Source organism: Oncorhynchus masou, chromosome 12 (genome assembly GCF_036934945.1).
Source record: "Oncorhynchus masou masou isolate Uvic2021 chromosome 12, UVic_Omas_1.1, whole genome shotgun sequence".
NCBI classification, from domain to species: domain Eukaryota; kingdom Metazoa; phylum Chordata; class Actinopteri; order Salmoniformes; family Salmonidae; genus Oncorhynchus; species Oncorhynchus masou.
The window spans coordinates 45,259,629-45,403,807 of NC_088223.1; the positions used below are offsets into that span (position 1 = coordinate 45,259,629).

At 42.6% G+C, this 144,179-nt stretch overlaps 1 long non-coding RNA gene across 1 annotated transcript; it reads left to right on the forward strand.

Annotated features, from left to right (window-relative positions):
- Window positions 1-10,194: 10,194 nt before the first annotated feature.
- Window positions 10,195-97,362, forward strand: LOC135550175 (uncharacterized). The gene is made up of 4 exons (XR_010457085.1): window positions 10,195-10,570; window positions 68,739-68,802; window positions 89,783-89,910; window positions 97,081-97,362. It is a non-coding gene; the product is annotated as an uncharacterized LOC135550175 (long non-coding RNA).
- Window positions 97,363-144,179: the final 46,817 nt, after the last annotated feature.

Here is a 144,179-nt window from a genome sequence, read left to right on the forward strand (position 1 = left end):
TGAGTAAATGTTGGACATGTTGGAAATGTTGGACATGTTCACATGTTTTCACACGAGTCACAGTTGTGACAGTGGTATGATAGTCCTAGGGTACATGCATCCCAAATGACACCATATTCCCTATAGTATAGTACTTTTGACAAAGGCCCTGGGTGGACAAGCTTTAAGGAGGGATTGGATTACATGTGTTGCATGTTGCTGAGAACTTTGCTTTCGTGCCTCTGTATTCTGGTTTTGTTGGGGTTAGCCCCACCCACTCCGAAAAACAGGAATAGCTAGCACACACACACATCCTAAAGTCCCACACCATCACACACACACTCACAAGCTGTAAGCTCTCTTTTCTGCTCCTTTTCTCGCCTCGAGCTATTTTGTTTGTTGCTTTTCCCATGACCTTTAACCTTCAGTATCAGTGGGATGGCTGTCTGGAGTTAAGAGGTGTCCCCCACCCCCCATGCCAGGCTCTGTGCTTACACACCACTACATGCACTAGCCACACACACACTAATATAAAATACTTTGGAGGGGTGTAGGGTGTGGGATGATTGAGAAACTTTAAAATGTATCCCTTCAAAGACTTACATGATTACTGCAAGGAATATAATGGGAGAGGTGTAGGGGACAGGGGAGAAAGAGAGAGCAGGAGTGAAAAATAGAGAGAGCGACAAAGGGGGAGACAGGAGAGAGGCAAAAGAGAGAAATGGAAAGATGGAGAGGAAGAAGGGGGGGGGGAGAAAGGTCAACAAGGAATTAAGTGTACAGTAGCTCTGCCACATCTGTTTAATGCTGCTACATTAAATCACTCGGTACAGGTGAATATCTGCACCTGCTAATCAACCTGTAGGTATCCCAGCGGCTAAGGAGTTGGACCTTCAGCCGAAAGGTCGCCAGTTTAAATCCTGGGCCGGTTTCTGGAAGAAAATGAAACCGTGTGTTTGACGTATTTGATACCATTCCACCCATTCATTACCAAGAGCCTGTTCTCCCCAATTAAGGTGCCACCAACCTCCTGTGGGGGGAACTGAACTGGTAACTGGAGAGCTGCTGTGTTCAGATCCTGACAATAGTTCCCTACCATTGGGCCATTGAGTAAAGCCCTTTACCCCACAACATGCGCTGCACTGCTGTGACCCTGTGCTCCTCTCAACTATGTGTGTGTGTGTGTGTGTGTGTGTGTGTGTGTGCGTGTGTGACAGGGTTGGGGTCAATTCGGAATTTCTAAATTCAAACAATTAATTGAATTTGAATTGGCCACAACGCTCTGGAAACAGAATTTGAATGGGACACCTGCCCAACATCATAAAACAATTTCCGGATAATATAGGTTCACGGCATTCTGCCTCCGGAGAACTACTTCCTGTTTTTAGCCGTTGGTCATACTGTATATTAGCCTTGCTAGAAGTATCGTGTGTGTATATATAGACAGAGTGCATTTGGGAAGTATTCAGACCCCTTGAGTTTTTCCACATTTTGCTATGATACAGACTTATATTCTAAAATGGATTAAAAAAATATCCTCATCAATCTACACACAATAACTCATAATGACGAAGCAAAAAGAGGTTAAAATATTTTTTGCGAAGTTAGAAAAAATAAAAACTGATGTCATATTTCCATAAATATTCAGAACTTTTACTCAGTACTTTGTTGAAGCACCTTTGGCAGTGATTACACTCAGCCGTGAGTCTTCTTGAGTGTGGCGTTATAAGCATTCCACACCTGCATTTGGGGAGTTTCTCCCATTTCTTCTATGCAGATCCTCTCAAACTCTGTCAAGTTTGATGGGGAGCGTAGCTGCACAGCTACTTTCAAGTCTCTCCAAGTGATGTTCGATCAGGTTGAAGTCCGGGCTCTGGCTGGGCCACTCAAAGACATTCAGAGACTTGTCCTGAAGCCACTCCTGCGTTGTCTTTTCATCAAGGATCTCTCTGTCCTCTTCTCCGTTCATCTTTCCCTCAATCCTGACTAATCTCCCAATCCCTGCCGCTGAAAAACATCCCCACAGCCTGATGCTTCCATCACCATGCTTCACCATAGGGATGGTGCCAGGTTTCCTCCAGATGTGACGCTTGGCATTCAGGCCAAAGAGTTTAATCTTGGTTTCATCAGACCAGAGAATTTTGTTTCTCATGGTCCTTTAATTGCCTTTTGACAAACCCAAAGTGGGCTGTCATGTGCCTTTTACTGAGTAGTGGCTTCTGTCTGTTCACTCTACCATAAAGACCTGATTGGTGCTGCAGAGATGGGAGAACTTTCCAGAAGGACAACCATCTCCACAGAGCAACTCCGGAGCTCTGTCAGAGTGACCATCTGGTTCTTGGTCACCTCCCTGACCAAGGCCCTTCTCCCTCGATTGATCAGTTTGTCCGGGCTGACAGCTCTAGGAAGAGTCTTGTTGGTTCCAAACTTCTTCCATTGAAGAATGATGGAGGCCACTGTGTTATTGGGGACCTTCAATGCTGCAGAAATGTTTTGGTACCCTTCCCCAGATCTTTGCCTTGACACAATCCTGTCTCGAAGCTCTACAGACAATATCTTCGATCTCATGGCTTGGTTTTTGCTCTGACATGCACTTTCAACTGTGGGACCTTAAATAGACAGGTGTGTGCCTTTCCAAATCATGTCTATCAATTGAATTTACAACAGGTGGATTCCAATCAAATTGTAGAAACATCTCAAGGATGATCAATAGAAACAGGATGCACCTGAGCTCAATTTCGAGTCTCATAACAAAGGTATTTTATTTATTTTTTGCAAACATTTCTAAAAACCTGTTTTCGCTTTGTCATTGTGGGGTATTGTGTGTAGATTGATGAGGGGAAAAAATATGTAATCCATTTTAGAATAAGGCTGTAACGTAAGGAAATGTGGAAAAATACTTTCTGAATGCACTGTAACTAGCATATCACACAATTAACCCACAAAACATCACTTTTTGAAGAAGTTATCAGTGTTAAAACTACTCAACTAGAAGTCAGCTACTTGACTAAACCTGTTCTCCATTTTCTCTATAGCACATCTATTTCTAATACAGTGACTCGTTCTGTGCTCCACATGTTTGTGTGGGTATTGAGTAATATTTAACAAGTGGGTCGTGTCCTATAGTGAAGTTGGTATGAGAATATGGAATCATATATGAATGAATACAGCAGCAGCGTAAGTTAATGACTTCATCAGCTGGGTTGAGCTGAGGTGGTAGGGGAAGAGATGAGAGGGGAGGAAAGGAGATGGGGAGAACAGTAGAGGAGTGTAGAGAACAGGAGAGAAGATGGGGATGAGTAAGAAGGGATCTAACAGTGAGCCAGGCTGGCTGTGTGTTGATGGGTATGAAAAAGAAAAGCTGCCTGAACGTGTGCATGAAAAAGACTGAGCATTCTGTCTGCACACTGGATTACTGACAGCTATTTCCAGCACTAGGACTGTGTTTGGGGAGACATGATACTGTCAGGCATGAGCTGTGACTCTCTCTCTCTTCTAGCTCTCTCTCTTTCTGTCTGTCAGTCCAGTCCAGTCAAGTGTACTGCCCCGAGCAAACTCATTGCCCTGTGACTCAGTGACAACGTCTGAAATGTCACCCTATTCCCTATGCAGTGCACTACTTTTGATTGAATAGGGTGAGTGCAATTTCAGACGCAGACAGAGCACTGAGACTGCTCCAGTCTAAAGTAGTACATGGCTCTGTACAAAAGCGCACCATACAGGGAATAGGGTGCAATTTCAGACGCAGCCTGTGTGTTCTGGTTGTGTTTTGAGTGAGGAGGCAGAGGCAGGCAAACTGGGTCATCGGAGACACAGCCAGAGGAAAAAAGGAGATTACTCAGACAGACAACGAACAGTGCTGTGAGCAGAATTGGATGGCAGTGTTTTGAGGACAGCCTTTATGTAACAGGCCGCACAGAACAGAACAGAGCAGAGCAGACAGTTGAAACAATCGGGGAATATTCTCTTTGCTGTTTGATCACTCACTCACTGGTGGTAGACGTGTGTTTGGCACTACTGGGACAGTGATCTAGTTCGACAGTGTGCTTTGAACACCCCATCTACTAGAAACGTGTTTACTTATAAATTCTGCACTTTCTTTAAATGGTAGGCTATAATATATTGTGACATGCTGCATGCATCACAAAAATACCACTAAATGTATCTGTCTTAGTTTCTTAATGTTGAATAGCGGAGGAGGTAGTTAATTGATCTAGCCGCAAAAAGCTCAAATGCAAAAACTGGAAGGTTTTACATTATAGATTTATTCTGTCCGTAGTTATTTTCCCCAAGGTGTACCCCTATTACTTCACCCAACGCATCACTGGAAGTTCTCCAGCACTTTTACCCAGCGCAGAAGACCAGGAGAGGTACAGTAAGTATGCTGAAAGGTCAGTTTTATTCAACATTCATAGTTTACTGGACCCCTTTTTCCACAGACTGCCCAGACTGTGTCAGCACAACAGAGCCTCCCCTCAGGTAGATTACTCTCCCCATTACTCCCAGCTCACATATATATAGGGCATATGACGGTGACACAGTACAATACACTGCACATTGAATTATTCTGAATTATTCTGCAGACAATATAGGAAGAATAAGGGACAGCATTGCAAATGATATGGTGAAAGGCACTGTAAATCTTGCAGGTTGACATTTATTGCTTATTGCCTGTTCCTGGAGGCAGAACTGAGCGATATCCCGTTAGGCCAGCTGCAAAGTAAACAGTTGCCATATGTGACTGACCTGCTCAAATCGGTCTTATGTAGCATAATTTGAATTGTTATTTTATTTTACATAGGCTAAAAGTAGAGACTCATGAGCTACAAAATGTTATATCATAAACTACAGTTGAGGAACAATGGGAAAGTAATTCTGCTTTGAAAGATGATAAAATTTTAAACTCACTTTTGAGAAAATGGCCTTTTGAATGTTTTGGTACTACTATTGGAGAGCCCTTCTTTGTCTACACCTATTCAGCATTGTTTACACCCTCTTAAGCTTTAGCCCCACCCAACTATTTAAGGGTTGATCCGAATGTACTAACAGCAGCAGTCAAGCACCCAAGCTAACTTGCTAGCTACTTCCAGACATCTAAGTGAGAGCGAACAGCTCACTGAACATTTACATTTACATTTAAGTCATTTAGCAGACGCTCTTATCCAGAGCGACTTACAAATTGGTGAATTCACCTTCTGACATCCAGTGGAACAGCCACTTTACAATAGTGCATCATAACAGCCTAACCAGCCATGCTCGGGCTAGTAATGTTCACCTTCCGGAGACACCTGAAACCCCACCTCTTCAAGGAATACCTAGGATAAGATAAGTAATCCTTCTCACCCCCCCCCCCCCCCTTAATGATTTAGATGCACTATTGTAAAGTGGCTGTTCCACTGGATGTCAGAAGGTGAATTCACCAATTTGTAAGTCGCTCTGGATAAGAGCGTCTGCTAAATGACTTAAATGTAAATGTTATCCAGAGCATTGGTGACTGCAACTGTGATGTCAGATTGTCCGTTCATAAATTCAGAGCGTTTCGCATTCAGAGCGCACCCCTGACGATCTGGCCGATGAACTTACTGGCACCGGCCACATTCAACTGGTGTTGAGCTTTTGTAAATTCATCAGTTATTCTGCACTCTCTGGCACACACAGACGAGAGTGCTCTGAAATCGGAGCAGAGTGCCAGACTGAATTTACAAAAATACCCGAAATGGTTACTTGCATAGTGGAGTCTTTTGTTAAGACATGTAGCTAGCTAGCTAGGTAAACAATAATCACAACTCATGACGTTACTACTCTGCATGAATCTGCAGGTAGATAACCAACCAGGTTGAATGTTAGCTATCTAACAGTAGGCTATAGCTAGCTAAGCAAATAGCTCTGAGATACAAATAAGGTAATGCACATAATGTTAGCTAGCAAAACAGCGAGCTATTGTTAGCTAGCTAGCTAGGTAAACAATTAACGATAACGAATGTTAATATCACTCTAAAAAGTACAATTACAATTGCATCTTGACAATACCATGAGTAAACTCTAAATATACAACATCATTCATGAGCAAAACACTGTATCATGACTTGTGCTTGTGCTTAAAGGAATCTAATTTTTCTGAAGACAACTGAAAAAACATGCATTCCTCTCACAGTCAATCAAAATGATTTGAACATGAGCACGCAGGGCAAAACGCAAGTACACACTCCCCTATTCCCAGGAATAGCTAACATTAGTCTATAGCTAGCTAAGCAAATGGCTCTGAGATACAAATAATGTCATATACGTAATGTTAGCTAGCGAGCCAGCCAGCTAAAATTAGCTAGCTAGGTAAACAAGGAACCATAATCACAACTGATGACGTTACTACCCTGCGTGAATCTGCAGGTAGCTAACCAACCAGGTTCAGTGTTAGATAGCTAACATTAGGATATAGCGAACCAAGCAAATGGCTCTTTCTGTCAAAATTAGAAATGTGTAATACCTGAAAATGTAGCTAGCTAAACTATCTCACATCATTATACTGTATACATCATTCATGGTTCGACGTGTCTCCGGTTGGATGCCATGGTTGTCCTTAGATGTAATCCGGAGACAGGTGTTTTCTCCATCTCCTTAGCTATCATACTCAAATTCCACTGATTTAAAAACTCAGTCCTCCAGAAAGTGGAGAGCAACACTTATGCAGTTTAAATACATGATACATTTTTTTTAAAGCCATGTTAGACAGGATTACCTAGACATACTGACCATCTCAAATAGACAGAAGTGTGCTATATGGCTGACCAATCCAAACTCATCTCTCTGCATGTCCAGCCCACTCATAATCTCATCCAATCATGGCTAGCGGGAAGGTTGTTTTTACTTAAACTTTGGCTTAACCAACTAGGCTCGTAATTTAACAACTTTATTTGTATTTACAGATAGCATACAAGTTTGTTATTAAGGAACATGAAAGTTCGAGATGGCAAAAACACATTTTGATAAAAAAAATAAAAGACCCGCGACATACGCCTAGTGTCTTGAAACAGGTCACATATTGTAAAAATGTTAAGGTTAGACATTAGGATTTGTAGTGTGGTTAGGATTAGGCTTAATATCAGATTTGATGACTTTGTGGCTGTGCCAACAAATGACCGCTCTGCAGAGCTGCCTCCAGAACAAAAAAACGCTAACCTGCGCAAATCTCACTCTGATGCTGCACACAAGATTGGTCCCACCCTTGGCTCTGCCAGTATGGATGCGTGTGTAAAATCACCAATCCCCCAAAATAGCCATATTACAACCTACTGTATGTGTTGTGATAATTGCGTTGTTTTACGTTTTGATGGCATATTTGTAATTATATAAAATCTAAGCAATGAATTATCCAGCAACAGGTTTCTGTGCCAATGCACCACAACCAATAAACAAAACATACCGACTTCGGTCACTTTAATATCATGGTGTGTTTTTAACACCACAATAAATTGTCTATTTCAATCTTGACAAACAGAAAACACATCCCTCCCTACCTTATAGGCCTACTAGTACCGAAGGCTTGTCTTGGCAATCTCTGAATATCATGAAACTTTTTGGTGTTTTGTTACAGATGTCTCTTTCCATTCCTCAAATTTCCACTGCACAGTTTGGATTGATTGCGCTGCACAGTTCGGATTGATTGATTTTATTTGTCAGTTTTTAAAAAAATGGTACAAGTGACCATTGTGGTCACTACATTTGCTGCAGCATATGCTACAGTAATATAAGGACTGAACATACATATAATTTATGTGTAATTGACACATCGCCATCTGGCTTTCAGGGGTCACCTTATTATTTTCTGTCGCGTGTAGGCTAATGTGCGGTAGCCTATATTATAGGCTATGTATTGAATAACGGCACAATAATTTGGGGGTTTTGGTGCATGGGCTCATAAAATGTCTTTAATATGATGTCTTGTCTGTTTCCCTCCCCCATTTTGTTCCATATTAGTTGAGCGTCCCTTTAGAGGGGTGGGCAGAGTAGAGCAGCGCCCAGTGGTATGTATTCATGGATGCCAGGGGAAGCCAAACCTCCCCAGAAAAAACCATACAAAATAATTTATCTTTAGTCTTTCTGTGTTTCATACATTTCCTTCAATTCGCAAGAGGCTGAATGTATCTCACAGAAGAAAGCATCCGAGCGACTGAAACAGTGCCCCTCTGTCTCAGTATATGTAGCGTATCTATCTGATGCTGTCTGGTCAGAATGAGTATGACATTGTTGCCACCAGTAGCTTTGAATGCAAGGGAAGCCAGCAAGAATTTGGCCTCTTTTGATAAAATATATGACAAAGTCATAGACTGTTTAGGCAACATGAAAGAGGAGGATGGCATTGGTGTTTCTCTACAAGTAGGGTGAGTCAATATGTTTTTTTACTTGCGCGCGCACACACACACACACACACACACACACACACACACACACACACACACACACACACACACACACACACACACACACACACACACACACACACACACACACACACACACACACACACACACACACACACATTAGTAGCAAGGACAGCCACATCATATTAAGCTTACATTGATTGGACAACATAATTGTTGGTATCTTTTAGTTGAGGCTAAGCACAGGTGATTAGTTGAAGTTGAAATGCTGCTGGAATAGTGGGGGCAGCTCCTGTTTTCTTTGCGACTTGCGGTAACTCTCCTTGGTTCTAAATCAATAGTTGTTTAGTAGTCTGAAAATGTCGGAAACGTTGCCTTGCTTGACCATGCTGTAGGTCATGTAACTGTTTGTTACATGCAATATGTTTTGTGGACTTCACTGAATAGATGTTGCTCTCCACTTTTGTAAAGAAACAAAATGTGTGGTTGAAATTATTCTGCCACTGTCTTCTTACTGGCTCGGTTTTAGACCTGTATATCAGGGTGTCAATTCATATGCCTTAACAGGTTATAATACAGTTTTATGGCTATATTTGCACACTCACACACAAGTACAGCAGCATGTATACACACACACACACACACAGACACACACACACACACACACTATGGTCAGTCATCAGAGAGGATACTACACGTTATATTTTTGGATTTGTGGGATAAAACCAAAATGGTTCCCACATGTCAGTCACTTTAGTCTCAACCTAATAACATCCTGGCTTCCTCCTCAGAGTTGATTAATATGGTGACAGTTTAGAGATAGGTTTTGATAAAGAAATCTGATTAACAGAGGTACTGTTTTGGTATATTGGTTTTATTGAAGAGATCTAATCAAACATGACAAGAAATTTATTATTTTGCAAATGCAGCATGGGAATAGCTTTTTAAAATGAAAACTCAGTGCCCCCCTATACAACAAAAATATAAATGTCACAGTCCACAAAATATTTTAAAGGCACTATGAAGGGCAATAAGATGCTCTGCACCAACCATGCATAGTCACTAGTTTTTCGTTACCTGGATGTGTCCCAAATGTCTCCCTATTTCCTATATAGTGCATACTTTTCATCAGAGCACCATGGGCCCTGGTCAAAAGTAGTACAATAGGGAATAAGGTGCCATTGGGATGCAGACCCAGATAGCATACCTTATTCTCCCTAAAAAAAATGTAGAACGATTCACAGACACATATTGTACACACATCTGCAATGCATATTAGGAATATGACTACTGCATATATTTCATGCTAAAACAAATACAAGAACTCAGGTGTATATAAAATACATACGTGTGCACTTGAGATAATATATGCATTGCTGCCGGAAGTTGTTTGTCGGTGGGGGTGCTGTGATTTTTTGTTGGGGGAAGGTTATAGATGGCTATATCAGTCCGCTAATACAGGACCAGTAAAGGCCCAGTGGACTACTTTTGTGAAATTTTTTAATTATTCTAATTTTTTTGTTAAACGTTTTTTGTTTTTATTATTATTTTTCAGGGGATGCTGCAGCACCCTTAGCAACCCTGCTTCCCACGGGTATGAATACATGCACATGTACGCTTACTGTGCAGTGCAGTGTGCACTTACAGTGCCTGCTCATAAAAATTTGTTCACGAGCAGATATACACACATGCTGGACACACATGCTCTGACTCGGCATGCTCAGTGGCTGCAGCTTGGAGCTGGAGCGGCTGGGATGGGAGGGGGGTAGGATAAGAGAGGAGGCGGAGGAAGGAGAACAGCCAGGGTTGGAGTCCCACACAAGGGGAGCTAGCCAGTGGAAAATAAACCATGTTCATTGCAGTGTGCCTCTGTTAGGAGAGTGCTTCTCTCTCTGTGGCTCGCTCCGTTTTTTGACGACTTATAGAGAGCGTGTGTGCAGGCACAGGCCCTTTATGTGCTCTCTGCTCTCTCTGTGCTTTCTCTCTTTTTTCACTTTCTGTTTATCATGACTATTTTGTCAGGAGCTGGTTGAGAGAGACTTGGCAGGAGAGTGGCAGAGCTGGATTTGTGCGAAAGAACAACCGCAGAAAAGAAGTGCATAGAGAAGAGTTTGTTTTGAACTTTTCTGTCTTCCAGCATGAGAAGATGGAAGTCTTTTGAAGAACAAAGAGATAAAGAGGGACTGAAAGATGTACGACGTGCAAACAACAAGGTAGGAAGTGCATTTGACACCGCACAGGTTTGTTTCTGTGTGAATGTGTTTGGGGGTGGGGAAGGAGGAGTGAAGACAGATGAATCAATTTATTCAGAATATTCATTTTTCTGAGACAAGTTTAGAACACTTTGTACAATTGTGACGTGTTCCCAGTGTTCACACGTATAAAGTTTGTACGCTTACTTGTGTATGCACATTTGTATGTTAAGGTGTGTGTTTTCTCCCAGGGCATGCCTGTGCCTCTTTGTGTTCAGACATCCAGACGTCTCACACTTTCAGAAATAGAGACAAACACACACCACTGTCTCTCCAGTCACTCCACGATGTACTGAGTGAACTCCAGGGAAGAGTGTAGAAACCTTAGTGAAAGAGCTTGGTTGGACAATGTATTTGCCTGCCCTGCCCAGTGAGAGAACACCGGAGTAGTCTTCAATAAACAGTTTTCAAAAGACACAAAGAAATTCAATTAGATAGCCATAAGTTATCAATAACATTCTACAGTTGATCAATCTTTTATTGACACACTAAATGACCAAAAGTATGTGGACATCTGCTCGTTGAACATCTCATTCCAAAATCATTTTCCATTAATCTTGACTTGGTCCCCTCTTTGCTGCTATAACAGCCTCCACTCTTCTGGGAAGGCTTTCCACTACATATTGGAACATTGTTACAGGGACTTGCTTCCATTCAGCCACAAGAGCTTTAGTGAGGTTGGGCAATTAGGCCTGGCTAGCAGTTGGCATTCCAATTCATCCCAAAGGTGTTTGAGCTCAGGGCTCTATGCAGGCCAGTCAATTCTTCCACACCAATCTCGACAAACTATTTCTGTATGGACCCCGCTTTGAGTATGGGGGCATTGTCATGTTGAAACAGGAAAGGGCCTTCCCCAAACTGTTGCCACAAAGTTGGAAACACAGAATTGTCTAGAATGTCATTGTATGCTGTAGTGTTAAGATTTCCCTTCACTGGAACTAAGGGGCCTAGCCCGAACTGTGAAAAATAGCCCCAGACCATTATGCCTTCTCAACCAAACTTTACAGTTGGCACTATGCATTGGGGCTTGTAGCATTCTCCCGGCATCCGCCAAACCCAGATTCTTCCGTTGGACTGCCAGATGGAGAAGCGTAATTCATCACTCCAGACAACACGTTTCTGCTGCTCTTGAGTTCAATGACGGCAAGCTTTACACCACTCCAGCCGACGCCTGGCATTGCGCATGGTGATCTTGGTCTTGTGTGCGGCTGCTCAGCCATGAAAACCCATTTCATGAAGCTCCCAAGGAACAGTTCATCTGCTGATATTGCTTCCAGAGGCAATTTGGAATTCAGTAGTGAGTGTTGCAACCGAGGGACAGACTATTTTTATGCTCTATGTGCTTCAGCACTCTGCGGTCCTGGTCTTTGAGCTTGTGTTGCCTACCACTTCGCGGCTGAGCCGTTGTTGCTCCTAGACATTACCACTTCACAATAACAGCACTTACAGTTGACCGGGGTAGCTCTAGCAGGGCAGAAATTTGATGAACTGACTTGTTGGAAAGGTGGCACCTTATGACAGTGCCACGTTGAAAGTCGCTGTGCTCTTCAGTAAGGCATTCTACTGCCAGTGTTTGTCTATGGCTGTGTGTTCGATTTTATACACCTGTCTGCAATGTGGTAGCTGAAATAGCCAACTCCACTAATTTGAACGGGTGTCCACATACTTTTGTATATATGGTGTATATTAAGATGCTATTCGTATGTTCGAATATTGTCTTGATATTTGGTTTTTCATGTCATTATTAATGTGGTGTCTGGGTATTTCACTTAGGTTCAGGGAGTTTATGAACTCCTTCGTCTTTCGGTGTTTGTTTTTAGTCATTGCCAGCCATAAATTATGGTGCAATGTTGTGAAATGCTTGTTCACTTTAAGCTTTTTACTGGTGGTTTAGAACTAATTCATCTCTAATCTAATGTTGAGGAAGTCCCCTGTTTGTTATTATAATATTATGTTACTGTTATAATCATTTATATTATGATATGAGGTGTAGCTTATAACTGGGATGTTGGACTAGCTAGTGTCACAGGATGATAACTGTAGATGTAGTGTATCAAAAACACAATCAATCAATCAAATATATTTTATAAAGTCCCCTTTACTGAAGTGGTGGTCGCAAAGTGCTTCACAGATACCCAGCCTTAAACCCCAAGATCAAGCAATGTAGAGGCAGAAGCACAGTGGCTAAGAAAAAACATGTCTCGTAACACACAAGACATGCGTGTTGTCTTAGTTGGGTGGTTCCAAATTCCAAGTTTTTTTTATTACAACATTTGATTAGCAAACTGAATCCCATGGATTAATTGCTGTTTGTGTGTTCACTAATGTTTCCAGTGACTGCTGTTGTACATAAAAAACACATGTATATATTTTCGATTGTTATAATGTGTAGCATATTTACACTCTCTGTACCCAACATGATTGTATATTTCATGACATTGCTAAATGGTGTAGCAGAGGGATTCAAAACACACTTGGTGTCCAAAAGGATATCCTGCCGGGGAACAGACTAAAATACCCCCCCCCCCCTCTATTTTTTCAAAGATCTGAGCAAAGATAGGTCCAGCTGGGGAGTATTAACCAATGTGAGTTTCACACAGCCTTTGAACCACATCCCAATGAACCCATTCACCCTCACAGAACAGGGGGGGGGGGGGCTGAGAGAGAGAGACGGCATACATTTGACAAGTAAGAAGAGAAACAGAGAGGGTGACAGAGATAGGGGAAGCGAGACACATAATATGTAAAAAAGAAGGGTTGTGTGGGGTGTTGGAAAAGAGCGAGAGATCCAGAGAGAGAAAGAGATAAAGAGGATGAGAGTGAGCGTGAGAGACTGAGAGAAAGAGAGAGAGGGAGGCATGTTTCAGTGTTCTGACTGCATGCCTGACGTTCTTAGTAGCTGACCTCTATGGAAAATAACAACCAAGGTCACCTCGCCATAGGCACTGGCTCTGGATGACTGACCACTGATGTTGCCATGGAGACGCTCAAGTGGAAAAGTCTCAGATCGACTTGACTTGTGTCACTCTGGTGCTTTTAGTGTATCAATAATGTTGTCGAAAAACATATAAAAATAACATTGTTTATCAGTCAATCAAATCTCGCCAACCGACTCAGGCTGACTTGACTTGTGTTACTCTGGTGCTGTTGTGCGTCAATAAAGTTATTTATCAGTTAAGTGTACAACTGACATGAACACTATTAAACTTACTTGACTTTTGTCACTCTAGTGTTGTTGGGGCTGTTGTGTGTCAAAGTGAATCAGATTGATTGTTCATCACTTACTAGTGTATTTGTTCAATTCGGATGCTCTACAATTGGGGATGATATCACTACTCTAAAAATGTAACTATAGTAAACACTATCCTACTGATTAACACGAGTCCATCTCAGCTGTGGATGTGCTCTTCTTATCCCTTTTCTACTCTTTTGGACTGGTGTCTGCACTATCCTCCGTTGTTAAGGAGTGTTTAAGATTGATTTATAAAACATCTATGTAAAAGACTCATTCAAGTTCTGAGTCAAGAGCATAGTGCCTGCCACAGCTGTATTACTGAAAAGAGAAATACAATATCATGATGTAAAAGATGTCTGCCTACTTTGAATAACAATGGAGTCCTTTGGATTCATTCAATGTTGATCAATTGAAAGGTGTCCACAATCTATCTTCTATGTGGATTGTTTATGTTGAAAGGCATCTGTATTTGCCTGTGGAAGGGAGGGTGGAGGTTTTAGTGGAGGGAAAATTTCCACAAACGCCCTGATGTCCCAGAGTAGTAGATTTGGGGGGGGGGGGGGGTAGTAGCATTAGGGTCAGAAAATCAGGTTTACGCCCTTTTGTGTTCTCAAATCCTGCCTCCGGGTTCACTGCCGATGATGACGCATCACAGGGTCAAAGTTTAGAGCAGAGTCAGTCAGAGGTAGTCAGTGGAGATAGACGATGCGAGGCCACGTAGGCATTAAACTGATCCATATTCAGAGCCAGTCGTGACATGTGGCTTAGGTCTGAAAAGGTCATTTGATTTGTGTAGACACAGACCATTTAACAAACGTTTCAGGCCTAATCCGTAAAGAAACAGGTTGAAGGCAACAGTGGCAATGAACGGCTCCATCCCAACCTTCAGCTCTGTGGAAAGAGTATAAGGAATGGAGAGAGGAATTAGACTTCAGAACACAGGTTCAGAGTTAGAATGACTGTCATCCTAATTCCTAATTTACCATTTCAAATCGTTAAGTCTATTGACTAACACGCCAGTCAATCTAAGTAACATGATAAAAGCATTCCCAACTAAATCTGTCAGTTTGAGCTAGAGATATCCGTTTTTTTGTTGTTGTATGGGCTGCGTCTCAATCCACCTCCTCTGCCTATGTCGGCCTTCCGCATCTGCGGGGGAAAGGGGCAAAGCTACAGCGCTGTTTGTCAGATCAGGAGAAATTGGTTTTCTCATGAAAACGTCTGTATCGCCTCGATGGAAAGGGGACATTCTCACGAACATGGTGGTGTTCTCCACAAGTGTCAAGGGACTCATCCGAAAGGAACCAGATACCGGTTAAAACAATTATTGGAAGTATGGAGGTAGTGGTATCCCGATATCCCGATATAGGAATATCTTATATCGGATATCTTATATCGGGATATAGGACAGACACTTCAAAACCTCATTCCTTATTATTATTATTATTATTATTATTTAGTTTTGACTGTCTGTTTTGCCATTTATGAATGTGTTTTTAATGCGTTTCTATGGACTATAGTAGTAAAGGACAAATGTTGTATACATTTGTTAAATACTTACAGGGGTTCTAAAATTCTAAATAAAATAGCTCAATGCTAGTTTACATTTTACATTACATTACATTTAAGTCATTTAGCAGACGCTCTTATCCAGAGCGACTTACAAATTGGTGAATTCACCTTCTGACATCCAGTGGAACAGCCACTTTACAATAGTGCATCTAAATCATTAAGGGGGGTGAGAAGGATTACTTATCCTATCCTAGGTATTCCTTGAAGAGGTGGGGTTTCAGGTGTCTCCGGAAGGTGGTGATTGACTCCGCTGTCCTGGCGTCGTGAGGGAGTTTGTTCCACCATTGGGGGGCCAGAGCAGCGAACAGTTTTGACTGGGCTGAGCGGGAACTGTACTTCCTCAATGGTAGGGAGGCGAGCAGGCCAGAGGTGGATGAACGCAGTGCCCTTGCTTGGGTGTAGGGCCTGATCAGAGCCTGGAGGTACTGCGGTGCCGTTCCCCACTATAACCTGTCTTTTTAAATAAATATGCATCACCTTGGGAAAAGTATATATACTGAGACAAATATATAAAGACGTTGTTTAAGTTAATGTTAAGTGTTGGTCCCATGTTTCATGAGTTGAAATAAAAGATCCCAGAAATGTTCCATGAGCACAAACAACGTATTTCTCTCAAATATTGTGCAATTTGTTTTATTTTATATCACTGTTAGTAAGCATTTCTCTTTTGCCAAGAAAATCCATTCACCGGACATGTTTGGCATATGAAAAAGCTGATTAAACAGCATGATCATTACACAGGTGCAACTTGTGGGGGCAATAAAAGGCTACTCTGTGCAGTTTTGTCACACAACACAATACCACAGATGTCTCAAGTATTGAAGGAGCGTGCAATTGGCATTCTGACTGCAGGAATGTATACCAGATCTGTTTGCCAGATAATTTTATGTTAATTTCTCTACCAGTGTCATTTTAGAGAATTTGGCAGTACATCTAACCAGTCTCATGCCAGCCCAGGACCTCCACATCCGGCTTCTGCACCTGCGGGATCTTCTGAGACCAGCCACCCGGACAGCTGATGAAACTGTACGTTTGCACAACCAAACAATTTCTGCACAAACTGTCATAAACCGTCTCAGTGAAGCTCATCTGCGAGCTCGTCATCCTTAACAGGGTCTTGACCTGACTGCAATTCGGTGTCGTAACCGACTTCAGTGGGAAATGCTCACGTTCGATGGCCACTGGCACGCTGGAGAAGTCTGCTCTTCACAGATGAATCCCAGTTTCAACTGTACTGGACAAATGGTAGACGGTGTGGATGGCATCGTGTGGACAAGCGGTTTGCTGATGTCAATTTTGTGAGCAGATTGCCCTATGGCGGCGGTGGGGTTATGGTATGGGCAGGCATAAGATACAGACAACGAATACAATTGCATTTTATTGATGGCAATTTGAATGCACAGAGATACCGTAACGATATCCTGATGCCCATTGACATGCCATTCATCTGCTGCCATCACTTCATGTTTCAGCATGATAATGCACAGGCCCACGTCGCAATGATCTGTACACAATTCCTTGTAAGCTAAAATGTCCCAGTTTTTCCATGGTCTGCATACTCACCTGACATGTCCCCCATTGAGCATGTTTGGGAAATTCTGGACTGACTTGTAGGATAGCGTTTATCAATTCCTGCCAATATCCAACAATTTCGCACAGCCATTGAAGTACAGTAGGACATTCCACAGGCCACAATCAACAGCCTGATCAATGCAAAGGAGGTGTATTGCGCTGCCTGATGCAAATGGTGGTCACACCTGGTACTGACTGGTTTTATGATCCATGCCTCTACCTTTGTTTTTAAGGTATCTGTGACCAACGGATGCATATCCGTATTCCCACTTATGTGAAATCCATAGATTAGGGCCTAATTAATGAATTTAAATGGACTGATCTCCTTATATGAACTGTAACTCAGTGAAGTTTTGACATTTTTGCATGTTACGTTTATATTTCTGTTCAGTTTAGATGAGTGGAACTTTAATACAAGAAGAGCATAATGCCCTTTTAAAATGGTGAACGTTGAATAAATTGAGTGGCACATCAATCCAACCAATAGCTTTTTCATATCAGAGGCTGGAGGAGAGGGATCAATAGGATATATTCAAACTGTAGTAAACAAGTGACTGTTAGTCAGGACAACAGTTCAAATGGTTATAAACTCTGCTGAAATGCACTTTGAGTTCTGTCAGCTCCTCTCTTTCCATTTTTCTCTTGTCTTCTCTCCCCTTCTCTCCTATCTTCTCTGCTGCTTCCCTTATTATAATGATCTCACTGCCTCCTCTTTTTTATGCGGAGAGAAAGTCAAGTTTTACGCCTGAAGACAAAGCACTCATCCGCTGACAGCATCAGCCAACTGTGGTAGGATACACACAGTAGATGAGAGTATTTGTTAACGCTAGTGAAGATAGCTAATCCTCTTCATACAGTACATGTGGTTTTATGACCCATCCGGGATAGTTCAATATCGCATGCATGTGTACACAGCGGGGAATGAATGCGCAAATCATTTGTGTGTTTGTGTGGGTGTGAGAATACAGAGTGCTTGTCCTGTGTGTGTGCGTGTGTGCCAGACAGTGTGTGAGTGGTTTTAAAGGGGACTGATCCAGTCCTTTATGGACGAGCAGTGTGCGTGTGCTGCTGTCAGGGCTGTAGCCGTGGGCAGAATAGGTCTGCTGGTCTGAACCTGCAGGCTGGGATTTATTCTGTTAGGTAGGGTAAGCCAGCCCCTCATAAAAGCAACAACTCTAATAAACTAACCCCTGCTGGACCACACGCCCGTAGTCACTAGTAAAATATGGCCTCTCGGGCCCCTTCACTCCCTGGCCCCTTCGCTCACTGGCCTCTCTCTCTGGCATTTTCACCACCTGGCCCCTTCTCTCCCTTGCCCATTCTCTCCCTGGCCCCTTCTCTCTCTGGTCTCATTCTCTCTCTCTTCATTGGCCTCTATTTCCCCTCTCTCCCTCTGCCCTCACCTTTCTTCCCACTCTTTCCTCTCTCTATCTCCAACCTTTCCCCTGCCAATCTTTTCTCCCTTCTCCCTTGGCCTCTGTTCTCCCTTTCTTCTCTTCCCACTCTTTCCATCCTCTCTCCCTACCCTACAGGACCTTTCTTCCCTGCCTTTCTAAATGTGTTCTCTCACACCCATTCTTTTTCTCAACCTTCTTTTTATCTCTCCCTTTCTCTTGCTTACCCTCTTTCTAATTTAATTTCTACAGTCAGTCCCCCTTCCCACTGTTTCTCTCCTCCTCAAGCTCTGCTATAGGGGTGTTTAAAAACACAGGCAAGGAAATAGAAAGACCAATTCTCAGATTGGTCTGTTTCCAAAATGGCACCCTATTCCCTACATAGTGCATTACTTTTGACTAGATACTTATGGGCCCCGGTAAAAAGTAGTGCACTACATAGGGAAGGGGTTCTTAAACCTTTTCAACCTGGGACCCAAATATGAAATTCTTTGTATTCCTGGGATCCAAGCTTAGGAAAATATGCAACTATATGTAACTATCGGTACATTTCATTGCCCGTATGCCTAAAACAAATGTAATATAGACAAAAATAAATTACAATTCAATGAAATACCCATATACATATCTATTCATGTTTATTTTACCCCATTAAAACACTCTTACATATCTGTCTAGGTTGGAACTGTTGCTGTTAAAATACAATAAATACTTTTCATTCTGAACTGGAATAAACTGATTTGATCACATCACACAAATGTATAACAGAACACACACACACACACAGTCGTAATGAGAGATGTGTGGCTGGTTGAAGTTTTCAACAAGCCTGTCTATTCTGGGCTCAGTTTTTGACAGTGTAACACTGAGGTCATGCTCAGCATTGAGACTGTTTTTGTACTTGTTTTTTTAGTTTGTCAGAGTTGAGAACCCTGACTCGCATAGGTATGTGGTGCCAAACTGGATCAGAACATCTAGTGCTTTCTTAGTCAGGCAGGAGACCGCTTCCTGCTGTAGATGAGCAACCCAAAACTGAGTGTTTCCCTCAAAAAGCATCTTGCTTCAATCAGTTTATTCCAGTTCAGAATAAAAAAAATGTAATTGTATTTTAACAGCAACAGTTCCAACCTAAACTTGTTTTCAACAATCATTTCATTTCATCTTCATCTCTACTATTATTTAGGATTGCGCAAAAGTAGCGAGCTAGCTTGCTTTGGCTAATGTCAGCTATTAGCTGTGTACAAGGCCATGGGATTATTTGAAAGAGAAACTCTACCACTGAGAGATAGTACTCCCTTATTTCTGCTTTTAATCTTTGTTAACAAATGACAACAATGCCTTGCTCGCTGACTTACTTTTCCACTGTCGAAGCACCGATTCCTGAAGCACTCTGCCCTGTTCTGAACAAACTCCCTGGGTTTACCATCATGCTGTGTATGTTTGGTCAGGAGGTGTCGTTATATACATTTTTTTTTTTACATTTTGAGCGAGTCAATATTAAGCACTTCCTGGTACAAAACACATTGTGGGTGCTCCTCGTTATTATTCAAAGTTTGTATGAAAGAGAGAGAAACTCATCACTGTATTTGTTTTTCATGACGATTGAGCCAGTCAGAACTCAGTCAGTGGCTAGCATTGATGACAGAGGTGAGTGATGACGACTGGTAATTACAAGTCAGTGGCTGAAAGCGCATCATCTGCTGCTGAACGACGGCGCTGCAGTGGGTGGGTCACGGAGTGATCAAGAAAACTGCAGAAAAAAAATCTGGTCAATTGCGAAGCACACAGGCATATTCCTCTCCCACTTGCCAAACTGAGCATAGACCGCTGCTAAGCAGAGAGCGCACTGAACAGAGAGCGCAGTTGCACCTGGCCAAATCAATTCCGGTAATAAATGAAATACTTATACATTAACATGTCTGTCGCGACCCGTACCTTAATCAAACCAAATGATGTGTTATTGGTCACATACACATGTTAACCTTAAGTTATTGTGTAGCGAAGTGTAGCGATTTGCTTGTACTGTGAAGTAATATCTAACAATTCACAACAATGCACACGATACACACCAACCTAAAAGTAAAAGAATGGAATTAAGGAATATATAAATAATAGGATGAGCAATGTTGAAGTGGTATGGACTAAAATTCAGCAGAATAGAATACAGTATACACATATGAGATGAGTAAAGCAAAAATATGTAAACATTATTGAAGTGACTAGTGTTCCATTATTAAAGTGGCCATTGATTTCAAGTCTAGGTGTATAGGGCAGCAGCCACTAAGGTGCAGGGTTATGTAACCGGGTGGAAGCTGCCTAGTGATGGCTATTTAACAGTCTGATGGCCTTGAGATCGAAGCTGTTTTTCAGTCTCTCGGTTCCAGCTATGATGCACCTGTACTGACCTCGCCTTCTGGCTGATGGGCGGATGAACAGGCAGTGGCTCGGTTGGTTGTTGTCCTTGATGATCTTTTTGGCCTTCCTGTGACATCTGGCGTTGCAGGTGTCCTGGAGGGCAGGTAGTTGGCCCCCCGGTTGATGCATTGGTGCAACTTCTGGAGAGCCTGTGCATCTGTAAAAGGGGGGTTTTAGGTGTCAAGCCAATCTCCACCACACTGTTTGTGTTGGTGGACCATTTCAGATCGTAGGTGATGTGTACGCCAAGGAACTTGAAGCTATCTACCTATGCCACTGCTGTCCTGTCGATGTGGATAGGGGTGTGCTCCATCTGCTGTTTCCTGAAGTTCACGATCAGCTCCTTCCTTGTGTTGTCGACATTTAGTGAGAGGTTGTTTTCCTGGAACCACACTCCCATGGCCCGCAGTCATCGGTGAACAGGGAGTACAGGCGGGGGCTGAGCACGCACCCTTGTGTGGCCCCTGTGTTGAGGATCAGCGAAGTTGAGATGTTGGTTCCTGGGGGCGGCCCATCAGAAAGTCCAGGACCCAGTTGCACAGGGCTGGGTTCAGAACCGGGGCCCGAGTTTAATGATGAGCTTGGAGGGTACTATGGTGTTGAATGCTGGGCTATAGTCAATTAACAGCATTCTTACATAGGTATTCCTCTTGTCCAGATGGGATAGGTCAGTCTGATGGCGATTGCATTGTCTCTGGATCTATTGGTGCGGTAAGCAAATTGAAGTGGGTCTACAGTGTCAGGTAAGGTAGAGGTGATATGATCCTTAACTAGCCTCTCAAAGCACTTCATGATGACAGAAGTGAGTGCTACGGGGCGATAGTCATTTAGTTCAGTTCAGTTCCTTTTGGGTACAGGAACAATGAAGCAAGTGGGAACATCAGACTGGGATAGAGAGAGATTGAATATGTCCGTAAACACTCCACCCAGCTGGTCTGCACATGCTCTGAGGACGTCTGGGCCTGCAGCCTTGCGAGGGTTAACATGCTTAAATGTCTTACTCACGTCAGCCACGGAGAAGGAGAGCCCACAGTCCTTGGTAGCAGGCCACGTTGGTGGCACTGTGATATCCTCAAAGCGGGCAAAGAACGTGTTTAGCTTGTTGGTGTCCGCAACGTGGCTGGTTTTCCCTTTGTAGTCTGTGATTGTCTGTTGACCCTGCCACATACTTCTCATGTCTGAGACGTTGAATTGTGACTCTACTTTATCTCTATACTGATATTTTGCCTGTTTGATTGCCGTATGAAGGGAATAACTACACTGTTTGTATTTGGCCATATTCCGAGTCACCTTGCCCTAGTTAAATGCGGTGGTTCGCGCTTTCAGTTTTGCAGGAATGCTGCCATCTATCCACGGATTCTGGTTAGGGTAGAATTTAATAGTCTTCTATACACTTCCTGATAAACTCAGTCACCGCATCCGTGTATTCGGGGATGTTACCCGGAACATATCCCAGTCCACGTGATCAAATCAATCTTTATGCGTGGATTCCGATTGGTCAGACAGACGTTGAATAGTCCTTAGCACAGGTACTACCTGTTTGAGAGTCTGCCCATAGGAAGGGAGGAACAAAATGGAGTTGTGATCAGGGAGGGCGGGGCAGGGCCTTGAAAGCATTTCGAAAAGCTGAGTAGCAGTGGTCTAATGTTTTCTCAGAGCCAGTGCTACAGTCAATTTGTTGGCAGACTTTTTCAAGAAATGTCCTTTGCTAAAATCCCCAGCTACAATAAATGCAGCCTCCGGATATGTGGTTTCCAGTTTGCGTAAAGTCCAGTGAAGTTCTTTGAGGGCCATCTTTGTATCGGCTTGAGGGGGAATATACACGGCTGTGACTATAACCAAAGAGAATTTTCTTGACAGGTAATAAGGTCGGCATTTGATTGTGAGGTATTCTATGTCGGATGAACAAAAGGACTTGAGTTTCTGTATGCTATCACAATCAAACCATGAGTAGTTAATCATGAAACATACAACCCTGCCATTCTTTTTCCCGGAGAGTTCTTTAACCCTGTCTGCGCGATGTACTGAGATTCTCACCCTGAGCTCGTCTACTTTATTGTGCAGAGACTGAACATTAGCGAGTAATATACTTGGAAGTGGTGGATAGTGTGTGCACCTCCTGAGTCAGACTAGAAGTAGACTCCAAATACCTCTTCTCCGTCTACGGTGTTTTGAATCAGTGTCTGGAATCAGTTCAATTGCTCTGGGGGTATGAACAAAGGATCCAATTCGGGAACGTTGTATTCCCGGTTGTAATGCTGGTGAGTTACCGCCGCTCTGATATCCAAAGGTTCTTTCTGGCTGTATATAATAACACAAAACATTTCCTCGGCTAATAATGTAAGAAATAACACAAAAAAATACTGGAAAAGTTGCATAGGAGCTAGGAGCTAGAAGCAGAGCTGCCCTATCTGTCGGTGCCATCTTGCATGATATAGGGAATAGGGTTCAATCACCCTCAGACTAACTTAAGTAGAGGAAACAGACAGAAACCAGACTATTGTTGAGGCCTTTTTTTGTTCCCTATGGTGTGCCCTACTTTTAACAGGGCCCATAGGGTTCTTAGGGCTCCGGTCAAAATTAGTGCACTTTATAGGAATAGGGTGCCATTTGGGACTGACTGTTTCAAGTCAACCTTTTAGAATGGCTGTCTCTAAGCTCCGTATCAGTGCATGTGCTGCTTGATTCAGATCAGACCCAGCCATGGTTACTGGCCGAAACTGCAAACTAACTGCAATAGCAGCACACTCTCCACACTCCCTAACAGGTCTGTTAATGTTTTGCCAGAGTGTGTGTGTGCACGTTCACGTGTGTGAGTGAGACAGAGAGCAGAGCAGAGAGTGAGTCCCCTCCAACAGGGCCACATGGTGGTGTCAGCCTCAGGAACCTGGTGAGCAGTTCTAAGAACTCTGCCTATTGACCAGATTAAAGGACCAAAATAAGCAAGGTCGTGGCTACTGATGCAGAGTTTTCGCCCAAGCCCCGCCCCCACTCACCCCTCCGGAAACCTCTTTCTTAAAGCTAAGGATCCAGATAACATTCTGGCAATGTGCTATTTTATGCACACATTTGTTTTTCTAAAATAGCTGCTGCTCACACTCCCCTTTCCCTTCATGTTTCGCTCCCCAGGTATCAACATGTGGCGGCTGCTCGCCAGGTGACACACGTGACACAGCTGTCATGTGGATGAAGGGAGTGAGGGAAAAGAGAGAATTAGAGACAGGGGGTGAGGATAAAGAGAGAGCAAGAGAGAGCGAGAGGTGCAGGGTTGGGGAAGGGAAACAAGCATACAGATATAGAACTACTGAACCGGTTGGGTCTCCTTCCTGCCACCTGTGCCGCTCTACATCGGCAGAGGGTCTCACACTCTGTTTGGCCCCTGAGGTACATAAAGGGATAGTTTGAGATTCTGGCAATGAGGCCCTTTATCTATAAGTGAAATGAATGTATTGTGTTAGAGGTTTCATGATGTTTGCATCTAAACCAAAGTGGATAATTCTATGATTGTTCTATACTTCAGTTGAGGTCTCTATAAGCTTCAATATGAGGTTCTAAACTTAGCATGAATGTGCATCCTTGTAGCTGTGTGGGCTAATATAGTCATACTGTTTGCTTTGGGAAAGTTGAGCCAATGGTTTGAGCCAATTGTACATTTAGCAAATTGAAGTGTTTTCTTCCCAGGTGTAATGCAAAGCATTATCGCTGGGACATGAGGTAACAACAGGGCCTGGCCAATGTTAAAAGTTTTTTTTTAAGAACAAAGTTGGTTAGGTTTTAAGCCTATGTTATAAGATGTTATAAGACAAAAAAGCGATTTGGATTGTGTTACATTTTATTTGGGAAATAAATATAGAAGAAGAAGGCACTGCGTGCCGAAATATTGTTTGCTATACCTATTAAATGTTATGGAGCCTAATTCGTGTGCATCTCTATTTATTTTTTGAGAAATATAGATAGACACGGTTTAAAAAATGTAGTGGTAATATTTCATTCAGTGAAAGTCAGTATGACTGTTTGCTCTCAGGTTAGAATGAAAGGCGGCCAGTGTGTGGGAGAAAAAATATTTGTAGAGTTCAAAAAGTACTCACACTCAAAACTATGAAAATGAACAACACAACAGTTCATTCATTGTGTAGGCAGCTTAACTTACGTTGTTGCGCAACTCAACTTACCCCACACCCAGGGGTAAGTTTTGCCAAGAGACCTCTTTTTTTGGACAAGCTATGTTTTCAAAACTGTCATGTTTACATGAATTCTGATTATTTCCAGGGATACACAACATATTGAAATAGTTGTACATGTCTTTGTTAGAAAGAATACTTTATTTCCCTTGAGGGAGGAAGGAAGTTGCTGACTAGCGTTAGCGCAATTGCTAACTAGCATGGGGATGGGGGAGATTTGTTTTTTGGTTAAAAAAATGACAGTAAAATCACTAGGAATTCAGCTAACAATTACTTTAATTTAGGAAATCTGTTCCCAAGTATTCCCATGAAAAAATTGACATAGCGATCATGTCTCAATGTAATCAAGGTATGAAATTTTTATAATTTGAAAATAACTGTGGTCAATTTGCAGTACAAATGATTATAGTTGTGTTCCGGCCCACCAACCATCCTCTTTGACAAACATCGGCGTTTGCACTGTTTGACATGACTGTAAGTTAGCCGTATTTGGCTAGCTAGCAAGCAAGGGACAAGAATGGCAATGGAACATTTAGAACAAACGGCTAGGTCACATCGATAGGTGCAGAACAAAAATCCTAAACGACTGGGTCGTGTTTCTGGCAACTGAACCGACTTAAATGTACTGTTTCTTGAGCAAAACAAAGGAGTTCTGTTCTAGCGCCTTCACTTTTCTTTGAACTTGCTGTTAGTTTTCAGCAAACACTGATTTTCAAAGGTTATCAAGTCTATCCTGGCTCACTTTGCATTGAATAGCAGTCCAACACAGGTTAAAATATGCTTACAGGCTGTAGAAGCAGGCAGGCAGGCCTGTGTTCAGTTTGAGGAACAGCTTTTTTATGTTTGGAGATGAATGAAGCAAGTTCATCTTGTCTGACAGACAGGCAAGGTCCCCATCCACCTCTCCTGTACCTCGTCACCTATTGGGCATCAATGATGAGACAAAATCTTCATCAGATAAGTCCTGCCTCTGTTGCTCTGTCTTGTCCTATGTCATTGTGTCAAGACGATGCTAATGAATGGTAGGCCAAACCTGTATAGTGGCAAATACTGCTTTATGTGGCAACTTACTTCATCATATCGCTGACAGTACAATAGCCCAAACAGACCCATACTTGTTATTCTCAGATACTGAGACTGAAGTGTGTCAGATGTTCTCAGACCTAAAAAGATGTCTAATGAATCCATGTCTTGCTATATATATTGTGTAGACACAAACAGTTATACACACAGTAATATTCACAGTTAGACTTATTGAATCTCTAGCTTCTAGATGAACAATATACTAATTTACACAGGCAAAGTACATGTATATGTCATAACCAAGCAAGCTAATGTTAGCTAGCTAGACAACTCACCTCCTGACCTTAACCTCATGTCACTGATAGAACAATGAGCCAGATATTTCCCTGGATGAATAAATGTGAAGCATCCAGTTGGTGTTTTCACTCACTACTAAATACAGTATGCTGATGAGAAGAAGCTCAGTGGCTGGCAATGGAAGAAAGTGGATTTTGGCCTCCATTCTGCACATTTTCCCTTTCGATTAAACATTTTATCTCAATACACTTGTCTTTTCCCAAAACTATAATCTTTAACAAAAATAGTGGACTACTACATTTTTTATGTAGGCTTCCACCTCCGACCTGGGTAAGCAAAGCATGCATTGCATCGTCTCTCCTGTGCTTGAAGGAGAACTGGTCAGTCTCCTCCAATTCCAATGTTTTCACACACACCGCTTTGATAAAAATGTTTCCTCTCTTTCACGATACGTCTCGAACTAAAGTTATTTTTGTCTTTTAAAAGTCTTCCAACTATTATCATTCAGTTTGTATGCACAGCTTGATGTGATTGGCCTGGACTGATGCAATGCTTGAAATTAGATTTGATTGGTCACTGACGAAACAATGATGAGCAGTTTTTTTCTGGCTCCGAGTGTCACACACTGACCATAGTTTATTTGTATGTTTCTATGTTTTGGTTGGTCAGGGTGTGATCTGAGTGGGCATTCTATGTTGGATGTCTTGTTTGTCTATTTCTATGTCTGGCCTGATATGGTTCTCAATCAGAGGCAGGTGTTAGTCATTGTCTCTGATTGGGAACCATATTTAGGTAGCCTGGGTTTCACTGTGTGTTTTGTGGGTGATTGTTCCTGTCTCTGTGTTTGTTGCACCAGTCAGGGCTGTTTCGGTTTTCGACGTTTGTTGTTTTGTATTGTTCGTGTTTACTTCATCATTAAAAGATGTATCTAACGAACTATGCTGCATTTTGGTCCTATCCTTGTTCCACCTCTTCGTCAGAGGAGGAGTTAGAAGAACCGTGTTACACCGAGGGGCTCTCGCAAACTTTCCATGCCCTCATAATCTACTATTATGGATAGCCTACAGAATTGTACTCTGTTAACGGATGGTTTTCAAAAAGGCAGCAAAGTACAATACTTTGTTCAAAACATATTGAAGTAAAATGACTGGCATTACTCAGAAAAGCTACTCAATTACAGTAACAAGAGTATTTGTAATTTGTTACTTCCACCCGAGTATTTGTTTACTTTCATATACAGTTCCCTTGACTGAGCTTACCTGGCACCAATACCCTCATTGTATTACACCAAACAGATACTTTTATCCAAAGTGAGTGAGTGCAGTGAGTGCATACATTTTCATTGTGTGTTTCTGCTTACATCTCTTTGACACAAAAGCCCATCCTTCTGTATAGTACATTTTTATTTATCTGATACTTCAGCCATATTCTTTCATACTCAGCCATACTGTCATTGTTCCCCACTGTCATCAAGTATAGACCACACAGGACAAAATACAGGACAAATTAGGTGTTTGTGAAACAAGAGATCATAACTACCTGACAGTGAGGAGAGACAAAGGGAAAGGGAGAGGAGAGGTTGGAGAGGGGAATAATGAGGGGGTAGCGAGAGAGATGGGGTGAGAGAAAGAGATTGCGAGAAAAAACGGGGATGAGAGACAGGTGGATGGCGCTTTTGTTGTAGAGATTTTGCTGTATACTTTGTTCAATAGAAGGACTGTGGGTACTATAGAGAGCCAACTTGCAGTTCCACTCAGGGATGTGCTGTGGTTATTATGGAATATATTATATGATAACAGTTTGATATTAATATCTATCCTTCGCTGTCTGTCTCACTCTTTATCAATTATTTGTTTGTCTGTTTGTCAGGTAATGGTCCGATTTGAACCTGGTCCGAAAATCTGTTTGCACCCTCCTATGGTCATTGTCATGCCAAACGTATCATATTATCTATCAGCAATCTTCCTCTCTCTCCAGCCCCTTTGTCATCAGTCAGTCAATCATCTCTCTGTCATTGGGTCTGAGGTCTCTCATTAACACAGATAGCTTTAAGTCGAGCAGACAGACAATCAGCAGCCCCAGGCCCCTGCTAAAATTATAAGCTATAAATACGATGCAGACCTTTAGTCCCAGATGGCTTGGCGGCAGGTCCCAGCTTTATTCTTAAAGAAGCCTGTTTATCTCACAGAATGTGTCCCAAATGGCACCCTATTCAATATATAGAGCGCTAAGAACCTTGGCGTGATCCTGGACAACACCCTGTCGTTCTCAACTAACATCAAGGCGGTGGCCCGTTCCTGTAGGTTCATGCTCTACAACATCCGCAGAGTACGCCCCTGCCTCACACAGGAAGCGGCGCAGGTCCTAATCCAGGCACTTGTCATCTCCCGTCTGGATTACTGCAACTCGCTGTTGGCTGGGCTCCCTGCCTGTGCCATTAAACCCCTACAACTCATCCAGAACGCCGCAGCCCGTCTGGTGTTCAACCTTCCCAAGTTCTCTCACGTCACCCCGCTCCTCCGCTCTCTCCACTGGCTTCCAGTTGAAGCTCGCATCCGCTACAAGACCATGGTGCTTGCCTACGGAGCTGTGAGGGGAACGGCACCGCAGTACCTCCAGGCTCTGATCAGGCCCTACACCCAAACAAGGGCACTGCGTTCATCCACCTCTGGCCTGCTCGCCTCCCTACCACTGAGGAAGTACAGTTCCCGCTCAGCCCAGTCAAAACTGTTCGCTGCTCTGGCCCCCCAATGGTGGAACAAACTCCCTCACGACGCCAGGACAGCGGAGTCAATCACCACCTTCCGGAGACACCTGAAACCCCACCTCTTCAAGGAATACCTAGGATAGGATAAAGCAATCCTTCTCCCCCCCCCTTAAATGATTTAGATGCACTATTGTAAAGTGGCTGTTCCACTGATGTCAGAAGGTGAATTCACCAATTTGTAAGTCGCTCTGGATAAGAGCGTCTGCTAAATGACTTAAATGTAAATGTAATGTAAAATGTAAATATAGTCCACTACTTCTGAACAAGGCTCTGGTCAAATTTAGTGCACTATGTAGTGGATAAGGTTGCAATTTGGGATGCAAACAGAGTATAATTAGCTGCTCCAGAATGTGATCAGGAATCAGACTATGAACTGAAAGTGTCTCTGTCTGACTGTGTTGTGTGTTTCTAATAGTGTCTTTTGACCTAGTTCACCATGATCTGTATGGACCGGGAAGGGTCCCAAACTACATCACTATGGGCCCTGATCAAAAGTGGTGTACTATATTGGCAAAGGGTGTGATTTGGCATGCATCCATGGCCATGGTTGTTGTTGTTGCTGTTGTTGACTTGATTTCTTCCCACAGCCGCTGGAGGGCCGTGAGTCTGGCAGGTGAGAGAGTAGTTGACTGTGTGGTTTGTTGCACAATAATTGTGAATATGAATTGCCCAAATTTCAATTGTCCGATTTATGTTAATCTCTGTGTATAGCAATTAAAATGTATAAATAATCACTTTGTGACAGGGGGCTACAATCTAGATAATATTTTTCCAATGGCATTGAATGGTTCCTATAGTGCACTGGTGCTAGACACAAAACCTCTATCACACTGACATAGCCAAGGCCATGGAAAAAAAGATGCGTATATACAGTATGTTACTTTGCAAGCGTGTGCGTGGGTGCATGTGTGACTATGTGTGAAAGTGCCCACCTGTCAATCCCCTACAATGCAATCAACATCTGCAGTCAACACCCGTAATGAACACTAATAATGAAAGAGAACTGCTATTAGAAGACTACAACACCTTCCAAAACCTTACTGCAACACCTGCCAATCCTGGATAGTATCAGTTTATAATCCAACAAACATTTTTGCTATTACAACACCAATCAACCTGACTGATGAGGTGCTTTATAGAGGTTGTAAAGCAATTAAGATGAAATAGGAGCTGAATGTCTGATGTTAGCGGTATTGCCTGATGTTAAGGTTCCCTTATCAGAATTACCCCATGGAATAAGTTACATTATATTGAAATTACAAGGTAGAGTTGGGATAATATTGTATTATGTCCAAAATTTATACAAATCCCTTTTCATGTAGTGTTGACATAATCTTAGATTGTTAGGTTGCTGGTTTGCTTAACATTTTGTGTGTACACCAGAGGAGGTTCCTCATAGAAAGAAAGGGAGGACCATCCTCCTCTGTGAATTTACTAAAAATATATATTTTTTAACATTTCAAAAGTTATCATTTTTGGATAAAACTATACTAAACATAATCATGTCACCAAATAATTAATAATTAAATAAAACATGTTATTTTGCAAAGAAGGTTTATAGTAGCCTCAACAGCACTCTGTAGGGTAGCACCATGGTGTAGTCGGAGCACAGCTAGCTTCCGTCCTCCTCTGAGTACATTGACTTCAATACAAAACCTAGGAGGCTCATGGTTCTCACCCACTTCCATAGACTTACACAGTGATTATGTCAACTTCCGGAGGACGTCCTCCAACCTATCAGAGCTCTTGCAGCATGAACTGACATGTTGTCCACCCAATCAAAGGATCAGAGAAATAATCTAGTACTGAAAGCACAAGCTTTTGCAAGCTAGCACAGCAGTGCATAAAATGTGGTGAGTAGTTGACTCAAAGAGAGAGAGAGAGAATATTTGAACAGTTAATTAATTTCTTCCTTAAATGAAGGAGAAGCAAGAGGAGAAATAGTGTCATTTTTTTCAGTTTCACTTACTTAGCTAGCAAATGCAGCTAGATATTTAGCCTACTGAAACACCCTGCTCAAACAGAAGGATGCTATGTTAGCTAACATAAACTAACTCACTTTTGAACATCGCTAGTCCGTACAATTGACGTAATTTTAGCGCCCAAAAAACGTAATACTTCCAGATCAATTGTAATATCAATACCATTGTAAAGCACAATTTCTCCCGTTTCCAACAAAATCAATGATGAGACCCTTCATGATGCCCATCTCTGTATGATTCAAGATGGCAATGAGCTCCATCGGGTCTTTTAAAAAATGGCAGGTGGGGAAGCGAAACCTATTGCGTGATTGTGAGAAGGAGCGATGTCGTGTGGGGAAACGGCTTTTTTCAATCGATCTGTCCAGCTTATCACCTTATAGCCTCTAAATTGTAATTAAAACACAATAAAGAGTTTATATAATGTGTCATTACATACCTATTTGAAGGGTTGTGTCGAATTTGAATCTGGTTTGTAGGGGGGTGCTAAAGTGATCTTCAGAAGTAAACAGGCTTTTGAGAGTCATGATAGCTTGCAGTGATGATGCAAAAAATGACTAGGTATCCCCCCTTACCCTGTCCCTGTCCCTTTCTTGTTTTTAAATGGTGAAAGAAGTGCTACACCTGGTGGAGAGAGGCTGTAAGACAGAATTAGTTGCTTTACGCTTTAGTGCTGTACGTTACGCCATGACATGTCACGTTGTAATGTACAGCGTCGGAGGGGTCAGTTTAAAAAAAAACTTTTCTCGAATACTATAGAGCCACTACCATGTCAATCAACGCTTGAATAGAATTGCAGTTCACACCCCAGATTTGGTCACATACAGCTGATGTGTTGTGCATTGAAGTCCACAAGCAAAGGGAAAAGAGGTGAAAGGAGGAGAGTGCATAATGTAGATGCGAGAAGGAATACAACGTGGCTGCTATGAAACTGTGAACTGTGTTTACGCGTGATTGGGGTGGTTTCATTCCTCCGATTCTGTTGAAAAACGTTTCGGGGGCGCTATTTCATTATTGGATAAAAAAACATGCCCGTTTTAAGCGCAATATTTGTCACAAAAAGATGCTTGACTATGCATATAATTGACAGCTTTGGAAAGAAAACACTCTGACGCTTCCAAAACTGCAAAGATATTATCTGTGAGTGCCCCAGAACTGATGCTACAGGCGAAACCAAGATGAAACTTCAAACAGGAAATGAGCAAAAGTTTTGAAGCTCTGTTTTCCAATGTCTTCTTATATGGCTGTGAATGCGACAGGAATGACCCCACAATTTCTGCTGTTTCCCCAAGGTGTCTGCAGCATTGTGACGTATTTGTAGGCATATCATTGGAAGATTGACCATAAAGAGACTACATTTGCCAGGTGTCCGCCCGGTGTCCTCCGTCGAAATTGGTGCGTCATCATCAGCTGCAAGTATTTTTCCATGGGATTCAGAGGAGAAAGTAGACTTCCACGAACGATATATCAATGAAGAGATATGTGAAAAACACCTTGAGGATTGATTCTAAACAGCGTTTGCCGTGTTTCAGTCGATATTATGGAGTTAATTTGGAAAAAAGTTTGCCGTTTTGATGACTGAATTTTCGCTTTTTTTTTGGTACCCAAACGTGATGTACAAAACGAAGCGATTTCTCCTACACAAAGAATCTTTCAGGAAAAACTGAACATTTGCTATGTAACTGAGAGTCTCCTCATTGAAAACATCAGAAGTTCTTCAAAGGTAAATTATTTTATTTGAATGCTTTTCTACTTCCGGCGCCGACAGAGATGGCCGCCTCGCTTCGCGTTCCTAGGAAACTATGCAGTTTTTTGTTTTTTTACGTGTTATTTCTTACATTAGTACCTCAGGTCATCTTAGGTTTCATTACATACAGTCGAGAAGAACTACTGAATATAAGATCAGCGTCAACTCACCATCAGTACGACCAAGAATATGACTTTCGCGAAGCGGATCCTGTGTTCTGCTTTTCAACCAGGACAACGGAATGGATCCCAGCCGGCGACCCAAAAAAACGACTTCGTAAAAGAGGGAAACGAGGCGGTCTTCTGGTCAGACTACGGAGACGGGCACATCGGGCCCCACTTCCTAGCATTCTTCTCGCCAATGTCCAGTCTCTTGACAACAAGGTTGATGAAATCCGAGCAAGGGTAGCATTCCAGAGGGACATCAGAGACTGTAACGTTCTTTGCTTCACGGAAACATGGCTCACTGGAGAGACGCTCTCGGATGCGGTGCAGCCAGCGGGTTTCTCCACACATCGCGCCGACAGAAACAAACACCTTTCTGGTAAAAAGAGGGGCGGGGGCGTATGCCTTATGGCTAACGAGACGTGGTGTGATCACAGAAACATACAGGAACTCAAATCCTTCTGTTCACCTGATTTAGAATTCCTCACAATCAAATGTAGACTGCATTATCTACCAAGAGAATTCTCTTCGATTATAATCACAGCCGTATATATTCCCCCCCAAGCAGACACATCGATGGCTCTGAACAAACTTTATTTGACTCTTTGCAAACTGGAATCCATACAACCTGAGGCTGCATTCATTGTTGCTGGGGATTTTAACAAGGCTAATCTGAAAACAAGACTCCCTAAAATGTATCAGCATATCGATTGCGCCACCAGGGCTGGCAAAACCTTGGATCACTGTTATTCTAACTTCCGCGACGCATATAAGGCCCTGCCCGCCCCCCTTTCGGAAAAGCTGACCACAACTCCATTTTGCTGATCCCTGCCTACAGACAGAAACTAAAACAAGAAGCTCCCACGCTGAGGTCTGTCCAACGCGGGTCCGACCAAGCTGATTCCACACTCCAAGACTGCTTCCATCACGTGGACTGGGACATGTTTCGTATTGTGTCAGGCAACAACATTGACGAATACGCTGATTCGGTGTGAGAGTTCATTAGAACGTGCGTTGAAGATGTCGTTCCCATAGCAATGAAACGACTATATAGCACTCACTTCCGTCATCATGAAGTGCTTTGAGAGACTAGTCAAGGACCATATCACCTCCACCCTACCTGACACCTTAGACCCACTCCAATTTGCTTACCGCCCAAATAGGTCCACAGACAACGCAATCTCAACCACACTGCACACTGCCCTAACCCATCTGGATAAGAGGAATACCTATGTGAGTATGCTGTTCATCGACTACAGCTCGGCATTTAACACCATAGTACCCTCCAAGCTCGTCATCAAGCTCGAGACCCTGTGTCTCGACCCCGCCCTGTGCAACTGGGTACTGGACTTCCTGACAGGCCGCCCCCAGGTGGTGAGGGTAGGCAACAACATCTCCACCCCGCTGATCCACAACACTGGGGCCCCACAAGGGTGCGTTCTGAGCCCTCTCCTGTACTCCCTGTTCACCCACGACTGCGCGGCAACGCACGCCTTCAACTCAATCATCAAGTTTGCGGACGACACAACAGTGCTAGGCTTGATTACCAACAACGACGAGACGGCCTACAGGGAGGAGGTGAGGGCCCTCGGAGTGTGGTGTCAGGACAATAACCTCACACTCAACGTCAACAAAACTAAGGAGATGATTGTGGACTTCAGGAAACAGCAGAGGGAACACCCCCTATCCACATCGATGGAACAGTAGTGGAGAGGGTAGTAAGTTTTAAGTTCCTCGGCATACACATCACAGACAAACTAAATTAGTCCACTCACACAGACAGCATTGTGAAGAAGGCGCAGCAGCGCCTCTTCAACCTCAGGAGGCTGAAGAAATTTGGCTTGTCACCAAAACCACTCACAAACTTCTACAGATGCACAATCGAGAGCATCCTGGCGGGCTGTATCACCGCCTGGTACGGCAACTGCTCCGCCCACAACCGTAAGGCTCTCCAGAGGGTAGTGAGGTCTGCACAACGTATCACCGGGGCAAACTACCTGCCCTCCAGGACACCTACACCACCCGATGTTACAGGAAGGCCATAAAGATCATCAAGGACAACACCCACCCGAGCCACTGCCTGTTCACCCCCTATCATCCAGAAGGCGAGGTCAGTACAGGTGCATCAAAGCTGGGACCGAGAGACTGAAAAACAGCTTCTATCTCAAGGCCATCAGACTGTTAAACAGCAACCACTAACATTGAGTGGCTGCTGCCAACACACTGACTCAACTCCAGCCACTTTAATAATGGGAATTGATGGGAAAGGATGTAAAATATATCACTAGCCACTTTAAACAATGCTACCTAATATAATGTTTACATACCCTACATTATTCATCTCATATGTATACGTATATACTGTACTCTATCATCTACTGTATCCTTATGTAATACATGTATCACTAGCCACTTTAACTATGACACTTTGTTTACATACTCATCTCATATGTATATACTGTACTCGATACCATCTACTGTATCTTGCCTATGCTGCTCTACACCATCACTCATTCATATCTTTATGTACATATTCTTTATCCCCTTACACTGGAATTGTTAGTTAGATTACTTGTTGGCTATTACTGCATTGTCGGAACTGGAAGCACAAGCATTTCGCTACACTCGCATTAACATCTGCTAACCATGTGTATGTGACAAATAAAATTTGATTTGATTTTGATTTGGTTTTTGTGAAAATGTTGCCCGCTAAATGCTACGCTAAATGCTACGCTAGCTATCAATACTCTTACACAAATGCTTGTTTTGCTATGGTTCAAAAGCATATTTGGAAATCTGAGATGACAGTGTTGTTAAGAAAAGGCTAAGATTGAGAGCGAGCACATTCATTTCATTTAATTTGCGATTTTCATAAATCGTTAACGTTGCGTTATGGTAATGAGCCTGAGGCTGTATTCACGATACCGGATCCGGGATGGGTACGATCACAGAAGCAATTGGAACAACACGTGGATAAACATAACTGAACTGTTGGACTAATGACTACACCCACTATCAGCTAGATACAGACAAGTGTGTGCAAGACGGTATTGAATGTCACTGTATGTCTATGTGTCACTGTCTGTCACATCAAATTTGTCTCTCGACCTGTGTGCACCTACGTTGTAAACTTTCATTCATAGGCTAGGTTGTAGCAACCTCATGATGGGTATAGGGTGAAATTAGAGTATCATGTAGTAGTCTAAACCTATTGATGTTACATTTACCTGGGTGAATGGAATATGAATGACAGTTATCCACTATGCTGTAATAGAAATAAGTCCATGCTCATGAAAAATTGTCCTCCCTCATCTGAAACGGCACTGACCGCCACTGTTGTACAAGTCATTTTTTTGTGTGCACACATCAATTCTTTATGTGCACACATCACCTCAAGGGAGTTACCTACCTAGGGTGTGATTGAGTCAGCATGTCAGCCTTTTGGTTGTAAACGTATTTCCAGTATTCCCATGCTGCTACTCAGAACCATCATACTCCCTCTCCGAAGCCAATGTGGAAAGAGTTACAACTGCATCTTAAATGGTACCCTATACTCTACTTACTTACTTACCCACTTACTAGTATACTTGTATGTGGAGGAGAGAAGCTTGATATGTGTGCAGGAAAAGTAAATAGCGATTAGTGTGAGTAGGCCCACGTGTTCCCAGAGTGTTGAGCACAGCCCCTGCAGACTGTGCTCTCATGTCCTCAGGACCACTGCACGGTCGCAGGCAGGCAGGCTGAACTCTCTCACCCACTCAGCCTGGGCTGGAAGTTGTGTGTTTGCGTGTGCACATGTGTTTGTGTTGCAATATTTTGCTATCTAGCTTTGATGAGCTGTGTGTGTGAGCGTGTCTGTGTCTGTGTGTTTGTGTGCTACCTCATGCTTTAACAGCTCTCTTGATATTGATCGAGTCCAGAGTGATTAAGTGTCATTGAGTAAAGTAATATATCTGGAGGGAGGAAGGGAAAGAGAGTGGAGGTAATCGAGAGGGGGAGAGAAGGCATGTTAAGGCACATAAGAAAGAGACAGAAATGGAGAGAGACTATGTGTGGAGAGGAAAGGAAGGAGGAAAAGAGGGAGGATGTGTGCATAGACAGAGAGACAGATGGAGGAATGGAAGAGAGAGAGAGAGAGGGCATGTTGTGAGTGAGGCCCATTAATTCCCAGATGTATTTCCAGGGAGGACTGATGGCTGGGGAGGATGGCTGCTGACAGACTGGACTAATAGTGCTCTGTGGCCAGCTCTGCCCACCAACCCTATCCCTCAGCCCTAAAGCCCCCGGGTCCCCCTGCTCTGCTCTGTCACTGTAGCCTCAAGGTCCTCTTCATGCTTCTCCCCTGGGAGCCCCCTGCATTTTTGTGGCTAAGTCTGGCCACCCTTGGGATCATAATATGCTGACAAGACTGCATGCGCATGTTGATTTTGTCCCTCCTCACCAAATGTGATCAGGACACGCTGAAATATCAAAACAAACTCTGAACCAACTATATTAATTTGGGGACAGGACGAAAAGCATTAGACATTCATGGCAATTTAGCTAGCTAGCTCGCTGTTGCTAGCTAATTTGTCCTGGAATATAAACATTTGGTTGTTATTTTACCTGAAATGCACTGGGTCCTCGACAATTAGTCCACAGATAAAAGGCTAAAAGTTTGTTTCAAGTAAACTCGCCTCCTTCAGGCTTCTTCTTCTTCTTCTTTGGACTTTACATGGCGGTTGGCAACCAACTTTAGGGTGCATTACCACCAACGGGACTGGATGTGGACCTCAGTTCATCTTTCAATCACCCACGTGGGTATATGCTCCTAAAAACACTGAGGAGATGGGAGAGGTGGGACTTGCAGTGCGTTAAGCATCACAAATAGAACCAAGTTCTATTTTAGCTCCTGGCTACTCAAACGCTCATTGACGTGCGCGAACAGTGTGAGTGCAATTGATTGAATAACATGTATGTGTACATTTATTTTGCAATGCTCGCGCACAAACGTGGGCTGTGTGGTCTGCATGTGAGAGCCCTGAGGTTTCTAAATCAGTTGACTTGTTACTCTATGTAGTAAACAGAGTCAGCTGAACATACATATATTCTGTGCCTTGCTGACCATAGCACATACTGTACGAGAGCGCGGGGGGGGGGGGGGGGGCAGGGCGGAAGGTAATACTTACTGTAGTTAATGACTGAGGAGTGTAGTTAGTTGTATGCTTGTTTTATTGCATGATGGTGCCTGGGGAGTGAGGTACTGTCATGGGCACTGGGAGTTGTTTGTAAGTTTGGGATCTTCTAGAGACACAGATGGAGGGTCACAGATACACACACACACACACACTTGGCACTGGGAGTGGTTTAGACTAGAGGGCTGTTTATATTTTTTAACACCTGTGTAATCTCCAGAGGAATTATAATAGCCCTCTGTCTCTGTCTCTCACTCTGTTTCTTTCTCCTTATTCTCTGTCCTACACACTCTCTCTCTCTCTCTCTCTCTCTCTCTCTCTCTCTCTCTCTCGCCCCCACTCACTATTTCTCTCTCTTTCCGTCTGTCTTTCTCTCTCTCTTGCCACTCCATCTCTGTCTGTCTCAGTCTGTCTCTCCCCCTCTCTCTCTTGCTCTCTCTCTCTCCCTCCCTCCCATCATTAGGGTGTCCATGATTTGAAGTGTCATCAAGTGAGGGACCGTCTGTACTTAGTGTCAGTGTCTTTGTTGTAAATATTTTCTTTCTGAATGTGTGAAGATGTTTCCTTTTTCAGGTATATGTGTGTTTATGTGTGCGTATGAGTTATATGAGTCGTAGGATAGCACATACTGTACCATTCTTCAACAGATGCAGGGCAAAGGGGAACACTGGAGAATGTGTCAAATGTCTTCTACAGTTCCAGCCCCAGGGGATAGAGCTACAGCAGATACCAAACTGAAGACAAGGCAGCAGCCCTACCACGTGTCTGTCTTCTGTGTAGGTGTGCGTGTGTGTGTGTGCTCATCTAGATCTGTCTCATAGCAAAAGTTTATATTTCACCAAATGTCAAAATTTGTAGGTGCTCTAAATGTCAAATTTACAGCACATTCATTCTCATTTCTATATCATTACTCATCTAAGGCTTCAGTGGGTTGTGCCATATGAAACGATGAGGCTAATCTGTTCTATTCTATAGGCAGTTAGTGCTCTGTGCATCTGTATCTATTGCACTGTTCAGAATAATAATGTATAGACACACACCCACATTGGGCACACTGTCCTGTTCCTAAGCAGCAGTAAAGGGAGGAGAGAAGGGCCACCTGGTGTGTGTGTGTGTGTATGTGTGTGTGTGTGTTTTCAGAGAGCTTTACTTTTAGGGCGAGCCTCTCCACTTAGTTAAACAAAAGGGCCTCACAGTTGGTCCTTTAAATAAACACACTTCCCTGAGAAAACACGGACATGGTTACATTTTAACCTGCCTTGGGAGAGAGGCCTACAGCTAGCTACAGCTACATCCTCCCTGTCAGTTAGGGTCAGGCAGGCCAGGCTGGGGGCTAGGGGCCAGGATGGGCTGCAGGGGTACATTTTAGAGTCAGACCCAGAGAGAAAGGGAAATAGAGGCTGGCACCCTATCCCCTAAATAGTGCACTGCATTTGACCAGAGTACTTTGTGCTACCATAGGCTCTGGTGAAAAGTAGTGCACTACATAGGGAATAGCCAGCGTGCCGGAGACAGTCATCTGCAGTATGTGAAGACCTCGCTTCCCTCTGCTACCCTGCATGTCAGACAATGACATCACAAGACATCTTGTGGCCCTTTTCACGACTTCAGATTATCACAGGTGTGTGTAAAATATGAAATAATTAAATAAGATGACTTTAAAATAAAATATTTCATGACAAAGTTGTAAAACATTAGCCTAAATATAAACCATCAACTTAGTCATACTTAGTAAACCATCAACTTGGTGTTTAATATGACGGTTTCAGCAGTCACTGTCCGCTATATTTTTTTTTACAAACTTTTATTTATTTGACTATGTATTTGTTTTCAATGTTTTGGCCTTTAACTGGTGGCCGTTGTGAAAAAAGTAAACAGTTGGACGAGTTGCAGAGGTAATTGAAAATAATGCCATTGTTGATTAGATTATTTGTTTAATTAATTAGGCTATTTTATCTGGAACCGTATGGTCTGTCTACTCACGGACACAGATAAAAAATTTATACTGGGGAATGGCAACCAGCAGTCGTGTAAACAGACAGGGCTCCAGAGGAATGCTGGACTCTGTGACCTCACGCCCTGAGTGCTGCTAGAGTGCACTGGGTTCAGCTGAAACAGGGCCGCCCCCTGCTGCGGCCCCCAGCCACGCACCGCCTTAATCCCCCCCGCCAGAGCAGAGGCCCCTCAGGTCAGAAAAAAACACACCTCCTTCATCTGACACCACCGACACACACATGGACACACACAAGCACATGCACACAAGTGAGCATACACACACAAGTGAATGAATACTACCAATCGAGCACACCCATGTGCACACGCACACACAGTTCCCACCCTCCCTTAGCCCAGCTGTCAGAACAGCTCCAGTACCAGTTCCTGAGGCTCAAACAGTTTCTTCTTACCCTCCCCATCTGATCTGCTAGATCTATAGAAGTATCCTGTGCTGTACCAAGACCTGTAGAAGTACCTACAGAAGTAAAAAAAAAACAGCTATAGTAGCCTAACTAATTTAAAACACCTACAGAAGTACCCCAACGTCAGTTCCAAGACCTGCAGGAGTACCATAACTACACTACACAGTGCCTTCGGAATGTATTCAGGGGTTAACAACTAACAGACTTTTTCCTGCTGAAACTAACACGTTCAAAAGCAAATACTGGAACAATATTTCAAACAACGATCTATTGGACATTAATGTCATATTGTTTATTATTTTGTTATGTAATAAAAAACTCTGAAGGAAATTCTGTAACTTGGACAGTATACACACTTGGAGCGTTAATTTTAGAATACGGAGGAGGCGGTGTGGTTTATCATGTATGGGGAATGAAGTTTCCATGTGTTGTGCAGGTAATATGAAAAATTCTGAAAGGTTTTTTGTTATTTGCAAGATGTTATGAGTTCAGCGAGCGTGTCAACCGGCTTGAACCGCCCCTTTCGAGTGAACTGTATAAATTATGGGTTAAGAAAAAAACACATTATCCCAGAACAGCGTGAAGCTGCCGCTGCATGTTTAAGTTGATTTCAACTTTGAATTTCAACACGCGGTGGAGACGATAAACTGACCACCCGGACGATCACTGGTAGGGCTGATTAGCTGTTCTAAGTAAAGTATCTTCGAAAGAGAATTTAAGTAGGATCATCCTGTTACTCTTCTAGCCTATCTTCAAAGAAGCCTATTCAAGAATGAATGGATGGAAAGTCTACTCTGTAGTTCTGTCCAGGACTACACGTCTGGTATCCGGTGACTTGTCAACTACAAAGAAGGACAACAATAGAACAATAGAAGACCATTTCAGACAATCAAAGTCTTACAAAAGTGCCACGAAAAGGCCCAAACCCCTTTCCAAGGCTGCCCTGTTCGCCGAGAGATCCCCGGCGAACCCAGGCATATCACGTAAATACATTCAAGATTTCTTACTCAAAGTGGGCAGCGTTTCGTGTGCAAAGTATATGGTTACTGTAGGTTAGAGTAGTTTATGAATGAACCAAAGTTAATTGTCTCTATCCCTCTCTCTCTCAATCTCTTCTATAACAAGCAGACATGTTGTTGTCATTCCGCTAAGGACCTGTTTTCAGTGTATTAATTCTCCAGTCGGTAACCGGTGCAAAGTGTGTATGCTATTTTGTGTTCTCATTTAATTAGCTATTAAATAAGGAGCTGATCATGGACTAAAGGAAAAGGCAGGCCGAACAGGCCCACATTAACATCGACGGGGCTGTAGTGTAGTGGAGCTGGTCGAGAGTTTCAAGTTGGTGTCCACATCACCAATGAACTATCATTTTTTTATTTTATTTTTTATTTCACCTTTATTTAACCAGGTACTCAAGTTGAGAACAAGTTCTCATTTACAATTGCGACCTGGCAATGCGATCATGCGATCATGACCATGCGATCATGGTCCAAGCATACCAAGACAGTCGTGAAGAGAGCACAACAAAATATTTTCCCCCTCAGGAGACTGAAAAGATTTGTCATGGGTCCCCAGATCCTCAAAAGGTTCTACAGCTGCACCATCGAGAGCATCCTGACCAGTTGCATCACCGCCTGGTATGGCAACTGCTTGGCATCTGACTGTAAGGCACTACAAAGGGTAATGTGAACGGCCCAATACATCACTGGGGCCAAGCATCCTGCCATCCAGGACCTATAAAATAGTTGATGTCAGAGGAAAGCTCATAAAATTGTCAGAGACTCCAGTCACCCAAGTTATAGACTTTTTCTCTGCTATCGCATGGCGAGCGGAACCGGAGCGCCAAGTCTAGGCACAAAAATAAATAAAAATAAAAATCTCAACAGCTTCTACCCCCAAGTCATAAGACTGCTGAACAATTAATAAAATTGCCACTGGACAATATGCATACCCCCCCTCCCATTTGTACACTGCTGCTGCTTGGTGTTTATTTCTGTTGCATAGTCACTTCACCCCCATCTCTACATGTACAAAAGACCTCAACTAACCTGTAACCTCACACACTGACTCGGTACCAATGCCCCCTGTATATAGCCTCATTATTGTTAGTCTTATTGTGTTACTTTTTATTTTAGTCTCCTTGGTAAATATTTTCTTAACTCTTCTTGAATTGCACTGTTGGCTTGTAAGTCAGCATTCCACTGTAAAATCTACACTTGTTGTATTCGGAGCATGTGACAAATAAAGTTTGATTTGATTTTAAATCAATTTTGAATACATTTTGTGAAGTACAGAATCATAAGTAAGGCTCAGGTTTTTGCAGATGCAAGGAGGTTACGACTGTTCAGAATTATGATATGATACGAGGTTATGATTTATAAGTTGACTGTTTATAGATGTAATAGGTAATTTAAACCTTTTAGAGTTAAATTTGGGAGATGGTAACTTTTTAATCAAATCAAATGGAATTTGTCACATAAACCTGTTTAGCAGATGTTATTGCGGGTGTAGCGAAATGCTTGTGCTTCTAGTTCCGACAGAGCAGCAATATCTAACAAGTAATATCTAATAATTTCACAACAAATACCTAATACACACAAATCTAAGTAAAGGAATGAGCAATGTCAGAGCGGCACAGACTGAGATACAGTCGATAGTATGGAATACAGTATATACATGAGATGAGTAATGCAAGATATGTAAAGATTATTAAAGTGTCATTATTAAAGTGACTAGTGCTTCATTTATTACAGTGACCAATGATTTCAAGTCTGTGTATGTAGGCTGCAGCCTCTGTGCTAGTGATGGCTATTAACCTCTTACACTTATGGTGGCGCTATTTCATTTTTGGAAGAAAAACGTTCCCGTTTTAAACAAGATATTTTGTCACAAAAAGATGCTCGACTATGCATATAATTGCTACTGTTCGAAAGAAAACACTCTGACGTGTCCAGAAATACAAATATCTTCTCTGTGCGTGCCCTTTAACGTGAGCTTCAGGCAAAACCAAGATGACTTGGCATCCAGGAAATGACAAGGATTTTTGAGGCTCTGTCTTTCATGATCTCCTTATATGGCTGTGAACGCAAGAGGAATGAGTCTGCCCTTTCTGTCGTTTCCCCAAGGTGTCTGCAGCATTGTGACGTATTTGTAGGCAGATCGTTGGAAGATTGACCATAAGAGACCACATTTACCACGTGTCCGCCCGGTGTCCTGCGCCAAAATTGGTGCGCAAAAGTCACCTGCCAGTATTTTTCCATGGGGCACAGAGAGAGAAGCAAGCTTCCATGAACTGCATGTCAATGAAGAGATATGTGAAAAAACACCTTGAGGATTGATTCCAAACAACGTTTGCCATGTTTCGGTCGATATTATGTAGTTAATCCGGAAAAAGTTTCACGTTGTAGGTGACTGCATTTTCGGTTCGTTTCGGTAGCCAGGCGCAATGTAGAAAACGGAACGATTTCTCCTACACACAGACGCTTTCAGGAAACACTGCGCATTTGGTATGTGGCTGGGAGTCTCCTCATTGAAAACATCAGAAGCTCTTCAAAGGTAAATGATTTTATTTATTTGGTTATCTGGCTTTTGTGAAAATGTTGCGTGCTACATGCTACACAAAATGCTATGCTAGCTTTGCATACTCTTACACAAATTAGTCAATTTCTATGGTTCAAAAGCATATTTTGAAAATCTGAGATGACAGTGTTGTTAAGAAAAGGCTAAGCTTGAGAGCAAACGCATTATTTTAATTTTATTTGCGATTTTCAGAAATCGTTAACGTTGCGTTATGCTAATGAGCCTGAGGCTTAGTCACAATCCCGGATCCGGGATGGGGAGTTTCAAGAGGTTAAGCAGTCTGATTGCCTTAAGATTGAAGCTGTTTTTCAGTCTCTCGGTCCCAGCTTTGATGCACCTGTACTGACCTTGCTGGATGATAGCAGGGTGAACAGGCAGTGGCTCGGGTGGATGCTGTCCTTGATTATATTTTTGGCCTTCCTGGGACATTGGATACTATAGGTGTCCTGGAGGCAGGTAGTTTGCCCCCGGTGATGCATTGTGCAGACTGCACCGCCCTCTGGAGAGTCCTGTGGTTGTGGGTGGTGCAGTTGCCGTACCAGGTGGTGATACAGCCCGACAAGGTGCTCTCAATTGTGCATCTATAAAATTGTACGAGGGTTTTAGGTGACAAGACAAATTTCTTCAGCCCCCTGAGATTGAAGAGGCGCTGTTGTGCCTTCTTCACCACACTCTATGTGAGGGTGGACCATTTCTGTTTGTCCTGTTGGCGCAATGGACTGAGAATCCAGACGGCTAGACCGACTCCGATAGTATATCCAGAGAAAACCACGTTTCCGTGAAACAGAGTATGTTACAATCCCTGATGTCTCTGGAAAGAAACCCTTGCCCAAAATCTCGTCAACCTTGTTTTCCAGGGATTGAACATTAGAGAGTAATATACTCAGAAATGGTGGGTGGTGTGCGCACCACCACCTCTTCTTCGCCGTCATTGTTTTGGGTCAGCCTCTGGAATCGGTTCAATGCCCTGTGTGGTGAGAACAAAGGATCTGCTCCGGGAAAGTCATATTCCTGGTCGTAATGCTAGTAATGCTGTTGAGTTACCGCCACTCTGATATCCAATAGTTATTCCCGGCTGTATGTAATAACACATAACATTTACTGGGCAAACAATGTAAGAAATAATACTGCAAAGTTTCCTAAGAACTAGAAGTGAAACAGCCCTCTCTGTCAGCTCATCCATATGGAGCCAGTCAATTAGATAAATAACATTCTTCAGATTAATGTTAAAGTCAAGTCACAACACTATATAAGGTTCCACAGTTGGCAGTGCATGTCAGAGCAAAAACAAAGCCATGAGGATGAAGGAATTGACCGTAGAGCTCCGAGACAGGATTGTTTCTAGGAACAGATCTGAGGAAGGGTACCAAATCATTTTTGCAGCATAGAATGGCCCAAGAACACAGTGGCCTCCATCATTCTTAAAACTTCACCAGGGTAGGGGGCAGCATTCGTTATTTTGGATGAAAAGCATGCCCCAAATTAAACTGCCTGCTCCTCAGGCCCAGGAGATAGGATATGCATATAATTGGTAGATTTGGATAGAAAACACTCTAAAGTTTCCAAAACGGTTAAAATAGTGTCTGTGAGAATAAAATCCATCCAGGACGTTTCTATTCAATGCCATGGCAGTATCCATTGACTTAAGACTCAAATTGCACCGAGAGAGTGCCTTTCTTGTTTACCTTTTATATTGACAACGTTATTGTCCAGTTGAAATATTATTGATTATTCAGGCTAAAAACAACCTGAGGATTGAATATAAACATTGTTTGACATGTTTCTATGAACTTTACAGATACAATTGGGATTTTTTTGTCTGCCTGTTATGACTGCGTTTGAGCCTGTGGATTACTGAAGAAAACGCGCAAGCAAAACTGAGGTTTTTGGATATAAAGAGAGACTTTATCAAACAAAACAAACATTTATTGAGTAAATGAATGTCTTCTGAGTGCAACCATATGAAGATCATCAAAGGTAAGTGATTAATTTTATCTCTATTTCTGACTTGTGTTACTCTTCTACTTGGCTGGTTACTGTTTGTAATGATTTGTCTGCTGGGCGATGTTCTGAAATAATCGTAAGGTAGGCTTTCGCCGTAAAGCCTTTTTGAAATCTGACACTGTGGTTGGATTCACAAGAAGTTGATCTTTAAACCTTTGTAAAATATGTGTATGTTTCATGAATTTACGTGTATGTTTTCTGAATTCACCCTAGTGAGGTTAAATGGAAGAGGTTCGGAACCGCCAAGACTCATCCTAGAGCTGCGGTGAAGCACGGTGGCGGCAGCATCATGCTGTGGGGATGTTTTTCAGCGGCAGAGACTGGGAGACTATTCAGGATCGAGGCAACAATGAACCCAGCAAAGTATAGAGATATCCTTGATGAAAACCTGCTCCAGAGCGCTCAGGACCTCAGACTGGGGCAAAGGTTCACCTTCCAACAAGACAATGACCCTAAGCACACAGCCAAGAGAATGCAGGAGTGGCTTCGGGACAAGTCTCTGAAAGTCCTTGAGTGGCCCTGCCAGAGCCCGGACTTGAAACCGATTGAACATCTCCGGAGAGACCTGAAAATATCTGTGCAGCAATTGCTCCCCCTCCAACCTGACAGAGCTTGAGAGGATCTGCAGAGAAGAATGGGAGAAACTCCCCAAATACAGGTGTGCCAAGCATTATATCCAAGAAGACTCAAGGCTGTAATCACTGCCAAAGGTGGTTCAACAAAGTACTGAGTAAAGGATCTGAATACTTATGTAAATGTGATATATTTCAGTTTTTTATATTTTTATAAATTAGCTCAAATTTACGAGGAAAAAAAATGATGTAATAATACATTTTAGAACAATTCTGTAACGTAACAAACTGTGGGAAAAGTCAAGGGGTCTAAAAACTTTCCAAACGCACTATATATACAAAAGTATGTAGACACCTTCAAATGATTCAATTCGGCTATATCAGCCACCCCCGTTGCTGACAGATGTATAAAATCGAGCAAACAGCCATACAATCTACGTAGACAAATATTGGCAGTAGAATGGCCTTACTGAAGAGCTCAATGACTTTCAATATGGCAATATTCCATTAAGTCAGTTCGTCAAATTTCTGCCCTGTTAGAGCTGCCCCGGTCAACTGTAAGTGCTGTTATTGTGAAGTGGAAATGTCTAGGAGCAACAACGGCTCAGCCGCAAAGTGGTAGACCACAGAAGCTCACAGAACAAGACTGCCAAATGCTGAAGCGCGTAACATGTAAAAATCGTCTGTCCTCGAATGCAACACTCACTACCGAGTTCTAGACTCCCTCTGTCAACATAATAACTGTTAGTTGGGAGCTAAGATCACCATATGCATTGCTAAGTATCGGCTGGAGGCAGTAAAGCCTGCTGCCATTGGACTTGGGAGCAGTGGAAACGCATTCTCTGGGGTGATGACGGATCTGGCAGTCAAACTGACAAATCTGGGTTTGGGGGATGCCTGAAGAACGCTAGCTGACCCAATGCATAGTGCCCGCTGTAAAGTTTGGTGGATGATGATTAATGGTCTGGGGCTGTTTTCATGTTTCGGGCTAGGACCCTTAGTTCCAGTGAAGGGAAATCGTAACGCTACAGCATACAATGACATTCTAGACGATTCTGTGCTTCCAACTTTGTGGCAACAGTGTGGGGTGAAGTCCCTTGCCTGTTTCAGTGTGACAATGCCCCCATGCACAAATCAAGGTCCATACATAAATGTTTTGTTGAGATCGGTGGGGAAGAACTTTAGTGGCCTGCCTAGAGCCCTTACCTCTACCCCATCGAACACCTTTGGAATAAATTGGAATGCTGACTCTGAGCTAGGCCTAAATGCCCAACATTAGTGCCTGACCTCACCAATGTTCTTGTGGATGAATTGAAGTTAAAAAAAATATATGTATATTTTTTAAACCTTTATTTAAATAAAGTCAGGCAAAAGAACAAATTCTTATTTTCAATGACGGCCTAGGAACAGTGGGTAAACTGCCTGTTCAGGGGCAGAACAACAGATTTGTACCTTGTCAGCTCGGGGGTTTGAACTTGCAACCTTCTGGTTACTAGTCCAATGCTCTAATCACTAGGCTACCCTGCCGCCCCAACAGCAATGTTCCATAATCTACTGGAACGCCTTTCCAGAAGAGTGGAGGCTTTTATAGCAGCAAAGGGGGGGGGGGGGAATCTCCATATTAATTCCCATGATTGTGGAATGAGACGTTCAATGAGCTGGTATCCACATACTTTTGGTCATGTAGTGTACTCTAAAACACACACACAAGTACCCAAACTACTTTAAAACACTTATAGAATTACCCAAAATACAGTATGGTAATGAACACGATGGGGGACAGAGAGCTGGTTTCAAGCGCAGGGCGCAGCAGGTGTTTATTGTAAAGGACCACAGGAGGAGCCAGGTAGCTATGTCCAGTGGCAGGCAGAAGGTCCTACAATAGGGGTCCCAAAAAGGAACAATACAGGCAGGGAAAAGGCTAGTAAAGTCGTCCGGGAGATCAGGCAATAGGTTGATAACAGGAAATCCGATTGGCTAAAGTACAGGCAGGCTAAAGTACAGGCAGGGAATAGGCAAAAGGTGTCGTTACTGAGGCAGGCAAAAACTAACATACACAGGAGGAGTAAATTACGTGAAAAACAGCGCTACTAATGGAAGTGTGTCACAAAACAAACAATACCTCACAATGATGGGGTGCAAAGAACTGAACTACATGAACAGGTGATCAGAATTCAGGTGATTGGGATCTGGAGAGTGAGCTGCATTCAGGGGAACTATGTGTTTGAGAGTGTGAGCTGGAAAGTGTTTGCTGGAAGTGAGCTGCGTTCAGGGGAACTACATGTTTGAGAGTGTGAGTTGGAAGCAGACGTTACAAGTACCAAGAAATATAGAAGTACCCTATCTACTTAAAAATACATTTAGAAGTAGCCTTACTTCCAAATATGCCCAACTCTGTGCCTTTTATGATAAAATGATCACATTTGGTACAATAATGCTATTGTACCATGTATTTTCTTTGGTCTTTGAAGATATGACCACAAATGTCCTGTTGGTAGTTTAATATTCCGCTTAGGCCATCAATTTCATTTTCCAAAGATTGCAAGTTTTCTAGCAGAATGGAATTAAGTGGGGGTTTATTCAATCGCCTACGAATTCTCAGAAGGCAGCCCGCCCTCTGGCCCCTTTGTCTCCACCTTCTCTTTCTGCAAATGACGGGATCTGGGCCTGTTCCCAGGTAAGCAGTATATCATTCACGCCGGGCTCTTCGGACTCGTTAAAGGAAAAAAAAGGATTCTGTCAGTCCGTCGTGATTAATGGCAGTTCTGATGTCCAGAAGTTATTTTACGGTCATAAGCGACGGTAGCAGCAACTTTATGTGCAAAATAAGTAAAAAAATAAGTTACAAATAACGCAAAGAAATGAACAAAAAAACACAATTGGATAGGAATTCGTAAAATATAATATATTATCAAATAAAATCTTGGTTTATTTGACACATGCACAGGATACAGAAGGTGTAAACAGTACACTGAAATTATGATTTGCACTACAGTGCCTTGCGAAAGTATTCGGCCCCATTGAACTTTGCGACCTTTTGACACATTTCAGGCTTCAAACATAAAGATATAAAACTGTATTTTTTTGTGAAGAATCAACAAGAAGTGGGACACAATCATGAAGTGGAACGACATTTATTGGATATTTCAAACTTTTTAACAAATCAAAAACTGAAAAATTGGGCGTGCAAAATTATTCAGCCCCCTTAAGTTAATACTTTGTAGCGTCACCTTTTGCTGCGATTACAGCTGTAAGTCGCTTGGGGTATGTCTATCAGTTTTGCACATCGAGAGACTGAAATTTTTTCCCATTCCTCCTTGCAAAACAGCTCGAGCTGAGTGAGGTTGGATGGAGAGCATTTGTGAACAGCAGTTTTCAGTTCTTTCCACAGATTCTCGATTGGATTCAGGTCTGGACTTTGACATGACCATTCTAACACCTGGATATGTTTATTTTTGAACCATTCCATTGTAGATTTTGCTTTATGTTTTGGATCATTGTCTTGTTGGAAGACAAATCTCCGTCCCAGGATCAGGGCTTTTGCAGACTCCATCAGGTTTTCTTCCAGAATGGTCCTGTATTTGGTTCCATCCATCTTCCCATCAATTTTAACCATATTCCCTGTCCCTGCTGAAGAAAAGCAGGCCCAAACCATGATGCTGCCACCACCATGTTTGACAGTGGGTATAGGGTGTTCAGGGTGATGAGCTGTGCTGCTTTTACGCCAAACAAAACATTTTGCATTGTTGCCAAAAAGTTCAATTTTGGTTTCATCTGACCAGAGCACCTTCTTCCACATGTTTGCTGTGTCTCCCAGGTGGCTTGTGGCAAACTTTAAACAACACTTTTTATGGATATCTTGAAGAAATGGCTTTCTTCTTGCCACTCTTCCATAAAGGCCAGATTTGTGCAATATACGACTGATTGTTGTCCTATGGACAGAGTCTCCCACCTCAGCTGTAGATCTCTGCAGTTCATCCAGAGTGATCATGGGCCTCTTGGCTGCATCTCTGATCAGTCTTCTCCTTGTATGAGCTGAAAGTTTAGAGGGACAGCCAGGTCTTGGTAGATTTGCAGTGGTCTGATACTCCTTCCATGTCAATATTATCGCGTGCACAGTGCTCCTTGGGATGTTTAAAGCTTGGGAAATCTTTTTGTATCCAAATCCGGCTTTAAACTTCTTCACAACAGTATCTCGGACCTGCCTGGTGTGTTCCTTGTTCTTCATGATGCTCTCTGCGCTTTTAACGGACCTCTGAGACTATCACAGTGCAGGTGCATTTATACGGAGACTTGATTACACACAGGTGGATTGTATTTATCATCATTAGTCATTTAGATCAACATTGGATCATTCAGAGATCCTCACTGAACTTCTGGAGAGAGTTTGCTGCACTGAAAGTAAAGGGGCTGAATAATTTTGCACGCCCAATTTTTCAGTTTTTGATTTGTTAAAAAAGTTTGAAATATACAATAAATGTCGTTCCACTTCATGATTGTGTCCCACTTGTTGTTGATTCTTCACAAAAAGAGTTTTATATCTTTATGTTTGAAGCCTGAAATGTGGCAAATGGTCGCAAAGTTCAAGGGGGCCGAATACTTTCGCAAGGCACTGTATCAAAAAACAGAAAGTGTCCAGATAAAACTATTTGATACATACAGTATTTTATCATTATTAGATGACGCTTACACAACACACTTGTCTAAATTGATGGGTCATGTGAAGGAAATGCTATAACCACCCCGCAGCCACATCGAGCTAAGTGGATGGGTCACCATTGTCTTGACATAGACAAAAGTACACATGTTCATGAAATACAATAGATGGCCGTAATCACCCCCAGACACACTTAACTAATTTGATGGATCATGTAATAATCCGTCCGAAGTGGAGTATTTTGTTTAGACATGTAGCTAGCGAGCTAAACAATGAATCGGCATCATCCTGAACAATACAATTATTGTCATAACTATAGTATGAATCTGTAGGTATCTAAAGCTAACAAACTAGGTTCAATGTTAGCTAGCTAATTTTAGGCTAGACAAAGAATGCAAATGGATTTCTGATTGGAATAATATTACTACACAGATCATACATGTAACGTTAGCTAGCGAGCCAGAAAGCTAACGTTTGCTAGCTAACTAACAGTACACTTTAACTTGCAATAAAATCAACTTCCTGACAAAATTAGAAACGTATATCTGAAAATGTAGCTAGACTCATGCCCGTATACATGAATGAACGCTTCACAGCAGACTGGAACCATTTTACTCTGTTTTGTTTGTAGCTACATCTTGTTTGGCCAGTGTTGTGTCAGGTCACTCCAGTTCACACTGACCGTGGCATGTGCAGAAAGTGGCCCATCACTTGTTCCCACTGATCTGTTTATAGTGTCTGCTAAATTCAGGCCATCAATGTTTTTGAGAAAAGTAGCAAAACTTTTTTAGTTCTCGATGGCTAACATATCTTTCAAAAACGCTGCGGTAGAAAGGACCATCAACACATACTGAACAGTATGTTACATGACAGACCAATCCAAACTCATCTCCTGGCTTGTCCAACCCATCCATTATCTCAGCCAATCATGGCTAGTGGGCTAAACCAAGTAGGCTCGTAATTTATAATTTAATTCATATTTATGGATGGAATACAAGTTTATTATTAAGCCACATGAAAGTTTACATGTTCCAGACAGAATGTATTAAAAAAAGAAGCATTTTGATAAAGAATACATGTTTATGTTCAAATGCCTCTCCTGTGAAGTTGTGACACTTAGTTTCCTGAAACATGTCCCATTTGTTGATGTAAAAATTGACATTTAATTGTTTTTCAGTATGTGTGATTAGATTTGGGGTGGGGTGGGGTCTTGAAGTTCTTCTGGAGAAAAATCTTGTCCCCAGAAATGATGAGTTAAAAAATGGAGTCCACTCAAAACAAGTTTGAATACCACCGCTTTAGAGTATAATATGTTAAATCTGCAATGGTACTACAGCTAGCCATTTTATTTAGACTTTTACTTGTGTAAAGGCTGAAAGGTCTCATCATAAAAGTATTTTGTAACGATATGGACATGTGTCCAATATGGCCCCATGTAGCTTGTTGGTGGCCATATTGGAAATGGCCACCAGGGGTGTAATAAACTAAATCTGCGATGGGACTATAGCCCCGAATAATTATTTATAAATGCCGTATAGCTGTGTGTGAAATTTGGAGCCTCTATCACAAAGTCCACAATTTCTTCGTGTAGCTGCTGGACAATGGTCAAAATGACCCACATGAAGAAAATGGTCAAAATGACCCACATTTAAGAAAATGTACTTTACGATCAGAATTGTCTACATTATCTGTGGAGTTTAATTAGTGGGTAGATAACATTATGATGAAGTCTTTTTGTGATATTGTTTGGGATAATTTTACCCTATTTTCTTCTAACAGGAAATCCCAATGGCAGCCATTTTGTAAAAAAATCGCCACCCTGGTTGTCTGAAAGGCTTCCCAGAATGTCTCCAATCTTAAAAATGTTCCTTAAGGTATCTAGTACTAGTGTAAGTTTGAGAACTGTATCATAAAATGTACAATTCATTAACCTTTCTGCTGGACTATGACCTGTCTTTGCAATTATTTTATCTTCTTAGTTTACCCTATGCTGCTTTTTTATCTTCTCTTTCATGAGACAATGCTTTCTCTCTATGACTTGACCTGAGGTGACTGTTCACCTCATCTTTATACCTTTACAATTAGCATTGTGTGGAATGTCATATTCACTTACAATGCAACAAAAATAAGAATGAATTCTAGGCTTGTGGAAGAAAGATGGAGAAGTTTTTATAGAGATACTGTAGGGAGAGGAGAGATGCTAGAGAGTGCAGGTGGAGAGTTCATTATAAAGTTCTGATATGTTGTGTTTGCTGAATGAGACATTTATTTGATCTATTAAAATAGTGTTATATTATTGTCTTGTAATATTGTTATTTCAAAGATAGTTATGTTTCCGAGTGGGGAATCGGACATAGTGGAAAGACACTGCCCTCTACTGGAATTTGAAGAGAGAGGAGAAGGACTGGGAGTGAGACAGGGAGGGAGAGAGAGACAAGGAGAGAGAGACAGGGAGGGGGAGAGACAAGGAGGCAGAGATACTGTAAGGAAGACGGGGTGGGAGAGTAGGTGGCAGGGAGATGGGGAAGGAGGAAGACGGGTGGGAGAGAGAGACTGCTAGGGAGACGGGGAGGAAGAGAGGTAGCGGGATGGGAAGAAAGCGGGACGAGGAGGGAGAAAGAGGGACGGGAAAGAGAGAGAGGGACAGGAAGGGAGAGAGACGAGGAGTGAGAGAGACTGGGAGGGAGAAGGGGGGGTGAGAGGGAGATGGGGAGAAAGAAAAGGGGACTGGGAGGGGGAGAGGGAGACAGGAAGGGAGATAGATAGATGTAGAAAACGAGAGGCTGTGGATTTAGCTTAATGATCTAATATATTAATAATAATATATGCCATTTAGAAGACACTTTTATTCAAACAAACTTACAGTCACGAGTGCATACATTTTACGTATGGGTGGTCCCGGAAATTGGACCCACTATCCTGGCATTACAAGCATCATGCTCTACCAACTGAGCTACAGAAGACCTTTTTCGTACTTTTTTTTGCATAATGCATTAATTTTCTGACTCAATAGTAATGTTATGAGTTAGAAAAAACACTTTCTGCCTGGCGCACACACACACACACACACACACACACACACACACACACACACACACACACACACACACACACACACACACACACACACACACACACACACACACACACCAATCCCCACATAAAGGACACAAACAGACCTAGACAGACTCACAGATCAAATCAAATCTATTTATGATAGGTACGTCTGATCATATGCCAGCTGCTACCTCATTTCATTCAAAACTGCCATTAGTGAATTATAGCCATTTCTCTCATTAAGTAAATCACCAGCAAACAATGGGGTGGCACAGTCTTGCAGCCACTCACCAATAAATTAATCAGTTTTAATGAGAGTTAATGGCATTCTTTCTAAATGGAAACCTTCTGTCCCCGAAGCTGACAAATGCCAATTACTGTCCCAACACATCATGTTGACACACGCACGCACACACACACACACACACACACACACACACACACACACACACACACACACACACACACACACACACACACACACACACACACACACACACACACACACACACACACACACACACACACACACACACACACACACACACACACACACACACACACACACACACACACACACACACACACACACACACACACACACACACAAACTGACAGACATACTCGCAATCACACAGAATCACACTTACCCGTGTCTGAGGAGGGAGAGAGAGATGTCTGGTGCCATAGCAACCAATGCGGATATCTCCACCCTCCCTCCATCAGGAGGAAAGAGAGAGAATGACAGGAACATAATGAGAGCAGAGAGAGGAACAGAGAGACAGACTCACATACACACAAACATGCAGAGAGAGAGAGGAATGAGTTGACATGAGACATCAGGGCAACTGAAGACACAGAGAGAGAGGGATAGAGTGAATGAGAACAAGAGAGGCAGAGAGAGGGGGCAGACAGAAGGAGGGAGCAAAAGAGAGATGAACATCAGAGAAATGGAGGGAGAGAGAGAGAGGAAGATGAAGAGCGAAAAGCAGACAAGGCGAGCGAGACAAAGACAGAGAGAAGCTGCTCAGCCTCTCCTAAACACAGACATCTTTCCTGTCTCCATGACTGTGCCTTTCAGTGAGCCGCATCGTACTAGGGTAGAGTCTGAGCACTGGCAGACAGTACATGCAGTGACTGACAGTACTCCAGTTAGCCTTTTTAGGTAAAACTATACTAAATATAATCACATCACCAAATAATTGATTAAAGCACACTCTTTAGCAAAGGTCTACAGTAGCCTCAACAGCACTGTAGGGTAGCACCATGATGCAGCCGGAGGACAGCTAGCTTCCATCCTCCTCTGAGTACATTGACTTCAATTCAACACCTAGGAGGCTCGTGGTTCTCACCCCTTCCATAGACTTACACAGTATTTATGTCAACTTCCAGAGGACGTCCTCCAACCTATCAGAGCTCTTGCAGCATTAACTGACATGTTGTCCACCCATTCAAAGGATCAAAGAATTAATCTAGTACTGAAAGCATAAACTCCAGCTAGTGAGAACTGCAGTGTATAAAATGTGGTGAGTAGTGGACTCAAAGAGAGAAAGAAAATTGTTGAACTGTTTTGAACAAATTAATTTCTTCCTAAATGAAGGAGAAGCTAGAGAGAAATAGAGAGAGAGAAAGAGATTTTGTTACTATTTTCACTTTCAGTTTCACTTACTTAGCTAGCAAATGCAGCTAGCTAGTTTAGCCTACTGAAACACCCTGCACAAACAGAGGGATGCTATATTAGCTAGCTGGCTATGACTATTTAACACAACACTGGAACTCTTCCAAGTCAAGGTAAGCTTTTGGTTTTACAAATGTATTGCCACCTGGGCCCGCCGATGTAAATGCTTAATGACTGTACACTGTAACGTTACTGCATGATTGTAGCGGGTTTACTAACGCGCTAGTTCTACTAGCTATGCTGACTATGACGCTCCTTTAGCTAATATGGTTACATCGATGTAGGCTATGTGTAGCGGTTTGGCTTGGAAAGGTTTTTACCCTGGTCACATACAGCTGATGTGTTGTGCATTGAGGTCCACAAGCAAAGGGAAGAGGTGAAAGGAGGAGAGTGCATAACTTAGATGTGAGAATGAATACAACGTGTCTGCTATGAAACTGGGAACTGTGTTTACGTGTGATCAAGGGTGTATTCATATCACTGATTCTGTCAAATGTTTCTATAACAGAAGCAAGCGGAAGAGAACGGGGATAAACATACCTGAATTTGTCCAATAGATACTCTCGTTTGTAACTGTTGGACTAATGATTACACCCACTATCAGCTAGATGCAGTGTGCAAGACAGTATTGAATGTCACTGTCTGTCCATGTGTCACATCAAATTTGTCTCTCGACATGTGGGCACCTACGTTGTAAAGTTTTCTATTTGTATTTATTATGGATCCCCATTAGCTGCTGCCAAAGCAGCAACTACTCTTCCTGGGGTCTAGAATAATTAAGGCAGTTATACAATTTTAAAACATCACAGATTTCACTCCATACCGTCTGCCCTCATGCCCCTACTCCACCACTACCACATATCTATAGTACTAAATCCAGGTGTATGTATAGTGTGTGTGTGTATGCATGTGTCTGTGGCAATGTTTGTTGCTTCACAGTTCCTGCTGTTCCATAAGGTGTTTTTCAATCTGTTTTTTACATTTTATTTTATTGCTTGCGTCAGTTACTTGATGTGGAATAGAGTTCCATGTAGTCATGGCTCAATGTAGTACTGTGTGCCTCCCATAGTCTGTTCTGGACTTGGGACTGTGAAGAGACCTCTTGTGACATGTCTTGTGGGGTATGCATGGGTGTCCGAGCTGTGTGCCAGTAGTGTAGACAGACAGCTAGGTGCATTCAACGTGTCAATACCTTTCATAAATTAAAGTATTGATGAAGTCAATCTCTCCTCCACTTTCAGCCAGGAGAGTTTGACATGCATATTGTTAATATTAGCTCTCTGTGTACGTCCAAGGGTCAGCCATGCTGCCCTGTACTGATCCAATTTCAATTCCTTTTTTTGTGGCACCTGACCATACGACTGAACAGTCGTCAAGGTGCGACCAAACCAGGGCCTGTAGGACCTGCCTTGCTCATAGTGTTGTTAAGAAGGCAGGCATCGCTTTATTATAGATAGACTACTCCCATTCTTAGCTACTACTGCATCAATATGTTTTGACCATGACAGTTTACAATCTAGTGTTACTCCAAGCAGTTTAGTCATCTCAACTTGCTCAATTACCACATGATCTATTACAAGATTTAGTTGAGGTTTAGGGTTTAGTGAGTGTTTTGTTCCAAATACAATGCTTTTAGTTTTACAAATATTTAACGCTAACCCACTCCTTGCCACCCACTCTGAAACTAACTGCAGCTCTTTGTTGAGTGTTGCAGTCATTTCAGTCGCTGCAGTAGCTGACGTGTATAGTGTTGAGCCATCCGCATACATATAAAATCTGGCTTTACTCAGTCAGTGGCAAATCATCTGAAGGTTAATTGATTTTCCCACCACTCAATGCCAGATTATTCAAAAACAAGATGATTGCATGCAAATCACTGGTTTCCTGGGAGTTGTTGGCATCATTGATTGTACCGACATCAACATCATTGTTCCACACATGGATGAGGACACATTCATCGATCGAAAGCGGTACCACAGTATTAATACCCGATGCAGACTATGTGACTCTTGATGTTGTAGCCAACTGGCCTGGGTCTACACATGACTCCAAAGTGATCAGTGAGAGTTGTTTGAGCACCATGTTGTTCTCCCTTGATGTCACATGTTGTTCTCCCTTGATGTCACCTCCCAAAGGAGGTGGCTGCTGACCCCTTTCCTTTGAAGTCTCCTGAGCACTCACCTCAATTATAGCAGGTGAGGCAATAGGACAAACATTGTTTTCCTGGGCAATTGAGGTGAGTTGAAGTCGGAAATTTACATACACCTTAGCCAAATACATTTAAACTCAGTTTTTCACAATTCCTGACTTTTAATCGTGGTAAGAATTCCCTGTCTTAGGTCAATTAGGATCATCACTTTATTTTAAGAATGTGAAATGTCAGAATAATAGTAGTGGGTCCCAGTGGGTCAGAAGTTTACATCCACTCAATTACTATTTGGTACCATTGCCTTTAAATTGTTTAACTTGGGTCAAACATTTCGGGTAGCCTTCCACAAGTTTCCCACAATAGATTAGGTGAAGCTGGTGTAACTGAGTCAGGTTTGTAGGCCTCCTTGCTCAGACACGCTTTTCAGTTCTGCCCACATCTTTTCTATAGGATTGAGGTCAGGGCTTTGTGATGGCCACTCCAATACCTTGACAGTGTTGTTCTTAAACTATTTTGCCACAACTTTGGAAGACCCAAATGCAAGCTTTAACTTCCTGACTGATGTCTTGAGATTTTCCTTCAATATATCCACATAGTTTTCCTGCCTCATGATGCCATCTATTTTTTGAAGTGCACCAGTCCCTCCTGCAACAAAGCAACCCCACAACATGATGCTGCCACGTGCTTCACGGTTGGGATGGTATTCTTCGGGTTGCAAGCCTCCCCTTTTTCCTCCAAACATACAGATGGTCATTATGGCCAAACAGTTCTATTTTTGCTTCATCAGACCAGAGGACATTTCTCCGAAAAGTGCGATCTTTGTCCCCATGTGCAGTTACAAACCATAGTCTTGCTTTTTTTATGGTGGTTTTGGAGCAGTGGCTTCTTCCTGGCTGAGCGGCCTTTCAGGTTATATCGATAGAGGACTCGTTTTACTGTGGTATAGATATTTTGTACCTGTTTCATCCAGCATCTTCACAAGGTCCTTTGTTGTTGTTCTGGGATTGATTTGCACTTTTCGCACCAAAGTACGTTCCTCTCAAGGAGACAAAACGCGTCTCCTTCCTGAGTGATATGACGGCTGAGTGGTCCCATGGTGATTCAACTGTATATAGTGGAATTTATCTCAGCATAATGAAAATATGAACCTATTTAAAATCACATGTAAATATTATTATTTTTATCTGAAGGGCCCACAAGATCACAAGGAGTGGAGTAGAAAGGCCATTGGAAGAGGATTTTTCACGTTCTCCATGGAGAGGTGTGTCAGAGCCTGAGGATGGTCTGCCTCATAATACAGCCTGGCCTCATAGACTAGACGTAACATAGTACATTTAAATCCGGGACACTCAAATTAGTATTTTACCTTTATTTAACTAGGCAAGTCAGTTAAGAACAAATTCTTATTTTCAATGATGGCCTAGGAACAATAGGTGAAAGTTGAGAGCTGTGCATCTTCCAAAACACAACCCCGCCAAGACGCGCTGATTCCTAAAACCGGAAGCCAGCCGCACCAAACACCGTACACCTGGCAACCTTGTCAGTGTGCAATGCACCCGGCCACAGGAGATGCTAGAGTGCAATGAGACAAGTACCACCCAGCCGGCCAAACCCTCACCTAACCCGGACAACGCTGGGCCAATTGTGCGCTACGTCATGGGTCGGGGCCAGTGTGACACAGCCTGGGATCGAACCAGGATCTGTAGAGATGCAGCCTTAAACCACTGTGCCACTCAGTAGGCCCCTGTGAAAACAGGTTTTTAGAAATGTTTGTAAATTTATGCAAAATTAAAAAAATAAACACTATATTTACATAAGCATTCAAACCTTTTGCTATGAGACATTGAGCTCAGGTACATCCTTTTTCCATTGATCATCCTTGAGATGTTTCTACAACTTGATTGGAGTCCACCTGTGGTAAATTCAATTTATTGGACAGGATTTGGAAAGACACACACCTGTCTACAAGGCCCCACATTTGACAGTGCATGCCAGAGCAAAAACCAAGCCATGATGTCAAAGGAATTGTCCGTAGAGCTCCGACAGGATTGTGTCAAGGCACAGATCTGGGGAAGGGTACCAAAACATGTCTGTAGCATTGAAACCACCAAGAGTCTTCCTAGAGCTGGCCACCTGACCAAACTGAGCAATCGGGGGAGAAGGGCATTGGTCAGGGAGGTAACCAAGAATCCGAAGGTCACTCTGACAGAGCTCCAGAGTTCCTCTATGGAGATGGGAGAACCTTCCAGAAGGGGAACCATCTCTGGCACCTAAAGACAGGCACCTAAAGACTCTCAGACCATGAAAAACAAGATACTCTGGTCTGATGAAATCAAGATTAAACTCTTTTGCCTGAATGACAATCATCACGTCTGGAGAAAATCTGACACCATCCCTACGGTAAAGGAAGGTTGTGACAGCATCATGCTGTGGTGAGGTTTTTTAACGGGAGGGACTGGTTGACTTGTCAGGATCGATTGAAAAATAAACGGAACAAAGTACAGAGAGAACCTGCTCCAGACTGCTCAGTACATGTGCAACGACACTCCCCATCCAACCTGACAGAGCTTGAGAGGATCTGCAGCGAAGAATGGGATAAACTCCCCCAAAACAGGTGTGCCAAGCTTGTAGCGTCATACCCAAGAAGACTCAAGGCTGTAATCGCTGTCGAAAGTATTTTGTAACGTTTCTGAAAGTACTGAGTAAAGTACTGAGTAAAGTGTCTGAATACTTATGTACAGTGGGGAGAACAAGTATTTGATACACTGCCGATTTTGCAGGTTTTGCTACCTACAAAGCTTGTAGAGGTCTGTAATTTTTTATCATAGGTACACTTCAACTGTGGGAGACGGAATCTAAAACAAAAATCCAGAAAATCGCATTGTATGATTTTTAAGTAATTAATTTGCATTTTATTGAATGACATAAGTATTTGATACATCAGAAAGGCAAAACTTAATATTTGGTACAGAAACCTTTGTTTGAAATTACAGAGATCATACGTTTCCTGTAGTTCTTGACCAGGTTTGCACATACTGCAACAGGGATTTTGGCCCACTCCTCCATACAGACCTTCTCCAGAACATTCAGGTTTCGGGGCTGTCACTGGGCAATACGGACTTTCAGCTCCCTCCGAAGATTTTCTATTGGGTTCAGGTCTGGAGACTGGCTAGGCCACTCCAGGACCTTGAGATGCTTCTTACGGAGCCCCTCCTTAGTTGCCCTGGCTGTGTGTTTCGGGTCGTTGTCATGCTGGAAGACCCAGCCACGACCCATCTTCAATGCTCTTACTGAGGGAAGAAGGTTGTTGGCCAAGATCTCGCGTTACATGGCTCCATCCATCCTCCCCTCAATACGGTGCAGTTGTCCTGTCCCCTTTGCAGAAAAGCATCCCCAAAGAATGATGTTTCCACCTCCATGCTTCAAGGTTGGGATGGTGTTCTTAGGATTGTACTCATCCTTCTTCTTCCTCCATACACGGCGAGTGGATTTTAGACCAAAAAGCTCTATTTCTGTCTCATCAGACCACATGACCTTCTCCTATTCCTCCTCTGGATCATCCAGATGGTCATTGGCAAACTTCAGATGGGCCTGGACATGTGCTGGCTTGAGCAGGGGACCTTGCGTGCACTGCAGGATTTTAATCCATGACGGTGTAGTGTGTTAATAATGGTTTTCTTTGAGACTGTGGTCCCAGCTCTCTTCAGGTCATTGACCAGGTTCTGCCGTGAAGTTCTGGGCTGATCCCTCACCTTCCTCATGATCATTGATGCCCCACGAGGTGAGATCTTGCATAACCAAGGGTGATTGACTGTCATCTTGAACTTCTTCCATTTTCTAATAATTGCGTCAACAGTTGTTGCCTTCTCACCAAGCTGCTTGTCTATTGTCCTGTGGCCCATCCCAGCCTTGTGCAGATCTACAATTTTATCCCTGATGTCCTTACACAGCTCTCTGGTCCTGGCCATTGTGGAGAGGTTGGAGTTTATACAGTTTATATGTCATTTATACAGATAACGAGTTCAAACAGGTGCAGTTAATACAGGTAATGAGTGGAGAACAGGTCTGTGAGAGCCGGAATTCGTACTGGTTGGTAGATGATCAAATACTTATGTCATGCAATAAAATGCAAATTAATTACTTATACAAATCATACAATGTGATTTCCTGGATTTTTGTTTTAGATTCCGTCTCTCACAGAAGAAGTGTACCTATGATAAAATTCACAGACCTCTACATGGTTTGTACGTAGGAAAACCTGCAAAATCGGCAGTGTATCAAATACTTGTTCTTCCCTCTGTAAATGTGATAATTCCGTTTTTGTTTCTTCTGTGTTTATTTTTTATTTGTAAAATACTGTTTTGGTATGTCATTATGGGGTATTGTGTGTAGATTGATAAGGAAAAAACAACTGAATACACTTTAGAATAAGGCTCTAACATAACAAAATGTGGAAAAGTCAAGGGGTCTGAATACTTTTCAAATGCACACAGAAGGCAGAAGGTCACTTAAGGAAATCCTTAAGAGTTTGATGCACCTGTTCGTCAATTTAATACGTAACATAATGAAATAATCCCCATCAAATCCATCAATTAAGCTAGGGATATGTCAATCCAATGCATCCGCCTATGTCGGCCTTCCTCATCTGCGGTGAAAGGTGGTCGAGCTACAGCGATGTTTGTCAGACCATGAGACATCGCGAAAATCGGGTTGGCTAACGGTTTTAGTAACTAATATGACCCCTCTATATAAGGATGAGAATCTCACAAACACGATTGCTTATCCATTTTGCTCTACAATCCCCACAATCCCAACGAGACTCGTCTGAAGTCAGTACCGCCGATGTGACAACCAATATAGGAAATAAACTTCAAAACCATATTCCTTATGGTACAATTTTTGACTGTCTGTTTTGTAATTTATGAATGTGTTATTCAATGTGTTTCCTTGGGTATAGTAGTAGGCCAAATGAAAAATGTATCCACCAAATAAAACATTTTATCAAAAGATTTGTACATCATTTTTTGTCCTAAAATTCTAAATCAAATAGCTAAATAATCCATGGTATGACCGTCTTAAAACAATTCCAACGAAAGGAGGGTGGTTGGTCAGGATGGATGGATGGGTGAGTGTACAATGTGAACTTTAGCATTTTAGCTATTTAGTAACGTGTCTACTACTACTACTTTTTAGCAACTTTGCAAATAACCTTCCCCTAATCCTAACCCTTTTAGCTAACCTGTCCCCGTCCCCTAACCTTAACCTAACTTCTAACCTTGAAACCTAAACTTAACCCTAACCCCACGCCTAGCTAATGTTAGCCAGCTAGCTAATGTTAGCCACCTAGCTAACGTTAGGCACAACAAATTGGAATTCGTAACATATCATATGTTTTGCAAATTCGTAACATATTGTAGGTATTGCAATTCGTAAATGTTGTACAAAATTGCAATTTGTAACATCTCATACGAAATGGATGATGAACATCCACAAATGAATGCATACCATATAAAACGTAACATAAAAAAATAAAATTATATATATACAGTGCCTTGCGAAAGTATTCGGCCCCCTTGAACTTTGCGACCTTTTGCCACATTTCAGGCTTCAAACATAAAGATATAAAACTGTATTTTTTTGTGAAGAATCAACAACAAGTGGGACACAATCATGAAGTGGAACGACATTTATTGTATATTTCAAACTTTTTTAACAAATCAAAAACTGAAAAATTGGGCGTGCAAAATTATTCAGCCCCTTTACTTTCAGTGCAGCAAACTCTCTCCAGAAGTTCAGTGAGGATCTCTGAATGATCCAATGTTGACCTAAATGACTAATGATGATAAATACAATCCACCTGTGTGTAATCAAGTCTCCGTAGAAATGCACCTGCACTGTGATAGTCTCAGCGGTCCGTTAAAAGTGCAGAGAGCATCATGAAGAACAAGGAACACACCAGGCAGGTCCGAGATACTGTTGTGAAGAAGTTTAAAGCCGGATTTGGATACAAAAAGATTTCCCAAGCTTTAAACATCCCAAGGAGCACTGTGCAAGCGATAATATTGACATGGAAGGAGTATCAGACCACTGCAAATCTACCAAGACCTGGCCGTCCCTCTAAACTTTCAGCTCATACAAGGAGAAGACTGATCAGAGATGCAGCCAAGAGGCCCATGATCACTCTGGATGAACTGCAGAGATCTACAGCTGAGGTGGGAGACTCTGTCCATAGGACAACAATCAGTCGTATATTGCACAAATCTGGCCTTTATGGAAGAGTGGCAAGAAGAAAGCCATTTCTTGAAGATATCCATAAAAAGTGTCGTTTAAAGTTTGCCACAAGCCACCTGGGAGACACACCAAACATGTGGAAGAAGGTGCTCTGGTCAGATGAAACCAAAATTGAACTTTTTGGAAACAATGCAAAACGTTATGTTTGGCGTAAAAGCAACACAGCTCATCACCCTGGACACACCATACCCACTGTCAAACATGGCATCATGGTTTGGGCCTGCTTTTCTTCAGCAGGGACAGGGAAGATGGTTCAAATTGATGGGAAGATGGATGGAGCCAAATACAGGACCATTCTGGTAGAAAACCTGATGAAGTCTGCAAAAGACCTGAGACTGGGACGGACAACAAGACAATGATCCAAAACATAAAGCAAAATCTACAATGGAATGGTTCAAAAATAAACATATCCAGGTGTTAGAATGGCCAAGTCAAAGTCCAGACCTGAATCCAATCGAGAATCTGTGGAAAGAAATGAAAACTGCTGTTCACAAATGCTCTCCATCCAACCTCACTGAGCTCGAGCTGTTTTGCAAGGAGGAATGGGAAAAAATTTCAGTCTCTCGATGTGCAAAACTGATAGAGACATACCCCAAGCGACTTACAGCTGTAATCGCAGCAAAAGGTGGCGCTACAAAGTATTAATTTAAAGGGGCTGAAAAATTTTGCACGCCCAATTTTTCAGTTTTTGATTTGTTAAAAAAGTTTGAAATATCCAATAAATGTCGTTCCACTTCATGATTGTGTCCCACTTGTTGTTGATTCTTCACAAAAAAATACAGTTTTATATCTTTATGTTTGAAGCCTGAAATGTGGCAAAAGGTTGCAAAGTTCAAGGGGGCCGAATACTTTCGCAAGGCACTGTATATATATAGTGTTGCAGTGTTGCAGATTAATGAACAGAATAATACGAAATGCTATGAGATCAGGTTGCATAATCATCTCTTGTGCAATATTGCACGACATCTACAAACTACGACTGATCACTCTACCTCCCAACGATGGAAATCCAGAAACTGACGATGACAGTGACATTGACGACAGTGATATTGACACTGATGGAGAAAATGGTGATGATGATGCGTGCTCAAGTGCCATATGTGCTCAAGTGCCATATCCGCCAGCACTTTGCCAACCTTCTCCACACTTCGTTTTGGCGTAGTGTCAGCAGAAGCCAATATCTAGCTCAGGGTTTCCCAGACACCAAGTGGTGCATGTTCTGTTTTTTTCCCCTAGCACTACACAGCTGATTTGTTCATTTGGAACAGATGTGTAATGTTAGGGCAAAAAACTAAACATGCACCCCTTGGGGTCCCCAGGACTGAGTTTGGGAAACGCTAATCTAGCTGCAGATAAACATTTAAGCTAAGGAATTGGAGAGGATAATACAGATACAGTATGCCATAGTGGACTAACATTTAAGTACAGGTTAGATTACTATGAACAAATAAGAGTCATATGCCTCCTGCAAACACAATACTTTTTATTAAAAATGTTGATTTCTCCCTTTGAGGCTGACCAATGTCCTCCTCAGGGTTTTTGGAACCAGACCTTCTGGGGAGCTGCTGGTGGATGGTGCGTCCTGCAGCAACTGTGAGGTGGTCCCCTCAGATGATGTGCCAGACGCTGAAGCGAGACATCTGCTGCAACAAAATAGAGATGGTTTTCAGTTTATCTTACTTATGTCCAATAAAAATAGAATTTGTTAATCAAAATATCATGAGAATAAAAGTGTTTGAAATTCAACAATAAACTTAAATCCTACTTATTCTGTGTTACTCGCTGACGCTCAAACGTTCAGCGTCTTGGCCCTCTCCAATGCCCGAGATGGTCACATTTGAGCGCCCCAGGTAGTTAAACGCATTGAGAGGTTTAGGTGGAGGGCCACCTCTTGAATGTAGAGAATTCCTATTAGACAACAAAATAGTCTACTATACAGTGTACATACCATAGCAACTGAACTTAAGCCTACATGCTTTTTCCATTTCTCTGCAGAAGTTGGCAATCTCCAACCAACATTTTGATAGGATGGTGCACCAGCATTATTCCACATTCTTCAGGAGTTCAAACAGGAAAATTTAAATATGCTGTTTATTGATTCAGAAATGGCCCTCCATGCGTTTTTCTTGTGCTGGTCAATGTAGGACTAAATTTGCTGTTGATAATACTTGTGTATTTTTCTATTTGCTCTTTGAGTAAAAGACTTTCATCCACCTGGCAGTTCGGTTTTCTTTTTATTACCACGAATGCCGCAAAATATTACATGTTGTGGTTAAAAAGCTAGAAGCCAAAAACAGATTGGTAGTTTTATGTAAAGAGGGTAATGTGAGACAGCTGTTCATAATGTTCTCTCAAACTAATCTCTCTAACTCTCTAACTATTCTTTTCCAACAGTATTGAAGTAGTTCCCACATATGCTGAGCACTTGTTGGCTGCTTTTCCTTCACTCTGTGGTCCAACTCATCCCAGACCATTTCAATAGGGTCGAGGTTGGGTAATTGTGAAGGCCATGTCATCTGATGCAGTACTCCATCACTCTCCTTCTTGGTCAAATAGGCCTTACACAGTCTGGATGTGTGTTGGGTCATTGTCCTGTTGAAAAACAAATGACTGTCCCACTAAGCGCAAACCAGATGGGATGGCGTATCGCTACAGAATTCTGTAGTAGCCATGCTAGTTGTGTGCCTTGAATTCTGAATAAATCACAGACAGTGTCACCAGCAAAGCAACCCCACAGCATCACAGCATCACACCTCCTCCTCCATGCTTCACAGTGGGAACCACACATGCAGAGGTCATCCGTTCACCTACTCTGCTTCTCATAAAGACACGGCAGTTGGAACCAAAAATGTCCAATTTGGACTCATCAGACCACGGGACAGATTTCCACCGGTCTAATGTCCATTTCTTGTGTTTCTTGGCCCAAGCAAGTCTCTTTCTCATTGGTGTCCTTTAGTAGTAGTTTCTTTGCAGCAATTTGACCATGAAGGCCTGATTCATCTTGAGATGTGTCTGTTATTTGAACTCTGTCAAGCGTTTATTTGGGCTGCAATTTGTGAGGCTGGTAACTCTAATGAACATATCCCCTGCAGCAAAGGTAACTCTGGGGCTTCCTTTCCTGTGGCGGTCCTCAAGAGTCATAATAACGCTTGATGGTTTTTGCCACATGCACTTGAAGAAACTTTCAAAGTTGATGGACTGTTGTTTCTCTTTGCTTAATTGAGCTGTTTTGGTCTTTTACCAAGTAGGGCTATCTTCTGTATACCACCCCTACCTTGTCACAACACAACTGATTGGCTCACACAGGAAATACATTTCACAAATCAACTTTTAACAAGGCACATCTGTTCATTGAAATGCATTCCAGGTGACTACCTCATGAAGCTGGTTGAGAGAATGCCATTAGTGTTCAAAGCTGTCATCAAGGCACAGGGTGGCCACTTTTAAGAATCTCAAATATGAAGTATATTTTAGATTTTTTTAACACTTTTTTTGGTTGCTATATGATTCCATTTGTGTAATTTCATAGTTTTGATGTCTTCACTATTATTCTACAAAGTAGAACATAATAAAATAAAGAAAAACCCTGGAATGGATAGGTGTGTCCAAAAACGTTTGACTGGTACTGTATGCAAATAAGATATTTCTCTATTTAATTTTCAATACATTTGCAAATATTTCTAAAAACATGTTTTCACTTTGTCATCATGGGGTGTGTGTAGATGGGTGACCAAAAATATATATTGAATTCAGTTTGAATTTGAATTCAGGCTGTAACATAACAAAATGTGGAATAAGTCGAGGGTAAGAATATTTTCTGAAGGCACTGTATACACCTTCAGGTCATGCAACATCAACTGCTGACTGTGGTCTGAGGAGTATTCTAAATCAGCATGCCTTGCAGTTAACAGACATTATACTATAGCTATGCTTATATTTGTGCTATTTTGATTGTGTAGGCCTATGCTTGAAAATGTTCTTCAGGTGGGGTCAAGACTTACCTCTGTACCACCCTGTAGCTCCCACTTCAACACTAAATCTATCAGATGTCTCCACTGTCTATAGTAAAAATGTACAGGAATCATGGACATTGAGATTACAGGGATGTGCAATAATATATTATGTGTAATGTTCATTAAGTGTAATGATGATTAGGTAGAAAGTTACTGACCTCTGACTTCCCCTCTTTGTTTTGTGCTCTGCAGGTGGCTGAGTCAACCTTTGTCTTAACGAGGAGATGGAGATGGTCTATCGTCAATGGTTTTTATGGTAAGTGTTCTTACTGTGTTATTCCTTATGGGCTGTGTATTGTAATCAACTCAGATTCACTACCAGGCCTGGTCTGCAGGTGTCAGTCACACACCCATCTCCTGCAGCTGTGATCCACTGGACTGCATACAGCACTAGAAGCAGCTGAAAAATATCCAATCAGGTTCTACACTCCCCTTCACATCCTCTCATCCCCTCCCGACTCAACACATGATGCAGCAGAATCTTGAACGCCCGAGATGTGAGTGAGAGAGGAAATAGTAAAATAACAAAAAGACAAAAGGGATCGGTTTTATGGCACACGCATCGCATCGCTCGCACACATACACACATGCACACACACACACACACTGACATAAACACAAACACACGTCCTCGGAATCAGCCGCATTCCAGCCCTCTTCAGTCAGACTACCAGAGCTCTGAGTCACCTAACCATATAAAATCAAATCATATCAACATTTATTTGTCACGTACACAGATTGGCAGATGATATCACAGGTGTGAAATGCCTGTGTTTCTAGCTCCAACAGTGCAGTAATACCTAGCAATACAAAAACAATACACACATAATCCAACAAGTAAAAAATAAAGATATTATGAAATAACAGAGTGAGAAATGTCCGGAATATGAATATAAATAAATATACAGTACCAGTCAAAAGTTTGGACACACCTAGGTTTATTTTCAAGGTTTATTTTTTTATTCAAGGTTTAGTTTTTATACATTGTAGAATAAGAGTGAAGACATGAAATGTCACATATGACACATACGGAATCATGTCGTAACCAAAAAAGTGTTAAACAAATCAAAATATATTTTATATGTGAGATTCTTCAAAGTAGCCACCCTTCGCCTTGATGAAAGCTTTACACACTCTTGGTATTTCATAATTTTGATGTCTATATATACAGTTGAAGTCGGAAGTTTACATAAACTTAGGTTGGAGTCATTAAAACTCATTTTTCACCAACTCCACTAATTTCTTGTTAACAAACTATAGTTTTGACACGTTGGTTAGGACATCTACTTCGTGCAATGACACAAATCATTCTCCCAACAATTGTTTACAGACAGATTATTTCACTTATAATTCACTGTATCACAATTCCAGTGGGTCAGAAGTATACATACACTAAGTTGACTGTGCCTTTAAACAGCTTGGGAAATTCCAGAAAATTATGTCATGTCTTTAGAAGCTTCTGATAGGCTATTTTACATCATTTGAGTCAGTTGGAGGTGTGCCTGTGGGTGTATTACAAGGCCTACCTTCAAACGCATTGCTTCTTTGCTTGACATCATGGGAAGAAAAAAAAATCAGCCAAGACCTAAAAAAAAATAATTGTTGACCTCCAAGTCTGGTTCCTCCTTGGGCGCAATTTCCAAATGCCTGAAGGTACCACATTCATCTGTACAAACAATAGCACGCAAGTACAAACACCATGGGACCACACAGATATCATATCGCTCAGGAAGGAGACGCGAACTGTATCCTAGAGACGAATGTACTTTGGTGTGAGAAGTTCAAATCAATCCCAGAACAACAGCAAAGGACCTTGTGAAGATGCTGGAGGAAACAGGTAGAAAAGTATCTATATCCACAGTAAAACGAGTCCTAAATCGACATAACCTGAAAGTCGCTCAGCAAGGAAGAAGCCACTGCTCTAAAACCATCATAAAAAAAGCCAGACTATGGTTTGCAACTGCACATGGGGACAAAGATCGTACTTTTTGGAGAAATGTCCTTGGTCTGATGAAACAAAAATAGAACTGTTTGGCCTTAATGACCATCGCTATGTTTGGAGGAAAAAGGGGGAGGCTTGCAAGCCGAAGAACACCACCCCAACCGTGAAGCACATGGGTGGCAGCATCATGTTGTGGGGGTGCTTTGCTGCCAGAGGGACTGGTGCACTTCACAAAATAGATGGCATTATGAGGTAGGAAAATCATGTGGATATATTGAAGCAACATTTCAAGACATCAGTCAGGAAGGTAAAGCTTGGTCGCAAATGGGTCTTCCAAATGGACAATGACCCCAAGCATACTTTCAAAGTTGTGGCGAAATGGCTTAAGAACAACAAAGTCAAGGTATTGAAGTGTCCATCACAAAGCCCTGACCACAATCCCATAGAAAATGTGTGGGCAGAACTGAAAAGCGTATGCGAGCAAGGAGGCCTACAAACCTGACTCATGTACACCAGCTCTGTCAGGAGGAATGGGCCAAAATTCACCCAACTTATTGTGGGAATCTTGTGGAAGGCTACCCAAAACGTTTGACCTAAGTTAACCTCTCTTGGGGGTGGCCAACATCCGGTGAAATTGCAGAGCGCTAAATTAAAAAACAGAAATACTCATAATAAAAGAATCATAAAATATACACATATTATACATCGGCTTAAAGATGAACCTCTTGTTAATCCAACCGTTGTGTCATACTTCAAAAAGGGCTTTACGGCGAAAGCATACCATGCGATTATCTGAGGACAGCACCCAGCAAACAAAACATTAAACAGTTACCAGCCAAGTAGAGGAGTAAAAAAAGTCAGAAATAGCGATAAAATTAATCACTTACCTTTGATGATCTTCATATGGTTGCACTCACAAGACTCTCAGTTACCCTATAAATATTTGTTTTGTTCGACAAAGTTCCTCTTCATATCCAAAAACCTCAGTTTTGTTGGCGCGTTTTGTTCAGTAATCCAATTGCTCCAAGGCGGTCACAACAAGCAGATGAAAAATCCAAAAAGTATCAGTAAGGTTCTTAGAAACATGTCAAATGATGTTTATAATCAATCCTCAGGTTGTTTTTAGTCATAATAATCAATAATATCTCAACTGGACAATAGCTTCGTCAATATAAAAGAAAAACAAGAAAGGTGCGCTCTTGGTCGTGCGCAGCAAACAGGTCTGGGGACTTTCCACTATCCACTCACGCAGAGTGGTCTTACTCTCTCATTCTTCAGAATACAAGCCTGAAACAATTTCTAAAGACTGTTGACATCTAGTGGAAGCCATAGAAAGTGAAATCTGAATACTAAGTAATTGGATACTGTAAAGGCAGTCAATGGAAAACTACAAACATAAAAAAATACCACTTCCTGGATGGATTTTTCTCAGGTTTTCGCCTGCCATATCAGTTCTGTTATACTCACAGTTTTGGAAACTTTAGAGTGTTTTCTATCCATATCTACCAATGATATGCATATTCTAGCTTCTGGGCTTAACCCTAACCCTTTTCATCCAGAGTTGAAAAATAGTGCCACCTACCCTAGTGAGGTTAAACAATTTAAAGGCAATGCTTCCAAATATTAAGTGAGTATATGTAAACTTCTGACCCACAGGGAATGTGATGAAAGAAATAAAAGCTGAAATAAATAATTCTCTCTACTATTATTCTGACATGTCACATTCTTAAAATAAAGTGGTGATCCTAACTGACCTAAGATGAAATTTTTACTCTGATTAAATGTCAGGAATTGTGAAAAACTGAGTTTAAACGTATTTGGCTAAGGTGTATGTAAACTTCCGCCTTCAACTGTATATATAATGGTGTGTATAGACAGTCTGAACAATATATGAATAGAAAAGGTGTGTACAGCAGTAGTTATATAGGATAAGACATGACTACAATACTGTATGTACAAAAATGGATAAAACAGTATGTTAACATTATTAATGTGACCAGTGCTCAATGACTCTAGAGCAGTGACACACAGTCTCTAAGGTGCAGGGTAGAGTACCGGCTAGTAACAGTGACTAAGGATAAGAGAATGGTACTGGGTGGAGGCCGGCTAGTGATGACTGATTAACAGTCTGATGGCCTGGAGATAGAAGCCGTTTATTAGTCTCTCGGTCCAAGCTTTGATGCACATGTATTGTCTCCGCCCTCCGTGGCTCGGTGGCTGAGGTCCTTAAATGTCCATAAAGGCCACACTGCAGCGAAGTGTGTGTGTGTGTGTGTGTGTGTGTGTGTTTGTGCGCCAAAGATGATGGACCACAGCACCACCCAGTGACACATCCCTACTGAAGAATGAAAAGAGCTCAAATTTAGATAGAATGTGTCTCAAAATGATGAACATGACTTAGAGTATGTCGGCTGAGAGGGTTTGAGAAAGTGAAGATGTAGTGAGAAAGATCATGACTCAACCGTATAATAGTACCGCTCTCCTCCTCCCCTTCCCCCTCCTCCTCCTGGCTATGTCAGATCTAGATTGATGTTAGTGATGATCCTATTACTTTGTGATTAGTCTATCTGGGACTGGGAGGATCTGAGCCAGAGCCACGGATGGGCATGTCCTGCCCTGTTGCCTGGAGCTCTCCTACCCTGGCAGCTCAGAGTGCCCTCCACTCCCTGGCCGCAAACAAAGGGGCACAGTCCCACCTCACCTACCAACCTGCCCTCCCGCACACAGACCCGCCCGCCCGCCTCAACCAGGGGGGACAGCAGCAGCCAATAGCACCTCTCAGCCAGCCAGTGTTTGAATGGTTTGAGACAGGCATTCAGCCAATCAGACTGTAGTGCAGCAAAGATCGCAGTGGCACTAACAAACAAAGAGAGAGAGAGAGAGAGAGAGAGAGGGAGAGAGAGAATGATAGAACGATAGAGAAAAAAATTATCAGACACAGATCAGACACAGAGAAATTTAGAAAAAAGTTCAGGGAGAGGGAGAAACTCAGGTAGAATCTGTCAATTAAATTATGAGGATGACTGACTGCATTGTTTGAATCTATTTAAGGACGACTCACAGGTACAATGTTAAAAATTGTAAGTCCATTAACAGCTCACAGACAAAAATTACCTGTACTGAAGCTGAATGACATTCATGTAAAAATCATGGTTTTCTATAACGCCATATCAATACACACAGAGAATACTAGATTGTTACAGTAATTTAATTCCAGACAGACTTTATTAAGAGTCTGGACACAGGCTGATTAAACGTCCTCACCTCGTTTTCATTCCAGCCTTGACCGTTGCCCGATTTAACATACACTTTTCACCACGGACCCAACTTTCACTGGGGACGGGGACGGGGGTGGTGGACATGTCCCACCCACATTCTGAAAATGCATTTCTGTACCTCCCCAGTTTTATCATTGGAATATGATACAAAATGAGTCAATGGTGTGCATTAGGACCATGCAGACACCTCCGAGTGGTCGGGTAGGCTGTTTGTAGTATTTATCCTACTGGATAAAAAACAAACAAAAATAAACTAATGTCCCCTCCAAACCAAAGTTGTGCCCCTGCTTTTCACAGGGCACCCCTGTTTAATATCAACCTATAACAATGCACCTTGATCCATCCACATCCTGGAGGGAACAAATTATTTTGACTTATTAAGGCCTTCCCACGCTGTAGGTCGGATACAGTATTTTACGATTACTACGTCACACACTGTAAGATTTACCAGATTTTACGATTTGCTTCAGTTCTGTCATCACATTCTGCAATTAGCTTGCGAGCCTACATCAGCCGACATAAGCTACATCAACTGCAGTGGTGTATTTGTATGCTATGCTAATGCACTATGCTAATGCACGCTCCATGCTAATGCACGCATGAAGTGAGTTCGGAAAAAGTTCAAATATTCATTTCATAAATTGTTTTCACATATAAACTATGTCTGAACTTCCCAAAAAGAACATGGTCACTGTGGTATAACATTTATTTTGATTAGTGATTTTGTGGATTCATCAAAATCCCATCAGGTAGCCTGATTTGACGTCATGTTGTAGGTTTTCGCTGGTGGAAGAAGGTGAGGGCCAAAGCGCAGCGTGGTAAGTGTTCATGATATTTAATAGAACAGAACACTGAATGACAAAAGCAACAAGAGACCGAAATGAAACCCGAAACAGTTCTGTCTGGTACAGACACAAAACAGAAAACAAACACCCACAACCAAAATGGGGAAAGTAAGTATGATTCTCAATCAGAGACAACGATCGACAGCTGCCTCTGAGAACCATACCAGGCCAAACACAGAAATACAACATAGAAAAAGGAACATAGACTACCCACCCCAACTCACGCCCTGACCAAACTAACACAAAGACATAATACAGGAACTAAGGTCAGAACGTGACACATGTAAACAATATTATTAAGGAAATTGTTCTTGCAAAACATTGATACATTTTAGAACTGTTCTCACATTTATCATATAGTTTACACACGAACCACCACCTGTTTGAAGTAAGAATTCATGAATGTATTTACGTGTGAGTGCTGTTCGCTGTTTATCTCTGTCAGAACCAGCCCTCCTCAGGAAGGTTGTTGACCTTTCAGCGGCATGCTTGCATGGCACTGATTGACCGAAAGGCATCTCCCCTTTCCTGTCTTCTACTGTTGTTCACTCTGGAAGATAGCTAACCAGCCGTGTTGATGGTTTGGTGATGAGCGTAGTGGGATACGGGGATTTGAGAAGAGTTGTACAGTTGGATGATTTGAAAGTTTGCTTTTCTAGATACTTGACTTAAAACAGCTAATCAGCTGTACCAGTGATTGTCCGAGAGGGGAGTTTCCTCCTCTCTCCACCTCGTGTTGCTCGTCAGAGTTTTAACCACTTTACATTTACATTTAAGTCATTTAGCAGACGCTCTTATCCAGAGCGACTTACAAATTGGTGAATTCACCTTCTGACATCCAGTGGAACAGCCACTTTACAATAGTGCATCTAAATCATTAAGGGGGGGGGGGGTGAGAAGGATTACTTATCCTATCCTAGGTATTCCTTGAAGAGGTGGGGTTTCAGGTGTCTCCGGAAGGTGGTGATTGACTCCGCTGTCCTGGCGTCGTGAGGGAGTTTGTTCCACCATTGGGGGGCCAGAGCAGCGAACAGTTTTGACTTGGCTGAGCGGGAACTGTACTTCCTCAATGGTAGGGAGGCGAGCAGGCCAGAGGTGGATGAACGCAGTGCCCTTGTTTGGGTGTAGGGCCTGATCAGAGCCTGGAGGTACTGCGGTGCCGTTCCCCTCACAGCTCCGTAGGCAAGCACCATGGTCTTGTAGCGGATGCGAGCTTCAACTGGAAGCCAGTGGGAGAGAGCGGAGGAGCGGGGTGACGTGAGAGAACTTGGGAAGGTTGAACACCAGACGGGCTGCGGCGTTCTGGATGAGTTGTAGGGGTTTAATGGCACAGGCAGGGAGCCCAGCCAACAGCGAGTTGCAGTAATCCAGACGGGAGATGACAAGTGCCTGGATTAGGACCTGCGCCGCTTCCTGTGTGAGGCAGGGTCGTACTCTGCGGATGTTGTAGAGCATGAACCTACAGGAACGGGCCACCGCCATGATGTTGGTTGAGAACGACAGGGTGTTGTCCAGGATCACGCCAAGGTTCTTAGCGCTCTGGGAGGAGGACACAATGGAGTTGTCAACCGTGATGGCGAGATCATGGAACGGGCAGTCCTTCCCCGGGAGGAAGAGCAGCTCCGTCTTGCCGAAGTTCAGCTTGAGGTGGTGATCCGTCATCCACACTGATATGTCTGCCAGACATGCAGAGATGCGATTCGCCACCTGGTCATCAGAAGGGGGAAAGGAGAAGATTAATTGTGTGTCGTCTGCATAGCAATGATAGGAGAGACCATGTGAGGTTATGACAGAGCCAAGTGACTTGGTGTATAGCGAGAATAGGAGAGGGCCTAGAACAGAGCCCTGGGGGACACCAGTGGTGAGAGCGCGTGGTGAGGAGACAGATTCTCGCCACACCACCTGGTAGGAGCGACCTGTCAGGTAGGACGCAATCCAAGCGTGGGCCGCGCCGGAGATGCCCAACTCGGAGAGGGTGGAGAGGAGGATCTGATGGTTCACAGTATCGAAGGAGAGAGAGTTAGCTTTAGCAGTGCGGAGCGCCTCCGTGATACAGAGAAGAGCAGTCTCAGTTGAATGACTAGTCTTGAAACCTGACTGATTTGGATCAAGAAGGTCATTCTGAGAGAGATAGCGGGAGAGCTGGCCAAGGATGGCACGTTCAAGAGTTTTGGAGAGAAAAGAAAGAAGGGATACTGGTCTGTAGTTGTTGACATCGGAGGGATCGAGTGTAGGTTTTTTCAGAAGGGGTGCAACTCTCGCTCTCTTGAAGACGGAAGGGACGTAGCCAGCGGTCAGGGATGAGTTGATGAGCGAGGTGAGGTAAGGGAGAAGGTCTCCGGAAATGGTCTGGAGAAGAGAGGAGGGGATAGGGTCAAGCGGGCAGGTTGTTGGGCGGCCGGCCGTCACAAGAAGCGAGATTTCATCTGGAGAGAGAGGGGAGAAAGAGGTCAGAGCACAGGGTAGGGCAGTGTGAGCAGAACCAGCGGTGTCGTTTGACTTAGCAAACGAGGATCGGATGTCGTCGACCTGATTTTCAAAATGGTTGACGAAGTCATCTGCAGAGAGGGAGGAGGGGGGGAGGGGGAGGAGGATTCAGGAGGGAGGAGAAGGTGGCAAAGAGCTTCCTAGGGTTAGAGGCAGATGCTTGGAATTTAGAGTGGTAGAAAGTGGCTTTAGCAGCAGAGACAGAGGAGGAAAATGTAGAGAGGAGGGAGTGAAAGGATGCCAGGTCCGCAGGGAGGCGAGTTTTCCTCCATTTCCGCTCGGCTGCCCGGAGCTCTGTTCTGTGAGCTCGCAATGAGTCGTCGAGCCACGGAGCGGGAGGGGAGCCGAGCGGCCTGGAGGATAGGGGACATAGAGAGTCAAAGGATGCAGAAAGGGAAGAGAGGAGGGTTGAGGAGGCAGAATCAGGAGATAGGTTGGAGAAGGTATGAGCAGAGGGAAGAGATGATAGGATGGAAGAGGAGAGAGTAGCGGGGGAGAGAGAGCGAAGGTTGGGACGGCGCGATACCATCCGAGTAGGGGCAGTGTGGGAAGTGTTGGATGAGAGCGAGAGGGAAAAGGATACAAGGTAGTGGTCGGAGACTTGGAGGGGAGTTGCAATGAGGTTAGTGGAAGAACAGCATCTAGTAAAGATGAGGTCGAGCGTATTGCCTGCCTTGTGAGTAGGGGGGGAAGGTGAGAGGGTGAGGTCAAAAGAGGAGAGGAGTGGAAAGAAGGAGGCAGAAAGGAATGAGTCAAAGGTAGACGTGGGGAGGATAAAGTCGCCCAGGACTGTGAGAGGTGAGCCGTCCTCAGGAAAGGAGCTTATCAAGGCATCAAGCTCATTGATGAACTCTCCGAGGGAACCTGGAGTTTTTAGAACTGCAAGACCATTGTGTCCAATGGAGGTCAAAAATAATTTTGGGTCAGTTGACTTCAAATTTCATATGCTGGATCCCCTGATCACAAAGATGTAAAATTAAACAATATGAACACCTCAAAACTGCCCCTATGTCCCCAATTAAGTCACTGAAATTCCATGTACGGCCTCCTGGGAACACTCTTTAACGATGCCCTGTGTTTCAAGTCTTTACGTTAAGAATTGACCGTTCTACAGAGGATGGAAGACTGTTTTGGGGATTAATGAAGACACTTCCTGTTGCCACAAGGCATCCCTATAAGGTCACGATTGCTTGTGTGCTCGGACAGTTAGCTAGCTCAATCACAATCAATGGGGGTGTCATGGTTATGTGAGGGGCGTAGGTAATGCTTTTCTATAGATGAAAAGCCCTATTGTCTGTGGGACCAAGCTTTCACTGTGAAGAATTAATTTCACATGGTCTGAAACCATTTTCCTTTTTTACATTTAGCTCGACATTAAATTACTTCAACAATCAGTGCGGATAGAACAGCTTGGACAGACAAGTGTAGGGTGTGAGATGCGAAATTTTGCAGATGGGGAGAGAGTGAGAGAGGTTGGAGAAGGAGGCTTGGCTTGAAGCACTGGGCATCTTGTTGTTAAGACATGCATTATCTGAATTAGGCCAACAGAATTATACCTGCGGAGGAGCGGCTTCTATGAAGGAACATTTCATATCTTTGAACTTCAGAGAGTTGGCTTAACGTTGGACTAGCTAGCTAACAACCTTGTGTGTGCAGAGCGGCACCAGAACTACATTTGTAGTAAATAAATTCAATGTGAAACGTGATTACTATAGTATCCATAACTAGCATTTAAAAGAATATTCCATTCTTCTCGAATAAAACATCTCATTCCCTAATTTCTGAATAACACTTGGAATGTCAGTAGGCTACTAGACTGTGCTTTGGAGGGGGAGAGGCAGGTTGCCTTCACACACAAAAACACACATTGGCAAAGATTGTCAGCTGGCAAGCAGGCAGACACTGGAAAAAGTTTCTGAGTGAGAGTGAGGGCTTTGCATAGAAGCTTTAATGGGACAAAAAAAATGCCCGGAATGTAAATTAATGTCATTAACCGGTTCCCATGCTTTTAAAATTAAGGTTCTGAAAATCACTTTTGTTCCCAGTTTTATTTCTGTTCCTCAAACAGAAATAGACGGTAGCTATTAACGTGGCCAATTCTGTCCTCCCAGGATTATATTTCAAGTAGGATAGCAGCCTACTCAAGAATTAACTAATGTTGGTAGCCATCTAGATGTCACCATGATACAGTCTACGCAGTGTCCTGCTTAGCTTACACAACGGTGTGTGATTTGGGTCACTCGGCTCTCAGCTGCGTTGACATACATCTGTGTCCACATAGCCTCTCTCCGCTAACCATTTGTTTAATTTAAAGAGTGACTACCCCATTAAAAGCAACTAATCCCTTTGAAAACGACCTGTGGCATTGATATTAGTCAAGAACATTTACTCTAGTGTCAAATTTGAGTACAAAGTGTAAATAGGATACTTTTGGTCATAAAGTCAGTCTCGTCTAAAACTAAGTTTGGAACCTCATTTGCGTCACAATGAGTAAATGAAGATTGAGTTTGGATTACAATTATGTCAACAAATCATTCCCCCTTTTGCTGAGCTCCACGTGCAAATCGTCCCTCATCCCACTACAATCCCTTCATTGAATGGGGCAATGTTGTTTCATTGCCCCCAACGTCCTTAAAGAATGGCAAACTGAAAAGCCTCCACAGACAAATTTCTATGGTTTGGATGCCTTACCGAAGGACCCTGTTATGATGAATAGCTAGGTGTTTGGAGTATGTCGATCCCCAAGTCTGCACCAGTAATGCTAGCTTGGTTTGCAATGACCGTTGGTGGTGAGTATAACCAGAGATATTGGAATATATGGACCTCTTTGGTATAACTTAGCTAATGACGTTAGATAACGTTATTGCTGGTTATATAGTTCATGTTAACTAACTCACTTTTGTACATCATGCTGGTCCGTACAATTGATAATTTTAGAGCCCAAAAAACGTAATACCTCCAGAGCAACTGTAATATCAATACCATTGTAAAGCACAATTTCAATGATGAGACCCTTCATGATGCCCATCTCTGTATGATTCAAGGCGGCAATGAGCTCCATCGGGTCTTTTTAAAAATGGCGGGTGGGTAAGCGAAACCTATTGCGTGATAGTGAAAGGGAAAGATGTTGTGTGGGGAAACGGCTTCTTTTCACCTGATCTGTCCAACTTATCACCTTATCACCTCTAAAATGTAAATAAAACATGAGAAAGAGTTTATATAATGTGTCATTGCATACCTATTTGAATGTTTGTGTCGAATTTGAATCAGGTTGCGTAAATTTGTACGGAATGGGGTTAGTCAACGTTAGCTAGCTGTCTTTTGATAAAGTGAGACAGGCTAGCTATAACATTAGCTAGTGAGGCATGTTAGCTAATGGTTTAGCTAATGTTAGCATAGCTAGCTATTTATAGCTTCCTAATTACAATTTAGCTAGGTCGTAGCTCATACAAGTATATTGTGTACTGTCTATATATTAGTTATGTAATGTTATCATTTGATAATCTAGCAAGGCAGGTGTCACGTTCTGACCTTAGTTTTTTTGTTATGTCTTTGTTTTAGGTTGGTCAGGGTGTGAGTTGGGGTGGGCTGTCTATGTTCATTTTCTATGTTGTGTTTTGTGTTTGGCCTGGTATGGTTCTCAATCAGAGGCAGGTGTCGTTAGTTTTAGGTAGCCTTTTCCCACCTGTGTGGTGTGGGTGATTGTTTCCTGTTTTGTTGTTTGTGTCACCATTCATGACTGTTTCGGTTTTCGTTTTCATTCACTTTGTATTTTGTCGTGTTCAGTGATTATTAAAGTATCATGGACATTTACCACGCTGCGTATTGGTCCGATCCTTGCTACTCCTCCTCAGAAGAGGAAGAGGAAAGCCATTACAGAACCACCCACCGCCAAAGGACCAAGCAGCGTGGCATCGGGCAGCAGCAGAAATCTCGGGACTCATGGACATGGGAGGAGATTCTGGACGGAGAAGGACCCTGGCCACAGGCTGGGGAATATCACAGCCCCAAGGCAGAGCTGAAGGCAGCGAAAGCTGAGCGGCGGTGGTATGAGGAGGCAGCACGGCAGAGCGGCTGGGCCGAGAGGAAGCCCCAAAAATGTATTGGGGGGAGGCACTCTAAGTCAGGAAGGAGACCTGAGCCAACTCCCCGTGCTTACCATGGAGAGAGGTGGACCAGGCAGGCACCGTGTTATGCCGTGAGTGGCATGGTGTCCCTGGTGCGCAGGCATAGCCCGGTGCATTACATCGTAGCGCCTCGTATCGGCTGGGCTAGAGTGGGCATCGAGCCAGGTGCCATGAAGCCGGCTCAGCCCATCTGGTCTCCAGTGCGTCTCCTTGTGCCGGGGTACATGGCACCAGCCCTACGCACGGTGTCCCCAGTTCGCCAGCACAGCCCAGTGCGGTCTGTTCCACCTCGCCGCACTGGCCTGGCGACGGGGAGTATCCAGCCAGGCAGGGTTGTGCAGGCTCTGTGCTTGAGACCTCCAGTGCGCCTCCACAGTCTGGTCTATCCGGTGCCTCCTCCGCTCACCAGGCCTCCGGTGGCAGCCCCACGCACCAGGCTGTCTATCCGTCTCCTTCCTCCAGGTGCTCCCTCCTGTCCAGCGCTGCCAGAGTCTCCCGTCTGTCCTGAGCTGCCAGAGTCTCCCGTCTGTCCTGAGCTGCCAGAGTCTCCCGTCTGTCCTGAGCTGCCTGAGTCTCCCGTCTGTCCTGAGCTGCCAGAGTCTCCCGTCTGTCCTGAGCTGCCAGAGTCTCCCGTCTGTCCTGAGCTGCCAGAGTCTCCCGTCTGTCCTGAGCTGCCACAGTCTCCCGTCTGTCCTGAGCTGCCAGAGTATCCCGTCTGTCCTGAGCTGCCAGAGTCTCCCGTCTGTCCTGAGCTGCCAGAGTCTCCCGTCTGTCCTGAGCTGCCAGAGTCTCCCGTCTGTCCTGAGCTGCCAGAGTCTCCCGTCTGTCCTGAGCTGCCAGAGTCTCCCGTCTGTCCTGAGCTGCCAGAGTCTCCCGTCTGTCCTGAGCTGCCAGAGCCTCCCGTCTGTCCTGAGCTGCCAGAGCCGTCCGTCTGTCCTGTATTGCCAGAGCCATCCGTCACTCCGGCGCTGTCGGAGTCACCCTTCACGTCGGAACCGCCAGAGTCTCCCGCCGGTCTGGTGCTGCCGGAATCTCCCGCCCATTCGGGACCCGTTGCTAGGGTCACCAGTCCGAGGTCGGCGGCGAGGGTCGCCGCTCGAAAGGTGCCACGGAAGCGGGTTAAGAACGGGTAAAGACTATGGTGGAGTGGGATCCACGTCCTGCGCCAGAGCCGCCACCGCGGACAGACACCCACCCAGACCCTCCCCTATAGGTTCAGGTTTTGCGCCCGGAGTCCGCACCTTTGGGGTGGGGGGGGGGGGGTACTGTCACGTTCTGACCTTAGTTTTTTTGTTATGTCTTTGTTTTATGTTGGTCAGGGCGTGAGTTGGGGTGGGTTGTTGATGTTTGTTTTCTATGTTGTGTTTTGTGTTTGGCCTGGTATGGTTCTCAATTAGAGGCAGGTGTCAGTTTTCGTTTTCATTCACTTTGTATTTTGTCGTGTTCAGTGATTATTAAAGTATCATGGACACTTACCACGCTGCGTATTGGTCCGATCCTTGCTACTCCTCCTCAGAAGAGGAAGAGGAAAGCCGTTACAGCAGGCTGGCTAGCTAACTACAGGCTAGCTAACGTTAAGGTTAGGCATAAGGTTAGCAGTGTGGTTATGGTAAACTTAACCGGTTTAAAATCACATTTTAAGAAAAGAAATTGTAGGGTTTATGACTTTGTGGCTGTGGTAACTACTGACGACCTAAAATGAGCTTGACCCGGGTTACTGTCCCGATGAGACAAACAGTATCATCAACAACGGTAATGTGTGTCACGCAGTCATGCCCTTGCTGTGAGCACTCCTTCAAGTGGAACAGGGGAGACACTTGAATTATGTTGGTGACATTTGACCTGGTCAAAGTTGAAAACTATTTCAAGTTTTGTCCCAATTGCTGTGTTTACCATTCCTTTTCACGTCACATATCATGATATCTGAAGTGAAATAGAAAGGTGAATGCAGCGAATGGTTGGTTCCACCATGCTAATCATAACCACCATTGATAATGTAATCAGTGCTCTGTGTGTGTGTTTGTATGTGACCAACAACCTTTGATGAGGGGCCAGTAACTGATCTACACTGCCATGCACATAAATGGGGCGCTGGCAAAGACCTTTACCTCCAGCCTTAACTTTTGCCTGCTCACCAACCATTATTGAAGGGGAGATCAAAATGATGTAGGTTTAGTCTGACCTGTTCAAACTTCAACATGCTGTTATGTTTGCTTGTCAGATAATATAGTATATGTTTGTTTATCAGATATCATCTATTCTAACTGGTGGTGGGTCACATATTACTTAGTACTCTGTAGGTAACTGACCTATTCAAAGCTTCCACTGGCATCTCACCATACATCTGCCTGTAGTTATTGAACTCAACCTGCAGGAGGTTTGTTGTGATTGAGTGTGTGTGTGTGGGGGGTGGGGGGGGGGGGGGGGGACAGCTACAGGTGGGTGTGTTCTGACAGGTGAGTGTGTCTTGGTGGTGGCAAGGACAGACCCAAGAAACAACCACATCAAACCACACCACCAAGCCAACTCACTTTTGGATTCTGTCAAGGCCACCAGCATTTCTTGAAGAGCAAGCCAAAGAACTATACCAAATAAGAAGGTGCACTTCCCCTTTAAACAACATTGTTCTATAATGTTACAGTATTAGCTAAACCTGTTCACTTTATCAGAAGTATGCACACATTTGGGGCACAGAAAGAAAGGAAAATGTAAGTCTGGTAAAATAATCTGTTATTGATTCCACAAACTAAGGTGGCAAAAAAGGCTGCCTTAGTATCATCCCCAATCAGAGATAACGATAGACAGCTGCATCTGATTGGGAACCATACCCAGCCAACAAAGAAATAGAAAAACTAGAATGCCCACCCAAATCACACCCCGACCTAACCAAATAGAGAAATAAAAAGGCTCTCTATGTCACGACCATCTTCCTGGAAATGACCGGACCAAGGTGCAGCGTCGTGAGCGTACATTTTCTTTTATTTGTTAAAGTCGCCAACAAAACAAGAAAAAGAAAATAAAAATGACCGTGACGCTTAAAAGGGCTATAGTACCCCTAACAAAGACAACTACCCACACTGAAGGAGGGAAAAAGGGCAACCTAAGTATGATTCCCAATCAGAGACAACGATAGACAGCGGCCCCTGATTGAGAACCATACCCGGCCAAAACATAGAAACAAAGAAACATAGAAAACAAAACATAGAATACCCCACATCACACCCTGACCTAACCAAATAGAGAAATAAAACGTCTCTCTAAGGTCAGGGCGTGACATTATAAGAACTGTAACTCAATAAAATCTGAAATTGTTGCATGTTGTGTTTATATTTTTGTTCAGTATAATAAGAACATTACATACAGGACTCTGTCTGTGTGGATATAACTGAGTGCAGGACAAAACTGGAAGCTCTCATTAAACGCAGAAACAACTCAGTAACTAAACTAAAGGATCAACTCAGAACAGGGAATCGGTTACTGTCTTCAAAATAAACAACAAAACATTTCCCAGAAAGTGATAATGACATTTGACCACGCACACTCAAACAAACTTTTCAATTTTAGGCGTTCAATTTCAAATTCCCTTAGTCACTTATGAGTAGAGAAACAAGGAAAGGGTCTGATGAGTCTTTCTCTAAAAGGGCAGATGACGAACACCGACCTCACAGCTGACCTATGACTTTATAGTTCCTCCGTAAAGTTCAGCGGTGGAGATTTATTGACCACCAGTGTCTATGAGGTGACTCTGAAAACAATATGCTACACAACTAGGCTGCTGAAAACAATACATGGCACTGGGTTTGACCGTGTGTCTCATAGTGAGGACGCACAACTTATACACTTATAGAGATAATTCAGTCCACTGGAAGCGACCATATGAGGAATTCTGTGTGTTTGTGTGTGTGTGTGTGTGTGTGTGTGTGTGTGTGTGTGTGTGTGTGTGTGTGTGTGTGTGTGTGTGTGTGTGTGTGTGTGTGTGTGTGTGCTTGTGTCCATGAATATATGTTTATGTCACACTAATGCTTAAGGATGTGAAACATTGCGATATATGTTTGATTCGGGTGGGGATGTGCCTGCCTACACACTACCTCTCTCGGATATGACAAAGGGAAAAGAGGTGTGGTGCTCTTCCCACTGCTGCTGTAGGAGTGGGTGGGGGTGTAGTGTGTGTGTATGCGTGCGTCCTCTAGGATATGAGTCACGCAGGGAGTAGGGTAAGGAGGGCTGTGTGTGGAGTCAGAACAGGGAAAGGATGAATGACAGGGTTAATTTACTTCCCTCATCTCCCTGCTACCAGTGAAAGTGTTCTGAGTCATCACAGACATCAGGGCATTGGTGGTGTAACCATACACACACACACGCTGTCGCCTGAGTCATATCCTAGAGCAGTGGGTGGGGAGGAACAGGGGACAGATGCATGTACATTGCCTTGCGAAAGTATTCGGCCCCCTTGAACCTTGCGACCTTTTGCCACATTTCAGGCTTCAAACATAAAGATATAAAACTGTATTTTTTTGTGAAGAATCAACAACAAGTGGGACACAATCATGAAGTGGAACGACATTTATTGGATATTTCAAACTTTTTTAACAAATCAAAAACTGAAAAATTGGGCGTGCAAAATTATTCAGCCCCTTTACTTTCAGTACAGCAAACTCTCTCCAGAAGTTCAGTGAGGATCTCTGAATGATCCAATGTTGACCTAAATGACTAATGATGATAAATACAATCCACCTGTGTGTAATCAAGTCTCCGTATAAATGCACCTGCACTGTGATAGTCTCAGAGGTCCGTTAAAAGCGCAGAGAGCATCATGAAGAACAAGGAACACACCAGGCAGGTCCGAGATACTGTTGTGAAGAAGTTTAAAGCCGGATTTGGATACAAAAAGATTTCCCAAGCTTTAAACATCCCAAGGAGCACTGTGCAAGCGATAATATTGAAATGGAAGGAGTATCAGACCACTGCAAATCTACCAAAACCTAGCCGTCCCTCTAAACTTTCAGCTCATACAAGGAGAAGACTGATCAGAGATGCAGCCAAGAGGCCCATGATCACTCTGGATGAACTGCAGAGATCTACAGCTGAGGTGGGAGACTCTGTCCATAGGACAACAATCAGTCGTATATTGCACAAATCTGGCCTTTATGGAAGAGTGGCAAGAAGAAAGCCATTTTTAAAGATATCCATAAAAAGTGTCGTTTAAAGTTTGCCACAAGCCACCTGGAAGACACACCAAGCATGTGGAAGAAGGTGCCCTGGTCAGATGAAACCAAAATTGAACTTTTTGGCAACAATGCAAAACGTTATGTTTGGCATAAAAGCAACACAGCTCATCACAATGAACACATCATCCCCACTGTCAAACATGGTGGTGGCAGCATCATGGTTTGGGCCTGCTTTTCTTCAGCAGGGACAGGGAAGATGGTTAAAATTGATGGGAAGATGGATGGAGCCAAATACAGGACCATTCTGGAAGAAAACCTGACGGAGTCTGCAAAAGACCTGAGACTGGGACGGAGATTTGTCTTCCAACAAGACAATGATCCAAAACATAAAGCAAAATCTACAATGGAATGGTTCAAAAATAAACATATCCAGGTGTTAGAATGGCCAAGTCAAAGTCCAGACCTGAATCCAATCGAGAATCTGTGGAAAGAACTGAAAACTGCTGTTCACAAATGCTCTCCATCCAACCTCACTGAGCTCGAGCTGTTTTGCAAGGAGGAATGGGAAAAATTTTCAGTCTCTCGATGTGCAAAACTGATAGAGACATACCCCAAGCGACTTACAGCTGTAATCGCAGCAAAAGGTGGCGCTACAAAGTATTAACTTAAGGGGGCTGAATAATTTTGCACGCCCAATTTTTCAGTTTTTGATTTGTTAAAAAAGTTTGAAATATCCAATAAATGTTGTTCCACTTCATGATTGTGTCCCACTTGTTGTTGATTCTTCACAAAAAAATACAGTTTTATATCTTTATGTTTGAAGCCTGAAATGTGGCAAAAGGTCGCAAAGTTCAAGGGGGCCGAATACTGTATGTGTGTGTAGGGGGGGTCGAGATTCCATCAAGGCCAGAGGGAGTGTGGCCAGAGAGTGGGACCAGCACCATTGCTAACTAGCATAGCTGCTCCCTTTTGTTGCAAATGTTATTGAATAATTAGAATCCCGCTGTCATCGTCAACCTAGGCTACAGTCCCCTCCTCATTCTTGTAATATGCCATTTAGCAGACTTTTCTCCAAAGCGACTTATAGTCATGAGTGCATTTAAAAATAAAATGTTACGTATGGATGGTCCCGGGAATCAAACCCACTTTCTTAGCATTGCAAGTGCTATGCTCTACCAACTGAGCTGTTTCTCTCACTGACCCTCAACATACTCATACTCACAGAGCGCACACTATACAGTAACCTAACCAGTCATGCCTCTCTTTATTCACAGCCCTGCCACACTCTGACAGCAGTTGTGAGGGTCTACTGTACTGATTGCTTCGTCGAAACAGAAAAATAAACCTGTGGTTTTTTTAAAGCACTTCATTCAATTTCTGTCTACTGTATGTACCCCATGGAATAAGGAGGCGAGAGGAGGTCCCTACTCGTCATGGCTTAAGGAGAAAGTGATAGGGTGCAGTAGGAGGTGCAGTAGGAGGTGCAGGAGCAGGTGCAGGAGCAGAACATTCCTCCCCCTGCCCAGAAGTAATCACAAAAAAATGTGAACTATGTGGCTGCCATCCAAGTGAGATTTTGAACAGTGCGTAAAATAATAATAAAGTAATATTAGCAAAGTGAACCCAGATGGGACCTAAAGTATTGTTCTCTCTCTCTCTCTCTCTTTTCAGTGCGTCCAGAGGAACGCACTGAAAATGGGTTATATTTCCTCACTGTCAAAATTTTCAAAAAAGGTCCTCTATCCATCGTTTTGGGAATTTTCGATGCATCCTGACTATCGAGCTTTCATTTAGCTGTTTACTAATGAGCTGGACACTGTCCATTGTGATTTCTACATAGTTTTCATTTGGTTATAGTCATTTTAAAGTATACTGTGTTTGTCCTCACCCCCAAACTTACCTGCAGGCAGGATTGAACCCCCTAGTTTGATACCCCGGTTTACGGTGGACTCAAAAGCAGAGCACTATATAGGGAATAGGGTGCCATTTGGGATGCTTCCTGGGGGAGGAACAAGAATGGAACAGTATGAACTTCAAGACAAAGGAACACGACCGTGCATGCACACACACGCACATGCACACACACACACACACACACACACACACACACACACACACACACACACACACACACACACACACACACACACACACACGTATGTACTGTATACAGTAAACAATTTAATTCAAATATGTATGAAGGAATCTTTACATGAACAGTATTCCAAATCAATGTTTATATTGAAAACTATGTACACATTTATGAATGTACACATTGATGATGTGTATGAATCTTTCACTGCCTGTGAATAGCAAGAGGGAGTGCAATTAAAGAGATACAGTGACTTCAGAAAGTATTCATACCCCTTGGCTTATTCCACATTTTGTTGTGTTACAGCCTGAATTCAAAATGGATTTAAAATAAATAACAATCTTACCCATCTACACACAATACCACAGAATGAGAAAGTGAAAACATGTTCTTAGAAATGTTTGCAAATTTATTGAAAATGAAATAGACAAATATATAATTTACAGTACATAAGTCTTCACAACCCTGAGTCAATACTTTGTAGAAGCACTTTTGGCAGTGATTACAGCTGTGAGTCTTTCAGGGTAATGCTCTAAGAGCTTTCCACACCTGGATTGTGCAACACTTGCCCATTATTCTTTTCAAAATGCAAAATAGTTACGAGCAATAATGAAGTGGTTAAAAAAAGCATGTGTGTATTTGCTGATCGCAGTTCGCCATGAATAAAGTAACCCTCCCTATATTTTCAATCAATTATTCTGCAAAAGGTGTGTAAACGGCATTTATGTTAGTCTATCCTCCACCCATGGCTTTTTGGTATAGGGTACTATCTTAATTTTCCCTGCTTGTATAGTGGGACCTACAGCAGTAATTTATTTGACTAAGCTGTGCCAGGATATTAACACCAGTGTTATGGATGGTAAGAGCCCCTATATGTGACAGAAGCACTGTACACCATCACTCTGGAGAAGAGGCACCAAGATCTGGAGATGGAGAACCATATCCAATTAGTCTTTTGTTTGGAAAAGGATGGGGTGATATAGACCATCCAGGTTATCTGTGAGGGCTCTGTTGATATTGTGTGGGGTAAAAACCAAGTGAATATGAGATAATTAGACTAGCGAAAAGGGTTTCCTCTGAAAATAACCCTATACAGCCTCTAAAGGAGAAAAGATACCAAGTATATTACATCCAAGCTCAGAAATCCCCACCTACCTCCTTTCAATAACAGAGACATTGCAAAATAAATGCCATCACACACAAACACGTCCATTAAGGAGAAGAAACCAAGACCAGAGATTTAGCAACATGCATGTTCTCGAGAGACCAGTCCTAACTGGTGTCTGTTTATACCCAGTCTAGTGCTGTGTGGTGCGAGATGGACATGACGGTGTGTTTCGGGTTGTGACTGACTGGGCAGACACTGGAGATGACAGGATGCCTCTGGGGGTGAAGGAGAACGGGGGGTCTGTCAGATCATACAAGGTGGGTGCGGTGGTGATGGGGGTGGTGGACTGACAGTTGGGATGAGTGGTGGTGGTTTGAGCAATGGGATGAATGGTGGTGGTTTTAGCAGTGGAATGAGGGTGTTGGTGGTTGTGTTGATGGTTGGGATGGTGGTGGGGTTGAGCAGTGGGGTGAAAGTGGGTGGTGGTGTTGATGGTGGTGCTGGTGGTGGTCGGTTGAATGGGATGAGGGTTGTGGAAGTCAGTGGAGGCTGTGGTGATGGTGGGGTGAGCAGTGTGGTGAGGTTGGGTGGTGGTGGTGGTGGTGCACTATAAAACATTTCCTTGTAAATGTACAGCATTATACTGGCGCCGAAATCTAAATGTAAAAAAACAATACATTGTACATAAAAACATTTATTAAAATTGGTAACAACAAAAACAAAAAATGTACAACAGAATTGAAAATAGAAGTAACAACAGTTGACACATACACTACTGGTCAAACGTTTTAGAACACCTACTTTTATTTTTACTATTTTCTACATTGCAGAATAATAGTGAAGACATCAAAACTGTGAAATAATCAAAAGTGTTAAACAAATCAAAATCCATTTCATATTTGAGATTCTTCAAATAGCCACCCTTGATCACAGCTTTGCACACTCTTGGCATTCTCTCAACCAGCTTCAAGAGGTAGTCACCTGGAATGCATTTCAAATTACAGGTGTGCCTTCTTAAAAGTTAATTTGTGGAATGTCTTTCCTTCTTAAAACGTCAACGGGACAGTTGTTGCTCATGTGACTAAAACGTTGTTTTAAACAACAATAAATAAAACAGTACATATACAGTGCCTTGCGAAAGTATTCGGCCCCCTTGAACTTTGCGACCTTTTGCCACATTTCAGGCTTCAAAAATAAAGATATAAAACTGTATTTTTTTTGTGAAGAATCAACAACAAGTGGGACACAATCATGAAGTGGAACGACATTTATTGGATATTTCAAACTTTTTTAACAAATCATATACTGAAAAATTGGGCGTGCAAAAGTATTCAGCCCCCTTAAGTTAATACTTTGTAGCGCCATCTTTTGCTGCGATTACAGCTGTAAGTCGCTTGGGGTATGTCTCTATCAGTTTTGCACATCGAGAGACTGAAATTTTTTCCCATTCCTCCTTGCAAAACAGCTCGAGCTCAGTGAGGTTGGATGGAGAGCATTTGTGAACAGCAGTTTTCAGTTCTTTCCACAGATTCTCGATTGGATTCAGGTCTGGACTTTGACTTGGCCATTCTAACACCTGGATATGTTTATTTTTGAACCATTCCATTGTAGATTTTGCTTTATGTTTTGGATCATTGTCTTGTTGGAAGACAAATCTCCGTCCCAGTCTCAGGTCTTTTGCAGACTCCATCAGGTTTTCTTCCAGAATGGTCCTGTATTTGGCTCCATCCATCTTCCCATCAATTTTAACCATCTTCCCTGTCCCTGCTGAAGAAAAGCAGGCCCAAACTATGATGCTGCCACCACCATGTTTGACAGTGGGGATGGTGTGTTCAGGGTGATGAGCTGTGTTGCTTTTATGCCAAACATAACGTTTTGCATTGTTGCCAAAAAGTTCAATTTTGGTTTCATCTGACCAGAGCACCTTTTTCCACATGCTTGGTGAGTCTTCCAGGTGGCTTGTGGCAAACTTTAAATAACACTTTTTATGGATATCTTTAAGAAATGGCTTTCTTCTTGCCACTCTTCCATAAAGGCCAGATTTGTGCAATATACGACTGATTGTTGTCCTATGGACAGAGTCTCCCACCTCAGCTGTAGATCTCTGCAGTTCATCCAGAGTGATCATGGGCCTCTTGGCTGCATCTCCGATCAGTCTTCTCCTTGTATGAGCTGAAAGTTTAGAGGGACGGCCAGGTCTTGGTAGATTTGCAGTGGTCTGATACTCCTTCCATTTCAATATTATCGCTTGCACAGTGCTCCTTGGGATGTTTAAAGCTTGGGAAATCTTTTTGTTTCCAAATCCGGCTTTAAACTTCTTCACAACAGTATCTCGGACCTGCCTGGTGTGTTCCTTGTTCTTCATGATGCTCTCTGCGCTTTTAACGGACCTCTGAGACTATCACAGTGCAGGTGCATTTATACGGAGACTTGATTACACACAGGTGGATTGTATTTATCATCATTAGTCATTTAGGTCAACATTGGATCATTCAGAGATCCTCACTGAACTTCTGGAGAGAGTTTGCTGTACTGAAAGTAAAGGGGCTGAATAATTTTGCACGCCCAATTTTTCAGTTTTTGATTTGTTAAAAAAGTTTGAAATATCCAATAAATGTCGTTCCACTTCATGATTGTGTGCCACTTGTTGTTGATTCTTCACAAAAAAATACAGTTTTATATCTTTATGTTTGAAGCCTGAAATGTGGCAAAAGGTCGCAAAGTTCAAGGGGGCCGAATATTTTTCGCAAGGCACTGTATGTGTCTTAAATGGGCAGAAAGCTTAAATTCTTGTTAATTTAACTGCATTGTCTAATTTACAGTAGCTGTCACAGCGAAAAAATACCATGCTATTGCATGAGGAGAGTGCACAACAACAAAACACTTTTAGCACAGCGACAGTTTAATACATTCACATCTGAAGGTAAATAATTTCCTTACATTCTGAAATCTTGCTCTGATTTGTCATCCTAAGGGGACCCAGAGATAAAATTGAGTGTAGTTTTGTTTGATAAAATCCTTTTTCATATCCTAAAAAGGTTCATATAGTATGCACGATCAATTTTGTATTTCTACTCGTTCAACTTGCAAAGGAAGAAATCTGTAAAAATGTAATGCTAAACGTTGTCTCAACCAGTCAAATTACATTCATATTTAATCCTCAGACACTCTAAAAAGTAACCAGTCTTTCTATATCATTCTGCATTCAGTATGTCCACTGGAAAGCCAATTTTAGACAGGAAGTCACGACATCATTGAGCGCCGATGACATGGGCGGTTTTCACTTGATTGACTGTATCTTTGTCCAATAACCACCAATCATTTTTAAACCTAGCTAGCTAGATAGCCAATGATCTGTGCTTTACGAGAGTAGGTGGAAACGCTTTGTGTGAAGCAAAATCTTTCATCTAACCTTGTGCGTATGAGTCGAGTGGTGTTTGGACATTTATGCAAGAGCATGTCGAAGTGCGTTACACATATCTGTGAGTTATGACAAATAAGTCTTTGCAAATTTTGAACTTACAATATGGCTACTAATACTGGAAAAGCTAAGTCAAAGTCCAGGTATAGAGATTTTGGATGATATTCTAGCAGAAATCTACTGGGAAAGTGTCACAGACTTTACGTTACCTTAGACTGGTAAGTGAAATACCAGTCTTTATAGTTATATTATTTTATATTATACATCCGAGCAAATGCAGTTGTTTCAATGGTTGCAAAGTAATAGTTTTTTAAAATATATTTTCTTTGATTGTATATACACTGCTCCAAAAAATAAAGGGAACACGATGTATCTCCAAGTCAATTACACTTCTGTGAAATCAAACTGTCCACTTAGGAAGCAACACTGATTGACAATAAATTTCACATGCTGTTGGAAAATGGAATAGACAACAGGTGGACATTATAGGCAATTAGCAAGATACCCCCAATAAAGGAGTGGTTCTGCATGTGGTGACCACAGACCACTTCTCAGTTCCTATGCTTCCTGGCTGATGTTTTGGTCACTTTTGAATGCTGGCGGTGCTTTCACTCTAGTGGTAGCATGAGACGGAGTCTACAACCCACACAAGTGGCTCAGGTAGTGCAGCTCATCCAGGATGGCACATTTTTTTTTTTTTTTACCTTTATTTATTTAACATCAATGCGAGCTGTGGCAAGAAGGTTTGCTGTGTTTGCTGTGTCGGTCAGCGTAGTGTCCAGAGCATGGAGGCGCTACCAGGAGACAGGCCAGTACATCAGGAGACGTGGAGGAGGCCGTAGGATGGCAACAACCTAGCAGCAGGACCGTTACCTCCGCCTTTGTGCAAGGAGGAGCAGGAGGAGCACTGCCAGAGCCCTGCAAAATGACCTCCAGCAGACTCCATCAGGGTGGTATGAGGGCCCGACGTCCACAGGTGGGGGTTGTGCTTACAGCCCAACACCGTGCAGGACGTTTGGCATTTGCCAGAGAACATCAAGATTGGCAAATTCAACACTGGCGCCCTGTGATCTTCACAGATGAAAGCAGGTTCACACTGATCACATGTGACAGACGTGACAGAGTCTGGAGACGCCGTGGAGAATGTTCTGCTGCCTACAACATCCTCCAGCATGACCAGTTTGGCGGTGGGTCAGTCATGGTGTGGGGTGGGGTGGCAATTCTTTGGGGGGCAGCACAGCCCTCCATGTGCTCGCCAGAGGTAGCCTGACTGCCATTAGGTACCGAGATGAGATCCTCAGACCCCTTGTGAGACCATATGCTGGTGCGGTTGGCCCTGGGTTCCTCCTAATGCAAGACAATGCTAGATCTCATGTGGCTGGAGTGTGTCAGCAGTTCCTGCAAGAGGAAGGCATTGATGCTATGGACTGGCCCGCCCATTCCCCAGACCTGAATCCAATTGAGCACATCTGGGACATCATGTCTCGCTCCATCCACCAACGCCACGTTGCACCACAGACTGTCCAGGAGTTGGTCGGATGCTTTAGTCCAGGTCTGGGATGGTCTCCTGAGGGATCTCCTCCACCTCATCAGGAGCATGCCCATGCGCTGTAGGGAGGTCATACAGGCACGTGGAGGCCACACACCTCATTTTGACTTGTTTTAAGGACATTACATCAAAGTTGGATCAGCCTGTAGTGTGGTTTTCCACTTTAATTTTGAGTGCGACTCCAAATCCAGACCTCCATGGGTTGATAAATTTGATTTCCATTGATCATTTTTGTGTGATTATGTTGTCAGCACATTCAACTATGTAAAGAAAAAAGTATTTAATAAGAATATTTCATTCATTCAGATCTAGGATCTGTTATTTTAGTGTTCCCTTTATTTTTTGGAGCAGTGTATATATATATATACAGTGCCTTGCGAAAGTATTCAGCCCCCTTGAACTTTGCAACCTTTTGCCACATTTCAGGCTTCAAACATAAAGATATAAAACTGTATTTTTTTGTGAAGAATCAACAACAAGTGGGACACAATCATGAAGTGGAACGACATTTATTGGATATTTCAAACTTTTTTAACAAATCAAAAACTGAAAAATTGGCCGTGCAAAATTATTCAGCCCCCTTAAGTTAATACTTTGTAGCGCCACCTTTTGCTGCGATTACAGCTGTAAGTCGCTTGGGGTATGTCTCTATCAGTTTTGCACATCGAGAGACTGAAATTTTTTCCCATTCCTCCTTGCAAAACAGCTCGAGCTCAGAGAGGTTGATGGAGAGCATTTGTGAACAGCAGTTTTCAGTTCTTTCCACAGATTCTCGATTGGATTCAGGTCTGGACTTTGACTTGGCCATTCTAACACCTGGATATGTTTATTTTTGAACCATTCCATTGTAGTTTTTGCTTTATGTTTTGGATCATTGTCTTGTTGGAAGACAAATCTCCGTCCCAGTCTCAGGTCTTTTGCAGACTCCATCATGTTTTCTTCCAGAATGGTCCTGTATTTGGCTCCATCCATCTTCCCATCAATTTTAACCATCTTCCCTGTCCCTGCTGAAGAAAAGCAGGCCCAAACCATGATGCTGCCACCACCATGTTTGACAGTGGGGATGGTGTGTTCATTGTGATGAGCTGTGTTGCTTTTACACCAAACATAACGTTCTGCATTGTTGCCAAAAAGTTCAATTTTGGTTTCATCTGACCAGAGCACCTTCTTCCACATGTTTGGTGTGGCTTGTGGCAAACTTTAAACGACACTTTTTATGGATATCTTTAAGAAATGGCTTTCTTTTTGCCACTTCCATATAGGCCAGATTTGTGCAATATACGACTGATTGTTGTCCTATGGACAGAGTCTCCCACCTCAGCTGTAGATCTCTGCAGTTCATCCAGAGTGATCATGGGCCTCTTGGCTGCATGTCTGATCAGTCTTCTCCTTGTATGAGCTGAAAGTTTAGAGGGACGGCCAGGTCTTGGTAGATTTGCAGTGGTCTGATACTCCTTCCATTTCAATATTATCACTTGCACAGTGCTCCTTGGGATGTTTAAAGCTTGGGAAATCTTTTTGTATCCAAATCCGGCTTTAAACTTCTTCACAACAGTATCTCGGACCTGCCTGGTGTGTTCCTTGTTCTTCATTATGTTCTCTGCGCTTTTAACGGACCTCTGAGACTATCACAAGTGCAGGTGCATTTATACGGATACTTGATTACACACAGGTGGATTGTATTTATCGTCATTAGTCATTTAGGTCAACATTGGATCATTCAGAGATCCTCACTGAACTTCTGGAGACAGTTTGCTGCACTGAAAGTAAAGGGGCTGAATAATTTTGCACGCCCAATTTTTCAGTTTTTGATTTGTTAAAAAAGTTTGAAATATCCAATAAATGTCGTTCCACTTCATGATTGTGTCCCACTTGTTGTTGATTCTTCACAAAAAAATACAGTTTTATATCTTTATGTTTGAAGCCTGAAATGTGGCAAAAGGTCGCAAAGTTCAAGGGGGCCGAATAATTTCGCAAGGCACTGTATATATATATAAAAAATCCCTAATGAAATATGTGTATGAACAGCAAACAATGCACTCGAAAGCCACAACGTGTCAAAGTCAACAGACAATACACATTGGGCTCCTGACTGGCGCAGTGATCTAACACTATGCAATACCTGGTTCGAATCCAGTCTGCATCACACCCGTGATTGGAAGTTCCATAGGGCGGTGCACAATTTGGCCCAGTGTCGTCTGGGTTTGGCCTGGGTAGGCGTCATTGTAAATAATAATTTGTACTGACTTGCCTAGTTAAATAAAGGTTAATAAAAAAATAAAAAATAAAAATTGGTACACACACTTCACCACAGTGTTCTCCACTCTATATAATATATGTTTATAGGTGTGTTGTTTATTTGATGTATTTCTAACATAATGATTCAATAAAATAAGTAATAAACTTGAGTTCTTACTGATAAAAAAACAAAAAAACAATAGAGGTAAATACTGACTTCAAAGAGACCACATTCAAGACCTCTCTACACTTTTCTAATTCCCCCCTTCTGACACCCAGGTGACAGACATCTCAGCTTGGATGTCGGCCCACCTCTTCAAGCTCAGTCTCGACAAGACAGAGCGGCTCTTCCTACCAGGGAAGGCCTACCTGCTCCAAGAAATCTCTGTCCCATTTGATAACTCCACGGTGTCCCCCTCCTAGATTGCAAAGAACCTTGGCATGTCAGTCATTGCAAACATCAATGCAGTGACTCGGTCCTGCAGGTTCATGCTCTACAACATCCACAGACTACGACCTTTCCTCACACAGGAAGCGAGGGGCTAATTCAGGCACTTGTCATCTCCCGTCCACACTACTGCAACACTCTGTTGGCTAGGCTCCCGGCTTGTGCCATCAAAGCCCTGCAAATTCAGAAAGCCACAGCAGGCCTTGTGTTCAACCTTCCCAAGTTCTCCCATGTCACCCTGCTCCTCCGCACACTACACTGGCTTCCTGTCGAAGATCGCATCATCTTCAAGACCCTGGTGCTTGCCCATGCAAGGGGAACTGCCCCTCCCTACCTTCAGGCTACGGTCAATCCCTACACCCAAACCTGAGCACTCTGTTCTGCCACCTCTGGTCTCTTGGCCCTCCTACCCCTAACAAGCTTTCCCCCTAATGTCAGGAGAGTGGAGTCCCTACCCATCTTCCAAAAACATCTATAACCCTACCTTTTTAAAGAGTATCTTAAATAAATCCCCCCCAAACGCAATTGTCTTTTCCGACTAGCACTGTCTTTTTTTTAGGGAAAATGTACTTGCTATGATAGTGATGATATGTTGTTGTCTAACCTAGCTATCCTAACATTAATGCACTAATGTAAGTTGCTATGGATAATTGCATCTGCTAAATTACAACAAAAGGCTCTGAGAGGAGCAGGGTGAGGGTGAGGGAGTTGACCTGGCCTAAAATGAAAACCTTTTCTATGTAAAGTGCATTGCTTTGACACTATTTCCAATTGGGCTGTGGTCATAATGTGTGCACTATACAGTCTATGAAATGGGGTGTAATTTCAGACTTAGCTCTGGACCTGCACTGATCACTCTGTCTGTCTGTTTTCCTCATTACCACTCCCTGTGTTACACCATCACTGCCACTCTATTCCATTCAGCACTCTTACCTGATTACTGTTGAGTAGGAAAACATTTTGAAATGGGGACTAACTGTACCGGAGCTTGTCCAATAAGAAAACAGATTTGGGTGTTTCTGTTGCACTCTTTGTTGCTACAGTGGGCCCCACTGAAAAGGACCATGTAGTGTTTCTCAGGCAACACCTCATTCCAGAATACACAACACTGAAATCCTTGTGTGTCAGTCAGTAAACAGCTGCCAGAGGCCACCTACACTGTACTCAACCTCCAGTTAAACTGCTGTAAACACCGGGTTTACACACACCACACCTTTGCTTCCTCACTATTGTAGCAAGGCTGCTCAAGGCTCCTGCTTCTACTTTGGGGTTGAGGTTTGGATTAAACCTGAAATTGGAAATAGAGGTAAAGTAGAGATTTTTAACCTGTAGTTAATTTTTACTCTTTTTTTATAGATCTCTCCCTCTGAAGGCTACTGAAAACTCTGCTCTCCATCGGGCCAGCTAAATCTTTACTGTATGGCTCCCCAGTCTTTGACTGTGTCCTTTATGCTACCCTATTCACTATTGGCCCTGGTCAAAAGTAGTGCACTAAATAGGGAACAGGCTGCCATTTGGGATGCATTCCTTTGAGTTTGAAGTTTGAAGTCTAGCACATCATTAATTGGGGGATTAGACACCGTAAGAAGTTGTTAATCACCACAGTCATTCACACTCCACACAGACTCACCGGTCTGACCTGGGCCCGCTCCTCTATATGTTGGGGCTAGAGGCTGAGGCCTGGGAATGGGGGCTGGAGCTGGGGGATAGGGTGACTGGTGTGAGAATAGGGGCTCTAGGGAAATGAGGTGAGTTTGGCCTGTGGTTATGGGTGAGAGGGGGAGCCTTGGCTGAGACTAGGGGAGACAAGCGAAGATTCGGCCTGTGGGAGATAGGGGAGAGTGGTCTAATGATATTGGAGCTGATGGTTGTTAATTAGAGGGAATGCTCTGCAGAGACTGATGGAGGAGAAAGGCTCTCAGGATGTGAGTCCAGGGTGAGAGAGTTCACGCACAAAACACTGGCTTTTCATCACGTCATGACTCATTCAGTGTGTGTTGTGTGTATGGTCGGGGTGTGTGTGTGAGCGTGTTTGCACGTACATGTATGTGTGTGTAAGACAAAGAAATCGAGAAAGTGTGTAGTTGTGTTTGCGTGCATACTGGCGTTTGTGTATGTTGCGTGTGCGTGGCATGCATACTGGGGTGCATTGTGTTTGTCTGTGTGTGTTTGTGAGTGTGTGTGTCTTACCTCACTGGTTAGGCATTCCTGTAGAGAAAGCGGTGTGAAGTGAAAGAGTGCTACTCTCACAGTGCAGGTATTCATGGCTGTAGCCCCTGTGGGCAGGACCGGCCTCCACTGTTCACAGGACAAAGCCTATCCAGCAGAGCCCAGACACACTCACACACACTCACAGAGACAGGGAGGAACTAGGGGAGAGAGGGAGAGGGGGTAAAGGACAGGAGAAGGGGGATAGGAGAGGGGGAAAAAGAAAGAAGAGCGATGAGAGAAGGTGTGTAGGACCAGACAGAGGGACGAAGGGGAGAGGGAGAGGTGTTCCATGGAATTTCAATAAGTCATGACATCCACCATCTCAGATTGTTCTGAAATCAATTGCTTCTGTAGTTAGAAGCAAGTAAGATTGGCATCCTGAAACATAATTTCTTGTTGAAATTAAAAAGCCTTCTTAATTAATAGGATTCAGATAATATTCAGTAAATATAGAACACAACATCCGATTAGTACCAAACGTATTTTTACCAATGAGTAAGACATGAGGAATCCACATTAACTTGGTCAATAGTCACCCATGGACTACACACACCCTAGGTAAATCCAGTATCCAGTATACAAGTAGTATGAAACTGCAGCTTGTAGTATTGCTTCTCCATACTACGTAATGTATTCCCTGTGAATCTGGTGTTTTACCCATGTTCAGAGATATTTGTATTTGAAGTCACTTGCATTATTTACCAAAAAGTAGTATGAATACCAGGTTTTGACCACTAGATGCCACTGTTCCTACTATACCACCGCATGCTTTTATCCATTTCGCTGGTCTTTTGTGTTTATTCCGCTGGTCTTTTGTGATTCCATGCAACTTATTATGTGACTCGTTAAGCACATTTTTACTCCTGAACGAAAGATATGCATGCCCAATTTTTCAGCTTTTGATTTGTTAAAAAAGTTTGAAATATCCAATAAATGTCGTTCCACTTCATTATTGTGTCCCACTTGTTGTTGATTCTTCACAAAAAAATACAGTTTTATGTCTTTATGTTTGAAGCCTGAAATGTGGCACAAGGTCGCAAAGTTCAAGGGGGCCGAATACTTTCGCAAGGCACTGTATTTAGACTTTCCATAACAAAGGGGTTGAATACTAATTGAGTCCAGAAATTTGTAAAAGTTTCTAAAAACATAATTCCACTTTGACATTATGGGATATTGTGACACAAAATCTCAATATAATCCATTTTAAATTCAGTCTGTAACACAAGAAAATGTGGAAAAAGTCTAGGGGTGTGAATACTTTCTGAAGCCACTGTACAATTTTGCATAGTGATAGGCTTCTTAGAGAACTGGAACTTGTTGGACTAGGAGAGTTGGGTTGAAGCATTAGGTTGCTAAGAGAAGGGCAAACTGATTTGCTTTCACGGAGGACTGGCTTGAATTGTGAGGAGGACCATAACATTTATTTGAATAACAAGCCAGATATTATGGTTTTACTGCCCAAAGTTGCAAAGTAAATGTTGTGATGTTGTGAATAAACACAAGAGACCAGCAAAATTGATATGAGTTTAGCTTTATAGCAGGAAAAGCAGCATCTAGTGTTCAGACCTGGTACTTTCATACAACTTTATGGTAAATAATGAAAGCGATGTCAAAAGAAAAAAGAGAAAGAAAAACCATCAATGGATTCATAGGGAATACATTACATAGAACGGAGAATCAAAACTCGAAGCCACAGCTTTATACTATTTGTCAATCATATAGAACTGATAGTGTATACTTGTTGTTGGGTTGGATGGAATGTGGGGTGTGGGGGTCTGGGTGGCTTTTGACAATTTTTGCATGATTCCTCATGTCTTACTCATTGGTAAGAAGACATTTGATTTAAATCGAATGTGGGGCACAATATGTATTGAATATCATCTGAATCGTATACATTAAAATGGCCAAATTGGGTGCAATCAATCAGTTTAATTTCTCAGAGATCAAATTATATTTCAACAAAAGAATGTTTCTGGATTACTAACCGTATCTGTTACTAACTAATTAAACAATTTCAGAAAAATCAGAGAGGGTTGGTGTCAATCCTCTTGTACTCCTTGTGGTGGAACAACCCAGGGGAGATAGAGACGAGAGGAGCAAAGAGGGCACTCAGAGAAGGTCTGTGTGTAGCAACAGAGAGAGAGGGGGACAGGAGAGTCAGAGTGGACAAGAACCTGACACCCTCAGCACACAGGGTGACAAACACCTACACGGAGGTGACAGCATTCCCTCCCTCATAAGCCCCTCTAGACACAACTACGACAACATAACCAACAAAAACGGGTTACAACTCCTGCAGCTTTGTCGGACGCTGGGTATGTACATAGTCAATGGTAGACTTCGTGGGGACTCCTCATCTCTTGGCAGTAGTTCTGTAGACTACTTTATCACTGACCTCAACCCAGAGTCTCTTTAGAGCATTCACAGTCAGTCCACTGACACCCCTATCAGATCACAGCAAAATCACACTCAAATTGAACAGAGCTTTGCTCAATCATGAGACATCAAAGCCAAAGGAACTGAATAACATTAAGAAATTATATAGATGGAAGGAAAGTACTGTGGAAATCAACCAAAAAACAATTAGGCAAAAACAAATTCAAGCATTTCTAGACAATTTCCTGGACAAAATGTTTCACTGTAATAGTGAAGTTGTAAACTTGGCAGTAGAAAACCTAAACAGTATATTTGACCTCTCAGCTTCCTTATCAAAAAATTAACAACAATGAGAAATGGTTTGATGAAGAATGCAAAAAACTAAGAAAGTAATAGAGAAACCGATCCAACCAAAAATATGGAGACCCAGAAAACCTAAGCCTTCATTATGGTGAATCATTAAAATGAAATACACTACGGAAAAAGAAGGAACAGTGTGGAAGAAATCAGCTCAATGTAGTTGAAGAATCCATAGAATCTAACCCCTTCTGGGAAAATTGGAAAACTCTAAACAAACAACAACACAAAGAGTTAGATAAACCACTTCTCCAATCTTTTTGTCTCTATAACAAAGAACAAGCAGCAAAAACATTTACATGATAAAATACAAATCGTAGAATCAACTACTAAAGACTACCAGAACCCACTGGATTCTCCAAATACACCGAATGAACTATAGGACAAAATACCAACCCTCCAACCCAAAAAGGCCTGTGGGGTTGATGGCATCCTAAATGAAATTATAAAATATACAGACCACAAATTCCAATTGGCTATACTTAAACTCTTTAACATCATCTTCAGCTCTGGCATTTTCCCCAATATTTGGAACCAAGGATGATCACCCCAATCCACAAAAGTGGAGACAAATTTGACCCCAATAACTACCATGGGATATGCATCAACAGCAACCTTGTGTCGAATTGCTATGCTTTATCTTGACCAGGTCACAAATGAGAACTTGTTCTCAACTAGCTTACCTGGTTAAATAAAGGTGAAATAAAATCAACAGCAACCTTGGGAAAATCCTCTGCATTATCATTAATAGCAGACTCATACATTTTGTCAGCGAAAACAATATGCTGAGCAAATGTGAAATTGGCTTTTTACCAAATTTCCGTACGACAGACCACGTATACACCCTTCTCATGCTTTGTTGATTTAAAAAAAAGCTTTCGACTCAATTTGGCATTAGGGCCTGCTATACAAATTGATAGAAAGTGGTGTTGGGGGAAAAATATACAACTTTATAAAATCCATGTACACAAACAACAAGTGTGCGGTTAAAATTGGCAAAAAAACACACAAAAAAATGTCCACATGGTTGGGGGTGAGACAGGGATGCAGCTTAAGCCCCACCCTCTTCAACATATATATCAACGGATTGGTGAGGGCACTAGAACGGTCTGTAGCTACCCGGCCTCACCCTACCAGAATCTGAAGTCAAATGTCTACTTTTATTATTTTTAACCTTTATTTAACCAGGAAGGGCTCATTGAGATTAAAATCTCTTTTTCAAGAGCGCCCTGGCAAAGATAGGCAGCACCAAATTATTACAAAAAAATTACAGACAGACAACATGGAAAACTACAAGTAATCTAGTAAAAACCATTGAACTCACAAGAGTATAAAACAGCAAATTAAAAACATTGACAGGTCAGGGAATCAGCCTCAAAATCCTTCATCGGTGATTTAAAAACACAAATCGGGACAAGTTCTTCCAGTTTAAAAGTATTTTGTAAGGTGTTCCAAGACGATGGCGCAGAGTACATAAAAACCCTTTTACCAAATTCAGTTCGGACACTTGGAACAGATAGCAGGATAAAGTCCAGCGAACGAAGAGAGTACCCACCACATTTCTGAACAATAAAAATGCACAAATAAAAAGGTAGTAAACACAAAATGGCTTTGTAAATAAAAGTATTCCAGTGACTGAGCCTACGAGTGTGACTAGAGAAGGCCAGCCAACCCTGTTATACAAAGTGCAGTGGTGCGTAAGGGTTTTGCAGTTTAAAATAAATCTCAAAGTGCCATGGTAAAGAGTGTCAATTGATCTCAAACACTGAGCGGAAGCATTCATATATAAAATATCCCCATAGTCTAGTAAAGGCATACATGTAGCTGATTACTAGCCTCCTTCTGGCTTCAAAAGAAAAACAGGCCTTATTCCTAAAATAAAATCCCAATTTCAGCTTCAATTTTTTTGTAAGTTGTTGAATATGCAATTTAAAAGAGAGGCCGTCATCAATTAAAATTCCAAGATATTTATATGAGGTTACAACCTCAAACTCCTTGCCCTGACAGGTAGTAATAGGTGGAAGGTTCAGATTCAAACTACTGTTTGCTGATGATCTGTTTACTGATGATCTCTCCCCAACAAAGGAGGGCCTACAGCAGCACCCTAGATCTTCTGCACAGATTCTGCCAGACCTGGGCCCTGACAGTAAATCTCAGTAAGACAAAAAATAATGGTGTTCCAAAAAAGTCCAGTTGCCAGGACCACGAATACCAATGCCATCTACACACCGTTGCCCTACAGCACACAAACAACTATACATACCTAGGCCTAAACATCAGCGCCACAGTTAACTTCCACAAAGCTGTGAACGATCTGAGAGACAAGGCAAGAAGGGCCTTCTATGCCATCAAAAGGAACATAACATTTGACATACCAATTAGGATCTGGCTAAAAATACTTGAATCAGTTATAGAACCCATTGCCCTTTATGGTTGTGAGGTCTGGGGTCCGCTCACCAACCAAGAATTGACAAAATGGGACAAACACCAAATTGAGACTCTGTATGCAGAATTCAGCAAAAATATCCCGTGTACAATGTAAAACATGCATGCAGAGCAGATTTAGGCCGATACCTGCTAATTATCAAAATCCAGAAAAGAGACGTTCAAATTTACAACCACCTAAAAGGATACGATTCCCAAACCTTCCATTGCAAAGCCATAACCTTTAGGGAAATTAACCTGGAGAAGAGCCTCCTAAATAAGCTTGTCCTGGGGCACTGTTCACAAACACAAACATACCCCACAGAGCCCCAGGACAGCAACACAATTAGACCCAACCAAATCATGAGAAAACAAAAAGAAAAAAAAAACAGAGAGTACACAGTGGCAGAATACCTGACCACTGTGACTGACCCAAAATTAAGGAAATCTTTGACTATGTACAGACTCAGTGAGCATAGCCGTGCTTTTGAAAAAGGCTGCCAAAGGCAGACCTGGTCCTCCAGAGATGAAAGGCTATGTGCACAATGCCCACAAAATGAGGTGGAAACTGAGCTGCACTTCCTTACCTCCTGCCAAACGTATGACCATATTCAGGGTTTCATAATAGTCACCTTTTTGTGAAATTCACCGTTTTGAATCTAAAATAGGTGACCTATGTGATTCATATAGATCCTATGAATAAATTGGATCACTACTGGCTGTAAGCGATCGAGTGATGCGTGTTTGGAGCAATACTGGCTGTATCCAAGGCTCAGCCAATCATTTACACAACAACAGAATGCAACGTAGCACGAGACTGAAGAAAGAAGAGACAACCAATTGAGTAGTTACAGCATCAGGGCATGCTCCGGAAAGGCAGCTTGTCAGTTACAGCAGCTCGTCCCCTGAACAATAATGAAGAGGTAACATTAAGTGAGAAGCCTGACCACAGATATGGGGGTGAGAAGGTGATGAAGCGTACTTCATGAACTGTAATAAAAAAAAATACTGGCATTTGGAAAGTTTGAGGTGAGGGAGAAAGTGTGGTGGAACAAGTATTAGCATTGTTAAGTATCTTGCTAGCTGGATCGAATTCTCCGTTAACTAGTCAGAGAAATGTTGAGCAACATTAGCCAACTCATCTGATAAAATAATTGAGTTTATGGTGTGAAAATTAGCTTGCTAATAAAGTCAGACAGCTAACGTTAGCTAGCTAACTACATCAGATTAACTAACATTAGTAATCTAACCAATTCGTAATAGTATTAACTGAACTTTTTATTATTATTTAAAAATATATATATATTGACTTTCAATGTATGTTTCCCATGCCAGTAAATGCACTCCCATGCACTCAATGAGCTGTATTCCGCCATAAGCAAATAGGAAAACGCTCATCCAGAGGCAGCGCTCCTAGTGGCCAGGGACTTCACTGACATTTTCAACCTCTCCATGTCTGAGTCTGTAATACCAACATGTTTCAAGCAGACCACCATAGTAGCTGTGCCCAAGAACACTAAAGTAACACTGCCTAAATGACAACCGTTTATAGCCATGAAAGGCAGGTCATGGCTCACATCAACACCGTTATCCCAGAAACCCTAGACACACTCCAATTTGCATACCACCCCAAAAGATCCACAGATGATGCAATCTCTATTTCACTCCAACTTGCCGCTTTAACGACCCTACCCTACCTACATGTACATAATTATCTCAATTACCTCGACACCGGTGCCCCCGCACACCAGTGCCCCCGCAAAAACGAAGTTATGATGCTATTTCCATGTAGCTTTGGATTGTCAACTTTCTCTAAACAACAGTGGAAATATACAGTTTTCCATTTACATTTGGCCCTCTCTCCCTCTCTCGCTCCCTTCCCTTTCCCTCTCTCTCTCTGTCTCCTTTCTGTTATTTCCCTACATGAATCTATCCTCTCTCCTACTGCCCCTCCTCACGGATCCTCCTCTCTCTCTCTCCCCTCCAATCCCATCCCTCTCTCCCCCCTTCCACCAGCAATGGTTGAGCCAGCCGACCGGTCGGTTTTGGGCTACAAGGATTCTCTGTGTGTTCCTTCCAGCCGGCCCGTCGTCCCGTCGTTGCCCCCCTTGCTCGGCCTCTCAGATCGGGTAGCCCGGTTCACTGTGTCCTTAGACAACCCGTGTGCATCTAAAGGAAAGGAAAGGGGCCCCAATCTGGGGAGGCCCACCTCCAGCACTCAGAGAGCCAAACTCTAAAAACGTAACCCTCAACTACTGCCTTCCTTTGTGTAGCTGCCTGAAACACTATTGGGGAAGTAAAGTATTTCATCATGTACACATTCACACATGCGAATTACAAGCATTTCGCTACACTCGCATTAATATCTGCTAACCATGTGTATGTGACAAATAAAATTTGATTTGATTTGACATGCGTACGTGCACACATGCAGTACCAGTCAAAAGTTTTGACACACCTACTCATTCAAGGTTTTTTTTTTGTACTATTTTCTACATTGTAGAATAGTAGTGAAGACATCAACACTATGAAATAGCATATATGGGATCATGTAGTAACCAAAAAAGTATTAAACGAATGAAAATATATTTTAGATTTTAGATTCTTCAAAGTAGCCACCATTTGCCTTGATGACAGCTTTGGATTTTTGTCAGGTAAACTTGGCGCCTGACCAGTGACCGGAAAGATTTTAATTGATCGGACATTTGAGACATTGAACTGTCATCCATATGCATGGAGTGCGTAACCCATTAGGGCATAACCCATCCACGTAGTCAGCGCCATCAATAAACAAGGTATATTGGCCAAAAAAGCCACATTTACAGTGCATTTGGAAAGTATTCAGACCGCTTGAGTTGTTTCACATTTTGTTATGATACAGCCTTATTCTAAAATTAATGAAATAGTTTTTTTCTTCATCAACCTACACACAATACCCCATAATGTCAAAGCAAAATCAGGTTTTTATAAATGCTCTAATTTATTCAAATGAAAAACTAAAATATCACATTTACATAAATAAACCCTTTTTCTTGACCCTGTCTTTCAAAGATAATTCATAAAAATCCAAATAACTTCACAGATCTTCATTGTAAATGCTTGTTCAATGAAACATAAATAATTAATAAACATGCACCTGTGTAACAGTCGTTAAGACACTAACAGCTTACAGACGGTAGGTAATTAAGGTCATAGTTATGAAAACCTAGGACACTAAAGAGGCCTTTCTACTAACTCTGAAAAACACCAAAAAGAAAGATGCCCAGGGGTCCTTGCTCATCTGCGTGAATGTGCCTTAGATATGCTGCAAGGAGACATGAGGACTGCAGATGTGGCCTGTGTGGCCGGGGCAATAAATTGCAATGTCCACACTGTGAATTGCCTAAGACAGTGCTACAGGGAGACAGGACGGACAGCTGATCGTCCTCGCAGTGGCAACTGCCCGAGTTATACCAGGAATGCACAATCCCTCTATCAGTGCTCAGACTGTCCGCAATAGGCTGAGAGAGGCTGGACTGAGGGCTTGTAGGCCTGTTGTAAAGGCAGGTCCTCACCAGACATCACCGGCAACAACGGCGCCTATGGGCAACAAACCCACCATCGCTGGACTAGACAAGACTGGCAAAAAGTGCTCTTCACTGACGAGTCGTGGTTTTGTCTCACCAGGGGTGATGGTCGGATTCGCGTTTATCGTCGAAGGAATGAGCGTTACACCGAGGCCTGTACTCTGGAGCAGGATCGATTTGGAGGTGGAGGGTCCATCATGGTCTGGCGCGGTCTATCACAGCATCATCGGACAGAGCTTGTTGTCATTGCAGGCAATCTGAACACTGTGCATTAAAAGGAAGACATCCTCCTCCCTCATGTGGTACCCTACCTGCAGGCTCATCCTGACATGACCCTCCAGCATGACAATGCCACCAGCCGTACCACTCGTTCTGTGCGAGATTTCCTGCAAGACAGGAATGTCAGTGTTCTGCCATGGCCAGGGAAGAGCCCGGATCTCAATCCCATTGAGTACGTCTGGGACCTGTTGGATCGGAGGGTGAGGGCTTGGGTTATTCCCCCCAGAAATGTCTGGGAACTTGCACATGCCTTGGTGGAAGAGTGGGGTAACATCTCACAGGAAGAACTGGCAAATCTGGTGCACTCCATGAGGAGGAGATGCACTGCATTACTTAATGCAGCTGGTGGCCACACCAGATACTGACCCCCCTTTGTTCAGGGACACATTATTCCATTTCTGTTAGTCACATGACTGTGGAACTTGTTCAGTTTATTTCTCAGTTGTTGAATCTGTTATATATGTTCATACAAATATTTATACGTTACGTTTGATGAAAATAAACACTGTTGACAGTGAAAGGATGTTTCTTTTTTTGCTGAGTTTATATAGACACCTTTACTCAGTACTTTGTTGAAGCACTTTTGGCAGCGATTACAGCCTCGAGTCTTCTTGGCTATGATGCTACAAGCTTGGCACTCCTGTATTTGGGGAGTATTTCCAATTCTTCTCTGCAGATCCTCTCAAACTCTGCCAGGTTGGATGGGGAGCGTTGCTGCACAGCTATTTTCATCAAGAATCTCTCTGTACTTTGCTATGTTCATCTTTCCCTCGATCCTGACTTGTCTCCCAGTCCCTGCCGCTGAAAAATATCCCAACATTATGATGCTGCCACCACCATGCTTCACCGTAGTGATGGCGCCAGGTTTCCTCCAGACGTTAAGCTTTGCATTCAGGCCAAAGAGTTCAATCTTGGTTTCATCAGACCAGAGAATCTTGCTTCTCATGGTCTGAGAGTCTTTAGGTGCCATTTGGCAAACTCCAGGCACGCTGTGCCTTTTACTGAGGAGTGATTTCTATCTGGCAACCATAATTGCCTAATTGGTGAACAGCTGCAGAGATCTGTCAGAGTGACCATCGGGTTCTTGGTCACCTCCCTGACAAAGGCCCTTCTACCCAGATTGCTCAGATTGGCCGGGCGGTCAGCTCTAGGAAGAGTCTTGGTTGTTCCAAACTTCTTCCATTTAAGAATGATGGAGGCCACTGTGTTCTTGGGGACCTTCAATGCTGCAGACTCTTTTTGGTACCCTGATCTGTGCATCGACACATTTCTGTCTCGGAGCTCTACAGACAATTCCTTTGACCTCACGGCTTGGTTGTTGCTCTGACATGCATTGTCAACTATGGAACCTTAGGTAGACAGACAGGTGTGTGCCTTTCCAAATCGAGTTCAATCAATTGATTTTACAACTGGTGGACTCCATTCAAGTTGAAGAAACATTTTAGGATGCATCTGAACTCAATTTTGAGTCTCATAGCAGAGGTTCTGAATACTTATGTAAATAAGGTATTTCTGTTTTTATTTATTTTTTATACATTTGCAGAATTTTCTAAAAACCTGTTTTTGCTTTGTCATTATGGGGTATTGTGTGTAGATTGATGAGTAAAAATAATAACAATGCTGTAACGTAAACAAAATGTGGAAAAGTCAAGAGGTCTGAATACTTTCCGAATGCACTGCACGTGTCCTTAAAAACAGCCTATAACAAATTACAGAAACCCTGTACCTTGTGTTTCGCCTATTGTTTTATTGGCTTTTTTACTTTCCTAAAACAGTAATTATCCACCTCACAGTTCAGCTATCTGAGATTTTAGCACTAAATGCATCAGGGCATTGCATGCAGAGGCCTATAGGCACTGTGCTATTAATGTTTTAAAAAGTCATATAAAGGAAAAGAAGATTCCCACTGGTCAAAAACTTGTTGAAAATCCCCGCCATGTAATTTCAACCAAAAACCCTATGCGATGCTTTTGAATCCATGTGAAAAACGGATTAGTGTAATCAACTTAGAGGCATTTCAACTTTTAACCTAAATCCAACGCCATGGTCACGTTTTCTGGTGATTTCACATTGTATTCACATTAGTAAATCAGAACTCTGTCTGTCTTTAGTAGTTCTATAACCACGTAAGTTTTATAAGATGCCCGCCTTCAGTTCGATAACTATTCTATACATACTAAAATTGTGTGTCTTCACTGCTTCACTGTGCTAATTCTATATTGAATAGAATGTGTCTGCCCTCACTGCTATTGCTGAGATAATTCTATAATGTGTCTTAAACCACACTCTCACCCTTGGGGGCTGAGCAGTTCAGGAAGTGTCGATGTAACGAGGGAAAGAGAGAGGGAAGAAAGAAAGGGAGGAATGGACTTATGATTATGATTTCACTGATTCTTAGGACATATCATTGAATTTGCAAGGGTTCAGTTATGCAAACAGCTCACAGTACGATCCGTGATTCAACATAAAACACACACGCAAGCAAGCACACGCATACACACGCTTCACCTTAACACACACACACACACACACACACACACACACACACACACACACACACACACACACACACACACACACACACACACACACACACACACACACACACACACACACACACACACACACACACACATGCTTCACCTTACTATGAAAAGGATGCAAAACCTCAATGATTGTTGTTAAGAGGGTATGGTTCTAGACTACAGAAATGAATGGAGAGGGACAGAGTATGTTTTAACTCTATTCCCCTTATAGGCCCATTTCCTGAGTGTAAGTAATGACACAGGTGTTCCAGGTCTTATGTATGTATGTGTGTGTGTGTGTGTGTGTGTGTGTGTGTGTGTGTGTGTGTGTGTGTGTGTGTGTGTGTGTGTGTGTGTGTGAGTGTGAGTGTGAGTGTGAGTGTGAGAGTGTGTGTGTGTGTGTGTGTGTGTGTGTGTGTTCGTACACATGTGCGTGGATGCTAGACAGCACTGCTCTCTCCATCCATAAGCTGTCTCTCAGCTGGGCAGGGGAATATGAGTCTGATGCAAATGTAACGGAGCTTACAGTACATACAGTACCTACTACAGACTCAGGGCTTCGTGTAGAGGGTAATAAATCACATACAGCAGGCCTAGAACGGTCTCTTAGGAGGGGATCTGGGCCCATATCCACAAAGCATTTCAGAGTAGGAGTGCTCATGTAGGATCTGTCCATATCGGTCATTATTATCTAAAAAGGCAAAACTGATCCTAAATCAGCAATTATTCTCTTAGATGCTTTGTGGATACGGGCCTTGCTGTTCGGTATTGTAGGAGTGCAATGTAATTAACTAAACAGGTACTCTAGAATGAAAAGAATTAAGCAATAAGGCACAAGAGGCAGTGCTGTATCATGAATACAGTCACAGGTAAATGGTGTTGTTCGGCCCGACACGATACAGCACCACCTTAATTGTTTTTATAAAACTGTTTGACAACATTTTGAAATAACAATGAATTACATATTTTCATTAAAATGTTATTTTGATATGTCATTCATACAATTTCATTATTCCTTCAGATGATGTATTCTGGAGAGAAAAAAAATCTGGTTGTTCTATTTGCTTCTGTTGCTACTGACCTCAATGTTTTTAAGGTCGGACAGGCAGACTGAACGTTCCAAACTAAATGCTAGGCTGGACACAAGGGGAAATAATGTGCGAGATAAATACAGGAGATTATTCAGAAAGCAACATGAAAATGATATTCTTATTGACGTGCAGTGATAATTTTCAGATGGAACTGTTAGCAGACATAGGTGTGTCCATCAACATCCAGAATCCAAACCAGTTTTATAATGTATATTATAGTTGGGCTTACTGGTAACAGTATGGGTTAAGTATTGTCAACGGGTTCATACAAACAAGCATGCACACAGGCCTACATGTAATATGCACTCTCATTACTGATGTGGTATTATAGCAGGCAGATCTCTAAAGAGTGACTTTGAAATTGGAAGTCTATCCATTTCTTGGGGATGTCGGGAAATGTCTTCAAAAACAGTCACAAGGGGCGACAGTGAGTGCTATTACCATCAAGTACGCGTGGGTAATCTCTTGATTATGGATCAAAAGGTTACGTGTTCGATCCCAGTGGTGAACATTCCTTTTTTATATGTTTATTTGAACCCTATCCCAAACCTTATTCCTTACTTTAACCATTTGGAATGAGTGCCTAAATCTAATGTTTTAACCTCATCCCTTTATAAAAAAGAACCGTTTTTGGTTCCATAACCTTCTAAATTTGACATTTGGAGCAACTTTGAAATTTGACAATTCAAGAATTGTCTAATTCTGCAGCGAGACTGTGAGAGCTTGTTGATTATCGTCAGCCATCAAGAGAGTATGTGTTTGTCTATTCCAGGGTCGGGTGGGCCAGGAAAGAGCACAGCAGACCTCCGTGAACCCAGTCACAGCTACTGAAAGTCAGTGTCTGTGACAAGGCAAAGCACACGTGTCACATGTAGCACTGAATGGTGGGGCGAAACAGAACAGAGCATGAAACAGAACACAGACTTCCACGAACTAACTCAGTCACTACTGGAAGTCTGTGACAAGGCAAGATATGTGTCACATGATACATTGGCTGGCCTGTGATTGGTTCTGTTGGCTTGCAAAAAAAAGCTGTGTTTGAAGAATGGCCTGGTTCTTATTTGAGCTCTCTCTGTCTACTAACAATCCATTCAGTCCATGCAGTGTCCATTCTCCCAAACCCAGAACTGAACTATTGCGTAATTCCATCAGATACTCGGTTAAGTTCTGGGGGGCAGACCTGATAGAAAAGATACTAGAACGAGGAGCGGAAGTAGAGCGGTAACTCCACCCACCTCTCTTTACAAATTGCACAGTTCTAAGGGCCAAATGTCCCTTCCCCCTTACGAAATTCGAAATATGCGAACACCTGTGAAATCGTGATCTGTCCAGATGATCCTGCGTACCGGGTCGTTGTTTTGCCATCGCATCCCACTGTCCGTTGACAGATGCTACAATACCAGTTATGTTACATGTCTGTCCACGAGAGATAATGCAGTGTCTAACAGTACATGCGATGTGTTGTACAGCTTATGGAACTGGATTTTTTTCACAAGGTTTTTGTGTAAGTTAAAGCAGAGAATCCTTTCACTCCCAAGCGTCTTGGTTGCGTACACTCTTAGAATCTCCCCCACCCCCCCAAAAGGGTTCTTTGACTGTCCCCATAGGATAATCCTTTTTGGTTCCAGGAAGAACCCTTTTTGGTTCCATATAGAACCCTTTTGGGTTCCATGTAGGACCATTTCCACAGAGGGTTCTACAAAATGGGTCCTTCAAAGTGATAATTTAGAATGGAAATTCATTTTGATATGCTATAGTAGGCGTAAGGTTTAGGTGTGGGAGAGAGAACTGCAGGTTTTCAGTGAGTTTATGTAAATCATGAGGATCATTCGAATTTCCCGCGGCGCTGGACCATTCTATGCAACAACACAGAGTGATCAAATTAAGATACCACATCTGAGTGTCTTTGGACAAAAATGTCTGCTAAATGACATATATTATTATTATTATTTATTATCAATAGCAGTAGTAGTACCTGCATTTTTTAGGTGTGTACACAGTGATCCATTGGCTGCTAAAGCTTTTCAATGGACTGTTATCTCTAGGATGCAAGTACCCTGCTGTTGGTTCATTCTGTAAGAGGCTTATCTGCTTGAAATTTTAGGATCTTCATGGCATTCTGTATCACATCTGTTTAGCTCCTTCTTAGATCAACGGGAGATGTTACCAGTTGCCTCTGACACCTCTGTAAACAATGTGGTGATGTATGACATTTTGGGGGGTGCAACTGGTTTTATCACTCGTTTGGCAAAAAGTTGCTCTCCGTATATTTGTGTTTGTTTGCCTGTTCTTTGGATTCTGAGCTTTTTGGGACTGTGATTGAGGCAGGTTAGTGTCTCTGTAAAGTAAAGCTGTGTTTTTGTGTGTGTTGTTTGGTATGTTTGTGTGTGCTCTGAATTCCTCCTGCACTGCAAACAGTCTGAGCAAGGTGCATGATGGGAAGGTGGCTGGCTGGCTGGCAGGTGGGGGTTTGGGGGTTCAGGGGGAGGTAGGGTGAACGGATGTGGCGGCAGGCCAGAATCAATTGGCGATGTAATGAGATGGCCCAATGCCAGGTAACCATGGAGCTACCCCTCTCTTTCTGCTTTCTCTCCCTACTTTCTCCATCCCTGTCTACCATCGCAGGGTTCAAAATGAAACAGAGAGAGAGAGACGAGGGGAGAAGCGAAAGGGGGGGGACGATGGTAGGGACAAACAGACGAGAGAGAATTTTTATTTTATTACAAAAAATAACTTTAATAAAAACCACTAAACTTTACTTCATTATAACAGACCTAAAAAGTTAGAACCAAGCCCCCCTCCTCCCCCTGATGCCCCACACAGTCCCCCAAACAGTTAATAATCAGCCCCCCATATACATGCTCCAGTGTGGAGCCTGCACCAGAGAGATTTTTTTTTTTTTTTTGAGGAACGGAACCCAAACCGGAAACAAAAGTGATCTATGCTGTTCCAGAAGAGAACTGCTATTTTACAAGTATTGAAACCGGTTAATAACATTATTTTATGTTCCAGGCAATTGTATCCAGTCCCACAAAAATCGCAACGAAGCTCCTAACTCTGTCTCCAACTCTGTCACTCAGAAACTTCTTCCAGTTTTTGCCTGGCAGCTGGAAATATTTGCCAGTGTGTGTGTGTGTGTGTGTGTGTGTAGACTACCTGCCCCTCCCCTCTGAAGCATAGTTTACTGTATCCTACTGACAACATTACATTTGGAGAATAATGCATTCACTTTTTTAATGTTAGTTACAGATACTATAGTTACAACATTTAACATTGCATTTATTAACTACAAAGAGGTAAGATGTGTTTTTAATTATTGTGCTGTTCGGCACACACAAGCTTGTTAGCTAGCTAGATAACTTGTTGCACCAAACACTGTGACTGGCAGAATAGTTTGTGTGTTTGTCTTTCATTATAGTTAAGTCATACTGTTATGGCAAGATACAATTTGCTCTTAACAACTTCCGTATACAGATTAAATCACGTACCTGCTCCTTAGCAAGCTGCCCTATCCACACTGATTGCTGAAGTAATTTCATGTCGAGCTAAATGTTTTTAAAAAATACATGATTTCAGAGGTTTAATAAGGAACAGAAAAGAAAAGGTCCGAACCGGTTGAGAACTTTATTTTGCTGGTCGGGTTCAGTGGAACGGAACAAAAAAATAAATGGTTTTGAATTAAAAATAACTTTGATTCCAACCCTTTTCTGAAATACAGACATTGTTATTCTATAGAGGAGATGGTCCCACTGGTTCCCCTCTAGGTTATGGAGAGCTGGTAGTCCCATCCACCAAACTACCAGGAGTGAAACTCAGGGGGTATGCTAATTTGGTATAGATCAGACCTAACCCACTCTACTAATTAATTCAATCAGGAGCATTTTACATCTGATGAGAAATAAATAAGGAAATTACAGAGAAAAATATCCTCCTGTGTGCTACGTACAGCATATCCCCCATATAGAATCCCATACAGTTTCTCCAACCTAGAGGGGGTTTTCAACCATTTCCAGGCCCAGGGACATATACTAGTCTGTGGTGACCTAAACGTCAGAACTGGACAAGAACTGGACACCCTCAGCACACAGGGGGACCAACACCTACCTGGAGGGGCCAGCATTCCCTCCCCCATATGCTCCCCTAGACACACCTACAACAACATAACCAACAAAAATGGGTCGCAACTCCTGCACCTCTTTCACACGCTTGGTCTGTAGATAGTCATTGGTAAGCTTCGAGGAGAATCCTACGGTAGGTACCGCCAACTGTACAGCTCATCTCTTGGCAGCAGAACTATAAACTACTTTAATACAACTTCAACCCATAGTCTCGGAGCATTCACAGTCAGCCATTTTATATCACAGCCTACTTGAAAAGAGAAATACTCTACCATGAGGCATCTAAGTCCAACAAACTGCATGCTATTAAGAAATGCTATAGATGGGAAGGAAGATAGTGTTGAAATTTACCATAGAACAATTGTCCAAAAACAAATCCAATCCCTCCTAGACAACTTCCTGGACAACATTTTTCAAAAAGGTGTAAACTTAGCAGAAGAAAGCCTGAACAGTATATTTGACATATCAGCTAACATATCAAGCTGAAAACCTAAGAATGTTGACAGCAATTAGAAATGGTTTGATGAAGAATGCAAAAACCTAAGAAAGACATTTATAAACTTATCTAGCCAACACCACAGTGACCCAGAAAACCTAAATATACACCTTTAATATGGGGTAACACTAAAACACTTCAGAAATAAATGAAGAAAAAAGAAGGAACACCATGTCAGAAAAAAGCTTGATGTAAATAAAAAAATTCATAGAATAATGTCACTTCTGGGAAAATGGGAAAATACTGAACAAACAACAACACGAAGAGCTAGCTGTCCAAAATAGAGATGTATGGATAAACCACCTCTCCAAACTTTTTGGCCATATAACAAAGAACCAAGAGAAAAAAAACATACATTTCAGTTTACTAAACTTAGAATCAACTAATTAAACCCCCCTAGAGTCGAGGTCCGTGCCCCTGCAGAAATCGAATTAGCACAATAAAACATGTCCCATATATATCTGTCTGTTTAAGCTAGAGATACTACCATAACTCAGCAAAAAAATAAATGTCCTATCACTGTCAACTGCGTTTATTTTCAGCAAACTTAACATGTGTAAATATTTGTATGAACATAACAAGATTCAGCAACTGAGACATAAGCTGAACAAGTTCTACAGACATGTGACTAACAGAAATGGAATAATGTGTCCCTGAACAAAGAGGGGGTCAAAATTAAATGTAACAGGCAGTATCTGGTGTGGCCACCAGCTGCATCTCCTCCTCATGGACTGCACCAGATTTGACAGTTCTTGCTGTGAGATGTTACCCCACTCTTCCACCAAGGCTCCTGCAAGTTCCCGGACATTTCTGGAGGAATGGTCATAACCCTCACCCTCCAAACTAACAATTCCCAGACGTGCTCAATGGGATTGAGATTCGGGCTTTTCGGAGAACATGGCAGAACACTGACATTCCTGTTTTACAGGAAATCATGGTACGGCTCGTGGCATTGTCATGCTGGAGGGTCATGTCAGGATGAGCCTGCAGGAAGGGTACCACATGAGGGAGGAGGGTTGTCTTCCCTGTAACGCACACCGTTGAGATTGCAATGACAACAAGCTCAGTCCCTGTGACATACCGCCCCAGACCATGACAGACCCTCCACCTCTGTCAGACCCTCCACCTCCGCTCCATCCTGCTCCAGAGTACAGGCTTCGGTGTATCGCTCATTCCTTCAACGATAAACGCGAATCCGACCATCACCCCCGGTGAGACAAAACCGCGACTCAATGAAGAGCACTTTCTGTCAGGCCTGTCTGGTCCAGTGACGGTGGATTTGTGCCCATAGGCGACATTGTTGCCGGTGATGTCTGGTGAGGACCTACAACAGGCCTACAGGCCCTCAGTCCAGCCTCTCTCAGCATAACGCAGACAGTCTGCGCACTGATGGAGGGATTGTGCGTTTCTGGTGTAACTCGGACATTTGATGCTGTCATCCTGCACCTGTCCCGCAGGTGTGATTTTCGAATGTACCGATCCTGTGCAGGTGTTGTTACACGTGGTCTGCCACTGCGAGGGCGATCAGCTGTCCATCCTGTCTCCTTGTAGCTGTCACACCCTGGCCATAGAGAGGTTTTTATTCTCTATTTTGGTTAGGCCACGGTATGTTTTTTTTAAATGTTATTTGACTGGGGTGGGCATTCTATGTTTATTTTCTATGTTTTGGATTTCTGTGTTGTTTGGCTGGGTGTGGTTCTCAATCAGGGACAGCTGTCTATCGTTGTCTCTGATTGAGAACCATACGTAGGTAGCCTTTTATCACCTGTGTGGGGTGGGTAGTTGCTTTCTGTTTTTGTGTCTGCACCAGACAGAACTGTTTCGGTTGTTCTCGTTGTTGTTTTGTTAATCAGTGTTCAATTCCATTAATAAGAGGATGAACACGTACCACGCTGCACCTTGGTCCTCACCGTCCACCAACAGCCATTACAGTAGGGCTGTCTTAGGCATCTCACAGTACGGACATTGCAATTTATTGCCCTGGCCACATCTGCAGTCCTCATGCCTTCTTGCAGCATGCCTAAGGCACATTCACGCAGATGAGCAGGGACCCTGGGCATCTTTCTTTTTGTGTTTTTCAGAGTCAGTAGAAAGGTCTCTTTAGTGTCCTAAATTTTCATAACTGACCTTAATTGCCTACCGTCTGTAAGCTGTTAGTGTCTTAACGACCGTTCGACAGGTGTATGTTAATTAATTGTTTATGGTTTATTGAACTAGCATGGGAAACAGTGTTTAATCCCTTTACAATGAAGATCTGTGAAGTTAGTTGGATTGTTACTAATTATCTTTGAAAGACAGGGTCCTGAAAAATGGATGTTTCTTTTTTTGCTGAGTTTGGTATTTAGGCATGGGCTGCGTCTCAATTGCGGCCTTCCGGATCTGCGGTGGAGCAGATCACTGCTACAGCGTGTTTGTCATACTATGAAACTTTGCAAAAATCGATTTTCTCACAAAAACGTCTGTTGCATCTGTACGATGTCACGGGACTTGTGTGAAGTTGGTACCTCCAATCTGCCAATGTATGTCTTTAGCGTCCGAACAGTTTTGAATACACGCTAAAATGACCCGTCTATGGAACGGTGAGACACTCACAAACACATATTTTCTCTAGGTGATTTGGGACGTTTTATTTTGGCTTCCAATGACTGTGTTTTTGTTTTTTGTTTTTGTTTTTGTATTTTTGTATATAATACCAAGTTTGGACACCTACTCAATAATAGTGAAGACATCAAAACTATGAAATAGCACATATGGAATCATGTATTAACCAAAAAAGTGTTAAACAAATCAAAACATATTTTATATTTGAGATTCTTCAGAGGATCCGCCCTTTGCCTTGATGACAGCTTTGCACATGCTTGGCAATTATCTCAAACGGCTTCATGATGTAGTCACCTGGAATGCATTTCAATTAACAGGTCTGCCTTGAAAAAATAAATTTCTTGACATTCTTTCCTTCTTAATGCTTTTTTGCCAATCAGTTGTGATGAGAAAAGGTATCAATCAGTCAAGCAGTCAAATGTATTTATGAAGCCCTTCTTACATCAGCTGATGTCAAAGTGCAGTACAGAAACCCAGCCTAAAATCCCAAACATCAAGCAATGCAGGTGTAGAAGCATGGTGCAGGTAGGGGTTGTATACAGAAGATAGCCCTATGTGGTAAAAGACCAAGTCCATATTATGGCAAGAACAGCTCAAATAAGCAAAGAGAAATGACAGTCAATCATTACTTTAAGACACGACGGTCAGTCCGGAAAATATCCGAAACTTTGAAAGTTTTTTCAAGTGCAGTCGCAAAAACCATCATGCGCTATGATGAAACTGGCTCTCATGAGGATCGCCACAGGAAAGGAAAATCCAGAGTTAGAGTTAACTGCACTTCAGATTGCAGACCAAATAAATGCTTCACAGAGTTCAAGTAACAGACACATCTCAACATCAACTGTTCACAGGAGACTGCGTGAATCAGGAATTCATGGTCGAATTGCTGCAAAGATTGAGATGGTTTGGGAAGATTTGGACCGGAGAGTGAAGGAAAAGCAGCCAACAAGTGCTCAGCATATATGGGAACTCCTTCAAGACTGTTGGAAAAGCATTTCAGGTGAAGCTGGTTGAGATAATGCCAAGAGTATGCAAGGTAAAGGGTGGGTACTTTGAAGAATCTATAATATAAAACATATTTTGATTTGTTTTTCACTTTTTTGGTTACTACATTATTCCATATATGTTATTTGATCATTTTGATGTCTTCACTATTATTCTACAATGTAGAAAATAGTAGAAATAAAGAAAAATCATTGAATGAGTAGATGTGTTCAAACTTTTAATTGGTACCATATCTTATTTAGTTCGTCTTATTCCAGAATGTATAACAAAAAAACTATTTTCATCAATCTACACACAATACCCCATAATGACAAAGCAAAAACAGTTTGTAATATATTTTTGCAAATTAATAAAACTAAAACGTAACATTTACATAAGTATTCAGACCCTTTATTCAGAACTTTGTTGAAGCACCATTGGCAGAGATTACAGCATGCAGTCTTCTTCGGAATGATGCTACAAGCTTGACACAGCTGTATTTGGGGAGTTTCTCCCATTCTTCTTTGCAGGTTGGATGGGGAGTGTTGCTGCACATCTATTTTCAGGTCTCTCCAGAAATGCTTGATCGGGTTCAAGTCCGGGCTGTTGCTGGGCCACTCAAGGATATTCAGAGACTTGTCCCAAAGCCACTCCTGCTTTCTCTTGGCTGTGTGCTTAGGGTCATTGTCCTGTTGGAAGGTGAACCTTCGCCACCAGTCTGAGGTCCTGAGAGTTCTGGAGCAGGTTTTCATCAAGGATCTCTCTGTACTTTGCTCTGTTTATCTTTGCCTCGATCCTGACCAGTCTCCCAGTCCATGCCGCTGAAAAATATCCCCACATCATGATGCTGCCACCACCATGCTTCAGCATAGGGTATGTGCCAGGTTTCCTCCAGACGTGACGCTTGGCTTTCAGGCCAAAGAGTTTAATGTTGGTTTTGGCAAACTCCAAGTGGGCTGTCATGTGCCTTTTACTGAGGAGTGACTTTCGTCTGGCCAATCTGAAATAAAGGCCTGATTGGTCCTTCTGGAAGTTTCTCCCATCTCCACAGAGGAGCTCTGTCAAAGTGATCATCCGGTTCTTGGTCATCTCACTGACCAAGGCCATTATCCCCCGATTGCTCAGTTTAGCCGGAGAAGAGGAAGAGTCTAGATGGTTCCAAACTTCTTCCAAGAATGATGGCGGCCACTGTGTTCTTGGGGACCTTCAATGCTGCAGAAATGTGCAGTACCCTTCCCCAGATCTGTGCCTCGACACAATCCTGTCTTGGATCTCTACGGACAATTCCTTCAACCTCATAGCCTGGTTTTTGCTCTGACATCCACTGTCAACTGTGGAACCTTAAATAAACAGGTGTGTGCCTTTCCAAATCATGTCCAGTCAATTGCATATATCAAGGATGTACAATGGAAACAGAATGCACCTGAGCTAAATTTCGAGTCTCATTGCGTCTCAAAGGTCTGAATTCCTATGTAAATAATTACACTTGCTCATTATGGGGTATTGTATGTACATTGCTGAGGATTTTATTTTTTTTAATCCATTTCAGAATAAGGCTGTAATGTAACAATATATGGAAAAAGTGTTTCTATCAACTAATAGCAGTAAGGCCAAATTCAATGTTTCATCAAATATTTTTTTTAATATTTTTTTAAAATTCAGAAATGGGTCTTAACATTCAAAATCAAAGAAGGAAAACAGGACAAAATATAAACCCTTCAAACACAAAAGGCCTGTGGTGTTGATGGTACCCCAAATGAAATGTTAAAATATACAGACCACAAACTTCTGTATTATGCTCAGTGCTGGTATCTTCCCCAATATTTGGAACCAAGTTCTGATCCCCTCAATCCACAAAAGTGGACACAAATTTCACCCCAATAATTACCAATGAATCTGTGCACAGTAACTCTGCAGACTCCAACATTTCCACAATGATAACAATGTCCTGAGCAAATGTCAAATGGGCTTCTCATGCTTTGTTGATTTAAAAAAAGCTGTTGAATCAATTTGGTATGATGGCCTGCTGTATAAACTGATGGAAAGCGGTGTTGGGGGGAAAACCTATGATATTATAAAATCAATGCACACAAACAATAAGTGTGCGGTCAAAATTGGCATAAACACAGAGATGACTTTCCTCGGACTGGGGGTTGAGACAAGGATTTAACTTGAGCCCCACCCTCTTAAAACATTTCTATCAACGAACAGAACAGTCTGCAGAAACCGGCCTCACCCTACCAGACTGACATTAAATGTCTACTGTTTGCAGATGATCTGGTGCTTCTGTTCCCAACCAACTAGGGCCTACAAAAGAAGGCCCTTGTTTTGACCCAAAACTAAGAAAAGCCTTGACTATGTACAAACTCAGTGAGCATAGCCTTGATATTTAGAGAGGTTGCCATAGGCATACCTGGCTCTCAGGAGAATACAAGATATGTGTCCACTGCCCACAAAATGAAATGGAAACCGACATGCACATTCTAACCTCCTGCCAAATGTATGACCATATACTGTAAGAGACACAAATTTCCCTCAAATTACACAAACCCACAATGAATTTGAACGCAAATCAAACTTTGACAAACTCCCATATCTGTTAGGCAAAATACCTCAGTGTGTAATCCCAGCAGCAACATTTCTGACCTGCTGCCAAAAGAAAAGGTCAACCATTGGATCAGAAACACCAATGTAAATATAACCAGTGTTTATCTGCCTATTTATTTCCACCCCGTCATTCATACACTCTAATATTTGTACATTGTCACAACACTGTAAATACGTAGCTTTATGTAACCTTTGAAATGTTAAGCTACATTTTTTTTAAACTGCTAATAATATACGATTTCAAACATTGTTATTCTCTTGACATTGTCTGTGTGTTTAATGTTTACTATTAGTCTCAGAACACTGTCAGAACTGGCATCCCATGAAAGAGAAATGCAATTCTCTGCAAGTCCCAGGCACCCCCACCTCCTCCATCCCTTTTCTGTTCCTTACTATCATCCTCCCCCTCTCCTCTCTCTTCTCTCTCCCTCTCCCTTCCCCCTTTCCCTCTCCCCCTCTCCCAGTGGAGCTGCTCAATTGGGTAGATTAATGGCATTAGTCAGTTTAATTTCACTGCAAATCCCTGCATTTCTTCATCGGGGCTTGGCGTTCCCCTCACAGCTTCATAGGCAGGCTATCTCTATCTTCTTCTCTCCCTCTTCATCTATCTTTCTCTCACACTCTCTCACTCTCTCTTGCTCTCCATATGACTGTCTCTCTTTCTCTCTCTCTCTCTCTCTCTCTCTCTCTCTCTCTCTCTGTCTCTCTCACACACGCTCTTTCTCTCTTCTCTCATTCTCTATCTACCCTCTCTCTCTCTCCTCTCCCTGTCTGCCTGTCATGTGAGATATGATGTGTTAATATTGCTGTACTCTTGGCTGGAGCAGCGGCATTGTTTTCAGGGTGATTAACACCAAGGCAAAAGTTCCTGAAGATGAATAGAAATTACAAACAGATTAATATAGTAATTAGGTCCCCCTTTCTTACAACCTTTAGATCTCCCTCTCTTCCTCTCTCACCCCTGGCTCAATGTGACTACTACAGAAGATTCGTATTGACATTTCCAAAAAGACAAGGGCTATAGCTTTCAAATGATTCACTGAATAAAAATATAAAAACAACATGTAAATTGTTGGTCCCATGTTTCATGAGCTGAAATAAAGCATCCCAGAAATGGTTCATACGCACAAAGAGCTTATTTATCTCAAGTTTTGTGCACAAATTTGTTTACATCCCTGTTAATGAGCATTTCTCCTTTGCCAAGAGAATCCATCCACCTGATAGGTGTGACATATCAAGAAGGTGATTAAACAGCATGATCATTACACAGGTGCACATTTTTGTCACACATTACATTGCCACAGATGTCTCAAGTGTTAAGGTTTTGTGCAATTGGCATGCTGACTGCAGGAATGTCCAACAGAGCTGTCGTCAGATAATTGAATGTTCCTTTCTCTACCATAAGCCACCTTCACAACGTAATTTTTTATACAACGGGTGGGTCTAGTCCTGATTGGTTAAAACCGCATTCCAGCCGGTGTCTACTCCACAAGTTGCCACTGGCTAAATCTATGATGTTAAAATGTCTGTTTAACTCTGTTCCATCTGACTGCGCAATCCACTGTCTCATCAGCCCAGCCAGGCACTATATAAACCTAATCTCCACTATAAAAAGCATCAAGACATTTTCTCACATTTTTTTTAGACTAACATTTAGTTTTCAACAGCTGAGATTTGTATAAACCTTGCTGTCTGTCTCTCCAACATTTACAACATTGTTTCAATATTGAAATTCGATCTCCAGCTGTCCCATAGTAATGAATGTGTCTGGAGTCGGGACCAGACAAGCAGGCAGGCAGGCTGCGTTTCACAGCCAGTCGAAATCATGAATCAGCTGGCATAATTTTTATGGATCGTTAGCAGTCTTTCCAGCTTCAGTTTGAAGTGATTGTTTTAGCTGTGTTGTTGGCTAGCTCCTCTAAACAACAGTGTCCTGATGAGTGAGCACATTTTACATGCCAGGTGAAATCGAGCCTCATTAGCTCATTGTCATGGATGTATCAAAATAAATGTCACTAGAAAACAGCAGAAACAAATGCAAATGCGGCTACCTTGCTGTTATTCTTAGCTGCACTTTTTGACGTGACTGTAAGTTAGCCATAGTTGGAGCATTTAGTCAGAACGACTGGGTTGCGTCCAGTGGTGTGAAGCACCTAGGTAAAAATACTTTCAAGTACTACTTGAGTAGTTTTTTTGGGTATCTGTACTCTACTTTACTATTTATATTTTTGACTACTTTTACTTCAGTACATTCCTAAATAAATAATGCACTTTTTACTCAATGCATTTTTCCTGACACCTAAAAGTACTCGTGACATTTTGAATGGCTAGCAGGACATGAACATTTTCAAATTCATGCACTTATCAAGAGAACATCCCTGATCATTCCTATTGCCTCTGAGCTGGCGGACTCACTAAACACAAATGTTTTGTTCGTAAATTATGTGTTGGAGTGTGCCCCCAGCAATCCATGAATAAAAAAACAAAAAAATGGTGCAGTCTGGTTTGCTTTAATATAGGGAAATTTAAATGATTTATAATTTTACTTTCAATACTATATTTTAGCAATTACATGTACTTTTGATATTTATGTATATTTTAAACCAAATACTTTTAGACTTTTACTGAAGTAGTATGTTACTGGGTGACTTTCACTTTTACTTGAGTAATTTTCTATTAAGGTATCTTTACTTTTACTCAAGTATGACAATTGTGTACTGCTTCCACAACTGGTCGCGTCCATAGATACAGAACAAAAAGACTGAATGACCAGCCGGCTTGGGTAGCAACTCTAGATTTGTGTCGGGACTATATCTTCTGGAAGGATGAAATAGTACAAATAAATTAATAAAAACAACTTTTATGAAAATATGTCAATCACTATTTGAATATGTTGATAACCGTTGTATAAAAGTGATAAAGCCATAGAAGCTGGTATTTCCAGTGGCAATATATCCTCCAAACACCAGCTTCCAGGGCATCAAAAGGAATATGGCAGAACGTCCAACCGGCCTCACAACTGCAGACCATGTGTAACCACGTCAGCTCAGGACCTCCACATCCGGCTTCTTCACGTGCAGGATCATCTGAGATGAGCCACCCGTGCAGCTGATGAAACTGTGGGTTTGCACAACTGAAGAATTTCTGCACAAACTGTCAGAAACCATCTCGGGGAAGCTCATCAGCATTTTCTTCGTCTTCACCAGGGCCTTGACCTGACCGCAGTTTGGCCGTCGTGACCTGACCGTCGTAACATACTTCAGTGGGCACATGCTTACCTTCGATGGCCACTGGCATGCAGGAGAAGTGTGCTCTTCACGGATGAATCACGGTTTTAACTATCCCGGGCAGATGTCAGACAGGGTCGTGTATGGCGTTGTGTGGGTGAGCGGTTTGCTGATGTCAACGTTGTGAACAGGCTGTCCCAATGTGGCGTTGGGGTTATGGTATGGGCAGGCATAAGCTACAGACTTCAAACACAATTGCATTTTATCGATGGCAATTTCAAGCCACAGTGATACCATGACGAGATCCTGAGGCCCATTGTCGTGCTATTCCTCCGTCTCCATCACCTCATGTTTCAGTATGATAATGCACAGCCCCATGTTGTAAGGTTCTGTACACAATTTCTGAAAGATGAAAATGTCCCAGTTCTTCCATGGCCTGCATACTCACCAGATATGTCCCCCATTGGGCATGTTTGGGATGCTCTGGATCAACATGTACAACAGAGTGTTCCAGTTCCCGCCAACATCCAATAACTTTGCACAGCCATTGAAGAAGAGTGGGACAACATTCCACAAACAACAGCCTGATCAACTCTATACGAATGAGATTTGTTTTTGTTATAAAAAAAATAAAATGTAACCTTTATTTAACCAGGTAGGCAAGTTGAGAACAAGTTCTCATTTATAAAGGTGTATAAAATCGAGCACACAGCTATGCAATCTCCATAGACAAACACTGGCAGTAGAATGGCCTTATTGATGAGCTCAGTGGCTTTCAATGTGGCACCTTCATAGGATGCCACCGTTCCAACAAATCAGTTTGTCAAATTTATGCCCTGCTAGAGCTGCCCCGGTCAACTGTAAGTGCTGTTATTTTGAAGTGGAAACATCTAGGAGCAACGGCGGCTCAGCCGAGAAGTGGCAGGCCACACATATTCACTGAACGGAACAGCCAAGTGCTGAAATATTCTGTCCTCGGTTGCAACACTCACTACAGAGGTCCAAACTGTCCGTCGGGAGCTTCATGAAATGGATTGCCATGGTCGAGCAGCCACACACAAGTCTAGGATCAACATGCACATTGCCAAGTGTCGGCCTGAGCGGTGTAAAGCTTACTGCCATTGGACTCTGGAGCAGTGGAAATGCATTCTCTGAAGTGATGAATCAAGCTTCCCATTCTGGCAGTCTGAAGGAAGAATCTGGGTTTGGCGAATGCCAGGAGAACTCTACCTGCCCAAATGCATAGTGCCAACTGTAATGTTTGGTGGAGGAGGAATAATGGTCTTGGGCTGTTTTCATGGTTTGGGTTAGACCCTTTAGTTCCATTGAAGGGAAATATTAACGCTACATACAGCATACAATGGCATTCTAGATGAGTCTGTGCTTCCAACTTTGTAGCAACAGTTTGGGGAAGGCCCTTACCTGTTTCAGCATCACAATACCCCTGTGCACAAGTGAGGTCCATTTAGAAATGGTTTGTTGAGATTGGTTTGGAAGAACATGACTGGCCTGCACAGAGCCCTGACATTAACCCCATCGAACACCTTTGGGATTAATTGGAACGCCAACTGTGAGCCAGATCTAATCGCCCAACATCAGTGCCCGACCTAACTAATGCTCTTGTGGCTGAATGAAAACAATTCCCCGGAGCAATGTTCCAACATCTAACGGAAAGCCTTCCCAGAAGAGTGGAGGCTGTTATAGCAGGAAAGGGGGGGACCAACTCCATATTAATACCCATGATTTTGGAATGAGATGTTCATTGAGCAGGTGTTCACATACTTTTAGTCATGTAGTGTATCTGTGACCAACAGATGTGTATCTGTATTCCCAGTCATGTGAAATCCATAGATCAGGGCCTAATAAACTTATTTCAATTAACTGATTTCCTTATATGAACTGTAACTCAGTAAAATCTTTGAAATTGTTGCATGTTGCATTTTTATTTTTGTTCAGTGTATATCACTTTCTATTTTCTGACCCAACATTTTTTTAGGGTGTACCTCCCAAAACTTGCTGGGCCTAGTACAGGGCCCAAAACAATCGTTCAGAGTTTAACAGGTTTTAAGGTCCGTATCAAACACATAAGCCTTTACATCTTTAATTTGGTCTAAACTGAAACACCTGATCTCAGTCAGTCAGTAAGTTGACTTCTCTATCCCAGTCTGCAGTCATAGCCACTATTAAAATGAAGTGCTTTGAAACACTAAAACTATTGACAAATGAGCTGCCACCAACTTAAAGGAGACACAACATTATCCTTGTAGTACTCCCAAGATGAAATCAACCCAGTCTTCGCTACATCGAGTACAGTGCTCCAAGATGGTATCTCAGCTACAGGAAACAATGCTCCAAGAGTGTCTGTCTGTAGGAGAGGCAGTAAATGAGATCACCATGCAAAGAGAGAGAAGATGAGATGAGACTATTAGGGAACAAAGTTGTTGAGCAGCTGTGTTATCCCTTTACTGACTTTCTACCGCCCTCTCCTCCTTTGTCTGTCTGTCTTCTCTCATCACTTTTCTGTTAAGAGCGCTAGACTTTTGGATAATATGGCAAGCAACGGAAGAAGCTAGAGAGGGCATGAGGGAGGGGTAAAAGAAAGAAACAGAACAAAAGTTAGAGAATCAAGCATGATTTCTAGGACTGGATGTTGGCTTCGCTACAAACAGATGTTGGTGTCATTTGGTTGTTAAGTAGGCAGCTAGCTAGTTAACAGCTTTGCCATCTCATGACCAGCCATTCTTAACTTTTTGGTCATAGTTTCACAATGTTTGAATTTTTTCTCAATTCTGGAATCTCTGGATGTTGTGGTTATATTGTTATATATATATAGTCTATATATATTTTTTTTTTATGACTGTCCTCTCCCTGGTTAAGTGATGGTTCGTTAGTCTTCGTGCATCTGTCTGTCTTTGTGACGCTGTTGTTTTCTATTATGTGGTTGTAACCAGTGTGTTCACTTTCTGGGCCTCAGTGGACATGATTCATCAGTTACCGGAAAGAACAAAGAGTTCAGAGCCCAGAGAGACATGTTGGAAAACAAAGATAAATCTCTCTGCACACATCAGTCCAAAGTAGTGCACTATATAGAGAATAGGGTGCCAGTTGGGACACAAAACTGTAAGAGGAACGCAAGACTGCTTTAAAGAAACAGCATAATTGCTCCACATTACACTGTACATTATCTGCTCTTACATGATATATGTGTATTAGTAGTTAAAAGCATTGGGCCAGTAACCAAATGATCACTGGTTCGAATCACCGAGTTGACTGGGTGAAGAATATGTTGATGTGCCCTTGAGGAAGGCCCTTAACCTTAATTGCTCCTGTAAGTCACTCTGGTTTCCATTGACAGTTAGCATAAGTTGTAAAGGATTTTGGACTATTGCTGTCCAATTTTTACATTATCATGTTAGCACTGGTATTTCATATATTGCACAATATATGACAATATATTACAGTATATTACAGTATATTGCATTGCTTCTAGTGATTATGATCTTTTGGGTCTCGGACCTCTCTTTTCTACTTCTCTCTCTTTCTCTCCCTGGCTGGGTCCTGGTGGGTGTTAAGTCTTTGTTCGCTGTGGGTTCTGGGTGGTTCTCTGGGGTTCTTGGGTTTCAGTGGTGTCTGGGGTTATGCCTCCCATGTATGTCTGTCACCCTCTCTCCCTTGCTTCCTCACCCCTGTCCCCAGAAGGGTGTTGGCCTTTGTCCTCTGGGGGTTCTGGCACATTCTAGGGCTGCTGTATGGGGCCTTAGTCTGGGGTTGTGCCCATGTCTTCCTCATCTGCCTTCCTCTTTGTTCCCCCAGCTGCTCCAGAGGGGGCCTTAGTTCTCCACGTAGACTAGGCTTCCAAGATTTCACCCTATATAGTGCACTACTGTTGACCAGGGCCCTTTGGGGGATGGGGTATCATTTGGGACTTAGTCTAGGCACTGCGACAGCCAGCCAGGGGACTTGGCAATGTGTGTCCTGAAAGCCAAATGTGTTCATTGAGATTCAAGTGGTGGCTGTGTGAGGCTGAGGCTGTGGAAGAGAGGAGACAGCAGATCCTTGGCAGGGATCAGACAGCAGACTCAGGCAGACTGGGAGACAGAGAGAGTTCCCATTATTATTTACACAGCTTCTCCCTGACACTGCTTTAAAATAGGTTATTTCACGTGTTGGTGGGATGGAAGGGGGAGGGGTATGTGTATGTAGAAAAATACATTTTATTTTCCTATTCATTTTAATGTTATTATTTTAGACCAGGCCACATGCGTACTGTTCAAAAGAATGTTTGTGTATGGTAGGGTACATACATTTTGCTATTAAATATGATTTAAATTCAGACCTATTCATTGTAAGGACTGGAGCACAATTAATTTGGAATAATTCCATCAAAGCAAAATAGTTGTCAATGCAAGGGTCTTTGGCAGAACATTTTTGTTACTACATTCAGACATATAAAGATACCTTCCAATAGACTGAGATGGGCTGGCTGACAGCAGTATACAGATGGGACTTTTAAGGTCTTGAGGTAGTCATTTAAAATGCTGGACCATTTATAATTGATAAAATGTCCAAAATGTGGATGAACAATAACCTAGCCTACTAATCTGCAATTATCATGTTTTCATGCAGCTACAAATTGACTGCCAAATCAAAATGGAGAGAAAGCGAAAATATTATTAATACTATTTTTTTTCTATTTTTTTGTGTCAATGTCGTGTGTTGAAAATGTGTATCAGCTGAAATCTGAAATAATCAGCTTGGTAAATATATCCCCCTAAACATCGGGAGGAAATGAGGTGTTAGCACGTGCGACACTGAAATGACTCCCTCTGGATCCAGAATCTCTGTGATTTCCATATCCTGAATAGTATTGAAAAGGTTAAAGATATGGGTCATACATTCAGACAGAGACACAAAACCAGACAGCCAGAAAATACATATCACTGCATCAGGAGGAGATTAGCTAGATGGAACTGCCAGACCGCGTGTCAGATAGGCAGATAATATTTTGCCAGACTCGAGCATCATCATACAGCCAGGCACTTACTGGCACTACTAGCAGCATCCTCCCTGCATGGCAGGCTGGTCCAGGCTGACCAAGGCTTCTTCCTACGGGGTGACGACACAACTGTGCGCCATTGCTCTGGCCTGACAGTGAGTGAATGGGACAAAGGGTGTGTGAGAGGAAGGAGACTAAGAGAGAGAGTTGCTCTGTTTCAGTAGGGTGAGAAGGGGTGAGGCGGGGTGAGACAGCCCTCTCGTGACAAGCGCTACTCTCCCTCTCCGGCCCTCAGCCATTTTGGAAAGGGGAGAGAAAAGTGGCTGCTCTCTCTCTCTCTCTCTCTCTCTATGTCTCTCACTACGTGGCGTAGATTGGAAAGGCTGGGGCTGAGGCGAGGGCTGCTCTGTTATGGAGAGGGCGGAGGAGAGGTGAGGAGACTCACTAGGCAGCTGGCTTGCTCGCGTTTGGGGAGAGATGGGAGACATGTTTGCAAAGAAAAGTCCGGTGCGAAAAGCAGTCCTCTTCAGTATTCACTTTTCCTTCGAAATGTGTTTTTTTTCTCTCCTCAATCTTCTGTTAAGCTTCTATTATTTTTGATCTTGTACTTTCTCACACTCGCTTTTTCCTCTCTCTGTCTCTTTCTTTCCCTCCTCTTTTCCTCTCTAACTTTCGCTCTGCTTTGAACATTTATGGGTCAATTTTTCCCCTGCCTGTTCGAGGCGATATCTTTTTGTCATCCCCTTGTTCGATTCAATTCAGGGGAGTTTAAAACAAAAGGAAACGTCCAACGTTTTGGCACAGCTAAGGAGAGTCAGAACCGCAGCCAAGGACCCTGCTGGGATAAAAAAAAACAACAGGCAAAATGAAGCAGCGCCAAAAAAAAAAAGAAAACACCACCCTTTCCTTTGCATGGTCACAAATTCCACTTTCTCTGTAGCCAGCCCTGAGCAGCTACAACAGCTCCTCCTCGACCACATCTCACCGTCTGCATTCGTCTCTAGCTCGCCGTAGATTTTTTCAAACTCCATCTTGGGGGTTTGGGTTTTGTACCCCTGTTATTGGGGATAGGACAGCGGGACAGGAGGGTGAAAGAAAGAAGAAAGAAAGAGGGGGACAGTATCTTTGCTTCAATTTCAGCCGGTGATTTGCCGATATTCTCGTTTTTTTAAACAATGCTGCTATTATTGGGCTTTTTTCGCTAGTAGTTTCTGAACTCTTTTTTTTTGGGTATACTAACGTTGGGATGTGTTTGTGACTGTGTGTTGTATGTGTGTGTGTGTGTCTGGGTGTGTGTATGTGTGTGTGTGTCTGGTTTAAGGGGGTCAGACAGACTCTTTGCTCTGTTCACAATGTGGTTGTAACAATTAATGTGTGTGTTGTTCCAGGTCCCTGCTGTATTTTCACTGAAAGAGCCGGCCTACTCTGTCCACCAAGCCTGACTCCATTTTGATGCCAGGCGAGGAGACGAGGACTGACCAGCCTTTTGGTTCCCACACCATGTTGGCTCCAGCCCACACCATTGGCTACCCATTACCACACCAGTACGTTGGCATTTCTCTTTTTGTATTTCTGTATTTTTCTATTAATTTCTCAATTAATTTCTCTCTTGGTCTTGGTTTGTCATGATTGTGCGAAACTTGACCTATGATTCTGTACCTCTCATTCTCTCATGTTCAACTGACCTTACCCTATAGTACCTATATTGTTTTTAAGGGTGATTGTGAATTCCTATATTTCTCGGAGATAAGTACGGTAACATAAATAAAGCTAATTAAATCTCTCCCTCGTGTATATTCCCCCTCAGCTTGTGAAAAATATTTGAGTGATCGTTCTGAAAGATAGTGTAGTGAAGTACATAAACGAAACATTGCATTTTCAAATCAAAAATATCTTTCAGAGCCATGTTTTGTTATGATTTACCAGTTCGCTTTGACAATTGATTGACCTTTTTAATTTGTAGTTGAATGTCACAGTCTATCATTTCTGTTACACACCTTAACCAAGAGGTGTGCTGTGTTTCTGTAGGGATTAGAGTGACAAGGTGGCTCAGCAGAACTCATTGAGTTCATTGATTTACTGTTAATTCATGTGACCTTTCATTTAACTTAGTCTTATTCATTGTTTAATTATACCTTCTGCACTATCCCCTGGGGTGACTTTCTCTACAGCAGTTATTAAATTGTCTTTATATAAGAGCTATGGCCAGATTTAAATCCATTTTCACTAGTTGTTTTGTTGCAATTCTGCATTGCAGTATTTCTTCAACAAATGTACTCACACCCTGACATTTAAGTGGTAACAGATAGTATTTGCAAAGTCTGTACAGGTCAATTTTTATATTACAATTCAGAAATCAGGAAGATGGGCAGACATATCTGAAATGAAATATTAATTGTCTGTCCCGGATCCAAATGGTGGACACTTGAATGATCTTTCCTGGCTACCTCTTGAAAATAATGAATATACGCTAACATGAAAATGCAATAAGGCATTGTAATAACCAACGTACTATTCTCTCCTCCCTTTCAGATTTTGATATTGAGAGGCAAAAGTATATGAGTCATTTATAAGGGTTATACAACGCCAAGCGCATATGACAGTCATGTGTCTTGTCCACTTCATTGTGCCATATTACAGGAGATCTTCAATCTTTTCTCAACTGACAAGTGGTATATAATACATTTCAGACGGACAGATTTGGAAGGTCTCCTTCAGTTGTCAAACAGAATAGTAGTGCAGTGTATCAACCTCGGCTTGTTATTGAAGGTTACAATTGATAAAGAATATAAAATCTTGCTTTAATATTTTTTTTTTCGGGACAAAAGTTTGATACCTCAATATACACTCAAGGATGGGTCCATTATCTTATTGTCAAACACCACAATCATATTAGTCTGAACCTGTATTCAGGCAAGGTTTCCATGCGCTTTCCTACATTTCTTACCTAGTTAAATAAATAGATTTTTTAAAATATAATTTCAATTTGTGTATAAATGATTCTAACAACTGTCCTTCACTGTAGTACATTTTTTGTTGAAGCCGAAGTGCAAACAAATGACAAGAAATGAATGAGGAATTACCATGAGATTTTAAAGGGGTATTGCATTTAAATACGTGATTTCCTGTATTTGTTTTAGATTCGATTTCCACACTATGAGGTCTAAATAACAATCTGAAATTGTAAAAAGTATGATAATACCCTTTTTGTGTATGTGCTTGTCGGGAAGAAAAATCCTGGAATTCAACCTGTTCAGGTGGGATGAAAAGTATTGGCCCCCATCATGAGGTCACTATGTGACTATGTCACTATGTGAGCCAATCTGTGTACGTAAATACCTTAACACCTACATGATCAGACAAATATCTTAACATTAGTTTCCTAACACCCACATGATCATTTCAAGGGCCAAAGGAGGCTCAGGGAAATAAATAAAACATATTTGGAGTTATTTTCATGAAATAAACACAGTGATTTATTAGTCATACAGTGATGATTTAAAACTTACAAAGATGGCATGGGGGCTTATATGTTTGGGGGAAGTGTACATTCCTAAACAATGTTGGCAGAATTTGAGTTGCTCTTTTGTTAGTGAGGTATTCTTTCATTTTCTATTACTGACAATTGATTGTGTCATGTTTTGATATTGTGTTGTGTCATGTCGTGTTGTGTTTCGTTGTTTTGTGTGGTGAAGCGCCATGTTGTGTGCGCGAAGACTGTGTCCTTCAGTGGGTTTTCACTACCTAGATGACCAGCAGATAGATTGGATATAGAGAGTATAGAACTATACAGGAGACAGTTGTATACTATATTATATACTATACAGGAGACACATTTTCTCAAATGATAACGCATGACCTTTAGGAGGCATTCTGGTATTCTGTTTCCTTATTGTCCTCTGTCAGACACAGGACTCCCAAAAATGGATAATAAATGATAACGTTATCATTAACATGTTTCCTAGTTTAGACAAGACTATTCCTCATCTTGTTTAGTCCCCGAAGAGAACTTGCCAGCTGCCACAAACCCGTAGATCCGAACTTGTGGTGACTGGTCGCACAAGCTCGTGTCTATAGGTATGTGTCTGTGTGGCCATCACAGCACCCCTCTCTGACATAGGAGTATACAGTACAGGTAGGCTGTAGGAAAGGTATTGGAATACCATATCAGGACGATATGTGATAACCTTATGGAGAGGCAGGGTGGGGAGAGAGGTACTTGAGGTGAAAGGTTAAATGGTTAAAGGATAACATCCAGTGGAGCCCCACCCTTATGGCACTTGTACAATAAGGTTGTCCTACCTCTATTGGGCTCCTGCATGAGATTTCCATCTCTATTCCCAAGCCTGTCATATTCCTAATCCTCACTTTACCCCTTTTTGCTACGCCCCCACCACAGCCTTATCCCAAATCTCATCTCAAAAACCAAGTCTCCTGCCCTACTCACCACAGCTAACACCCCCAGCTCAAACTCCAACTGTACTCATATCCCCTGCCTTTCAACCTCACACCATCTACCCAGCCATATTCTAAACTGATGCCCCCCCCCACCCCTGTACCCCTCACCCCCAAATGTATAATGCGGTACAAAAAATGTTCTGCCCCCCATGCAGGCAGTGTTCCCCACAGGTTGAGGTAGTAGGTTGTATAGTACAGTGACATCACAGGAGATAACTGTACAGCCTCCTAGCTTTCCCTGAGGAAACGCCAATCATCATCTGCTGGAACTGCTGGAAAAAAAACAATGAAAAACTGCTGTCAACATGGGTATTAGTACTCATGCGTTTCAGTCATAAATTGCATTCTGTGATTTTTTTCAGATTATGTACACTGTTAGATCAGGGTTTATTGTTATCATATGTCAATCTATACAGTATTTACAATTCCATTTCAATATGACATTATGATTGAGCTGTTGCGCAATCACTCAATATTTTAATGAAATTTGACTTGTCAGTTTAAAGACACCCGTCAAAGACAAAACAGATGTATCCTCTATTCCCAATACAGCTTGGAAATGAACTAATAATTAACATTCAACTATCTTGTTTTGATTTCTGTTGTGTTTGTGTGGGTGTGAAATATCGTACTTTTAAAAACAGAAAAAAAGAGCGTGAGAGTACAGTAAAAGAGAGGGCGACAGGAGACTAAGGCTAGCACATGTATGAACACGCCAGGGAGTGAGCAGCGAGGCTTGTGGGAGGGACGTGGTAATGAAAGAGATTCCACTAGGGGAAAACCATAGAGTAGAGAACAGTAGGGAAGCAGGCAGCTGGGGGAAGAACACAACGATCTGTAGCCAATTATGTACAAAGTTCAGATTCAATTCTTCCTTCACCTCTTTACCAAAATTACATCATGGTCCCTCGCTTCACAGCTGTGCGGTAAAGACTCTGCTGCATGCTTGGATCAAAACCTCCGGACAACTTTCATTACTGTACACCACAGAGAACAATATAATCTTACTTAATATTAATGTATAAATGATTAGCAGACGCTTTTATCCAAATCGACTTACAATAGTGAGGCCATCCATGTTTTTGTATAGAGAGCTTGGGACTATAAGGTTCTATATGCAAATGTGGTTAGCCTTATGTTCAAATATATTTACCTATATAGTACTCTAAATACCAAAATTTGTGTGAAGTTCAAAATAATACAGGATAAAAATTGCTGACACCATTCAAACCAATGTGAGTTCATGTTTTTAAAGTAAATTCTCAGAATCATATTTTTGCATTTAGATCCTTAACTTTGGGCATCACTCGTGGCCCCAGTGGGAATCGAACAAGCATCCTTGGGATTTCCAGTATAACTTTCTTACCGACTCACAGGGCCACGACAGACCTACAAACTCACTCAACTGATTGAATAATGTAGACTGCACATTAAATAATATTGGATGACTATGAATATCAAATTATTTAGGCTTAACCTATCATTTCCCAAATGCCTTGCTGAACAGGTGACTCATATTTACGTCTGTAACCCCTACTACGACACCAGCGTGTCCGTCACTGGCTGCGGGCAGCCTTTGGTAAAATAAAACACACCCACACACACAATCTCTCCCTCCCTGCTCCGTTTTCAGCTCCGTTAGCAATGTGGGTCAAGCAATGTGGGTTAACCTAGCGATCTCAGTTTATGCATTACACACATTCTTACCTCCCTTCAGTTATAGTTTGTTATGGTATAGAGAATACACACACACACGCTTTCATGTTTAATTTACGCGGCGTTTATTGTACTTATCAATGTTTTAGATGAGCGCTTTGTTTGTTTCTGTTCCATTCTCTCCATCTCTGTAGCTTCCGGGTATGCTGGAATAAGGACCCAAGCTACGGCAATCGTGTTGGCTTTGTAGTGCCTGTCCAGAATTGCGCGTTCATGTGTATGGGCAGATTGGAAGACACCATATCAGTAGTGGTGGGGTTATAAAAAAATGTGTTATATATTGTGCTATATTAAATTTTGCTAAACCGATTGCAAAGGTACAATGAAGATAATTCATAAAATGTTTAGCTTGAGTGGAAAATGTATGCTTTGATGTTTGTAATGGCTTGATTTGTGTGTTTGGTATGTTCTTAATGGAGGGGCTTCCCCCTACAAAAGGAGACTCTCAATTCACGCTGAGTTGTTAATAATGGGACTGCACTGTTTAGCTGTCCCCATAATGTATACTTTTGTGGCAGTACTGGTTTCTTTCGGAATCAAATCAAAATCAAATTTGATTTGTCACAAACACATGGTTAGCAGATGTTAATGCGAGTGTAGCGAAATGCTTGTGCTTCTAGTTCCGACAATGCAGTAATAACCAACAAGTAATCTAACTAACAATTCCAAAACTACTGTCTTATACACAAGTGTAAGGGGATAAAGAATATGTACATAAAGATGTATGAATGAGTGATGGTACAGAGCAGCATAGGCAAGATACAGTAGATGGTATCGAGTACAGTATATACATATGAGATGAGTATGTAAACAAAGTGGCATAGTTAAAGTGGCTAGTGATACATGTATTACATAAGGATGCTGTAGATGATATAGAGTACAGTATATACGTATACATATGAGATGAATAATGTAGGGTATGTAAACATTATATTAGGTAGCATTGTTTAAAGTGGCTAGTGATATATTTTACATCATTTCCCATCAATTCCCATTATTAAAGTGGCTGGAGTTGAGTCAGTGTGTTGGCAGCAGCCACTCAATGTTAGTGGTTGCTGTTTAACAGTCTGATGGCCTTGAGATAGAAGCTGTTTTTCAGTCTCTCGGTCCCAGCTTTGATGCACCTGTACTGACCTCGCCTTCTGGATGATAGTGGGGTGAACAGGCAGTGGCTCGGGTGGTTGTTGTCCTTGATGATCTTTATGGCCTTCCTGTAACATCGGGTGGTGTAGGTGTCCTGGAGGGCAGGTAGTTTGCCCCCGGTGATGCGTTGTGCAGACCTCACTACCCTCTGGAGAGCCTTACGGTTGTGGGCGGAGCAGTTTCCGTACCAGGCGGTGATACAATCCGCCAGGATGCTCTTGATTGTGCATCTGTAGAAGTTTTTGCTTTTGGTGACAAGCCGAATTTCTTCAGCCTCCTGAGGTTGAAGAGGCGCTGGTGCACCTTCTTCACGATGCTGTCTGTGTGAGTGGACCAATTCAATTTGTCTGTGATGTGTATGCCGAGGAACTTAAAACTTACTACCCTCTCCACTACTGTTCCATCGATGTGGATAGGGGGGTGTTCCCTCTGCTGTTTCCTGAAGTCCACAATCATCTCCTTAGTTTTGTTGACGTTGAGTGTGAGGTTATTTTCCTGACACCACACTCCGAGGGCCCTCACCTCCTCCCTGTAGGCCGTCTCATCATTGTTGGTAATCAAGCCTACCACTGTTGTGTCGTCCGCAAACTTGATGATTGAGTTGGAGGCGTGCGTGGCCACGCAGTCGTGGGTGAACAGGGAGTACAGGAGAGGACTCAGAACGCACCCTTGTGGTGCCGCAGTGTTGAGGATCAGCGGGGTGGAGATGTTGTTGCCTAACCTCACCACCTGGGGGCGGCCCGTCAGGAAGTCCAGTACCCAGTTGCACAGGGCGGGGTCGAGACCCAGGGTCTCGAGCTTGATGACGTGCTTGGAGGGTACTATGGTGTTAAATGCCGAGCTGTAGTCGATGAACAGCATTCTCACATAGGTATTCCTCTTGTCCAGATGGGTTAGGGCAGTGTGCAGTGTGGTTGAGATTGCATCGTCTGTGGACCTATTTGGGCGGTAAGCAAATTGGAGTGGGTCTAGGGTGTCAGGTAGGGTGGAGGTGATATGTTCCTTGACTAGTCTTTCAAAGCACTTCATGATGACGGAAGTGAGTGCTATGGGGCGGTAGTCGTTTAGCTCAGTTACCTTAGCTTTCTTGGGAACAGGAACAATGTTGGCCCTCTTGAAGCATGTGGGAACAGCAGACTGGTATAGGGATTGATTGAATATGTCCGTAAACACACCAGCCAGCTGGTCTGCGCATGCTCTGAGGGCGCGGCTGGGGATGCCGTCTGGGCCTGCAGCCTTGCGAGGGTTAACACGTTTAAATGTTTTACTCACCTCGGCTGCAGTGAAGGAGAGTCCGCATGTTTTCGTTGCAGGCCATGTCAGTGGCACTGTATTGTCCTCAAAGCGGGCAAAAAAGTTATTTAGTCTGCCTGGGAGCAAGACATCCTGGTCTGTGACTGGGCTGGTTTCCTTTTTGTAGTCCGTGATTGACTGTAGACCCTGCCACATACATCTTGTGTCTGAGCCGTTGAATTGAGATTGTTTGATAGCCTTGAGGAGGGAATAGCTGCACTGTTTGTATTCGGTCATGTTACCAGTCACCTTGCCCTGATTAAAAGCAGTGGTTCGCGCTTTCAGTTTCACGCGAATGCTGCCATCAATCCACGGTTTCTGGTTTGGGAATGTTTTAATCGTTGCTATGGAACGACATCTTCAACGCACGTTCTAATGAACTCGCACACCGAATCAGCGTATTCGTCAATGTTGTTGTCTGACGCAATACGAAACATATCCCAGTCCACGTGATGGAAGCAGTCTTGGAGTGTGGAATCAGCTTGGTCGGACCAGCGTTGGACAGACCTCAGCGTGGGAGCTTCTTGTTTTAGTTTCTGTCTGTAGGCAGGGATCAGCAAAATGGAGTCGTGGTCAGCTTTTCCGAAAGGAGGGCGGGGCAGGGCCTTATATGCATCGCGGAAGTTAGAATAACAATGATCCAAGGTTTTGCCAGCCCTGGTTGCGCAATCGATATGCTGATACAATTTAGGGAGTCTTGTTTTCAGATTAGCCTTGTTAAAATCCCCCACTACAATGAATGCAGCCTCAGGATGTATGGATTCCAGTTTGCAAAGAGTCAAATAAAGTTCGTTCAGAGCCATCGATGTGTCTGCTTGGGGGGGAATATATACGGCTGTGATTATAATCGAAGAGAATTCTCTTGGTAGATAATGCGGTCGACATTTGATTGTGAGGAATTCTAAATCAGGTGAACAGAATGATTTGAGTTCCTGTATGTTTCTGTGATCACACCACGTCTCGTTAGCCATAAGGCATATGCCCCCGCCCCTCTTCTTACCAGAAAGATGTTTGTTTCTGTCGGCTCGATGCGTGGAGAAACCCGCTGGCTGCACCGACTCTGATAGCGTCTCTCCAGTGAGCCATGTTTCCGTGAAGCAAAGTACGTTACAGTCTCTGATGTCCCTCTGGAATGCTACCCTTGCTCGGATTTCATCAACCTTGTTGTCAAGAGACTGGACATTGGCGAGAAGAATGCTAGGGAGTGGTGCACGATGTGCCCGTCTCCGGAGTCTGACCAGAAGACCGCCTCGTTTCCCTCTTTTACGGAGTCGTTTTTTTGGGTCGCCGGCTGGGATCCATTCCGTTGTCCTGGGTGAAAGGCAGAACACAGGATCCGCTTCGCGAAAGTCATATTCTTGGTGGTACTGATGGTGAGTTGACGCTGATCTTATATTCAGTAGTTCTTCTCGACTGTATGTAATGAAACCTAAGATGACCTGGGGTACTAATGTAAGAAATAACACGTAAAAAAACAAAAAACTGCATAGTTTCCTAGGAACGCGAAGCGAGCCATCTCTGTCGGGGCCGGAAGTATATGTAAATGAACACCCTTGTACAGAAGTGCTTATGCTGGTCCGTCATCATTTTGGTCCGCCATCATTTTATTTGGTACGTTTTAAGTTTAATGTGGGCTTAAGTTGCAGTTAAGGTTTTTTCAGTTTAGCCTTCTGGCCTACTCTATGTGACCGAGTGCTTGGGACTATAAGATTCTATCAGCATTTGTCAACATTTCAATTCAAATAGAAGTTTATTCGTCACGTGCGCCGAAAACAACAGGTGTAGACCTCACAGTGACATTCTTACTTACAGGCCCTAACCAACAGTGCCATTTTTAAGTAAAAAATAGGTATCAAGTGAACAGTCGATAAGTAAGGGGAAAAAAACAACAGTAAAAAGACAGTGAATAATAACAGTAGCGAGGCTATACAGTGGGGCAAAAAAAGTATTTAGTCAGCCACCAATTGTGCAAGTTCTCCTACTTAAAAAGATGAGAAAGGCCTGTAATTTTCATCATAGGTACACTTCAACTACGACAGACAAAATGAGAAGAAAAAATCCAGAAAATCACATTGTAGGATTTTTAATGAATTTATTTGCAAAATATGGTGGAAAATAAGTATTTGGTCACCTACAAACAAGCAAGGTTTCTGGCTCTCACAGACCTGTAACTTCTTCTTTAAGAGGCTCCTCTGTTCTCCACTCGTTATCTGTATTAATGGCACCTGTTTGAACTTGTTATCAGTATAAAAGACACCTGTCCACAACCTCAAACAGTCACACTCCAAACTCCACTATGGCCAAGACCAAAGAGCTGTCAAAGGACACCAGAAACACAATTGTAGACCTGCACCAGGCTGGGAAGACGGAATCTGCAATAGGTAAGCAGCTTGGTTTGAAGAAATCAACTGTGGGAGCAATTATTAGGAAATGGAAGACATACAAGACCACTGATAATCTCCCTCGATCTGGGGCTCCACGCAAGTTCTCACCCTGTGGGGTCAAAATGATCACAAGAACGGTGAGCAAAAATCCCAGAACCACGCGGGGGGGACCTAGTGAAAGACCTGCAGAGATCTGGGACCAAAGTAACCAAGCCTACCATCAGTAACACACTACGCCGCCAGGGACTCAAATCCTGCAGTGCCAGACGTGTCCCCCTGCTTAAGCCAGTACATGTCCAGGCCCGTCTGAAGTTTGCTAGAGAGCATTTGGATGATCCAGAAGAAGATTGGGAGAATGTCAGATGAAACCAAAATCTAACTTTTTGGTAAAAACTCAACTTGTCGTGTTTGGAGGACAAAGAATGCTGAGTTGCATCCAAAGAACACCATACCTACTGTGAAGCATGGGGGTGGAAACATCATGCTTTGGGGCTGTTTCTCTGCAAAGGGACCAGGACGACTAATCCGTGAAAAGGAAAGAATGAATGGGGCCATGTATCGTGAGATTTTGAGTGAAAACCTCCTTCCATCAGCAAGGGCATTGAAGATTAAACGTGGCTGGATCTTTCAGCATGACAATGATCCAAAACACACCTCCCGAGCAACGAAGGAGTGGCTTCGTTAGAAGCATTTCAAGGTCATGGAGTGGCCAAGCCAGTCTCCAGATCTCAACCCCATAGAAAATCTTTGGAGGGAGTTCAAAGTCTGTGTTGCCCAGCAACAGCCCCAAAACATCACTGCTCTAGAGGAGATCTGCATGGAGGAATGGGCCAAAAATACCAGCAACAGTGTGTGAAAACCTTGTGAAGACTTACAGAAAACGTTTGACTTCGGTCATTGCCAACAAAGGATATTTAAAACAAAGTATTGAGAAACTTTTGTTATTGACCAAATACTTATTTTCCACCATAATTTGCAAATAAATTCATTAAAAATCCTACAGTGATTTTCTAGATTTTTTTTTTCTCATTTTGTCTGTCATAGTTGAAGTGTACCTATGATGAAAATTACAGGCCTCACTCATCTTTTTAAGTGGGAGAACTTGCACAATTGGTGGCTGACTAAATACTTTTTTGCCCCACTGTACACAGGCACCGGTTAGTCGGGCTAATTGAGGTAGTATGTACATGTAGGTATGGTTAAAGTGACTATGCATATATGATAAACAGAGAGAAGCAGTGGCTTAAAAGAGGGGTTGGTAGGTAGTCCGGGTAGCAAATGTGCGGGGGCACCAGTTAGTCGGGCTAATTGAGGTAGTATGTACATGAATGTGTAGTTAAAGTGACTATGCATATATGGTAAACAGAGAGTAACAGCAGTGTACATTTCTTGGTCTATTCAATGTTCTCTACCTGTATAGTACTCTAAATACCCACATTCATGTTGTTAAGTTCAAAATAATACATTATATAAAATCGCTGACACCATTCAAACCAACGAGGGTTTGGAAATTTAAAAGAAATGATCTCAGAATCATATTTTTGCAGATAGAACCTTACAGTCCCAAGCTCTTGTGGCCCCAGTGTGAATTGAATGTGCAATCCTGGGATTGCTAGCATAACGTTCTTATCAACTGACTCACACAGGACCACAGACAGACCTCCAAACTCACTCAACTCATTGAATAATGCAAACTGTACATTAAATAATTGTTATGAATATGATGGCGTAGCAGTAAGTCGTCCTGTCGTATCGTCTCTCTGTAAATATCTCTGTAAATATCGTCTCTTTTTCGTTTTAGATATTTTTCTTCGCATATCTTTAAAAAACTTTTTGCTCGCTTCCAAATACTCTCCTGCAACCCGCCTCACCCAATGTAGCTACTTTTCCTAAAGTATTTATATTTACTTTGGAACCGGAACCCCTCAACTGAAGCTAGCCAGCTAACCACCTGCTATGCTAGCGGTCTTCAGCTAACTGGTCATCAGCTAACCCTTAGCTCGGAAAGCTCTCGCCAGTTCGAACAACGCGATGCTAACCAGAGCATAACGGACCTATTTTTTTTTTTAACCCCGGAT